The following is a 144,179-nucleotide window of genomic DNA, read 5'->3' as shown; positions in this document are numbered from 1 at the left end:
AACCATTTTTTAGCTTCAAACTCCCATATCTCGCGAATGGATAGACCAAACCCAAAAATACCTGTTGCGTCTGAAAGTAGGAACTCGCCCGATTACAACGGCATGTGTATTTGTTTCCTAGGTCATTCTGGTTAAGCGTTTGGAGCAGCAGAATGGAGAAAAATTTGTTGTCTGCTCAACCATTTCTTAGCTTCAAACTCCCATATCTCGCGAACGGATTGACCAAACCCAAAAATTCCTCTTGCATCTGAAAGTAGAAACTCGCCCGATTACAACGGTATGTGTATTTTTCCCCTAGGCCATTCTGGTTAAGCGTTTGGATCAGCAGAATTGGGAAAAATTTGTTGTCTGCTCAACCATTTCTTAGCTTCAAACTCCCATATCTCGCGAATGGATTGACCAAACCCAAAAATTCCTGTTGCGTCTGAAAGTAGGAACTCGCTGATTACAACGGCATGTGTATTTTTTCCCTAGGTCATTCCGGTTAAGCGTTTGGAGCAGCAGAAGTGCGCAAAATTTGTTGTCTCCTCAACCATTTCTTAGCTTCAAACTCCCATATCTCGCGAATGGATAGACCAAACCCAAAAATTCCTGTTGCGTCTGAAAGTAGGAACTCGCCCGATTACAACGGCATTTGTATTTTTTCCCTAGGTCATTCTGGTTAAGCGTTTGGAGCAGCAGAATGGAGAAAAATTTGTTGTCGGCTCAACCATTTCTCAGCTTCAAACTCCCATATCTCGCGAATGGATTGACCAAACCCAAAAATTCCTGTTGCGTCTGAAAGTAGGAACTCGCCCCATTACAACGGTATGTGTACTTTTTCCCTAGGTCATTCTGGTTAAGCGTTTGGAGCAGCAGAAGTGCGCAAAATTCGTTGTCTTCTCAACCATTTCTTAGCTTCAAACACCCATATCTCGCGAACGGATTGACCAAACCCAAAAATTCCTGCTGCGTCTGAAAGTAGAGACTCTCCCGATTACAAGGGTATGTGTATTTTTTCCCTAGGCCATTGTGGTCATGCGTTTGGAGCAGCAGAAGTGCGAAAAATTTGTTGTCTGCTCAACCATTTCTTAGCTTCAAACTCCCATATCTCGCGAATGGATAGACCAAACCCAAAAATTCCTGTTGCGTCTGAAAGTAGGAACTCGCCCGATTACAACGGCATGTGTATTTTTTCCCTAGGTCATTCCGGTTAAGCGTTTGGAGCAGCAGAAGTGCGCAAAATTTGTTGTCTCCTCAACCATTTCTTAGCTTCAAACTCCCATATCTCGCGAACGGATTGACCAAACACAAAAATTCCTGTTGCGTCTGAAAGAAGAAACTCTCCCGATTACAAAGGTATGTGTATTTTTTCCCTAGGCAATTGTGGTTAAGCGTTTGGAGCAGCAGAATTGGGAAAAATTTGTTGTCGGCTCAACCATTTCTCAGCTTCAAACTCCCATATCTCGCGAATGGATTGACCAAACCCAAAAATTCCTGTTGCGCCTGAAAGTAGGAACTCGCCCCATTACAACGGTATGTGTACTTTTTCCCTAGGTCATTCTGGTTAAGCGTTTGGAGCAGCAGAAGTGCGCAAAATTCGTTGTCTTCCCAACTATTTCTTAGCTTCGAACTCCCATATCTCGCGAACGGAATGATCAAACCCAAAAATTCATATTGCATCTGAAAGTAGAAACTCGCCCGATTACAACGGTATGTGTATTTTTTCCCTGGGCCATTCTGGTTAAGCGTTTGGAGCAGCAGAAATGCGCAAAATTTGTTGCCTTCCCAACCATTTCTTAGCTTCAAACTCCCATATATCGCGAACGGATTGACTAAAGCCAAAAATTCCTATTGCATCTGAAAGTAGAAACTCTCCCGATTACAACGGTATGTGTATTTTTTTCCTAGGCCCTTCTGGTTAAGCGCTTGGAGCAGCAGAACTGCGCAAAATTTGTTGTGTTCTCAACCATTTCTTAGCTTCGAACTCCCATATCTCGCGAATGGATTGACCAAACCCAAATATTCCTGTTGCGTCTGGATGTAGAAACTCTCCCGATTGCAACGGTATGTGTATTTATTCCCGCGGGCATTCTGGTTAAGCGTTTGGAGCAACAGCAGTGCGCAAAATTTTTTGTCTTCTCAATTATTTCTTAGCTTCAAGCTCCCATACCTCGCGAACGGATTGACCAAACCCAAAAATTACTATTGCATCTGAAAGTAGAAGCTCGCCCGATTACAACGGTATGTGTATTTCTTCCCTAGGCCATTGTGGTCATGCGTTTGGAGCAGCAGAAGTGCGAAAAATTTGTTGTCTGCTCAACCATTTCTTAGCTTCAAACTCCCATATCTCGCTAACGGATTGGCCAAGCCCAAAAACTCCTGCTGCGTCTGAAAGTAGGAACTCGCCCGATTACAACGGCATGTGTATTTTTTCCCTAGGCCATTCTGGTCATACGTTTGGAGCAGCAGAAGTGCGAAAAATTTCTTGTCTTCTCAACCATTTCTAGCTTCGAACTCCCATATATCGCGAACGGATTGAACAAAGCCAAAAATTCCTATTGCACCTGAAAGTAGAAACTCTCCCGATTACAACGGTAGGTATATTTTTTCCCTGGGCCATTCTGGATATGCGTTTGGAGCAGCAGAAATGCGCAAAATTTGTTGCCTTCCCAACCATTTCTTAGTTTCTATCTCCCATATATCGCGAACGGATTGAACAAAGCCAAAAATTCCTATTGCATCTGAAAGTAGAAACTCGCCCGATTACAACGGTATGTGTATTTTTTCCCCAGGCCATTCTAGTCAAACGTTTGGAGCAGCAGAAGTGCGAAAAATTTGATGTCTTCTCAACCATTTCTTAGCTTCAAACACCCATATCTCGCGAACGGATTGACCAAACCCAAAAATTCCTGCTGCGTCTGAAAGTAGAGACTCTCCCGATTACAAAGGTATGTGTATTTTTTCCCTAGGCCATTGTGGTTAAGCGTTTGGAGCAGCAGACGTGCGAAAAATTTGTTGCCTTCCCAACCATTTCTTAGCTTCAAACTCCCATATCTCGCGAACGGATTGACCAAACCCAAATATTCCTGCTGCGTCTGAAAGTAGAAACTCGCCCGATTACAAAGGCTGGTGTATTTTTTCCGCAAGCCATTCTGGTAAAGCGTTTGGAGCAGCAGAAGTGCGCAAAATTTGTTTGCTTCTCAACCATTTCTTAGATTCAAACTCCCATATCTCGCGAACGGATTGAACAAAGCCAAAAATTCCTATTGCATCTGAAAGTAGAAACTCGCCCGATTACAACGGTATGTGTATTTTTTCCCCAGGCCATTCAAGTCAAACGTTTGGAGCAGCAGAAGTGCGAAAAATTTGATGTCTTCTCAACCATTTCTTAGCTTCAAACACCCATATCTCGCGAATGGATTGACCAAACCCAAAAATTCCTGCTGCGTCTGAAAGTAGAGACTCTCCCGATTACAAAGGTATGTGTATTTTTTCCCTAGGCCATTGTGGTCATGCGTAAGGAGCAGCAGAAGTGCGAAAAATTTGTTGTCTGCTCAACCATTTCTTAGCTTCAAACTCCCATATCTCGCGAACGGATTGACCAAGCCCAAAAACTCCTGCTGCGTCTGAAAGTAGAAACTAGCCCGATTACAGCTGTATTTGTATTTTGTCCCTGGGCCATTCTGGTTAAGCGTTTGGAACAGCAGAATTTGCGAAAAATTTGTTGCCTTCTCATCCATTTCTTAGCTTGAAACTCCCATATCTCGCGAACGGATTGACCAAGCCCAAAAATTCCTGCTGCGTCTGCAAGTAGGAACTCGCCCCATTACAACGGTATGTGTACTTTTTCCCTAGGTCATTCTGGTTAAGCGTTTGGAGGAGCAGAAGTGCGCAAAATTCGTTGTCTTCTCAACCATTTCTTAGCTTCAAACACCCATATCTCGCGAACGGATTGACCAAACCCAAAAATTCCTGCTGCGTCTGAAAGTAGAGACTCTCCCGATTACAAAGGTATGTGTATTTTTTCCCTAGGCCATTGTGGTCATGCGTAAGGAGCAGCAGAAGTGCGAAAAATTTGTTGTCTGCTCAACCATTTCTTAGCTTCAAACTCCCATATCTCGCGAACGGATTGACCAAGCCCAAAAACTCCTGCTGCGTCTGAAAGTAGAAACTAGCCCGATTACAGCGGTATTTGTATTTTGTCCCTGGGCCATTCTGGTTAAGCGTTTGGAGCAGCAGAATTGCGAGAAATTTGTTGCCTCCTCAACCATTTCTTAGCTTCAAACGCCCATATCTCGCGAACGGATAGACCAAACCCAAAAATTCCTGTTGCGTCTGAAAGTAGGAACTCGCCCGATTACAACGGCATGTGTATTTTTTCCCTAGGTCATTCCGGTTAAGCGTTTGGAGCAGCAGAAGTGCGCAAAATTTGTTGTCTTCTCTACCATTTCTTAACTGCAAACTCCCATATCTCGCGAACGGATTGACCAAACCCAAAAATTCCTGCTTCGTCTGAATGTAGAAACTCTCCCGATTACAACGGTATGTGTATTTTGTCCCTAGGCCATTTTGGTCATACGTTTGGAGCAGCAGAATTGCGAAAAATTTCTTGTCTTCTCAACCATTTCTTAGCTTCGAACTCCCATATATCGCGAACGGATTGAACAAAGCCAAAAATTCCTATTGCACCTGAAAGTAGAAACTCTCCCGATTACAACGGTAGGTATACTTTTTCCCTGAGCCATTCTGGATATGCGTTTGGAGCAGCAGAAATGCGCAAAATTTTATGCCTTCCCAACCATTTCTTAGTTTTTATCTCCCATATATCGCGAACGGATTGAACAAAGCCAAAAATTCCTATTGCATCTGAAAGTAGAAACTCGCCCGATTACAACGCTATGTGTATTTTTTCCCCAGGCGATTCTAGTCAAACGTTTGGAGCAGCAGAAATGCGAAAAATTTGATGTCTTCTCAACCATTTCTTAGCTTCAAACACGCATATCTCGCGAACGGATTGACCAAACCCAAAAATTCCTGTTGCGTCTGAAAGTAGAGACTCTTCCGATTACAAAGGTATGTGTATTTTTTCCCTAGGCCATTGTGGTTAAGCGTTTGGATCAGCAGAATTGGGAAAAATTTGTTGTCTGCTCAACCATTTCTTAGCTTCAAACTCCCATATCTCGCGAATGGATTGACCAAACCCAAAAATTCCTGTTGCGTCTGAAAGTAGGAACTCGCTGATTACAACGGCATGTGTATTTTTTCCCTAGGTCATTCCGGTTAAGCGTTTGGAGCAGCAGAAGTGCGCAAAATTTGTTGTCTCCTCAACCATTTCTTAGCTTCAAACTCCCATATCTCGCGAATGGATAGACCAAATCCAAAAATTCCTGTTGCGTCTGAAAGTAGGAACTCGCCCGATTACAACGGCATGTGTATTTTTTCCCTAGGTCATTCTGGTTAAGCGTTTGGAGCAGCAGAATGGAGAAAAATTTGCTGTCGGCTCAACCATTTCTCAGCTTCAAACTCCCATATCTCGCGAATGGATTGACCAAACCCAAAAATTCGTGTTGCGTCTGAAAGTAGGAACTCGCCCCATTACAACGGTATGTGTACTTTTTCCCTAGGTGATTCTGGTTAAGCGTTTGGAGCAGCAGAAGTGCGCAAAATTCGTTGTCTTCTCAACCATTTCTTAGCTTCAAACACCCATATCTCGCGAACGGATTGACCAAACCCAAAAATTCCTGCTGCGTCTGAAAGTAGAGAGTCTCCCGATTACAAAGGTATGTGTATTTTTTCCCTAGGCCATTGTGGTCATGCGTTTGGAGCAGCAGAAGTGCGAAAAATTTGTTGTCTGCTCAACCATTTCTTAGCTTCAAACTCCCATATCTCGCGAATGGATAGACCAAACCCAAAAATTCCTGTTGCGTCTGAAAGTAGGAACTCGCCCGATTACAACGGCATGTGTATTTTTTCCCTAGGTCATTCCGGTTAAGCGTTTGGAGCAGCAGAAGAGCGCAAAATTTGTTGTCTCCTCAACCATTTCTTAGCTTCAAACTCCCATATCTCGCGAACGGATTGACCAAACACAAAAATTCCTGTTGCGTCTGAAAGAAGAAACTCTCCCGATTACAAAGGTATGTGTATTTTTTCCCTAGGCAATTGTGGTTAAGCGTTTGGAGCAGCAGAATTGGGAAAAATTTGTTGTCGGCTCAACCATTTCTCAGCTTCAAACTCCCATATCTCGCGAATGGATTGACCAAACCCAAAAATTCCTGTTGCGTCTGAAAGTAGGAACTCGCCCCATTACAACGGTATGTGTACTTTTTCCCTAGGTCATTCTGGTTAAGCGTTTGGAGCAGCAGAAGTGCGCAAAATTCGTTGTCTTCTCAACCATTTCTTAGCTTCAAACACCCATATCTCGCGAACGGATTGACCAAACCCAAAAATTCCTGGTGCGTCTGAAAGTAGAGACTCTCCCGATTACAAAGGTATGTGTATTTTTTCCCTAGGCCATTGTGGTCATGCGTTTGGAGCAGCAGAAGTGCGAAAAATTTCTTGTCTTCCCAACTATTTCTTAGCTTCGAACTCCCATATCTCGCGAACGGAATGATCAAACCCAAAAATTCATATTGCATCTGAAAGTAGAAACTCGCCCGATTACAACGGTATGTGTATTTTTTCCCTAGGCCATTCTGGTTAAGCGTTTGGAGCAGCAGAAATGCGCAAAATTTGTTGCCTTCCCAACCATTTCTTAGCTTCAAACTCTCATATATCGCGAACGGATTGACTAAAGCCAAAAATTCCTATTGCATCTGAAAGTAGAAACTCTCCCGATTACAACGGTATGTGTATTTTTTTCCTAGGCCCTTCTGGTTAAGCGTTTGGAGCAGCAGAACTGCGCAAAATTTGTTGTGTTCTCAACCATTTCTTAGCTTCGAACTCCCATATCTCGCGAATGGATTGACCAAACCCAAATATTCCTGTTGCGTCTGGATGTAGAAACTCACCCGATTGCAACGGTATGTGTATTTATTCCCGCGGGCATTCTCGTTAAGCGTTTGGAGCAACAGCAGTGCGCAAAATTTTTTGTCTTCTCAATTATTTCTTAGCTTCAAGCTCCCATACCTCGCGAACGGATTGACCAAACCCAAAAATTACTATTGCATCTGAAAGTAGAAACTCTCCCGATTACAACGGTATGTGTATTTTGTCCCTAGGCCATTCTGGTCATGCGTTTGGAGAAGCAGAATTGCGAAAAATTTCTTGTCTTCTCAAGTATTTCTTAGCTTCGAACTCCCATATCTCGCGAACGGATTGATCAAACCCAAAAATTCCTATTGCATCTGAAAGTAGAAACTCGCCCGATTACAACGGTATGTGTATTTTTTCCCTGGGCCATTCTGGTTAAGCGTTTGGAGCAGCAGAAATGCGCAAAATTTGTTGCCTTCCCAACCATTTCTTAGCTTCAAACTCCGATATATCGCGAACGGATTGACTAAAGCCAAAAATTCCTATTGCATCTGAAAGTAGAAACTCTCCCGATTACAACGGTATGTGTATTTTTTTCCTAGGCCCTTCTGGTTAAGCGTTTGGAGCAGCAGAACTGCGCAAAATTTGTTGTGTTCTCAACCATTTCTTAGCTTCGAACACCCATATCTCGCGAATGGATTGACCAAACCCAAATATTTCTGTTGCGTCTGGATGTAGAAACTCACCCGATTGCAACGGTATGTGTATTTATTGCCGCGGGCATTCTGGTTAAGCGTTTGGAGCAACAGCAGTGCGCAAAATTTTTTGTCTTCTCAATTATTTCTTAGATTCAAGCTCCCATATCTCGCGAACGGATTGACCAAACCCAAAAATTACTATTGCATCTGAAAGTAGAAGCTCGCCCGATTACAACGGTATGTGTATTTCTTCCCTAGGCCATTCTGGTTAAGCGTTTGGAGCAGCAGAATTGCGAAAAATTTGTTGCCTTCTCATCCATTTCTTAGCTTCAAACTCCCATATCTCGCGAACGGATTGACCAAGCCCAAAAACTCCTGCTGCGTCTGAAAGTAGAAACTAGCCCGATTACAACGGTATTTGTATTTTGTCCCTAGGCCATTCTGGTTAAGCGTTTGGAGCAGCAGAATTGCGAGAAATTTGTTGCCTTCTCAACCATTTCTTAGCTTCAAACGCCCATATCTCGCGAACGGATAGACCAAACCCAAAAATTCCTGTTGCGTCTGAAAGTAGGAACTTGCCCGATTACAACGGCATGTGTATTTTTTCCCTAGGTCATTCCGGTTAAGCGTTTGGAGCAGCAGAACTGCGCAAAATTTGTTGTCTTCTCAACCATTTCTTAACTTCAAACTCCCATATCTCGCGAACGGATTGACCAAACCCAAAAATTCCTGCTTCGTCTGAATGTAGAAACTCTCCCGATTACAACGGTATGTGTATTTTGTCCCTAGGCCATTTTGGTCAGACGTTTGGAGCAGCAGAAGTGCGAAAAATTTCTTGTCTTCTCAACCATTTCTTAGCTTCGAACTCCCATATATCGCGAACGGATTGAACAAAGCCAAAAATTCCTATTGCACCTGAAAGTAGAAACTCTCCCGATTACAAAGGTAGGCATATTTTTTCCCTGGGCCATTCTGGATATGCGTTTGGAGCAGCAGAAATGCGCAAAATTTGTTGCCTTCCCAACCATTTCTTAGTTTCTATCTACCATATATCGCGAACGGATTGAACAAAGCCAAAAATTCCTATTGCATCTGAAAGTAGAAACTCGCCCGATTACAACGGTATGTGTATTTTTTCCCCAGGCCATTCTAGTCAAACGTTTGGAGCAGCAGAAGTGCGAAAAATTTGAAGTCTTCTCAACCATTTCTTAGATTCAAACTCCCATATCTCGCGAACGGATTGACCAAACCCAAAAATTCCTGTTGCGTCTGAAAGTAGAGACTCTCCCGATTACAACGGCATGTGTATTTTTTCCCTAGGTCATTCTGGTTAAGCGTTTGGAGCAGCAGAAGTGCGCAAAATTTGTTTGCTTCTCAACCATTTCTTAGATTCAAACTCCCATATCTCGCGAACGGATTGACCAAACCCAAAAATTACTATTGCGTCTGAAAGAAGAAACTCTCCCGATTACAATGGTATGTGTATTTTTTCCCTAGTCCATTCTGGTTAAGCGTTTGGAGCAGCAGAATTGGGAAAAATTTGTTGTCTGCTCAACCATTTCTTAGCTTCAAACTCCCATATCTCGCGAATGGATTGACCAAACCCAAAAATTCCTGTTGCGTCTGAAAGTAGGAACTCGCCCGATAACAACGATATGTGTATTTTTTCCCTAGGTTATTCTGGTTAAGCGTTTGGAGCAACAGAAGTGCGCAAAATTTGTTGTCTTCTCAACCATTTCTTAGGTTCAAACTCCCATATCTCGCGAACGGATTGACCAAACCCAAAATTTCCTGTTGCGTCTGAAAGTAGGAACTCGCCCGATTACAAAGGTATGTGTATTTTTTCCCTAGGCAATTGTGGTTAAGCGTTTGGAGCAGCAGAATTGGGAAAAATTTGTTGTCGGCTCAACCATTTCTTAGCTTCAAACTCACATATCTCGTGAACGGATTGACCAAACCCAAAAATACCTGCTGCGTCTGAAAGTAGAAACTCTCCCGATTACATCGGTATGTGTATTTTTTCCGTAAGCCACTCTGGTTAAGCGTTTGTAGCAGCAGAAGTGCGAAAAATTTATTGTCTTCTCAACCATTTCTTAGCTTCAAACTCCCATATCCCGCGAAAGGGTTGACCAAACACCAAAATTCCTATTGCATCTCAAAGTAGAAAGTCGCCCGATTACAACGGTATGTGTATTTTTTCCGTAAGCCACTCTGGTTAAGCGTTTGGAGCAGCAGAAGTGCGCAAAATTTGTTGTCTTCCCAACCATTTCTTAGCTTCAAACTCCCATATCTCGCGAACGGATTGACCAAACCCAAAAATACCTGCTGCGTCTGAAAGTAGAAACTCTCCCGATGACAACGGTATGTGTATTTTTTCCCTAGGTTATTCTGGTTAAGCGTTTGGAGCAACAGAAGTGCGCAAAATTTGTTGTCTCCTCAACCATTTCTTAGATTCAAACTCCCATATCTCGCGAACGGATTGACCAAACACAAAAATTCCTGTTGCGTCTGAAAGAAGAAACTCTCTCGATTACAAAGGTATGTGTATTTTTTCCCTAGGCAATTGTGGTTAAGCGTTTGGAGCAGCAGAAATGCGCAAAATTTGTTGCCTTCCCAACCATTTCTTAGCTTCAAACTCCCATATCTCGCGAACGGATTGACCAAACCCAAAAATACCTGCTGCGTCTGAAAGTAGAAACTCTCCCGATGACAACGGTATGTGTATTTTTTCCCTAGGTTATTCTGGTTAAGCGTTTGGAGCAACAGAAGTGCGCAAAATTTGTTGTCTCCTCAACCATTTCTTAGCTTCAAACTCCCATATCTCGCGAACGGATTGACCAAACACAAAAATTCCTGTTGCGTCTGAAAGAAGAAACTCTCTCGATTACAAAGGTATGTGTATTTTTTCCCTAGGCAATTGTGGTTAAGCGTTTGGAGCAGCAGAATTGGGAAAAATTTGTTGTCGGCTCAACCATTTCTTAGCTTCAAACTCACATATCTCGTGAACGGATTGACCAAACCCAAAAATACCTGCTGCGTCTGAAAGTAGAAACTCTCCCGATGACAACGGTATGTGTATTTTTTCCCTAGGTTATTCTGGTTAAGCGTTTGGAGCAACAGAAGTGCGCAAAATTTGTTGTCTCCTCAACCATTTCTTAGCTTCAAACTCCCATATCTCGCGAACGGATTGACCAAACACAAAAATTCCTGTTGCGTCTGAAAGAAGAAACTCTCTCGATTACAAAGGTATGTGTATTTTTTCCCTAGGCAATTGTGGTTAAGCGTTTGGAGCAGCAGAATTGGGAAAAATTTGTTGTCGGCTCAACCATTTCTTAGCTTCAAACTCACATATCCCGCGAAAGGATTGACCAAACACAAAAATTCCTATTGCATCTGAAAGTAGAAACTCGCCCGTTTACAACGGTATGTGTATTTTTTCCCTAGTCCATTCTGGTTTAGCGTTTGGAGCAGCAGAATGGAGAAAAATTTGTTGTCTGCTCAACCATTTCTTAGCTTCAAACTCCCATATCTCGCGAACGGATTGACCAAACCCAAAAATTCCTCTTACATCTGAAAGTAGAAACTCGCCCGATTACAACGGTATGTGTATTTTTCCCCTAGGCCATTCTGGTTAAGCGTTTGGATCAGCAGAATTGGGAAAAATTTGTTGTCTGCTCGACCATTTCTTAGCTTCAAGCTCCCATATCTCGCGAATGGATTGACCAAACCCAAAAATTCCTGTTGCGTCTGAAAGTAGGAACTCGCCCGATAACAACGATATGTGTATTTTTTCCCTAGGTTATTCTGGTTAAGCGTTTGGAGCAGCAGAAATGCGCAAAATTTGTTGCCTTCCCAACCATTTCTTAGCTTCAAACTCCCATATATCGCGAACGGATTGACTAAAGCCAAAAATTCCTATTGCATCTGAAAGTAGAAACTCTCCCGATTACAACGGTATGTGTATTTTTTTCCTAGGCCCTTCTGGTTAAGCGTTTGGAGCAGCAGAACTGCGCAAAATTTGTTGTGTTCTCAACCATTTCTTAGCTTCGAACTCCCATATCTCGCGAATGGATTGACCAAACCCAAATATTCCTGTTGCGTCTGGATGTAGAAACTCACCCGATTGCAACGGTATGTGTATTTATTCCCGCGGGCATTCTGGTTAAGCGTTTGGAGCAACAGCAGTGCGCAAAATTTTTTGTCTTCTCAATTATTTCTTAGCTTCAAGCTCCCATACCTCGCGAACGGATTGACCAAACCCAAAAATTACTATTGCATCTGAAAGTAGAAACTCTCCCGATTACAACGGTATGTGTATTTTGTCCCTAGGCCATTCTGGTCATGCGTTTGGAGAAGCAGAATTGCGAAAAATTTCTTGTCTTCTCAACTATTTCTTAGCTTCGAACTCCCATATCTCGCGAACGGATTGATCAAACCCAAAAATTCCTATTGCATCTGAAAGTAGAAACTCTCCCGATTACATCGGGATGTGTATTTTTTCCCTAGGCCATTCTGGATAAGCGTTAGTCGCAGCAGAAGTGCGAAAAGTTTGTGGTCCTATCAACCATTTCTTAGCTTCAAACTCCCATATCCCGCGAAAGGATTGACCAAACACAAAAATTCCTATTGCATCTGAAAGTAGAAACTCGCCCGATTACAACGGTATGTGTATTTTTTCCCTAGTCCATTCTGGTTTAGCGTTTGGAGCAGCAGAATGGAGAAAAATTTGTTGTCTGCTCAACCATTTCTTAGCTTCAAACTCCCATATCTCGCGAACGGATTGACCAAACCCAAAAATTCCTCTTACATCTGAAAGTAGAAACTCGCCCGATTACAACGGTATGTGTATTTTTCCCCTAGGCCATTCTGGTTAAGCGTTTGGATCAGCAGAATTGGGAAAAATTTGTTGTCTGCTCGACCTTTTCTTAGCTTCAAGCTCCCATATCTCGCGAATGGATTGACCAAACCCAAATATTCCTGTTGCGTCTGAAAGTAGGAACTCGCCCGATAACAACGATATGTGTATTTTTTCCCTAGGTTATTCTGGTTAAGCGTTTGGAGCAACAGAAGTGCGCAAAATTTGTTGTCTCCTCAACCATTTCTTAGCTTCAAACTCCCATATCTCGCGAACGGATTGACCAAACACAAAAATTCCTGTTGCGTCTGAAAGAAGAAACTCTCCCGATTACAAAGGTATGTGTATTTTTTCCCTAGGCAATTGTGGTTAAGCGTTTGGAGCAGCAGAATTGGGAAAAATTTGTTGTCGGCTCAACCATTTCTTAGCTTCAAACTCACATATCTCGTGAACGGATTGACCAAACCCAAAAATACCTGCTGCGTCTGAAAGTAGAAACTCTCCCGATTACATCGGTATGTGTATTTTTTCCCTAGGCCATTCTGGATAAGCGTTAGTCGCAGCAGAAGTGCGAAAAGTTTGTGGTCTTCTCAACCATTTCTTAGCTTCAAACTCCCATATCCCGCGAAAGGATTGACCAAACACAAAAATTCCTATTGCATCTGAAAGTAGAAACTCGCCCGATTACAACGGTATGTGTATTTTTTCCCTAGTCCATTCTGGTTTAGCGTTTGGAGCAGCAGAATGGAGAAAAATTTGTTGTCTGCTCAACCATTTCTTAGCTTCAAACTCCCATATCTCGCGAACGGATTGACCAAACCCAAAAATTCCTATTACATCTGAAAGTAGAAACTCGCCCGCTTACAACGGTATGTGTATTTTTCCCCTAGGCCATTCTGGTTAAGCGTTTGGATCAGCAGAATTGGGAAAAATTTGTTGTCTGCTCGACCATTTCTTAGCTTCAAGCTCCCATATCTCGCGAATGGATTGACCAAACCCAAAAATTCCTGTTGCGTCTGAAAGTAGGAACTCGCCCGATAACAACGATATGTGTATTTTTTCCCTAGGTTATTCTGGTTAAGCGTTTGTAGCAGCAGATGTACGAAAAATTTGTTGTCTGCTCAACCATTTCTTAGCTTCAAACTCCCATATCTCGCGAACGTATTGACCAAACCCAAATATTCCTGTTGCGTCTGAATGTAGAAAGTCTGCCGATTGCAACGGTATGTGTATTTATTCCCGCTGCCATTCTGGTTAAGCGTTTGGAGCAGCAGAAGTGCGCAAAATTTGTTGTCTTCTCAACTATTTCGTAGCTTCAAGCTCCCATATCTCGCGAAAGGATTGACCAAACCCAAAAATTCCTGTTGCGTCTGAAAGTAGAAACTCGCCCAGATACAAAGGTATGTGTATTTTTACCTAGGCCATTCTGGTTAAGCGTTTGGAGCACCAGAAGTGCGCAAAATTTGTTGCTTCTCAACCATTTCTTAGATTCAAACTCCCATATCTCGCGAACGGATTGAACAAACCCAAAAATTACTACTGCGTCTGAAAGAAGAAACTCTCCCGATTACAAAGGTATGTGTATTTTTGCCCTAGTCCATTCTGGTTAAGCGATTGGAGCAGCAGAATTGGGAAAAATTTGTTGTCTGCTCAACCATTTCTTAGCTTCAAACTCCCATATCTCGCGAATGGATTGACCAAACCCAAAAATTCCTGTTGCGTCTGAAAGTAGAAACTCGCCCGATAACAACGATATGTGTATTTTTTCCCTAGGTTATTCAGGTTAAGCGTTTGGAGCAACAGAAGTGCGCAAAATTTGTTGTCTTCTCAACCATTTCTTAGCTTCAAACTCCCATATCTCGCGAACGGATTGACCAAACCCAAAAAAAAAATTCCTGTTGCGTCTGAAAGTAGGAACTCGCCCGATAACAACGGTATGTGTATTTTTCCATAGGTTATTCTGGATAAGCGTTTGGAGCAACAGAAGTGCGCAAAATTTGTTGTCTCCTCAACCATTTCTTAGCTTCAAACTCCCATATCTCGCGAACGGATTGACCAAACACAAAAATTCCTGTGCGTCTGAAAGAAGAAACTCTCCGATTACAAAGGTATGTGTATTTTTTCCCTAGGCAATTGTGGTTAAGCGTTTGGAGCAGGAGCAGAATTGGGAAAAATTTGTTGTCGGCTCAACCATTTCTTAGCTTCAAACTCACATATCTCGTGAACGGATTGACCAAACCCAAAAATACCTGCTGCGTCTGAAAGTAGAAACTCTCCCGATTACATCGGTATGTGTATTTTTTCCCTAGTCCATTCTGGTTTAGCGTTTGGAGCAGCAGAATGGAGAAAAATTTGTTGTCTGCTCAACCATTTCTTAGCTTCAAACTCCCATATCTCGCGAACGGATTGACCAAACCCAAAAATTCCTCTTACATCTGAAAGTAGAAACTCGCCCGATTACAACGGTATGTGTATTTTTCCCCTAGGCCATTCTGGTTAAGCGTTTGGATCAGCAGAATTGGGAAAAATTTGTTGTCTGCTCGACCATTTCTTAGCTTCAAGCTCCCATATCTCGCGAATGGATTGACCAAACCCAAAAATTCCTGTTGCGTCTGAAAGTAGGAACTCGCCCGATAACAACGATATGTGTATTTTTTCCCTAGGTTATTCTGGTTAAGCGTTTGGAGCAACAGAAGTGCGCAAAATTTGTTGTCTCCTCAACCATTTCTTAGCTTCAAACTCCCATATCCCGCGAAAGGGTTGACCAAACACAAAAATTCCTATTGCATCTCAAAGTAGAAAGTCGCCCGATTACAACGGTATGTGTATTTTTTCCGTAAGCCATTCTGGTTAAGCGTTTGGAGCAGCAGAAGTGCGCAAAATTTGTTGTCTTCTCAACCATTTCTTAGATTCAAACTCCCATATCTCGCGAACGGATTGACCAAACCCAAAAATACCTGCTGCGTCTGAAAGTAGAAACTCTCCCGATTACAACGGTATGTGTATTTTTCCCCTATACCATTCTGGATAAGCGTTTGTAGCAGCAGAGGTGCGAAAAATTTATTGCCTTCTCAACCATTTCTTAGCTTCAAACTCAAAAATCCCGCGAAAGGGTTGACCAAACACAAAAATTCCTATTGCATCTCAAAGTAGAAAGTCGCCCGATTACAACGGTATGTGTATTTTTTCCGTAAGCCACTCTGGTTAAGCGTTTGGAGCAGCAGAAGTGCGCAAAATTTGTTGTCTTCTCAACCATTTCTTAGATTCAAACTCCCATATCTCGCGAACGGATTGACCAAACCCAAAAATTACTCCTGCATCTGAAAGTAGACTCGCCCGATTACAACGGTATATGTATTTTTTCCCTAGGCCATTCTGGTTAAGCGTTTGGAGCAGCAGAATTGCGAAAAAATTTGTTGCCTTCTCAACCAGTTCTTAGCTTAACTCCCATATCACGCGAACTGTTCCACCAAGCCCACAAATTCTGCTGCGTCTGAAAGTAGAAACTAGCCCCGATTACAACGGTATGTGTATTTTTTCCCTAGGTCCATTCTGGGTACGCGTTTGGAGCAGCAGAAGTGCGCAAAATTTGTTGTCTTCCAACCATTTCTTAGCTTCAAACTCCATATCACGCGAACGGTTTGACCAAGCCCAAAAATTCCTGCTGCGTCTGAAAGTAGAAAACTAGCCCGATTACAACGGTATGTGTATTTTTTCTCTCAAGCCATTCTGGTTAAGCGTTGGAGCAGCTGAAGTGGGAAAAATTTGTTGTCTGCTGAACCATTTCTTAGCTTCAAACTCCGATATCTCGCCGAACGGATTAACCAAACCCAAAATTACTCCTGCATCTGAAAGTAGATACTCGCCCGATTACAACGGTATGAGTATTTTTTCCCTAGGCCATTCTGGTTAAGCGTTTGGAGCAGCAGAAGTGCGAAAAATTTGTTGCCTTCTCAACCATTTCTTAGGTTCAAACTCCCATATCACGCGAACGGTTTGACCAAGCCACAAATTCCTGCTTCGTCTGAAAGTAGAAACTAGCCCGATTACAACGGTATGTGTATTTTTTCTCTAGGCCATTCTGGTTAGACGTTTGGAGCAGCAGAATTGCGCAAAATTTGTTGCCTTCTCAACCATTTCTTAGCTTCAAGCTCCCATATCTCGCGAACGGATTGAACAAACCCAAAAATTCCTGTTGGGTCTAAAAGTAGAAACTCGCCCGATTACAAAGGTATATGTATTTTTTCCCTAGGCCATTCTGGTTAAGCGTTTGGAGCAGCAGAATTGCGAAAAATTTGTTGCCTTCTCAACCAGTTCTTAGCTTCAAACTCCCATATCACGCGAACTGTTCCACCAAGCCCACAAATTCCTGCTGGGTCTGAAAGTAGAAACTAGCCCGATTACAACGGTATGTGTATTTTTTCCCTAGGCCATTCTGGGTACGCGTTTGGAGCAGCAGAAGTGCGCAAAATTTGTTGTCTTCTCAACCATTTCTTAGCTTCAAACTCCCATATCTCGCGAACGGTTTGACTTAGCCCAAAAATTCCTGCTGCGTCTGAAAGTAGAAAATAGCCCGATTACAACGGTATGTGTATTTTCTCTCTAAGCCATTCTGGTTAAGCGTTTGGAGCAGCTGAAGTGGGAAAAATTTGTTGTCTGCTGAACCATTTCTTAGCTTCAAACTCCGATATCTCGCGAACGGATTAACCAAACCCAAAAATTACTCCTGCATCTGAAAGTAGATACTCGCCCGATTACAACGGTATGAGTATTTTTTCCCTAGGCCATTCTGGTTAAGCGTTTGGAGCAGCAGAAGTGCGAAAAATTTGTTGCCTTCTCAAACCATTTCTTAGCTTCAAACTCCCATATCACGCGAACGGTTTGACCAAGCCCACAAATTCCTGCTTCGTCTGAAAGTAGAAACTAGCCCGATTACAACGGTATGTGTATTTTTTCTCTAGGCCATTCTGGTTAAGCGTTTGGAGCAGCAGAATTGCGCAAAATGTGTAGCCTTCTCAACCATTTCTTAGCTTCAAGCTCCCATATCACGCGAACGGATTGGCCAAACCCAAAAATTCCTGCTGCGTCTGAAAGTAGAAACTCGCCCGATTACAACGGTATGTGTATTTTTTCCCTAGGCCATTCTGGGTAAACGTTTGGAGCAGCAGAATTGCGCAAAATTTGTTGCCTTCTCAACCATTTCTTAGCTTCAAGCTCCCATATCTCGCGAACGGATTGAACAAACCCAAAAATTCCTGTTGGGTCTAAAAGTAGAAACTCGCCCGATTACAAAGGTAAGTATATTTATTCCCTAGGCCATTCTGGTTAAGCGTTTGGAGCAGCAGAAGTGCGAAAATTTGTTGCCTTCTCAACCATTTTTTTGCTTCACACTCCCATATCACGCGAACGGATTGGCCACACCCAAAAATTCCTGCTGCGTCTGAAAGTAGAAACTCGCCCGATTACAACGGTATGTGTATTTTTCCCCTAGGCCATTCTGGTTAAGCGTTTGGAGCAGCAGAAGTGGGAAAAATTTGTTGTCTGCTGAAACATTTCTTAGCTTCAAACTCCCATATCTCGCGAACGGATTAACCAAACCCAAAAATTACTCCTGCATCTGAAAGTAGATACTCGCCCGATTACAACGGTATATGTATTTTTTCCCTAGGCCATTCTGGTTAAGCGTTTGGAGCAGCAGAATTGCGCAAAATTTGTAGCCTTCTCAACCATTTCTTAGCTTCAAACTCCCATATCGCGCGAACGGTTTGACCAAGCCCACAAATTCCTGCTGCGTCTGAAAGTAGAAACTAGCCCGATTACAACGGTATGTGTATTTTTTCCATAGGCTATTCTGGGTAAGCGTTTGGAGCAGCAGAAGTGCGCAAAAATTGTTGTCTTCTCAACCATTTCTTAGCTTCAAACTCCCATATCTCGCGAACGGTTTGACCAAGCCCAAAAATTCCTGCTGCGTCTGAAAGTAGAAACTAGCCCGATTACAACGGTATGTGTATTTTTTCTCTAGGCCATTCTGGTTAAGCGTTTGAAGCAGCAGAATTGCGCAAAATGTGTAGCCTTCTCAACCATTTCTTAGCTTCAAGCTCCCATATCACGCGAACGGATTGGCCAAACCCAAAAATTCCTGCTGCGTCTGAAAGTAGAAACTCGCCCGATTACAACGGTATGTGTATTTTTTCCCTAGGCCATTCTGGTTAAGCGTTTGGAGCAGCAGAAGTGGGAAAAATTTGTTGTCTGCTGAACCATTTCTTAGCTTCAAACTCCCATATCTCGCGAACGGATTAACCAAACCCAAAAATTACTCCTGCATCTGAAAGTAGATACTCGCCCGATTACAACGGTATATGTATTTTTTCCCTAGGCCATTCTGGTTAAGCGTTTGGAGCAGCAGAATTGCGAAAAATTTGTTGCCTTCTCAACCAGCTCTTAGCTTCAAACTCCCATATCACGCGAACTGTTCCACCAAGCCCACAAATTCCTGCTGCGTCTGAAAGTAGAAACTAGCCCGATTACAACGGTATGTGTATTTTTTCTCTAAGCCATTCTGGTTAAGCGTTTGGAGCAGCTGAAGTGGGAAAAATTTGTTGTCTGCTGAACCATTTCTTAGCTTCAAACTCCGATATCTCGCGAACGGATTAACCAAACCCAAAAATTACTCCTGCATCTGAAAGTAGATACTCGCCCGATTACAACGGTATGTGTATTTTTTCCCTAGGCCATTCTGGTTAAGCGTTTGGAGCAGCAGAAGTGCGAAAAATTTGTTGCCTTCTCAACCATTTCTTAGCTTCAAATTCCCATATCACGCGAACGGTTTGAACAAGCCCACAAATTCCTTCTGCGTCTGAAAGTAGAAACTAGCCCGATTACAACGGTATGTGTATTTTTTCTCTAGGCCATTCTGGTTAAACGTTTGGAGCAGCAGAATTGCGCAAAATTTGTTGCCTTCTCAACCATTTCTTAGCTTCAAGCTCCCATATCTCGCGAACGGATTGAACAAACCCAAAAATTCCTGTTGGGTCTAAAAGTAGAAACTCGCCCGATTACAAAGGTATATGTATTTTTTCCCTAGGCCATTCTGGTTAAGCGTTTGGAGCAGCAGAATTGCGAAAAATTTGTTGCCTTCTCAACCAGTTCTTAGCTTCAAACTCCCATATCACGCGAACTGTTCCACCAAGCCCACAAATTCCTGCTGGGTCTGAAAGTAGAAACTAGCCCGATTACAACGGTATGTGTATTTTTTCCCTAGGCCATTCTGGGTACGCGTTTGGAGCAGCAGAAGTGCGCAAAATTTGTTGTCTTCTCAACCATTTCTTAGCTTCAAACTCCCATATCTCGCGAACGGTTTGACCAAGCCCAAAAATTCCTGCTGCGTCTGAAAGTAGAAACTAGCCCGATTACAACGGTATGTGTATTTTTTCTCTAAGCCATTCTGGTTAAGCGTTTGGAGCAGCTGAAGTGGGAAAAATTTGTTGTCTGCTGAACCATTTCTTAGCTTCAAACTCCGATATCTCGCGAACGGATTAACCAAACCCAAAAATTACTCCTGCATCTGAAAGTAGATACTCGCCCGATTACAACGGTATGAGTATTTTTTCCCTAGGCCATTCTGGTTAAGCGTTTGGAGCAGCAGAAGTGCGAAAAATTTGTTGCCTTCTCAACCATTTCTTAGCTTCAAACTCCCATATCACGCGAACGGTTTGACCAAGCCCACAAATTCCTGCTGGGTCTGAAAGTAGAAACTAGCCCGATTACAACGGTATGTGTATTTTTTCCCTAGGCCATTCTGGGTACGCGTTTGGAGCAGCAGAAGGGCGCAAAATTTGTTGTCTTCTCAACCATTTCTTAGCTTCAAACTCCCATATCTCGCGAACGGTTTGACCAAGCCCAAAAATTCCTGCTGCGTCTGAAAGTAGAAACTAGCCCGATTACAACGGTATGTGTATTTTTTCTCTAAGCCATTCTGGTTAAGCGTTTGGAGCAGCTGAAGTGGGAAAAATTTGTTGTCTGCTGAACCATTCCTTAGCTTCAAACTCCGATATCTCGCGAACGGATTAACCAAACCCAAAAATTACTCCTGCATCTGAAAGTAGATACTCGCCCGATTACAACGGTATGAGTATTTTTTCCCTAGGCCATTCTGGTTAAGCGTTTGGAGCAGCAGAAGTGCGAAAAATTTGTTGCCTTCTCAACCATTTCTTAGCTTCAAACTCCCATATCACGCAAACGGTTTGACCAATCCCACAAATTCCTGCTTCGTCTGAAAGTAGAAACTAGCCCGATTACAACGGTATGTGTATTTTTTCTCTAGGCCATTCTGGTTAGACGTTTGGAGCAGCAGAATTGCGCAAAATTTGTTGCCTTCTCAACCATTTCTTAGCTTCAAGCTCCCATATCTCGCGAACGGATTGAACAAACCCAAAAATTCCTGTTGGGTCTAAAAGTAGAAACTCGCCCGATTACAAACTTAAGTATATTTATTCCCTAGGCCATTCTGGTTAAGCGTTTGGAGCAGCAGAAGTGCGAAAATTTGTTGCCTTCTCAACCATTTCTTAGCTTCACACTCCCATATGACGCGAACGGATTGGCCACACCCAAAAATTCCTGCTGCGTCTGAAAGTAGAAACTCGCCCGATTACAACGGTATGTGTATTTTTTCCCTAGGCCATTCTGGTTAAGCGTTTGGAGCAGCAGAAGTGGGAAAACTTTGTTGTCTGCTGAACCATTTCTTAGCTTCAAACTCCCATATCTCGCGAACGGATTAACCAAACCCAAAAATTACTCCTGCATCTGAAAGTAGATACTCGCCCGATTACAACGGTATATGTATTTTTTCCCTAGGCCATTCTGGTTAAGCGTTTGGAGCAGCAGAATTGCGAAAAATTTGTTGCCTTCTCAACCAGTTCTTAGTTTCAAACTCCCATATCACGCAAACTGTTCCACCAAGCCCACAAATTCCTGCTGCGTCTGAAAGTAGAAACTAGCACGATTACAACGGTATGTGTATTTTTTCCCTAGGCCATTCTGGGTACGCGTTTGGAGCAGCAGAAGTGCGCAAAATTTGTTGTCTTCTCAACCATTTCTTAGCTTCAAACTCCCATATCTCGCGAACGGTTTGACCAAGCCCAAAAATTCCTGCTGCGTCTGAAAGTAGAAACTAGCCCGATTACAACGGTATGTGTATTTTTTCTCTAAGCCATTCTGGTTAAGCGTTTGGAGCAGCTGAAGTGGGAAAAATTTGTTGTCTGCTGAACCATTTCTTAGCTTCAAACTCCGATATCTCGCGAACGGATTAACCAAACCCAAAAATTACTCCTGCATCTGAAAGTAGATACTCGCCCGATTACAACGGTATGTGTATTTTTTCCCTAGGCCATTCTGGTTAAGCGTTTGGAGCAGCAGAAGTGGGAAAAATTTGTTGTCTGCTGAAACATTTCTTAGCTTCAAACTCCCATATCACGCGAACGGTTTGACCAAGCCCACAAATTCCTTCTGCGTCTGAAAGTAGAAACTAGCCCGATTACAACGGTATGTGTATTTTTTCTCTAGGCCATTCTGGTTAAACGTTTGGAGCAGCAGAATTGCGCAAAATTTGTTGCCTTCTCAACCATTTCTTAGCTTCAAGCTCCCATATCTCGCGAACGGATTGAACAAACCCAAAAATTCCTGTTGGGTCTAAAAGTAGAAACTCGCCCGATTACAAAGGTAAGTATATTTATTCCCTAGGCCATTCTGGTTAAGCGTTTGGAGCAGCAGAAGTGCGAAAATTTGTTGCCTTCTCAACCATTTTTTTGCTTCACACTCCCATATCAAGCGAACGGATTGGCCACACCCAAAAATTCCTGCTGCGTCTGAAAGTAGAAACTCGCCCGATTACAACGGTATGTGTATTTTTTCTCTAGGCCATTCTGGTTAAGCGTTTGGAGCAGCAGAATTGCGCAAAATGTGTAGCCTTCTCAACCATTTCTTAGCTTCAAGCTCCCATATCACGCGAACGGATTGGCCAAACCCAAAAATTCCTGCTGCGTCTGAAAGTAGAAACTCGCCCGATTACAACGGTATGTGTATTTTTTCCCTAGGCCATTCTGGTTAAGCGTTTGGAGCAGCAGAAGTGGGAAAAATTTGTTGTCTGCTGAACCATTTCTTAGCTTCAAACTCCCATATCTCGCGAACGGATTAACCAAACCCAAAAATTACTCCTGCATCTGAAAGTAGATACTCGCCCGATTACAACGGTATATGTATTTTTTCCCTAGGCCATTCTGGTTAAGCGTTTGGAGCAGCAGAATTGCGAAAAATTTGTTGCCTTCTCAACCAGTTCTTAGCTTCAAACTCCCATATCACGCGAACTGTTCCACCAAGCCCACAAATTCCTGCTGGGTCTGAAAGTAGAAACTAGCCCGATTACAACGGTATGTGTATTTTTTCCCTAGGCCATTCTGGGTACGCGTTTGGAGCAGCAGAAGTGCGCAAAATTTGTTGTCTTCTCAACCATTTCTTAGCTTCAAACTCCCATATCTCGCGAACGGTTTGACCAAGCCCAAAAATTCCTGCAGCGTCTGAAAGTAGAAACTAGCCCGATTACAACGGTATGTGTATTTTTTCTCTAAGCCATTCTGGTTAAGCGTTTGGAGCAGCTGAAGTGGGAAAAATTTGTTGTCTGCTGAACCATTTCTTAGCTTCAAACTCCGATATCTCGCGAACGGATTAACCAAACCCAAAAATTACTCCTGCATCTGAAAGTAGATACTCGCCCGATTACAACGGTATGTGTATTTTTTCCCTAGGCCATTCTGGTTAAGCGTTTGGAGCAGCAGAAGTGCGAAAAATTTGTTGCCTTCTCAACCATTTCTTAGCTTCAAACTCCCATATCACGCGAACGGTTTGACCAAGCCCACAAATTCCTGCTTCGTCTGAAAGTAGAAACTAGCCCGATTACAACGGTATGTGTATATTTTCTCTAGGCCATTCTGGTTAGACGTTTGGAGCAGCAGAATTGCGCAAAATTTGTTGCCTTCTCAACCATTTCTTAGCTTCAAGCTCCCATATCTCGCGAACGGATTGAACAAACCCAAAAATTCCTGTTGGGTCTAAAAGTGGAAACTCGCCCGATTACAAACGTAAGTATATTTATTCCCTAGGCCATTCTGGTTAAGCGTTTGGAGCAGCAGAAGTGCGAAAATTTGTTGCCTTCTCAACCATTTCTTAGCTTCACACTCCCATATGACGCGAACGGATTGGCCACACCCAAAAATTCCTGCTGCGTCTGAAAGTAGAAACTCGCCCGATTACAACGGTATGTGTATTTTTTCCCTAGGCCATTCTGGTTAAGCGTTTGGAGCAGCAGAAGTGGGAAAACTTTGTTGTCTGCTGAACCATTTCTTAGCTTCAAACTCCGATATCTCGCGAACGGATTAACCAAACCCAAAAATTACTCCTGCATCTGAAAGTAGATACTCGCCCGATTACAACGGTATATGTATTTTTTCCCTAGGCCATTCTGGTTAAGCGTTTGGAGCAGCAGAATTGCGAAAAATTCGTTGCCTTCTCAACCATTTCTTAGCTTCAAACTCCCATATCACGCGAACGGTTTGACCAAGCCCACAAATTCCTGCTGCGTCTGAAAGTAGAAACTAGCCCGATTACAACGGTATGTGTATTTTTTCCCTAGGCCATTCTGGGTACGCGTTTGGAGCAGCAGAAGTGCGCAAAATTTGTTGTTTTCTCAACCATTTCTTAGCTTCAAATTCCCATATCTCGCGAACGGTTTGACCAAGCCCAAAAATTCCTGCTGCGTCTGAAAGTAGAAACTCGCCCGATTACAAACGTAAGTATATTTATTCCCTAGGCCATTCTGGTTAAGCGTTTGGAGCAGCAGAAGTGCGAAAAATTTGATGCCTTCTCAACCATTTCTTAGTTTCAAACTCCCATATCACGCGAACGGATTGGCCAAACCCAAAAATTCCTGCTGCGTCTGAAAGTAGAAACTCGCCCGCTTACAACGGTATGTGTATTTTTTCCCTAGGCCATTCTGGTTAAGCGTTTGGAGCAGCAGAAGTGGGAAAAATTTGTTGTCTGCTGAACCATTTCTTAGCTTCAAACTCCCATATCTCGCGAACGGATTAACCAAACCCAAAAATTACTCCTGCATCTGAAAGTAGATACTCGCCCGATTACAACGGCATATGTATTTTTTGCCTAGGCCATTCTGGTTAAGCGTTTGGAGCAGCAGAATTGCGAAACATTTGTTGCCTTCTCAACCATTTCTTAGCTTCAAACTCCCATATCACGCGAACTGTTTGACCAAGCCCACAAATTCCTGCTGCGTCTGAAAGTAGAAACTAGCCCGATTACAACGGTATGTGTATTTTTTCTCTAGGCCATTCTGGGTACGCGTTTGGAGCAGCAGAAGTTCGCAAAATTTGTTGTCTTCTCAACCATTTCTTAGCTTCAAACTCCCATATCTCGCGAACGGTTTGACCAAGCCCAAAAACTCCTGCTGCGTCTGAAAGTAGAAACTAGCCCGATTACAACGGTATGTGTATTTTTTCTCTAGGCCATTCTGGTTAAGCGTTTGGAGCAGCAGAAGTGGGAATAATTTGTTGTCTGCTGAACCATTTCTTAGCTTCAAACTCCGATATCTCGCGAACGCATTAACCAAACCCAAAAATTACTCCTGCATCTGAAAGTAGATACTCGCCCGATTACAACGGTATGTATATTTTTTCCCTAGGCCATTCTGGTTAAGCGTTTGGAGCAGCAGAAGTGCGAAAAATTTGTTGCCTTCTCAACCATTTCTTAGCTTCAAACTCCCATATCACGCGAACGGTTTGACCAAGCCCACAAATTCCTGCTGCGTCTGAAAGTAGAAACTAGCCCCATTACAACGGTATGTGTATTTTTTCCCTAGGCCATTCAGGGTAAGCGTTTGGAGCAGCAGAAGTGCGCAAAATTTGTTGTCTTCTCAACCATTTCTTAGCTTCAAACTCCCATATCTCGCGAACGGTTTGACCAAGCCCAAAAATTCCTGCTGCGTCTGAAAGTAGAAACTAGCCCGATTACAAAGGTATGTGTATTTTTTCTCTAGGCCATTCTGGTTAAGCGTTTGGAGCAGCAGAATTGCGCAAAATGTGTAGCCTTCTCAACCATTTCTTAGCTTCAAGCTCCCATATCACGCGAACGGATTGGCCAAACCCAAAAATTCCTGCTGCGTCTGAAAGTAGAAACTCGCCCGATTACAACGGTATGTGTATTTTTTCCCTAGGCCATTCTGGTTAAGCGTTTGGAGCAGCAGAAGTGGGAAAAATTTGTTGTCTGCTGAACCATTTCTTAGCTTCAAACTCCCATATCTCGCGAACGGATTAACCAAACCCAAAAATTACTCCTGCATCTGAAAGTAGATACTCGCCCGATTACAATGGTATATGTATTTTTTCCCTAGGCCATTCTGGTTAAGCGTTTGGAGCAGCAGAATTGCGAAAAATTTGTTGCCTTCTCAACCAGTTCTTAGCTTCAAACTCCCATATCACGCGAACTGTTCCACCAAGCCCACAAATTCCTGCTGCGTCTGAAAGTAGAAACTAGCCCGATTACAACGGTATGTGTATTTTTTCCCTAGGCCATTCTGGGTACGCGTTTGGAGCAGCAGAAGTGCGCAAAATTTGTTGTCTTCTCAACCATTTCTTAGCTTCAAACTCCCATATCTCGCGAACGGATTGACCAAGCTCAAAAATTCCTGCTGCGTCTGAAAGTAGAAACTAGCCCGATTACAACGGTATGTGTATTTTTTCCCTAGGCCACTCTGGTTAAGCGTTTGGAGCAGCAGAAGTGCGAAAAATTTGTTGCCTTCTCAACCATTTCTTAGCTTCAAACTCCCATATCACGCGAACGGATTGGCCACACCCAAAAATTCCTGCTGCGTCTGAAAGTAGAAACTCGCCCGATTACAACGGTATGTGTATTTTTTCCCTAGGCCATTCTGGTTAAGCGTTTGGAGCAGCAGAAGTGGGAAAACTTTGTTGTCTGCTGAACCATTTCTTAGCTTCAAACTCCGATATCTCGCGAACGGATTAACCAAACCCAAAAATTACTCCTGCATCTGAAAGTAGATACTCGCCCGATTACAACGGTATATGTATTTTTTCCCTAGGCCATTCTGGTTAAGCGTTTGGAGCAGCAGAATTGCGAAAAATTCGTTGCCTTCTCAACCATTTCTTAGCTTCAAACTCCCATATCACGCGAACGGTTTGACCAAGCCCACAAATTCCTGCTGCGTCTGAAAGTAGAAACTAGCCCGATTACAACGGTATGTGTATTTTTTCCCTAGGCCATTCTGGGTACGCGTTTGGAGCAGCAGAAGTGCGCAAAATTTGTTGTTTTCTCAACCATTTCTTAGCTTCAAATTCCCATATCTCGCGAACGGTTTGACCAAGCCCAAAAATTCCTGCTGCGTCTGAAAGTAGAAACTCGCCCGATTACAAACGTAAGTATATTTATTCCCTAGGCCATTCTGGTTAAGCGTTTGGAGCAGCAGAAGTGCGAAAAATTTGATGCCTTCTCAACCATTTCTTAGTTTCAAACTCCCATATCACGCGAACGGATTGGCCAAACCCAAAAATTCCTGCTGCGTCTGAAAGTAGAAACTCGCCCGCTTACAACGGTATGTGTATTTTTTCCCTAGGCCATTCTGGTTAAGCGTTTGGAGCAGCAGAAGTGGGAAAAATTTGTTGTCTGCTGAACCATTTCTTAGCTTCAAACTCCCATATCTCGCGAACGGATTAACCAAACCCAAAAATTACTCCTGCATCTGAAAGTAGATACTCGCCCGATTACAACGGCATATGTATTTTTTGCCTAGGCCATTCTGGTTAAGCGTTTGGAGCAGCAGAATTGCGAAAAATTTGTTGCCTTCTCAACCATTTCTTAGCTTCAAACTCCCATATCACGCGAACTGTTTGACCAAGCCCACAAATTCCTGCTGCGTCTGAAAGTAGAAACTAGCCCGATTACAACGGTATGTGTATTTTTTCTCTAGGCCATTCTGGGTACGCGTTTGGAGCAGCAGAAGTTCGCAAAATTTGTTGTCTTCTCAACCATTTCTTAGCTTCAAACTCCCATATCTCGCGAACGGTTTGACCAAGCCCAAAAACTCCTGCTGCGTCTGAAAGTAGAAACTAGCCCGATTACAACGGTATGTGTATTTTTTCTCTAGGCCATTCTGGTTAAGCGTTTGGAGCAGCAGAAGTGGGAATAATTTGTTGTCTGCTGAACCATTTCTTAGCTTCAAACTCCGATATCTCGCGAACGCATTAACCAAACCCAAAAATTACTCCTGCATCTGAAAGTAGATACTCGCCCGATTACAACGGTATGTATATTTTTTCCCTAGGCCATTCTGGTTAAGCGTTTGGAGCAGCAGAAGTGCGAAAAATTTGTTGCCTTCTCAACCATTTCTTAGCTTCAAACTCCCATATCACGCGAACGGTTTGACCAAGCCCACAAATTCCTGCTGCGTCTGAAAGTAGAAACTAGCCCCATTACAACGGTATGTGTATTTTTTCCCTAGGCCATTCAGGGTAAGCGTTTGGAGCAGCAGAAGTGCGCAAAATTTGTTGTCTTCTCAACCATTTCTTAGCTTCAAACTCCCATATCTCGCGAACGGTTTGACCAAGCCCAAAAATTCCTGCTGCGTCTGAAAGTAGAAACTAGCCCGATTACAAAGGTATGTGTATTTTTTCTCTAGGCCATTCTGGTTAAGCGTTTGGAGCAGCAGAATTGCGCAAAATGTGTAGCCTTCTCAACCATTTCTTAGCTTCAAGCTCCCATATCACGCGAACGGATTGGCCAAACCCAAAAATTCCTGCTGCGTCTGAAAGTAGAAACTCGCCCGATTACAACGGTATGTGTATTTTTTCCCTAGGCCATTCTGGTTAAGCGTTTGGAGCAGCAGAAGTGGGAAAAATTTGTTGTCTGCTGAACCATTTCTTAGCTTCAAACTCCCATATCTCGCGAACGGATTAACCAAACCCAAAAATTACTCCTGCATCTGAAAGTAGATACTCGCCCGATTACAACGGTATATGTATTTTTTCCCTAGGCCATTCTGGTTAAGCGTTTGGAGCAGCAGAATTGCGAAAAATTTGTTGCCTTCTCAACCAGTTCTTAGCTTCAAACTCCCATATCACGCGAACTGTTCCACCAAGCCCACAAATTCCTGCTGCGTCTGAAAGTAGAAACTAGCCCGATTACAACGGTATGTGTATTTTTTCCCTAGGCCATTCTGGGTACGCGTTTGGAGCAGCAGAAGTGCGCAAAATTTGTTGTCTTCTCAACCATTTCTTAGCTTCAAACTCCCATATCTCGCGAACGGATTGACCAAGCTCAAAAATTCCTGCTGCGTCTGAAAGTAGAAACTAGCCCGATTACAACGGTATGTGTATTTTTTCCCTAGGCCACTCTGGTTAAGCGTTTGGAGCAGCAGAAGTGCGAAAAATTTGTTGCCTTCTCAACCATTTCTTAGCTTCAAACTCCCATATCACGCGAACGGTTTGACCAAGCCCACAAATTCCTGCTTCGTCTGAAAGTAGAAACTAGCCCGATTACAACGGTATGTGTATTTTTTCTCTAGGCCATTCTGGTTAGACGTTTGGAGCAGCAGAATTGCGCAAAATTTGTTGCGTTCTCAACCATTTCTTAGCTTCAAGCTCCCATATCTCGCGAACGGATTGAACAAACCCAAAAATTCCTGTTGGGTCTAAAAGTAGAAACTCGCCCGATTACAAACGTAAGTATATTTATTCCCTAGGCCATTCTGGTTAAGCGTTTGGAGCAGCAGAAGTGCGAAAATTTGTTGCCTTCTCAACCATTTCTTAGCTTCAAACTCCCATATCACGCGAACGGTTTGACCAAGCCCACAAATTCCTGCTGCGTCTGAAAGTAGAAACTAGCCCGATTACAACGGTATGTGTATTTTTTCCCTAGGCCATTCAGGGTAAGCGTTTGGAGCAGCAGAAGTGCGCAAAATTTGTTGTCTTCTCAACCATTTCTTAGCTTCAAACTCCCATATCTCGCGAACGGTTTGACCAAGCCCAAAAATTCCTGCTGCGTCTGAAAGTAGAAACTAGCCCGATTACAACGGTATGTGTATTTTTTCTCTAGGCCATTCTGCTTAAGCGTTTGGAGCAGCAGAAGTGGGAAAAATTTGTTGTCTGCTGAACCATTTCTTAGCTTCAAACTCCGATATCTCGCGAACGGATTAACCAAACCCAAAAATTACTCCTGCATCTGAAAGTAGATACTCGCCCGATTACAACGGTATGTGTATTTTTTCCCTAGGCCATTCTGGTTAAGCGTTTGGAGCAGCAGAAGTGCGAAAAATTTGTTGCCTTCTCAACCATTTCTTAGCTTCAAACTCCCATATCACGCGAACGGTTTGATCAAGCCCACAAATTCCTTCTGCGTCTGAAAGTAGAAACTAGCCCGATTACAACGGTATGTGTATTTTTTCTCTAGGCCATTCTGGTTAAACGTTTGGAGCAGCAGAATTGCGCAAAATTTGTTGCCTTCTCAACCATTTCTTAGCTTCAAGCTCCCATATCTCGCGAACGGATTGAACAAACCCAAAAATTCCTGTTGGGTCTAAAAGTAGAAACTCGCCCGATTACAAAGGTAAGTATATTTATTCCCTAGGCCATTCTGGTTAAGCGTTTGGAGCAGCAGAAGTGCGAAAATTTGTTGCCTTCTCAACCATTTCTTAGCTTCAAACTCCCATATCGCGCGAACGGTTTGACCAAGCCCACAAATTCCTGCTGCGTCTGAAAGTAGAAACTAGCCCGATTACAACGGTATGTGTATTTTTTCCATAGGCCATTCTGGGTCAGCGTTTGGAGCAGCAGAAGTGCGCAAAATTTGTTGTCTTCTCAACCATTTCTTAGCTTCAAACTCCCATATCTCGCGAACGGTTTGACCAAGCCCAAAAATTCCTGCTGCGTCTGAAAGTAGAAACTAGCCCGATTACAACGGTATGTGTATTTTTTCCCTAGGCCATTCTGGTTAAGCGTTTGGAGCAGCAGAAGTGGGAAAAATTTGTTGTCTGCTGAACCATTTCTTAGCTTCAAACTCCCATATCTCGCGAACGGATTAACCAAACCCAAAAATTACTCCTGCATCTGAAAGTAGATACTCGCCCGATTACAACGGTATATGTATTTTTTCCCTAGGCCATTCTGGTTAAGCGTTTGGAGCAGCAGAAGTGGGAAAACTTTGTTGTCTGCTGAACCATTTCTTAGCTTCAAACTCCCATATCTCGCGAACGGATTAACCAAACCCAAAAATTACTCCTGCATCTGAAAGTAGATACTCGCCCGATTACAACGGTATGTGTATTTTTTCCATAGGCCATTCTGGGTACGCGTTTGGAGCAGCAGAAGTGCGCAAAATTTGTTGTCTTCTCAACCATTTCTTAGCTTCAAACTCCCATATCTCGCGAACGGATTGACCAAGCTCAAAAATTCCTGCTGCGTCTGAAAGTAGAAACTAGCCCGATTACAACGGTAAGTGTATTTTTTCCCTAGGCCACTCTGGTTAAGCGTTTGGAGCAGCAGAAGTGCGAAAAATTTGTTGCCTTCTCAACCATTTCTTAGCTTCAAACTCCCATATCACGCGAACGGTTTGACCAAGCCCACAAATTCCAGCTTCGTCTGAAAGTAGAAACTAGCCCGATTACAACGGTATGTGTATTTTTTCTCTAGGCCATTCTGGTTAGACGTTTGGAGCAGCAGAATTGCGCAAAATTTGTTGCGTTCTCAACCATTTCTTAGCTTCAAACTCCCATATCACGCGAACGGTTTGACCAAGCCCACAAATTCCTGCTGCGTCTGAAAGTAGAAACTAGCCCGATTACAACGGTATGTGTATTTTTTCCCTAGGCCATTCAGGGTAAGCGTTTGGAGCAGCAGAAGTGCGCAAAATTTGTTGTCTTCTCAACCATTTCTTAGCTTCGAACTCCCATATCTCGCGAACGGTTTGACCAAGCCCAAAAATTCCTGCTGCGTCTGAAAGTAGAAACTAGCCCGATTACAAAGGTATGTGTATTTTTTCTCTAGGCCATTCTGGTTAAGCGTTTGGAGCAGCAGAATTGCGCAAAATGTGTAGCCTTCTCAACCATTTCTTAGCTTCAAGCTCCCATATCACGCGAACGGATTGGCCAAACCCAAAAATTCCTGCTGCGTCTGAAAGTAGAAACTCGCCCGATTACAACGGTATGTGTATTTTTTCCCTAGGCCATTCTGGTTAAGCGTTTGGAGCAGCAGAAGTGGGAAAAATTTGTTGTCTGCTGAACCATTTCTTAGCTTCAAACTCCCATATCTCGCGAACGGATTAACCAAACCCAAAAATTACTCCTGCATCTGAAAGTAGATACTCGCCCGATTACAACGGTATATGTATTTTTTCCCTAGGCCATTCTGGTTAAGCGTTTGGAGCAGCAGAATTGCGAAAAATTTGTTGCCTTCTCAACCAGTTCTTAGCTTCAAACTCCCATATCACGCGAACTGTTCCACCAAGCCCACAAATTCCTGCTGCGTCTGAAAGTAGAAACTAGCCCGATTACAACGGTATGTGTATTTTTTCCCTAGGCCATTCTGGGTACGCGTTTGGAGCAGCAGAAGTGCGCAAAATTTGTTGTCTTCTCAACCATTTCTTAGCTTCAAACTCCCATATCTCGCGAACGGATTGACCAAGCTCAAAAATTCCTGCTGCGTCTGAAAGTAGAAACTAGCCCGATTACAACGGTATGTGTATTTTTTCCCTAGGCCACTCTGGTTAAGCGTTTGGAGCAGCAGAAGTGCGAAAAATTTGTTGCCTTCTCAACCATTTCTTAGCTTCAAACTCCCATATCACGCGAACGGTTTGACCAAGCCCACAAATTCCTGCTTCGTCTGAAAGTAGAAACTAGCCCGATTACAACGGTATGTGTATTTTTTCTCTAGGCCATTCTGGTTAGACGTTTGGAGCAGCAGAATTGCGCAAAATTTGTTGCGTTCTCAACCATTTCTTAGCTTCAAGCTCCCATATCTCGCGAACGGATTGAACAAACCCAAAAATTCCTGTTGGGTCTAAAAGTAGAAACTCGCCCGATTACAAACGTAAGTATATTTATTCCCTAGGCCTTTCTGGTTAAGCGTTTGGAGCAGCAGAAGTGCGAAAATTTGTTGCCTTCTCAACCATTTCTTAGCTTCAAACTCCCATATCACGCGAACGGTTTGACCAAGCCCACAAATTCCTGCTGCGTCTGAAAGTAGAAACTAGCCCGATTACAACGGTATGTGTATTTTTTCCCTAGGCCATTCAGGGTAAGCGTTTGGAGAAGCAGAAGTGCGCAAAATTTGTTGTCTTCTCAACCATTTCTTAGCTTCAAACTCCCATATCTCGCGAACGGTTTGACCAAGCCCAAAAATTCCTGCTGCGTCTGAAAGTAGAAACTAGCCCGATTACAACGGTATGTGTATTTTTTCTCTAGGCCATTCTGCTTAAGCGTTTGGAGCAGCAGAAGTGGGAAAAATTTGTTGTCTGCTGAACCATTTCTTAGCTTCAAACTCCGATATCTCGCGAACGGATTAACCAAACCCAAAAATTACTCCTGCATCTGAAAGTAGATACTCGCCCGATTACAACGGTATGTGTATTTTTTCCCTAGGCCATTCTGGTTAAGCGTTTGGAGCAGCAGAAGTGCGAAAAATTTGTTGCCTTCTCAACCATTTCTTAGCTTCAAACTCCCATATCACGCGAACGGTTTGATCAAGCCCACAAATTCCTTCTGCGTCTGAAAGTAGAAACTAGCCCGATTACAACGGTATGTGTATTTTTTCTCTAGGCCATTCTGGTTAAACGTTTGGAGCAGCAGAATTGCGCAAAATTTGTTGCCTTCTCAACCATTTCTTAGCTTCAAGCTCCCATATCTCGCGAACGGATTGAACAAACCCAAAAATTCCTGTTGGGTCTAAAAGTAGAAACTCGCCCGATTACAAAGGTAAGTATATTTATTCCCTAGGCCATTCTGGTTAAGCGTTTGGAGCAGCAGAAGTGCGAAAATTTGTTGCCTTCTCAAACATTTCTTTGCTTCACACTCCCATATCACGCGAACGGATTGGCCACACCCAAAAATTCCTGCTGCGTCTGAAAGTAGAAACTCGCCCGATTACAACGGTATGTGTATTTTTTCCCTAGGACATTCTGGTTAAGCGTTTGGAGCAGCAGAAGTGGGAAAAATTTGTTGTCTGCTGAACCATTTCTTAGCTTCAAACTCCCATATCTCGCGAACGGATTAACCAAACCCAAAAATTACTCCTGCATCTGAAAGTAGATACTCCCCCGATTACAACGGTATATGTATTTTTTCCCTAGGCCATTCTGGTTAAGCGTTTGGAGCAGCAGAATTGCGCAAAATTTGTAGCCTTCTCAACCATTTCTTAGCTTCAAACTCCCATATCGCGCGAACGGTTTGACCAAGCCCACAAATTCCTGCTGCGTCTGAAAGTAGAAACTAGCCCGATTACAACGGTATGTGTATTTTTTCCATAGGCCATTCTGGGTAAGCGTTTGGAGCAGCAGAAGTGCGCAAAATTTGTTGTCTTCTCAACCATTTCTTAGCTTCAAACTCCCATATCTCGCGAACGGTTTGACCAAGCCCAAAAATTCCTGCTGCGTCTGAAAGTAGAAACTAGCCCGATTACAACGGTATGTGTATTTTTTCTCTAGGCCATTCTGGTTAAGCGTTTGGAGCAGCAGAATTGCGCAAAATGTGTAGCCTTCTCAACCATTTCTTAGCTTCAAGCTCCCATATCACGCGAACGGATTGGCCAAACCCAAAAATTCCTGCTGCGTCTGAAAGTAGAAACTCGCCCGATTACAACGGTATGTGTATTTTTTCCCTAGGCCATTCTGGTTAAGCGTTTGGAGCAGCAGAAGTGGGAAAAATTTGTTGTCCGCTGAACCATTTCTTAGCTTCAAACTCCCATATCTCGCGAACGGATTAACCAAACCCAAAAATTACTCCTGCATCTGAAAGTAGATACTCGCCCGATTACAACGGTATATGTATTTTTTCCCTAGGCCATTCTGGTTAAGCGTTTGGAGCAGCAGAATTGCGAAAAATTTGTTGCCTTCTCAACCAGTTCTTAGCTTCAAACTCCCATATCACGCGAACTGTTCCACCAAGCCCACAAATTCCTGCTGCGTCTGAAAGTAGAAACTAGCCCGATTACAACGGTATGTGTATTTTTTCCCTAGGCCATTCTGGTTAAGCGTTTGGAGCAGCAGAATTGCGCAAAATTTGTAGCCTTCTCAACCATTTCTTAGCTTCAAACTCCCATATCTCGCGAACGGATTGACCAAGCTCAAAAATTCCTGCTGCGTCTGAAAGTAGAAACTAGCCCGATTACAACGGTAAGTGTATTTTTTCCCTAGGCCACTCTGGTTAAGCGTTTGGAGCAGCAGAAGTGCGAAAAATTTGTTGCCTTCTCAACCATTTCTTAGCTTCAAACTCCCATATCACGCGAACGGTTTGACCAAGCCCACAAATTCCAGCTTCGTCTGAAAGTAGAAACTAGCCCGATTACAACGGTATGTGTATTTTTTCTCTAGGCCATTCTGGTTAGACGTTTGGAGCAGCAGAATTGCGCAAAATTTGTTGCGTTCTCAACCATTTCTTAGCTTCAAACTCCCATATCACGCGAACGGTTTGACCAAGCCCACAAATTCCTGCTGCGTCTGAAAGTAGAAACTAGCCCGATTACAACGGTATGTGTATTTTTTCCCTAGGCCATTCAGGGTAAGCGTTTGGAGCAGCAGAAGTGCGCAAAATTTGTTGTCTTCTCAACCATTTCTTAGCTTCAAACTCCCATATCTCGCGAACGGTTTGACCAAGCCCAAAAATTCCTGCTGCGTCTGAAAGTAGAAACTAGCCCGATTACAAAGGTATGTGTATTTTTTCTCTAGGCCATTCTGGTTAAGCGTTTGGAGCAGCAGAATTGCGCAAAATGTGTAGCCTTCTCAACCATTTCTTAGCTTCAAGCTCCCATATCACGCGAACGGATTGGCCAAACCCAAAAATTCCTGCTGCGTCTGAAAGTAGAAACTCGCCCGATTACAACGGTATGTGTATTTTTTCCCTAGGCCATTCTGGTTAAGCGTTTGGAGCAGCAGAAGTGGGAAAAATTTGTTGTCTGCTGAACCATTTCTTAGCTTCAAACTCCCATATCTCGCGAACGGATTAACCAAACCCAAAAATTACTCCTGCATCTGAAAGTAGATACTCGCCCGATTACAACGGTATATGTATTTTTTCCCTAGGCCATTCTGGTTAAGCGTTTGGAGCAGCAGAATTGCGAAAAATTTGTTGCCTTCTCAACCAGTTCTTAGCTTCAAACTCCCATATCACGCGAACTGTTCCACCAAGCCCACAAATTCCTGCTGCGTCTGAAAGTAGAAACTAGCCCGATTACAACGGTATGTGTATTTTTTCCCTAGGCCATTCTGGGTACGCGTTTGGAGCAGCAGAAGTGCGCAAAATTTGTTGTCTTCTCAACCATTTCTTAGCTTCAAACTCCCATATCTCGCGAACGGATTGACCAAGCTCAAAAATTCCTGCTGCGTCTGAAAGTAGAAACTAGCCCGATTACAACGGTAAGTGTATTTTTTCCCTAGGCCACTCTGGTTAAGCGTTTGGAGCAGCAGAAGTGCGAAAAATTTGTTGCCTTCTCAACCATTTCTTAGCTTCAAACTCCCATATCACGCGAACGGTTTGACCAAGCCCACAAATTCCAGCTTCGTCTGAAAGTAGAAACTAGCCCGATTACAACGGTATGTGTATTTTTTCTCTAGGCCATTCTGGTTAGACGTTTGGAGCAGCAGAATTGCGCAAAATTTGTTGCGTTCTCAACCATTTCTTAGCTTCAAACTCCCATATCACGCGAACGGTTTGACCAAGCCCACAAATTCCTGCTGCGTCTGAAAGTAGAAACTAGCCCGATTACAACGGTATGTGTATTTTTTCCCTAGGCCATTCAGGGTAAGCGTTTGGAGCAGCAGAAGTGCGCAAAATTTGTTGTCTTCTCAACCATTTCTTAGCTTCAAACTCCCATATCTCGCGAACGGTTTGACCAAGCCCAAAAATTCCTGCTGCGTCTGAAAGTAGAAACTAGCCCGATTACAAAGGTATGTGTATTTTTTCTCTAGGCCATTCTGGTTAAGCGTTTGGAGCAGCAGAATTGCGCAAAATGTGTAGCCTTCTCAACCATTTCTTAGCTTCAAGCTCCCATATCACGCGAACGGATTGGCCAAACCCAAAAATTCCTGCTGCGTCTGAAAGTAGAAACTCGCCCGATTACAACGGTATGTGTATTTTTTCCCTAGGCCATTCTGGTTAAGCGTTTGGAGCAGCAGAAGTGGGAAAAATTTGTTGTCTGCTGAACCATTTCTTAGCTTCAAACTCCCATATCTCGCGAACGGATTAACCAAACCCAAAAATTACTCCTGCATCTGAAAGTAGATACTCGCCCGATTACAACGGTATATGTATTTTTTCCCTAGGCCATTCTGGTTAAGCGTTTGGAGCAGCAGAATTGCGAAAAATTTGTTGCCTTCTCAACCAGTTCTTAGCTTCAAACTCCCATATCACGCGAACTGTTCCACCAAGCCCACAAATTCCTGCTGCGTCTGAAAGTAGAAACTAGCCCGATTACAACGGTATGTGTATTTTTTCCCTAGGCCATTCTGGGTACGCGTTTGGAGCAGCAGAAGTGCGCAAAATTGGTAGTCTTCTCAACCATTTCTTAGCTTCAAACTCCCATATCTCGCGAACGGATTGACCAAGCTCAAAAATTCCTGCTGCGTCTGAAAGTAGAAACTAGCCCGATTACAACGGTATGTGTATTTTTTCCCTAGGCCACTCTGGTTAAGCGTTTGGAGCAGCAGAAGTGCGAAAAATTTGTTGCCTTCTCAACCATTTCTTAGCTTCAAACTCCCATATCACGCGAACGGTTTGACCAAGCCCACAAATTCCTGCTTCGTCTGAAAGTAGAAACTAGCCCGATTACAACGGTATGTGTATTTTTTCTCTAGGCCATTCTGGTTAGACGTTTGGAGCAGCAGAATTGCGCAAAATTTGTTGCGTTCTCAACCATTTCTTAGCTTCAAGCTCCCATATCTCGCGAACGGATTGAACAAACCCAAAAATTCCTGTTGGGTCTAAAAGTAGAAACTCGCCCGATTACAAACGTAAGTATATTTATTCCCTAGGCCTTTCTGGTTAAGCGTTTGGAGCAGCAGAAGTGCGAAAATTTGTTGCCTTCTCAACCATTTCTTAGCTTCAAACTCCCATATCACGCGAACGGTTTGACCAAGCCCACAAATTCCTGCTGCGTCTGAAAGTAGAAACTAGCCCGATTACAACGGTATGTGTATTTTTTCCCTAGGCCATTCAGGGTAAGCGTTTGGAGAAGCAGAAGTGCGCAAAATTTGTTGTCTTCTCAACCATTTCTTAGCTTCAAACTCCCATATCTCGCGAACGGTTTGACCAAGCCCAAAAATTCCTGCTGCGTCTGAAAGTAGAAACTAGCCCGATTACAACGGTATGTGTATTTTTTCTCTAGGCCATTCTGCTTAAGCGTTTGGAGCAGCAGAAGTGGGAAAAATTTGTTGTCTGCTGAACCATTTCTTAGCTTCAAACTCCGATATCTCGCGAACGGATTAACCAAACCCAAAAATTACTCCTGCATCTGAAAGTAGATACTCGCCCGATTACAACGGTATGTGTATTTTTTCCCTAGGCCATTCTGGTTAAGCGTTTGGAGCAGCAGAAGTGCGAAAAATTTGTTGCCTTCTCAACCATTTCTTAGCTGCAAACTCCCATATCACGCGAACGGTTTGATCAAGCCCACAAATTCCTTCTGCGTCTGAAAGTAGAAACTAGCCCGATTACAACGGTATGTGTATTTTTTCTCTAGGCCATTCTGGTTAAACGTTTGGAGCAGCAGAATTGCGCAAAATTTGTTGCCTTCTCAACCATTTCTTAGCTTCAAGCTCCCATATCTCGCGAACGGATTGAACAAACCCAAAAATTCCTGTTGGGTCTAAAAGTAGAAACTCGCCCGATTACAAAGGTAAGTATATTTATTCCCTAGGCCATTCTGGTTAAGCGTTTGGAGCAGCAGAAGTGCGAAAATTTGTTGCCTTCTCAAACATTTCTTTGCTTCACACTCCCATATCACGCGAACGGATTGGCCACACCCAAAAATTCCTGCTGCGTCTGAAAGTAGAAACTCGCCCGATTACAACGGTATGTGTATTTTTTCCCTAGGACATTCTGGTTAAGCGTTTGGAGCAGCAGAAGTGGGAAAAATTTGTTGTCTGCTGAACCATTTCTTAGCTTCAAACTCCCATATCTCGCGAACGGATTAACCAAACCCAAAAATTACTCCTGCATCTGAAAGTAGATACTCCCCCGATTACAACGGTATATGTATTTTTTCCCTAGGCCATTCTGGTTAAGCGTTTGGAGCAGCAGAATTGCGCAAAATTTGTAGCCTTCTCAACCATTTCTTAGCTTCAAACTCCCATATCGCGCGAACGGTTTGACCAAGCCCACAAATTCCTGCTGCGTCTGAAAGTAGAAACTAGCCCGATTACAACGGTATGTGTATTTTTTCCATAGGCCATTCTGGGTAAGCGTTTGGAGCAGCAGAAGTGCGCAAAATTTGTTGTCTTCTCAACCATTTCTTAGCTTCAAACTCCCATATCTCGCGAACGGTTTGACCAAGCCCAAAAATTCCTGCTGCGTCTGAAAGTAGAAACTAGCCCGATTACAACGGTATGTGTATTTTTTCTCTAGGCCATTCTGGTTAAGCGTTTGGAGCAGCAGAATTGCGCAAAATGTGTAGCCTTCTCAACCATTTCTTAGCTTCAAACTCCCATATCTCGCGAACGGTTTGACCAAGCCCAAAAATTCCTGCTGCGTCTGAAAGTAGAAACTAGCCCGATTACAAAGGTATGTGTATTTTTTCTCTAGGCCATTCTGGTTAAGCGTTTGGAGCAGCAGAATTGCGCAAAATGTGTAGCCTTCTCAACCATTTCTTAGCTTCAAGCTCCCATATCACGCGAACGGATTGGCCAAACCCAAAAATTCCTGCTGCGTCTGAAAGTAGAAACTCGCCCGATTACAACGGTATGTGTATTTTTTCCCTAGGCCATTCTGGTTAAGCGTTTGGAGCAGCAGAAGTGGGAAAAATTTGTTGTCTGCTGAACCATTTCTTAGCTTCAAACTCCCATATCTCGCGAACGGATTAACCAAACCCAAAAATTACTCCTGCATCTGAAAGTAGATACTCGCCCGATTACAACGGTATATGTATTTTTTCCCTAGGCCATTCTGGTTAAGCGTTTGGAGCAGCAGAATTGCGAAAAATTTGTTGCCTTCTCAACCAGTTCTTAGCTTCAAACTCCCATATCACGCGAACTGTTCCACCAAGCCCACAAATTCCTGCTGCGTCTGAAAGTAGAAACTAGCCCGATTACAACGGTATGTGTATTTTTTCCCTAGGCCATTCTGGGTACGCGTTTGGAGCAGCAGAAGTGCGCAAAATTTGTTGTCTTCTCAACCATTTCTTAGCTTCAAACTCCCATATCTCGCGAACGGATTGACCAAGCTCAAAAATTCCTGCTGCGTCTGAAAGTAGAAACTAGCCCGATTACAACGGTATGTGTATTTTTTCCCTAGGCCACTCTGGTTAAGCGTTTGGAGCAGCAGAAGTGCGAAAAATTTGTTGCCTTCTCAACCATTTCTTAGCTTCAAACTCCCATATCACGCGAACGGTTTGACCAAGCCCACAAATTCCTGCTTCGTCTGAAAGTAGAAACTAGCCCGATTACAACGGTATGTGTATTTTTTCTCTAGGCCATTCTGGTTAGACGTTTGGAGCAGCAGAATTGCGCAAAATTTGTTGCGTTCTCAACCATTTCTTAGCTTCAAGCTCCCATATCTCGCGAACGGATTGAACAAACCCAAAAATTCCTGTTGGGTCTAAAAGTAGAAACTCGCCCGATTACAAACGTAAGTATATTTATTCCCTAGGCCTTTCTGGTTAAGCGTTTGGAGCAGCAGAAGTGCGAAAATTTGTTGCCTTCTCAACCATTTCTTAGCTTCAAACTCCCATATCACGCGAACGGTTTGACCAAGCCCACAAATTCCTGCTGCGTCTGAAAGTAGAAACTAGCCCGATTACAACGGTATGTGTATTTTTTCCCTAGGCCATTCAGGGTAAGCGTTTGGAGAAGCAGAAGTGCGCAAAATTTGTTGTCTTCTCAACCATTTCTTAGCTTCAAACTCCCATATCTCGCGAACGGTTTGACCAAGCCCAAAAATTCCTGCTGCGTCTGAAAGTAGAAACTAGCCCGATTACAACGGTATGTGTATTTTTTCTCTAGGCCATTCTGCTTAAGCGTTTGGAGCAGCAGAAGTGGGAAAAATTTGTTGTCTGCTGAACCATTTCTTAGCTTCAAACTCCGATATCTCGCGAACGGATTAACCAAACCCAAAAATTACTCCTGCATCTGAAAGTAGATACTCGCCCGATTACAACGGTATGTGTATTTTTTCCCTAGGCCATTCTGGTTAAGCGTTTGGAGCAGCAGAAGTGCGAAAAATTTGTTGCCTTCTCAACCATTTCTTAGCTTCAAACTCCCATATCACGCGAACGGTTTGATCAAGCCCACAAATTCCTTCTGCGTCTGAAAGTAGAAACTAGCCCGATTACAACGGTATGTGTATTTTTTCTCTAGGCCATTCTGGTTAAACGTTTGGAGCAGCAGAATTGCGCAAAATTTGTTGCCTTCTCAACCATTTCTTAGCTTCAAGCTCCCATATCTCGCGAACGGATTGAACAAACCCAAAAATTCCTGTTGGGTCTAAAAGTAGAAACTCGCCCGATTACAAAGGTAAGTATATTTATTCCCTAGGCCATTCTGGTTAAGCGTTTGGAGCAGCAGAAGTGCGAAAATTTGTTGCCTTCTCAAACATTTCTTTGCTTCACACTCCCATATCACGCGAACGGATTGGCCACACCCAAAAATTCCTGCTGCGTCTGAAAGTAGAAACTCGCCCGATTACAACGGTATGTGTATTTTTTCCCTAGGACATTCTGGTTAAGCGTTTGGAGCAGCAGAAGTGGGAAAAATTTGTTGTCTGCTGAACCATTTCTTAGCTTCAAACTCCCATATCTCGCGAACGGATTAACCAAACCCAAAAATTACTCCTGCATCTGAAAGTAGATACTCCCCCGATTACAACGGTATATGTATTTTTTCCCTAGGCCATTCTGGTTAAGCGTTTGGAGCAGCAGAATTGCGCAAAATTTGTAGCCTTCTCAACCATTTCTTAGCTTCAAACTCCCATATCGCGCGAACGGTTTGACCAAGCCCACAAATTCCTGCTGCGTCTGAAAGTAGAAACTAGCCCGATTACAACGGTATGTGTATTTTTTCCATAGGCCATTCTGGGTAAGCGTTTGGAGCAGCAGAAGTGCGCAAAATTTGTTGTCTTCTCAACCATTTCTTAGCTTCAAACTCCCATATCTCGCGAACGGTTTGACCAAGCCCAAAAATTCCTGCTGCGTCTGAAAGTAGAAACTAGCCCGATTACAACGGTATGTGTATTTTTTCTCTAGGCCATTCTGGTTAAGCGTTTGGAGCAGCAGAATTGCGCAAAATGTGTAGCCTTCTCAACCATTTCTTAGCTTCAAGCTCCCATATCACGCGAACGGATTGGCCAAACCCAAAAATTCCTGCTGCGTCTGAAAGTAGAAACTCGCCCGATTACAACGGTATGTGTATTTTTTCCCTAGGCCATTCTGGTTAAGCGTTTGGAGCAGCAGAAGTGGGAAAAATTTGTTGTCCGCTGAACCATTTCTTAGCTTCAAACTCCCATATCTCGCGAACGGATTAACCAAACCCAAAAATTACTCCTGCATCTGAAAGTAGATACTCGCCCGATTACAACGGTATATGTATTTTTTCCCTAGGCCATTCTGGTTAAGCGTTTGGAGCAGCAGAATTGCGAAAAATTTGTTGCCTTCTCAACCAGTTCTTAGCTTCAAACTCCCATATCACGCGAACTGTTCCACCAAGCCCACAAATTCCAGCTTCGTCTGAAAGTAGAAACTAGCCCGATTACAACGGTATGTGTATTTTTTCTCTAGGCCATTCTGCTTAAGCGTTTGGAGCAGCAGAAGTGGGAAAAATTTGTTGTCTGCTGAACCATTTCTTAGCTTCAAACTCCGATATCTCGCGAACGGATTAACCAAACCCAAAAATTACTCCTGCATCTGAAAGTAGATACTCGCCCGATTACAACGGTATGTGTATTTTTTCCCTAGGCCATTCTGGTTAAGCGTTTGGAGCAGCAGAAGTGCGAAAAATTTGTTGCCTTCTCAACCATTTCTTAGCTTCAAACTCCCATATCACGCGAACGGTTTGATCAAGCCCACAAATTCCTTCTGCGTCTGAAAGTAGAAACTAGCCCGATTACAACGGTATGTGTATTTTTTCTCTAGGCCATTCTGGTTAAACGTTTGGAGCAGCAGAATTGCGCAAAATTTGTTGCCTTCTCAACCATTTCTTAGCTTCAAGCTCCCATATCTCGCGAACGGATTGAACAAACCCAAAAATTCCTGTTGGGTCTAAAAGTAGAAACTCGCCCGATTACAAAGGTAAGTATATTTATTCCCTAGGCCATTCTGGTTAAGCGTTTGGAGCAGCAGAAGTGCGAAAATTTGTTGCCTTCTCAAACATTTCTTTGCTTCACACTCCCATATCACGCGAACGGATTGGCCACACCCAAAAATTCCTGCTGCGTCTGAAAGTAGAAACTCGCCCGATTACAACGGTATGTGTATTTTTTCCCTAGGACATTCTGGTTAAGCGTTTGGAGCAGCAGAAGTGGGAAAAATTTGTTGTCTGCTGAACCATTTCTTAGCTTCAAACTCCCATATCTCGCGAACGGATTAACCAAACCCAAAAATTACTCCTGCATCTGAAAGTAGATACTCCCCCGATTACAACGGTATATGTATTTTTTCCCTAGGCCATTCTGGTTAAGCGTTTGGAGCAGCAGAATTGCGCAAAATTTGTAGCCTTCTCAACCATTTCTTAGCTTCAAACTCCCATATCGCGCGAACGGTTTGACCAAGCCCACAAATTCCTGCTGCGTCTGAAAGTAGAAACTAGCCCGATTACAACGGTATGTGTATTTTTTCCATAGGCCATTCTGGGTAAGCGTTTGGAGCAGCAGAAGTGCGCAAAATTTGTTGTCTTCTCAACCATTTCTTAGCTTCAAACTCCCATATCTCGCGAACGGTTTGACCAAGCCCAAAAATTCCTGCTGCGTCTGAAAGTAGAAACTAGCCCGATTACAACGGTATGTGTATTTTTTCTCTAGGCCATTCTGGTTAAGCGTTTGGAGCAGCAGAATTGCGCAAAATGTGTAGCCTTCTCAACCATTTCTTAGCTTCAAGCTCCCATATCACGCGAACGGATTGGCCAAACCCAAAAATTCCTGCTGCGTCTGAAAGTAGAAACTCGCCCGATTACAACGGTATGTGTATTTTTTCCCTAGGCCATTCTGGTTAAGCGTTTGGAGCAGCAGAAGTGGGAAAAATTTGTTGTCCGCTGAACCATTTCTTAGCTTCAAACTCCCATATCTCGCGAACGGATTAACCAAACCCAAAAATTACTCCTGCATCTGAAAGTAGATACTCGCCCGATTACAACGGTATATGTATTTTTTCCCTAGGCCATTCTGGTTAAGCGTTTGGAGCAGCAGAATTGCGAAAAATTTGTTGCCTTCTCAACCAGTTCTTAGCTTCAAACTCCCATATCACGCGAACTGTTCCACCAAGCCCACAAATTCCTGCTGCGTCTGAAAGTAGAAACTAGCCCGATTACAACGGTATGTGTATTTTTTCCCTAGGCCATTCTGGTTAAGCGTTTGGAGCAGCAGAATTGCGCAAAATTTGTAGCCTTCTCAACCATTTCTTAGCTTCAAACTCCCATATCTCGCGAACGGATTGACCAAGCTCAAAAATTCCTGCTGCGTCTGAAAGTAGAAACTAGCCCGATTACAACGGTAAGTGTATTTTTTCCCTAGGCCACTCTGGTTAAGCGTTTGGAGCAGCAGAAGTGCGAAAAATTTGTTGCCTTCTCAACCATTTCTTAGCTTCAAACTCCCATATCACGCGAACGGTTTGACCAAGCCCACAAATTCCAGCTTCGTCTGAAAGTAGAAACTAGCCCGATTACAACGGTATGTGTATTTTTTCTCTAGGCCATTCTGGTTAGACGTTTGGAGCAGCAGAATTGCGCAAAATTTGTTGCGTTCTCAACCATTTCTTAGCTTCAAACTCCCATATCACGCGAACGGTTTGACCAAGCCCACAAATTCCTGCTGCGTCTGAAAGTAGAAACTAGCCCGATTACAACGGTATGTGTATTTTTTCCCTAGGCCATTCAGGGTAAGCGTTTGGAGCAGCAGAAGTGCGCAAAATTTGTTGTCTTCTCAACCATTTCTTAGCTTCAAACTCCCATATCTCGCGAACGGTTTGACCAAGCCCAAAAATTCCTGCTGCGTCTGAAAGTAGAAACTAGCCCGATTACAAAGGTATGTGTATTTTTTCTCTAGGCCATTCTGGTTAAGCGTTTGGAGCAGCAGAATTGCGCAAAATGTGTAGCCTTCTCAACCATTTCTTAGCTTCAAGCTCCCATATCACGCGAACGGATTGGCCAAACCCAAAAATTCCTGCTGCGTCTGAAAGTAGAAACTCGCCCGATTACAACGGTATGTGTATTTTTTCCCTAGGCCATTCTGGTTAAGCGTTTGGAGCAGCAGAAGTGGGAAAAATTTGTTGTCTGCTGAACCATTTCTTAGCTTCAAACTCCCATATCTCGCGAACGGATTAACCAAACCCAAAAATTACTCCTGCATCTGAAAGTAGATACTCGCCCGATTACAACGGTATATGTATTTTTTCCCTAGGCCATTCTGGTTAAGCGTTTGGAGCAGCAGAATTGCGAAAAATTTGTTGCCTTCTCAACCAGTTCTTAGCTTCAAACTCCCATATCACGCGAACTGTTCCACCAAGCCCACAAATTCCTGCTGCGTCTGAAAGTAGAAACTAGCCCGATTACAACGGTATGTGTATTTTTTCCCTAGGCCATTCTGGGTACGCGTTTGGAGCAGCAGAAGTGCGCAAAATTTGTTGTCTTCTCAACCATTTCTTAGCTTCAAACTCCCATATCTCGCGAACGGATTGACCAAGCTCAAAAATTCCTGCTGCGTCTGAAAGTAGAAACTAGCCCGATTACAACGGTATGTGTATTTTTTCCCTAGGCCACTCTGGTTAAGCGTTTGGAGCAGCAGAAGTGCGAAAAATTTGTTGCCTTCTCAACCATTTCTTAGCTTCAAACTCCCATATCACGCGAACGGTTTGACCAAGCCCACAAATTCCTGCTTCGTCTGAAAGTAGAAACTAGCCCGATTACAACGGTATGTGTATTTTTTCTCTAGGCCATTCTGCTTAAGCGTTTGGAGCAGCAGAAGTGGGAAAAATTTGTTGTCTGCTGAACCATTTCTTAGCTTCAAACTCCGATATCTCGCGAACGGATTAACCAAACCCAAAAATTACTCCTGCATCTGAAAGTAGATACTCGCCCGATTACAACGGTATGTGTATTTTTTCCCTAGGCCATTCTGGTTAAGCGTTTGGAGCAGCAGAAGTGCGAAAAATTTGTTGCCTTCTCAACCATTTCTTAGCTTCAAACTCCCATATCACGCGAACGGTTTGATCAAGCCCACAAATTCCTTCTGCGTCTGAAAGTAGAAACTAGCCCGATTACAACGGTATGTGTATTTTTTCTCTAGGCCATTCTGGTTAAACGTTTGGAGCAGCAGAATTGCGCAAAATTTGTTGCCTTCTCAACCATTTCTTAGCTTCAAGCTCCCATATCTCGCGAACGGATTGAACAAACCCAAAAATTCCTGTTGGGTCTAAAAGTAGAAACTCGCCCGATTACAAAGGTAAGTATATTTATTCCCTAGGCCATTCTGGTTAAGCGTTTGGAGCAGCAGAAGTGCGAAAATTTGTTGCCTTCTCAAACATTTCTTTGCTTCACACTCCCATATCACGCGAACGGATTGGCCACACCCAAAAATTCCTGCTGCGTCTGAAAGTAGAAACTCGCCCGATTACAACGGTATGTGTATTTTTTCCCTAGGACATTCTGGTTAAGCGTTTGGAGCAGCAGAAGTGGGAAAAATTTGTTGTCTGCTGAACCATTTCTTAGCTTCAAACTCCCATATCTCGCGAACGGATTAACCAAACCCAAAAATTACTCCTGCATCTGAAAGTAGATACTCCCCCGATTACAACGGTATATGTATTTTTTCCCTAGGCCATTCTGGTTAAGCGTTTGGAGCAGCAGAATTGCGCAAAATTTGTAGCCTTCTCAACCATTTCTTAGCTTCAAACTCCCATATCGCGCGAACGGTTTGACCAAGCCCACAAATTCCTGCTGCGTCTGAAAGTAGAAACTAGCCCGATTACAACGGTATGTGTATTTTTTCCATAGGCCATTCTGGGTAAGCGTTTGGAGCAGCAGAAGTGCGCAAAATTTGTTGTCTTCTCAACCATTTCTTAGCTTCAAACTCCCATATCTCGCGAACGGTTTGACCAAGCCCAAAAATTCCTGCTGCGTCTGAAAGTAGAAACTAGCCCGATTACAACGGTATGTGTATTTTTTCTCTAGGCCATTCTGGTTAAGCGTTTGGAGCAGCAGAATTGCGCAAAATGTGTAGCCTTCTCAACCATTTCTTAGCTTCAAGCTCCCATATCACGCGAACGGATTGGCCAAACCCAAAAATTCCTGCTGCGTCTGAAAGTAGAAACTCGCCCGATTACAACGGTATGTGTATTTTTTCCCTAGGCCATTCTGGTTAAGCGTTTGGAGCAGCAGAAGTGGGAAAAATTTGTTGTCTGCTGAACCATTTCTTAGCTTCAAACTCCCATATCTCGCGAACGGATTAACCAAACCCAAAAATTACTCCTGCATCTGAAAGTAGATACTCGCCCGATTACAACGGTATATGTATTTTTTCCCTAGGCCATTCTGGTTAAGCGTTTGGAGCAGCAGAAGTGGGAAAACTTTGTTGTCTGCTGAACCATTTCTTAGCTTCAAACTCCCATATCTCGCGAACGGATTAACCAAACCCAAAAATTACTCCTGCATCTCAAAGTAGATACTCGCCCGATTACAACGGTATGTGTATTTTTTCCATAGGCCATTCTGGGTACGCGTTTGGAGCAGCAGAAGTGCGCAAAATTTGTTGTCTTCTCAACCATTTCTTAGCTTCAAACTCCCATATCTCGCGAACGGATTGACCAAGCTCAAAAATTCCTGCTGCGTCTGAAAGTAGAAACTAGCCCGATTACAACGGTATGTGTATTTTTTCCATAGGCCACTCTGGTTAAGCGTTTGGAGCAGCAGAAGTGCGAAAAATTTGTTGCCTTCTCAACCATTTCTTAGCTTCAAACTCCCATATCACGCGAACGGTTTGACCAAGCCCACAAATTCCTGCTTCGTCTGAAAGTAGAAACTAGCCCGATTACAACGGTATGTGTATTTTTTCTCTAGGCCATTCTGGTTAGACGTTTGGAGCAGCAGAATTGCGCAAAATTTGTTGCGTTCTCAACCATTTCTTAGCTTCAAGCTCCCATATCTCGCGAACGGATTGAACAAACCCAAAAATTCCTGTTGGGTCTAAAAGTAGAAACTCGCCCGATTACAAACGTAAGTATATTTATTCCCTAGGCCATTCTGGTTAAGCGTTTGGAGCAGCAGAAGTGCGAAAATTTGTTGCCTTCTCAACCATTTCTTAGCTTCAAACTCCCATATCACGCGAACGGTTTGACCAAGCCCACAAATTCCTGCTGCGTCTGAAAGTAGAAACTAGCCCGATTACAACGGTATGTGTATTTTTTCCCTAGGCCATTCAGGGTAAGCGTTTGGAGCAGCAGAAGTGCGCAAAATTTGTTGTCTTCTCAACCATTTCTTAGCTTCAAACTCCCATATCTCGCGAACGGTTTGACCAAGCCCAAAAATTCCTGCTGCGTCTGAAAGTAGAAACTAGCCCGATTACAACGGTATGTGTATTTTTTCTCTAGGCCATTCTGCTTAAGCGTTTGGAGCAGCAGAAGTGGGAAAAATTTGTTGTCTGCTGAACCATTTCTTAGCTTCAAACTCCGATATCTCGCGAACGGATTAACCAAACCCAAAAATTACTCCTGCATCTGAAAGTAGATACTCGCCCGATTACAACGGTATGTGTATTTTTTCCCTAGGCCATTCTGGTTAAGCGTTTGGAGCAGCAGAAGTGCGAAAAATTTGTTGCCTTCTCAACCATTTCTTAGCTTCAAACTCCCATATCACGCGAACGGTTTGATCAAGCCCACAAATTCCTTCTGCGTCTGAAAGTAGAAACTAGCCCGATTACAACGGTATGTGTATTTTTTCTCTAGGCCATTCTGGTTAAACGTTTGGAGCAGCAGAATTGCGCAAAATTTGTTGCCTTCTCAACCATTTCTTAGCTTCAAGCTCCCATATCTCGCGAACGGATTGAACAAACCCAAAAATTCCTGTTGGGTCTAAAAGTAGAAACTCGCCCGATTACAAAGGTAAGTATATTTATTCCCTAGGCCATTCTGGTTAAGCGTTTGGAGCAGCAGAAGTGCGAAAATTTGTTGCCTTCTCAACCATTTCTTTGCTTCACACTCCCATATCACGCGAACGGATTGGCCACACCCAAAAATTCCTGCTGCGTCTGAAAGTAGAAACTCGCCCGATTACAACGGTATGTGTATTTTTTCCCTAGGACATTCTGGTTAAGCGTTTGGAGCAGCAGAAGTGGGAAAAATTTGTTGTCTGCTGAACCATTTCTTAGCTTCAAACTCCCATATCTCGCGAACGGATTAACCAAACCCAAAAATTACTCCTGCATCTGAAAGTAGATACTCCCCCGATTACAACGGTATATGTATTTTTTCCCTAGGCCATTCTGGTTAAGCGTTTGGAGCAGCAGAATTGCGCAAAATTTGTAGCCTTCTCAACCATTTCTTAGCTTCAAACTCCCATATCGCGCGAACGGTTTGACCAAGCCCACAAATTCCTGCTGCGTCTGAAAGTAGAAACTAGCCCGATTACAACGGTATGTGTATTTTTTCCATAGGCCATTCTGGGTAAGCGTTTGGAGCAGCAGAAGTGCGCAAAATTTGTTGTCTTCTCAACCATTTCTTAGCTTCAAACTCCCATATCTCGCGAACGGTTTGACCAAGCCCAAAAATTCCTGCTGCGTCTGAAAGTAGAAACTAGCCCGATTACAACGGTATGTGTATTTTTTCTCTAGGCCATTCTGGTTAAGCGTTTGGAGCAGCAGAATTGCGCAAAATGTGTAGCCTTCTCAACCATTTCTTAGCTTCAAGCTCCCATATCACGCGAACGGATTGGCCAAACCCAAAAATTCCTGCTGCGTCTGAAAGTAGAAACCCGCCCGATTACAACGGTATGTGTATTTTTTCCCTAGGCCATTCTGGTTAAGCGTTTGGAGCAGCAGAAGTGGGAAAAATTTGTTGTCTGCTGAACCATTTCTTAGCTTCAAACTCCCATATCTCGCGAACGGATTAACCAAACCCAAAAATTACTCCTGCATCTGAAAGTAGATACTCGCCCGATTACAACGGTATATGTATTTTTTCCCTAGGCCATTCTGGTTAAGCGTTTGGAGCAGCAGAATTGCGAAAAATTTGTTGCCTTCTCAACCAGTTCTTAGCTTCAAACTCCCATATCGCGCGAACGGTTTGACCAAGCCCACAAATTCCTGCTGCGTCTGAAAGTAGAAACTAGCCCGATTACAACGGTATGTGTATTTTTTCCATAGGCCATTCTGGGTAAGCGTTTGGAGCAGCAGAAGTGCGCAAAATTTGTTGTCTTCTCAACCATTTCTTAGCTTCAAACTCCCATATCTCGCGAACGGTTTGACCAAGCCCAAAAATTCCTGCTGCGTCTGAAAGTAGAAACTAGCCCGATTACAACGGTATGTGTATTTTTTCTCTAGGTCATTCTGGTTAAGCGTTTGGAGCAGCAGAATTGCGCAAAATGTGTAGCCTTCTCAACCATTTCTTAGCTTCAAGCTCCCATATCACGCGAACGGATTGGCCAAACCCAAAAATTCCTGCTGCGTCTGAAAGTAGAAACCCGCCCGATTACAACGGTATGTGTATTTTTTCCCTAGGCCATTCTGGTTAAGCGTTTGGAGCAGCAGAAGTGGGAAAAATTTGTTGTCTGCTGAACCATTTCTTAGCTTCAAACTCCCATATCTCGCGAACGGATTAACCAAACCCAAAAATTACTCCTGCATCTGAAAGTAGATACTCGCCCGATTACAACGGTATATGTATTTTTTCCCTAGGCCATTCTGGTTAAGCGTTTGGAGCAGCAGAATCGCGAAAAATTTGTTGCCTTCTCAACCAGTTCTTAGCTTCAAACTCCCATATCACGCGAACTGTTCCACCAAGCCCACAAATTCCTGCTGGGTCTGAAAGTAGAAACTAGCCCGATTACAACGGTATGTGTATTTTTTCCCTAGGCCATTCTGGGTACGCGTTTGGAGCAACAGAAGTGCGCAAAATTTGTTGCCTTCTCAACCATTTCTTAGCTTCAAACTCCCATATCTCGCGAACGGTTTGACCAAGCCCAAAAATTCCTGCTGCGTCTGAAAGTAGAAACTAGCCCGATTACAACGGTATGTGTATTTTTTCTATAGGCCATTCTGGTTAAGCGTTTGGAGCAGCAGAATTGCGCAAAATGTGTTGCCTTCTCAACCATTTCTTAGCTTCAAGCTCCCATATCACGCGAACGGATTGGCCAAACCCAAAAATTCCTGCTGCGTCTGAAAGTAGAAACTCGCCCGATTACAACGGTATGTGTATTTTTTCCCTAGGCCATTCTGGTTAAGCGTTTGGAGCAGCAGAAGTGGGAAAAATTTGTTGTCTGCTGAACCATTTCTTAGCTTCAAACTCCCATATCTCGCGAACGGATTAACCAAACCCAAAAATTACTCCTGCATCTGAAAGTAGATACTCGCCCGATTACAACGGTATATGTATTTTTTCCCTAGGCCATTCTGGTTAAGCGTTTGGAGCAGCAGAATTGCGAAAAATTTGTTGCTTTCTCAACCAGTTCTTAGCTTCAAACTCCCATATCACGCGAACTGTTCCACAAAGCCCACAAATTCCTGCTGGGTCTGAAAGTAGAAACTAGCCCGATTACAACGGTATGTGTATTTTTTCCCTAGGCCATTCTGGGTACGCGTTTGGAGCAGCAGAAGTGCGCAAAATTTGTTGTCTTCTCAACCATTTCTTAGCTTCAAACTCCCATATCTCGCGAACGGTTTGACCAAGCCCAAAAATTCCCGCAGCGTCTGAAAGTAGAAACTTGCCCGATTACAACGGTATGTGTATTTTTTCTCTAAGCCATTCTGGTTAAGCGTTTGGAGCAGCAGAAGTGGGAAAAATTTGTTGCTTTCTCAACCAGTTCTTAGCTTCAAACTCCCATATCACGCGAACTGTTCCACAAAGCCCACAAATTCCTGCTGGGTCTGAAAGTAGAAACTAGCCCGATTACAACGGTATGTGTATTTTTTCCCTAGGCCATTCTGGTTAAGCGTTTGGAGCAGCAGAAGTGGGAAAAATTTGTTGTCTGCTGAACCATTTCTTAGCTTCAAACTCCCATATCTCGCGAACGGATTAACCAAACCCAAAAATTACTCCTGCATCTGAAAGTAGATACTCGCCCGATTACAACGGTATATGTATTTTTTCCCTAGGCCATTCTGGTTAAGCGTTTGGAGCAGCAGAATTGCGAAAAATTTGTTGCCTTCTCAACCAGTTCTTAGCTTCAAACTCCCATATCACGCGAACTGTTCCACCAAGCCCACAAATTCCTGCTGGGTCTGAAAGTAGAAACTAGCCCGATTACAACGGTATGTGTATTTTTTCCCTAGGCCATTCTGGGTACGCGTTTGGAGCAACAGAAGTGCGCAAAATTTGTTGCCTTCTCAACCATTTCTTAGCTTCAAACTCCCATATCTCGCGAACGGTTTGACCAAGCCCAAAAATTCCTGCAGCGTCTGAAAGTAGAAACTAGCCCGATTACAACGGTATGTGTATTTTTTCTCTAAGCCATTCTGGTTAAGCGTTTGGAGCAGCTGAAGTGGGAAAAATTTGTTGTCTGCTGAACCATTTCTTAGCTTCAAACTCCGATATCTCGCGAACGGATTAACCAAACCCAAAAATTACTCCTGCATCTGAAAGTAGATACTCGCCCGATTTCAACGGTATGTGTATTTTTTCCCTAGGCCATTCTGGTTAAGCGTTTGGAGCAGCAGAAGTGCGAAAAATTTGTTGCCTTCTCAACCATTTCTTAGCTTCAAACTCCCATATCACGCGAACGGTTTGACCAAGCCCACAAATTCCTGCTTCGTCTGAAAGTAGAAACTAGCCCGATTACAACGGTATGTGTATTTTTTCTCTAGGCCATTCTGGTTAGACGTTTGGAGCAGCAGAATTGCGCAAAATTTGTTGCCTTCTCAACCATTTCTTAGCTTCAAGCTCCCATATCTCGCGAACGGATTGAACAAACCCAAAAATTCCTGTTGGGTCTAAAAGTAGAAACTCGCCCGATTACAAACGTAAGTATATTTATTCCCTAGGCCATTCTGGTTAAGCGTTTGGAGCAGCAGAAGTGCGAAAATTTGTTGCCTTCTCAACCATTTCTTAGCTTCACACTCCCATATGACACGAACGGATTGGCCACACCCAAAAATTCCTGCTGCGTCTGAAAGTAGAAACTCGCCCGATTACAACGGTATGTGTATTTTTTCCCTAGGCCATTCTGGTTAAGCGTTTGGAGCAGCAGAAGTGGGAAAACTTTGTTGTCTGCTGAACCATTTCTTAGCTTCAAACTCCGATATCTCGCGAACGGATTAACCAAACCCAAAAATTACTCCTGCATCTGAAAGTAGATACTCGCCCGATTACAACGGTATATGTATTTTTTCCCTAGGCCATTCTGGTTAAGCGTTTGGAGCAGCAGAATTGCGAAAAATTCGTTGCCTTCTCAACCATTTCTTAGCTTCAAACTCCCATATCACGCGAACGGTTTGACCAAGCCCACAAATTCCTGCTGCGTCTGAAAGTAGAAACTAGCCCGATTACAACGGTATGTGTATTTTTTCCCTAGGCCATTCTGGGTACGCGTTTGGAGCAGCAGAAGTGCGCAAAATTTGTTGTTTTCTCAACCATTTCTTAGCTTCAAATTCCCATATCTCGCGAACGGTTTGACCAAGCCCAAAAATTCCTGCTGCGTCTGAAAGTAGAAACTAGCCCGATTACAACGGTATGTGTATTTTTTCTCTAGGCCATTCTGGTTAAGCGTTTGGAGCAGCAGAATTGCCCAAAATTCGTAGCCTTCTCAACCATTTCTTAGCTTCAAGCTCCCATATCTCGCGAACGGATAGACCAAACCCAAAAATTCCTGTTGTGTCTGAAAGTAGAAACTCGCCCGATTACAAACGTAAGTATATTTATTCCCTAGGCCATTCTGGTTAAGCGTTTGGAGCAGCAGAAGTGGGAAAAATTTGTTGTCTGCTGAACCATTTCTTAGCTTCAAACTCCCATATCTCGCGAACGCATTAACCAAACCCAAAAATTACTCCTGCATCTGAAAGTAGATACTCGCCCGATTACAACGGTATGTATATTTTTTCCCTAGGCCATTCTGGTTAAGCGTTTGGAGCAGCAGAAGTGCGAAAAATTTGTTGCCTTCTCAACCATTTCTTAGCTTCAAACTCCCATATCACGCGAACGGTTTGACCAAGCCCACAAATTCCTGCTGCGTCTGAAAGTAGAAACTAGCCCGATTACAACGGTATGTGTATTTTTTCCCTAGGCCATTCAGGGTAAGCGTTTGGAGCAGCAGAAGTGCGCAAAATTTGTTGTCTTCTCAACCATTTCTTAGCTTCAAACTCCCATATCTCGCGAACGGTTTGACCAAGCCCAAAAATTCCTGCTGCGTCTGAAAGTAGAAACTAGCCCGATTACAACGGTATGTGTATTTTTTCTCTAGGCCATTCTGCTTAAGCGTTTGGAGCAGCAGAAGTGGGAAAAATTTGTTGTCTGCTGAACCATTTCTTAGCTTCAAACTCCGATATCTCGCGAACGGATTAACCAAACCCAAAAATTACTCCTGCATCTGAAAGTAGATACTCGCCCGATTACAACGGTATGTGTATTTTTTCCCTAGGCCATTCTGGTTAAGCGTTTGGAGCAGCAGAAGTGCGAAAAATTTGTTGCCTTCTCAACCATTTCTTAGCTTCAAACTCCCATATCACGCGAACGGTTTGATCAAGCCCACAAATTCCTTCTGCGTCTGAAAGTAGAAACTAGCCCGATTACAACGGTATGTGTATTTTTTCTCTAGGCCATTCTGGTTAAACGTTTGGAGCAGCAGAATTGCGCAAAATTTGTTGCCTTCTCAACCATTTCTTAGCTTCAAGCTCCCATATCTCGCGAACGGATTGAACAAACCCAAAAATTCCTGTTGGGTCTAAAAGTAGAAACTCGCCCGATTACAAAGGTAAGTATATTTATTCCCTAGGCCATTCTGGTTAAGCGTTTGGAGCAGCAGAAGTGCGAAAATTTGTTGCCTTCTCAACCATTTCTTTGCTTCACACTCCCATATCACGCGAACGGATTGGCCACACCCAAAAATTCCTGCTGCGTCTGAAAGTAGAAACTCGCCCGATTACAACGGTATGTGTATTTTTTCCCTAGGCCATTCTGGTTAAGCGTTTGGAGCAGCAGAAGTGGGAAAAATTTGTTGTCTGCTGAACCATTTCTTAGCTTCAAACTCCCATATCTCGCGAACGGATTAACCAAACCCAAAAATTACTCCTGCATTTTAAAGTAGATACTCCCCCGATTACAACGGTATGTGTATTTTTTCCATAGGCCATTCTGGGTAAGCGTTTGGAGCAGCAGAAGTGCGCAAAATTTGTTGTCTTCTCAACCATTTCTTAGCTTCAAACTCCCATATCTCGCGAACGGTTTGACCAAGCCCAAAAATTCCTGCTGCGTCTGAAAGTAGAAACTAGCCCGATTACAACGGTATGTGTATTTTTTCTCTAGGCCATTCTGGTTAAGCGTTTGGAGCAGCAGAATTGCGCATAATGTGTAGCCTTCTCAACCATTTCTTAGCTTCAAGCTCCCATATCACGCGAACAGATTGGCCAAACCCAAAAATTCCTGCTGCGTCTGAAAGTAGAAACTCGCCCGATTACAACGGTATGTGTATTTTTTGCCTAGGCCATTCTGGTTAAGCGTTTGGAGCAGCAGAATTGCGAAAAATTTGTTGCCTTCTCAACCAGTTCTTAGCTTCAAACTCCCATATCACGCGAACTGTTCCACCAAGCCCACAAATTCCTGCTGCGTCTGAAAGTAGAAACTAGCCCGATTACAACGGTATGTGTATTTTTTCCCTAGGCCATTCTGGGTACGCGTTTGGAGCAGCAGAAGTGCGCAAAATTTGTTGTCTTCTCAACCATTTCTTAGCTTCAAACTCCCATATCTCGCGAACGGATTGACCAAGCTCAAAAATTCCTGCTGCGTCTGAAAGTAGAAACTAGCCCGATTACAACGGTATGTGTATTTTTTCCCTAGGCCACCCTGGTTAAGCGTTTGGAGCAGCAGAAGTGCGAAAAATTTGTTGCCTTCTCAACCATTTCTTAGCTTCAAACTCCCATATCACGCGAACGGTTTGACCAAGCCCACAAATTCCTGCTTCGTCTGAAAGTAGAAACTAGCCCGATTACAACGGTATGTGTATTTTTTCTCTAGGCCATTCTGGTTAGACGTTTGGAGCAGCAGAATTGCGCAAAATTTGTTGCGTTCTCAACCATTTCTTAGCTTCAAGCTCCCATATCTCGCGAACGGATTGAACAAACCCAAAAATTCCTGTTGGGTCTAAAAGTAGAAACTCGCCCGATTACAAACGTAAGTATATTTATTCCCTGGGCCATTCTGGTTAAGCGTTTGGAGCAGCAGAAGTGCGAAAATTTGTTGCCTTCTCAACCATTTCTTAGCTTCACACTCCCATATGACGCGAACGGATTGGCCACACCCAAAAATTCCTGCTGCGTCTGAAAGTAGAAACTCGCCCGATTACAACGGTATGTGTATTTTTTCCCTAGGCCATTCTGGTTAAGCGTTTGGAGCAGCAGAAGTGGGAAAACTTTGTTGTCTGCTGAACCATTTCTTAGCTTCAAACTCCCATATCTCGCGAACGGATTAACCAAACCCAAAAATTACTCCTGCATCTGAAAGTAGATACTCGCCCGATTACAACGGGATATGTATTTTTTCCCTAGGCCATTCTGGTTAAGCGTTTGGAGCAGCAGAATTGCGAAAAATTCGTTGCCTTCTCAACCATTTCTTAGCTTCAAACTCCCATATCACGCGAACGGTTTGACCAAGCCCACAAATTCCTGCTGCGTCTGAAAGTAGAAACTAGCCCGATTACAACGGTATGTGTATTTTTTCCCTAGGCCATTCTGGGTACGCGTTTGGAGCAGCAGAAGTGCGCAAAATGTGTAGCCTTCTCAACCATTTCTTAGCTTCAAGCTCCCATATCACGCGAACGGATTGGCCAAACCCAAAAATTCCTGCTGCGTCTGAAAGTAGAAACTCGCCCGATTACAACGGTATGTGTATTTTTTGCCTAGGCCATTCTGGTTAAGCGTTTGGTGCAGCAGAATTGCGAAAAATTTGTTGCCTTCTCAACCAGTTCTTAGCTTCAAACTCCCATATCACGCGAACTGTTCCACCAAGCCCACAAATTCCTGCTGCGTCTGAAAGTAGAAACTAGCCCGATTACAACGGTATGTGTATTTTTTCCCTAGGCCATTCTGGGTACGCGTTTGGAGCAGCAGAAGTGCGCAAAATTTGTTGTCTTCTCAACCATTTCATAGCTTCAAACTCCCATATCTCGCGAACGGATTGACCAAGCTCAAAAATTCCTGCTGCGTCTGAAAGTAGAAACTAGCCCGATTACAACGGTATGTGTATTTTTTCCCTAGGCCACTCTGGTTAAGCGTTTGGAGCAGCAGAAGTGCGAAAAATTTGTTGCCTTCTCAACCATTTCTTAGCTTCAAACTCCCATATCACGCGAACGGTTTGACCAAGCCCACAAATTCCTGCTTCGTCTGAAAGTAGAAACTAGCCCGATTACAACGGTATGCGTATTTTTTCTCTAGGCCATTCTGGTTAGACGTTTGGAGCAGCAGAATTGCGCAAAATTTGTTGCGTTCTCAACCATTTCTTAGCTTCAAGCTCCCATATCTCGCGAACGGATTGAACAAACCCAAAAATTCCTGTTGGGTCTAAAAGTAGAAACTCGCCCGATTACAAACGTAAGTATATTCATTCCCTAGGCCATTCTGGTTAAGCGTTTGGAGCAGCAGAAGTGCGAAAATTTGTTGCCTTCTCAACCATTTCTTAGCTTCACACTCCCATATGACGCGAACGGATTGGCCACACCCAAAAATTCCTGCTGCGTCTGAAAGTAGAAACTCGCCCGATTACAACGGTATGTGTATTTTTTCCCTAGGCCATTCTGGTTAAGCGTTTGGAGCAGCAGAAGTGGGAAAACTTTGTTGTCTGCTGAACCATTTCTTAGCTTCAAACTCCCATATCTCGCGAACGGATTAACCAAACCCAAAAATTACTCCTGCATCTGAAAGTAGATACTCGCCCGATTACAACGGTATATGAATTTTTTCCCTAGGCCATTCTGGTTAAGCGTTTGGAGCAGCAGAATTGCGAAAAATTCGTTGCCTTCTCAACCATTTCTTAGCTTCAAACTCCCATATCACGCGAACGGTTTGACCAAGCCCACAAATTCCTGCTGCGTCTGAAAGTAGAAACTAGCCCGATTACAACGGTATGTGTATTTTTTCCCTAGGCCATTCTGGGTACGCGTTTGGAGCAGCAGAAGTGCGCAAAATTTGTTGTTTTCTCAACCATTTCTTAGCTTCAAATTCCCATATCTCGCGAACGGTTTGACCAAGCCCAAAAATTCCTGCTGCGTCTGAAAGTAGAAACTAGCCCGATTACAACGGTATGTGTATTTTTTCTCTAGGCCATTCTGGTTAAGCGTTTGGAGCAGCAGAATTGCCCAAAATTTGTAGCCTTCTCAACCATTTCTTAGCTTCAAGCTCCCATATCTCGCGAACGGATAGACCAAACCCAAAAATTCCTGTTGGGTCTGAAAGTAGAAACTCGCCCGATTACAAACGTAAGTATATTTATTCCCTAGGCCATTCTGGTTAAGCGTTTGGAGCAGCAGAAGTGCGAAAAATTTGATGCCTTCTCAACCATTTCTTAGTTTCAAACTCCCATATCACGCGAACGGATTGGCCAAACCCAAAAATTACTGCTGCGTCTGAAAGTAGAAACTCGCCCGATTACAACGGTATGTGTATTTTTTCCCTAGGCCATTCTGGTTAAGCGTTTGGAGCAGCAGAAGTGGGAAAAATTTGTTGTCTGCTGAACCATTTCTTAGCTTCAAACTCCCATATCTCGCGAACGGATTAACCAAACCCAAAAATTACTCCTGCATCTGAAAGTAGATACTCGCCCGATTACAACGGCATATGTATTTTTTCCCTAGGCCATTCTGGTTAAGCGTTTGGAGCAGCAGAAGTGCGAAAAATTTGTTGCCTTCTCAACCATTTCCTAGCTTCAAACTCCCATATCACGCGAACGGTTTGACCAAGCCCACAAATTCCTGCTGCGTCTGAAAGTAGAAACTAGCCCGATTACAACGGTATGTGTATTTTTTCCCTAGGCCATTCTGGTTAAGCGTTTGGAGCAGCAGAAGTGGGAAAAATTTGTTGCCTTCTCAACCATTTCTTAGCTTCAAACTCCCATATCACGCGAACGGTTTGACCAAGCCCACAAATTCCTGCTGCGTCTGAAAGTAGAAACTAGCCCGATTACAACGGTATGTGTATTTTTTCCCTAGGCCATTCAGGGTAAGCGTTTGGAGCAGCAGAAGTGCGCAAAATTTGTTGTCTTCTCAACCATTTCTTAGCTTCAAACTCCCATATCTCGCGAACGGTTTGACCAAGCCCAAAAATTCCTGCTGCGTCTGAAAGTAGAAACTAGCCCGATTACAACGGTATGTGTATTTTTTCTCTAGGCCATTCTGGTTAAGCGTTTGGAGAAGCAGAATTGCGCAAAATTTGTAGCCTTCTCAACCATTTCTTAGCTTCAAGCTTCCATATCTCGCGAACGGATAGACCAAACCCAAAAATTCCTGTTGGGTCTGAAAGTAGAAACTCGCCCGATTACAAACGTAAGTATATTTATTCCCTAGGCCATTCTGGTTAAGCGTTTGGAGCAGCAGAAGTGAGAAAAACTTGATGCCTTCTCCACCATTTCTAAGCTTCTAACTCCCATATCACGCGAACGGATTGGCCAAACCCAAAAATTCCTGCTGCGTCTGATAGTAGAAACTCGCCCGATTACAACGGTATGTGTATTTTTTCCCTAGGCCATTCTTGTTAAGCGTTTGGAGCAGCAGAAGTGCGCAAAATTTGTTGTCTTCTCAACCATTTCTTAGCTTCAAAGTCCCATATCTCGCGAACGGTTTGACCAAGCCCAAAAATTCCTGCTGCGTCTGAAAGTAGAAACAAGCCCGAATACAGCGGTATGTGTATTTTTTCCCCAGGCCAATCTGGTTAAGCGTTTGGAGCAGCAGAATTGCGCAAAATTTGTTGTCTTCTCAACCATTTCTTAGCTTCAAGCTCCCATATCTCGCGAAAGGATAGACCAAACCCAAAAATTCCTGTTGGGTCTGAAAGTAGAAATTCGCCCGATTACAAACGTAAGTATATGGTATATTTATTCCCTAGGCCATTCTGGTTAAGCGTTTGGAGCAGCAGAAGTGCGAAAAATTTGTTGCCTTCTCAACCATTTCCTAGCTTCAAACTCCAATATCACGCGAACGGTTTGACCAAGCCCACAAATTCCTGCTGCGTCTGAAGGTAGAAACTAGCCCGATTACAACGGTATGTGTATTTTTTCCCTAGGCCATTCTGGGTAAGCGTTTGGAGCAGCAGAAGTGCGCAAAATTTGTTTGCTTCTCAACCATTTCTTAGATTCAAACTCCAATATCTCGCGAACGGATTGAACAAACCCAAAAATTACTATTGCATCTGAAAGTAGAAACTCGCCCGATTACAACGGTATGTGTATTTTTTCCCTAGCCATTCTTGTTAAGCGTTTGGAGCAGCAGAAGTGCGCAAAATTTGTTGTCTTCTCAACCATTTGTTAGCTTCGAACTCCCATATCTCGTGAACGGATTGACCAAACCCAAAAGTTCCTGTTGCGTCTGGACGTAGAAACTCTCCCGATTACAAAGGTGTGTGTATTTATTCCCGCGGCCATTCTGGTTAAGCGTTTGGAGCAGCAGAAGTGCGCATAGTTTGTTGTCTTCTCAACTATTTCTTAGCTTCGAACTCCCATATATCGCTAACGGATTGAACAAAGCCAAAAATTCCTATTGCACCTGAAAGTAGAAGCTCGCCCGATTACAACGGTATGTGTATTTTTTCCCTAGGCCATTCTGGTTAAGCGTTTGGAGTAGCAGAATTGCGAGAAATTTGTTGCCTTCGCAACCATTTCTTAGCTTCAAACGCCCATATCTCGCGAACGGATAGACCAAACCCAAAAATTCATGTTGCGTCTGATAGTAGGAACTCGCCCGATTACAACGGCATGTGTATTTTTTCCCTAGGTCATTCCGGTTAAGCGTTTGGAGCAGCAGATGTGCGCAATATTTGTTGTCTTCTCAACCATTTCTTAACTTCAAACTCCCATATCTAGCGAACGGATTGACCAAACCCAAAAATTCCTGCTGCGTCTGAATGTAGAAACTCTCCCGATTACAACGGTATGTGTATTTTGTCCCTAGGCCATTTTGGTCATACGTTTGGAGCAGCAGAAGTGCGAAAAATTTCTTGTCTTCTCAACCATTTCTTAGCTTCGAACTCCCATATATCGCTAACGTATTGAACAAAGCCAAAAATTCCTATTGCACCTGAAAGTAGAAACTCTCCCGATTACAACAGTAGGTATATTTTTTCCCTGGGCCATTCTGGATAAGCGTTTGGAACAGCTGAAATGCGCAAAAATTGTTGCCTTCCCAACCATTTCATAGCTTCAATTTCCCATATATCGCGAACGGATTGAACAAAGCCAAAAATTCATTTTGCATCTGAAAGTAGAAACTCGCCCGATTACAACGGTGTGTGTATTTTTTCCCTAGGCCATTCTTGTTAAGCGTTTGGAGCAGCAGAAGTGCGCAAAATTTGTTGTCTTCTCAACCATTTCTTAGTTTCAAACTCCCATTTCTCGCGAACGGATTGACCGAACCAAAAATTCCTCTTGCATCTAAAAGTAGATACTCGCCCGATTACAACGCGTATGTACATTTTTTGGAGCAGCGGAAGTGCGAAAAATTTTTGTTCTCCTCAACCATTTCTTAGCTTCAAACTCCCATATCTCGCGAATGGATTGACCAAACCCAAAAATTCCTGCTGCTTCTGAAAGTAGAAACTCACCCGATGACAACGGCTTGTGTATTTTATTCCACTAGGCCATTCTGGTTAAGCGTTTGGAGCAGCAGAAGTGCGATAAATTTGTTGCCTTCTCAACCATTTCTTAGCTTCGATCTCCATATCTCGCGAACGGATTGACCAAACCCAAAAATTACTATTGCATCTGAAAGTAGATACTCGTCCGATTACAACGGTATGTGTGTTTTTTCCCTAGGCCATTCTGGTTAAGCGTTTGGAGCAGCAGAAGTGGGAAAAATTTGTTGTCTGCTGAACCATTTCTTAGCTTCAAACTCCCATATCTCGCGAAAGGATTAACCAAACCCAAAAATTACTCCTGCATCTGAAAGTAGACACTCGCCCGATTACAACGGTATGTGTATTTTTTCTCTAGGCCATTCTAGATAAGTGTTTGGAGCAGCAGAAGTGCGCAAAATTTGTTGCCTTCCCAACCATTTCTTAGCTTCAAACTCCCATATATCGCGAACGGATTGTCCAAAGCCAAAAATTCCTATTGCATCTGAAAGTAGATACTCGCCCGATTACAACGGTATGTGTATTTTTTCCCTAGGCCATTCTGGTTAAGCGTTTGGAGCAGCAGAAGTGCGAAAAATTTGTTGCCTTCTCAACCATTTCTTAGCTTCAAACTCCCATATCACGCGAACGGTTTGACCAAGCCCACAAATTCCTGCGGCGTCTGAAAGTAGAAACTAGCCCGATTACAACGGTATGTGTATTTTTTCCCTAGGCCATTCTGGGTAAGCATTTGCAGCAGCAGAAGTGCGCAAAATTTGTAGCCTTCTCAACCATTTCTTAGCTTCAAGCTCCCATATCTCGCGAACGGATAGACCAAACCCAAAAATTCCTGTTGGGTCTGAAAGTAGAAACTCGCCCGATTACAAACGTAAGTATATTTATTCCCTAGGCCATTCTGGTTAAGCGTTTGGAGCAGCAGAAGTGCGAAAAATTTGTTGCCTTCTCAACCATTTCTTAGCTTCAAACTCCCATATCCCGCGAAAGGATTGACCAAACACAAAATTTCCTATTGTACCTGAAAGTAGAAAGTCGCCCGATTACAACGGTATGTGTGTTTTTTCCGTAGGCCACTCTGGTTAAGCGTTTGTAGCAGTAGAAGTGCGCAAAATTTGTTGTCTCCTCAACCATTTCTTAGCTTCAAACTCCCATATCTCGCGAACGGATTGACCAAACCCAAAAATTACTATTGCATCTGAAAGTAGAAGCTGGCCCGATTACAACGGTATGTGTATTTTTTCCCTAGACCATTCTGGTTAAGCGTTTGGAGCAGCAGAAGTGCGAAAAATTTGTTGTCTGCTCAACCATTTCTTAGCTTCAAACTCCCATATCTCGCGAACGGATTGACCAAACCCAAAAATTACTATTGCATCTGAAAGTAGAAGCTCGCCCGTATACAACGGTATGTGTATTTTTTCCCTAGGCCATTCTGGTTAAGCGTTTGGAGCAGCAGAAGTGCGCAAAATTTGTTTGCTTCTCAACCATTTCTTAGATTCAAACTCCAATATCTCGCGAACGGATTGAACAAACCCAAAAATTACTATTGCATCTGAATGTAGAAACTCTCCCGATTACAAAGGTATGTGTATTTTTTCCCTAGGCCATTGTGGTCATGCGTTTGGAGCAGCAGAAGTGCGAAAAATTTGTTGTCTGCTCAACCATTTCTTAGCTTCAAACTCCCATATCTCGCGAATGGATAGACCAAACCCAAAAATTCCTGTTGCGTCTGAAAGTAGGAACTCGCCCGATTACAACGGCATGTGTATTTTTTCCCTAGGTCATTCCGGTTAAGCGTTTGGAGCAGCAGAAGTGCCCAAAATTTGTTTTCTTCTCAACCATTTCTTAACTTCAAACTCCCATATCTCGCGAACGGATTGACCAAACCCAAAAATTCCTGCTGCGTCTGAATGTAGGAACTCTCCCGATTACAACGGTATGTGTATTTTGTCCCTAGGCCATTTTGGTCATACGTTTGGAGCAGCAGAAGTGCGAAAAATTTCTTGTCTTCTCAACCATTTCTTAGCTTCGAACTCCCATATATCGCGAACGGATTGAACAAAGCCAAAAATTCCTATTGCACCTGAAAGTAGAAACTCTCCCGATTACAACGGTAGGTATATTTTTTCCCTGGGCCATTCTGGATAAGCGTTTGGAGCAGCAGAAATGCGCAAAATTTGTTGCCTTCCCAACCATTTCTTAGCTTCAATCTCCCATATATCGCGAACGGATTGAACAAAGCCAAAAATTTCTATTGCATCTGAAAGTAGAAACTCGCCCGATTACAACGGTATGTGTATTTTTTCCCCAGGCCATTCTAGTCAAACGTTTGGAGCAGCAGAAGTGCGAAAAATTTGATGTCTTCTCAACCATTTCTTAGCTTCAAACTCCCATATCCCGCGAAAGGATTGACCAAACACAAAATTTCCTATTGCACCTGAAAGTAGAAAGTCGCCCGATTACAACGGTATGTGCATTTTTTCCGCAGGCCATTCTGGTTAAGCGTTTGGAGCAGCAGAAGTGGGCAAAATTTGTTTGCTTCTCAACCATTTCTTAGATTCAAACTCCCATATCTCGCGAACGGAGTGACCACACCCAAAAATTACTATTGCATCTGAAAGTAGAAGCTCGCCCGATTACCACGGTATGTGTATTTTTTCCCTAGGCCATTCTGGTTAAGCGTTTGGAGCAGCAGAATTGCGAAAAATTTGTTGCCTTCTCATCCATTTCTTAGCTTCAAACTCCCATATCTCGCGAACGGATTGACCAAACCCAAATATTCCTGCTGCGTCTGAAAGTAGAAACTCGCCCGATTACAAAGGCTGGTGTATTTTTTCCGCAGGCCATTCTGGTTAAGCGTTTGGAGCAGCAGAAGTGCGCAAAATTTGTTTGCTTCTCAACCATTTCTTAGATTCAAACTCCCATATCTCGCGAACGGATTGACCAAACCCAAAAATTGCTATTGCATCTGAAATTAGAAGCTCGCCCGATTACAACGGTATGTGTATTTTTTCCCTAGGCCATTCTGGTTAAGCGTTTGGAACAGCAGAAATGCGAAAAATTTGTTGCCTTCTCATCCATTTCTTAGCTTCAAACTCCCATATCTCGCGAACGGATTGACCAAGCCCAAAAATTCCTGCTGCGTCTGCAAGTAGGAACTCGCCCCATTACAACGGTATGTGTATTTTTTCCCTAGGTCATTCCGGTTAAGCGTTTGGAGCAGCAGAATTGCGCAAAATTTGTTGTCTTCTCAACTATTTCTTAGCTTCAAACTCCCATTTCTCGCGAACGGATTGACCAAACCCAAAAATTGCTATTGCATCTGAAATTAGAAGCTCGCCCGATTACAACGGTATGTGTATTTTTTCCCTAGGCCATTCTGGTTAAGCGTTTGGAGCAGCAGAAGTGCGCAAAATTTGTTGTCTTCTCAACCATTTCTTAGCTTCAAACAACCATATCTCGCGAACGGATTGACCAAACACAAAAATTCCTGTTCCGTCTGAAAGTAGAGACTCTCCCGATTACAAAGGTATGTGTATTTTTTCACTAGGCCACTGTGGTTAAGCGTTTGGTGCAGCAGAAGTGCGAAAAATTTGTTGTCTGCTCAACCCATTCTTAGCTTCAATCTCCCATATCTCGCGAATGGATAGACCAAACCCAAAAATTCCTGTTGCTCCTGAAAGTAGGAACTCGCCCGATTACAACGGCATGTGTATTTTTTCCCTAGGTCATTCCGGTTAAGCGTTTGGAGCAGCAGAATTGCGCAAAATTTGTTGTCTTCTCAACTATTTCTTAGCTTCAAACTCCCATTTCTCGCGAACGGATTGACCGAACCCAAAAATTGCTCTTGCATCTAAAAGTAGAAACTCGCCCGATTACAAAGGCTGGTGTATTTTTTCCGCAGGCCATTCTGGTTAAGCGTTTGGAGCAGCAGAAGTGCGCAAAATTTGTTTGCTTCTCAACCATTTCTTAGATTCAAACTCCCATATCTCGCGAACGGATTGACCAAACCCAAAAATTACTATTGCATCTGAAAGTAGAAGCTCGCCCGATTACAACGGTATGTGTATTTTTTCCCTAGGCCATTCTGGTTAAGCGTTTGGAAGAGCAGATTTGCGAAAAATTTGTTGCCTTCTCATCCATTTCTTAGCTTCAAACCCCCATATCTCGCGAACGGATTGACCAAGCCCAAAAATTCCTGCTGCGCCTGCAAGTAGGAACTCGCCCCATTACAACGGTATGTGTACTTTTTCCCTAGGTCATTCTGGTTAAGCGTTTGGAGCAGCAGAAGTGCGCAAAATTCGTTGTCTTCTCAACCATTTCTTAGCTTCAAACACCCATATCTCGCGAACGGATAGACCAAACCCAAAAATTCCTGTTGGGTCTGAAAGTAGAAACTCGCCCGATTACAAACGTAAGTATATTTATTCCCTAGGCCATTCTGGTTAAGCGTTTGGAGCAGCAGAAGTGCGAAAAATTTGTTGCCTTCTCAACCATTTCTTAGCTTCAAACTCCCATATCCCGCGAAAGGATTGACCAAACACAAAATTTCCTATTGTACCTGAAAGTAGAAAGTCGCCCGATTACAACGGTATGTGTGTTTTTTCCGTAGGCCACTCTGGTTAAGCGTTTGGAGCAGTAGAAGTGCGCAAAATTTGTTGTCTCCTCAACCATTTCTTAGCTTCAAACTCCCATATCTCGCGAACGGATTGACCAAACCCAAAAATTACTATTGCATCTGAAAGTAGAAGCTGGCCCGATTACAACGGTATGTGTATTTTTTCCCTAGACCATTCTGGTTAAGCGTTTGGAGCAGCAGAAGTGCGAAAAATTTGTTGTCTGCTCAACCATTTCTTAGCTTCAAACTCCCATATCTCGCGAACGGATTGACCAAACCCAAAAATTACTATTGCATCTGAAAGTAGAAGCTCGCCCGTATACAACGGTATGTGTATTTTTTCCCTAGGCCATTCTGGTTAAGCGTTTGGAGCAGCAGAAGTGCGCAAAATTTGTTTGCTTCTCAACCATTTCTTAGATTCAAACTCCAATATCTCGCGAACGGATTGAACAAACCCAAAAATTACTATTGCATCTGAATGTAGAAACTCTCCCGATTACAAAGGTATGTGTATTTTTTCCCTAGGCCATTGTGGTCATGCGTTTGGAGCAGCAGAAGTGCGAAAAATTTGTTGTCTGCTCAACCATTTCTTAGCTTCAAACTCCCATATCTCGCGAATGGATAGACCAAACCCAAAAATTCCTGTTGCGTCTGAAAGTAGGAACTCGCCCGATTACAACGGCATGTGTATTTTTTCCCTAGGTCATTCCGGTTAAGCGTTTGGAGCAGCAGAAGTGCCCAAAATTTGTTTTCTTCTCAACCATTTCTTAACTTCAAACTCCCATATCTCGCGAACGGATTGACCAAACCCAAAAATTCCTGCTGCGTCTGAATGTAGGAACTCTCCCGATTACAACGGTATGTGTATTTTGTCCCTAGGCCATTTTGGTCATACGTTTGGAGCAGCAGAAGTGCGAAAAATTTCTTGTCTTCTCAACCATTTCTTAGCTTCGAACTCCCATATATCGCGAACGGATTGAACAAAGCCAAAAATTCCTATTGCACCTGAAAGTAGAAACTCTCCCGATTACAACGGTAGGTATATTTTTTCCCTGGGCCATTCTGGATAAGCGTTTGGAGCAGCAGAAATGCGCAAAATTTGTTGCCTTCCCAACCATTTCTTAGCTTCAATCTCCCATATATCGCGAACGGATTGAACAAAGCCAAAAATTTCTATTGCATCGGAAAGTAGAAACTCGCCCGATTACAACGGTATGTGTATTTTTTCCCCAGGCCATTCTAGTCAAACGTTTGGAGCAGCAGAAGTGCGAAAAATTTGATGTCTTCTCAACCATTTCTTAGCTTCAAACTCCCATATCCCGCGAAAGGATTGACCAAACACAAAATTTCCTATTGCACCTGAAAGTAGAAAGTCGCCCGATTACAACGGTATGTGCATTTTTTCCGCAGGCCATTCTGGTTAAGCGTTTGGAGCAGCAGAAGTGGGCAAAATTTGTTTGCTTCTCAACCATTTCTTAGATTCAAACTCCCATATCTCGCGAACGGATTGACCACACCCAAAAATTACTATTGCATCTGAAAGTAGAAGCTCGCCCGATTACCACGGTATGTGTATTTTTTCCCTAGGCCATTCTGGTTAAGCGTTTGGAGCAGCAGAATTGCGAAAAATTTGTTGCCTTCTCATCCATTTCTTAGCTTCAAACTCCCATATCTCGCGAACGGATTGACCAAACCCAAATATTCCTGCTGCGTCTGAAAGTAGAAACTCGCCCGATTACAAAGGCTGGTGTATTTTTTCCGCAGGCCATTCTGGTTAAGCGTTTGGAGCAGCAGAAGTGCGCAAAATTTGTTTGCTTCTCAACCATTTCTTAGATTCAAACTCCCATATCTCGCGAACGGATTGACCAAACCCAAAAATTGCTATTGCATCTGAAATTAGAAGCTCGCCCGATTACAACGGTATGTGTATTTTTTCCCTAGGCCATTCTGGTTAAGCGTTTGGAACAGCAGAAATGCGAAAAATTTGTTGCCTTCTCATCCATTTCTTAGCTTCAAACTCCCATATCTCGCGAACGGATTGACCAAGCCCAAAAATTCCTGCTGCGTCTGCAAGTAGGAACTCGCCCCATTACAACGGTATGTGTATTTTTTCCCTAGGTCATTCCGGTTAAGCGTTTGGAGCAGCAGAATTGCGCAAAATTTGTTGTCTTCTCAACTATTTCTTAGCTTCAAACTCCCATTTCTCGCGAACGGATTGACCAAACCCAAAAATTGCTATTGCATCTGAAATTAGAAGCTCGCCCGATTACAACGGTATGTGTATTTTTTCCCTAGGCCATTCTGGTTAAGCGTTTGGAGCAGCAGAAGTGCGCAAAATTTGTTGTCTTCTCAACCATTTCTTAGCTTCAAACAACCATATCTCGCGAACGGATTGACCAAACACAAAAATTCCTGTTCCGTCTGAAAGTAGAGACTCTCCCGATTACAAAGGTATGTGTATTTTTTCACTAGGCCACTGTGGTTAAGCGTTTGGTGCAGCAGAAGTGCGAAAAATTTGTTGTCTGCTCAACCCATTCTTAGCTTCAATCTCCCATATCTCGCGAATGGATAGACCAAACCCAAAAATTCCTGTTGCTCCTGAAAGTAGGAACTCGCCCGATTACAACGGCATGTGTATTTTTTCCCTAGGTCATTCCGGTTAAGCGTTTGGAGCAGCAGAATTGCGCAAAATTTGTTGTCTTCTCAACTATTTCTTAGCTTCAAACTCCCATTTCTCGCGAACGGATTGACCGAACCCAAAAATTGCTCTTGCATCTAAAAGTAGAAACTCGCCCGATTACAAAGGCTGGTGTATTTTTTCCGCAGGCCATTCTGGTTAAGCGTTTGGAGCAGCAGAAGTGCGCAAAATTTGTTTGCTTCTCAACCATTTCTTAGATTCAAACTCCCATATCTCGCGAACGGATTGACCAAACCCAAAAATTACTATTGCATCTGAAAGTAGAAGCTCGCCCGATTACAACGGTATGTGTATTTTTTCCCTAGGCCATTCTGGTTAAGCGTTTGGAAGAGCAGATTTGCGAAAAATTTGTTGCCTTCTCATCCATTTCTTAGCTTCAAACCCCCATATCTCGCGAACGGATTGACCAAGCCCAAAAATTCCTGCTGCGCCTGCAAGTAGGAACTCGCCCCATTACAACGGTATGTGTACTTTTTCCCTAGGTCATTCTGGTTAAGCGTTTGGAGCAGCAGAAGTGCGCAAAATTCGTTGTCTTCTCAACCATTTCTTAGCTTCAAACACCCATATTTCGCGAATGGATTGACCAAACCCAAAAATTCCTGCTGCGTCTGAAAGTAGAGACTCTCCCGATTGCAACGGTATGTGTATTTTTTCCCAAGGCGAATCTAGTCAAACGTTTGGAGCAGCAGAAGTGCGAAAAATTTGTTGTCTTCTCAACCATTTCTTAGCTTCAAACTCCCATATCTCGCGAACGGCTTGACCAAGCCCAAAAATTCCTGTTGCGTCTGAAAGTAGGAACTCGCCCGATTACAACGGCATGTGTATTTTTTCCCTAGGTGTTTCTGGTTAAGCGTTTGGAGCAGCAGAAGTGCGCAAAATTTGTTGTCTTCTCAACCATTTCTTAACTTCAAACTCCCATATCTTGCGAACGGATTGTCCAAACCCAAAAATTCCTGTAGCGTCTGAATGTAGAAACTCTCCCGATTACAACGGTATGTGTATTTTGTCCCTATGCCATTCTGGTCATGCGTTTGGAGCTGCAGAAGTGCGAAAAATTTCTTGTCTTCTCAACTATTTCTTAGCTTCGAACACCCATATCTCGCGAACGGATTGACCAAACCCAAAAATTCCTGTAGCGTCTGAATGTAGAAACTCTCCCGATTACAACGGCATGTGTATTTTTTCCCTAGGTCATTCCGGTTAAGCGTTTGGAGCAGCAGAATTGCGCAAAATTTGTTGTCTTCTCAACCATTTCTTAACTTCAAACTCCCATATCTCGCGAACGGATAGACCAAACCCAAAAATTCCTGCTTCGTCTGAATGTAGAAACTCTCCCGATTACAACGGTATGTGTATTTTGTCCCTAGGCCATTTTGGTCATACGTTTGGAGCAGCAGAAGTGCGAAAAATTTCTTGTCTTCTCAACCATTTCTTAGCTTCGAACTCCCATATATCGCGAACGGATTGAACAAAGCCAAAAATTCCTATTGCACCTGAAAGTAGAAACTCTCCCGATTACAACGGTAGGTATATTTTTTCCCTGGGCCATTCTGGATATGGGTTTAGAGCAGCAGAAATGCGCAAAATTTGTTGCCTTCCCAACCATTTCTTAGCTTCTATCTCCCATATATCGCGAACGGATTGAAAAAAGCCAAAAATTCCTATTGCATCTGAAAGTAGAAACTCGCCCGATTACAACGGTATGTGTATTTTTTCCCCAGGCCATTCTAGTCAAACGTTTGGAGCAGCAGAAGTGCGAAAAATTTGATGTCTTCTCTACCACTTCTTAGCTTCAAACACCCATATCTCGCGAACGGATTGACCAAACCCAAAAATTCCTGTTGCGTCTGAAAGTAGGAACTCGCCCGATTACAACGGTAGGTATATTTTTTCCCTAGGCCATTCTGGATAAGCGTTTCGAGCAGCAGAAATGCGCAAAATTTGTTGCCTTCCCAACCATTTCTTAGCTTCAAACTCCCATATCTCGCGAACGGATTGACCAAACCCCAATATTCCTGCTGCGTCTGAAAGTAGAAACTCGCCCGATTACAAAGGCTGGTGTATTTTTTCCGCAGGCCATTCTGGTTAAGCGTTTGGAGCAGCAGAAGTGCGCAAAATTTGTTTGCTTCTCAACCATTTCTTAGATTCAAACTCCCATATCACGCGAACGGATGGACCAAGCCCAAAAATTCCTGCTGCGTCTGCAAGTAGGAACTCGCCCCATTACAACGGTATGTGTACTTTTTCCCTAGGTCATTCTGGTTAAGCGTTTGGAGCAGCAGAAGTGCGCAAAATTCGTTGTCTTCTCAACCATTTCTTACCTTCAAACACCCATATCTCGCGAATGGATTGACCAAACCCAAAAATTCCTGCTGCGTCTGAAAGTAGAGACTCTCCCGATTACAAAGGTATGTGCATTTTTTCCCTAGGCCATTGTGGTCATGCGTTTGGAGCACCAGAAGTGCGAAAAATTTGTTGTCTGCTCAACCATTTCTTAGCTTCAAACTCCCATATCTCGCGAACGGATTGACCAAGCCCAAAAACTCCGGCTGCGTCTGAAAGTAGAAACTAGCCCGATTACAGCGGTATTTGTATTTTGTCCCTGGGCCATTCTGGTTAAGCGTTTGGAGCAGCAGAATTGCGAGAAATTTGTTGCCTTCTCAACCATTTCTTAGCTTCAAACGCCCATATCTCGCGAACGGAGAGACCAAACCCAAAAATTCCTGTTGCGTCTGAAAGTAGGAACTCGCCCGATTACAACGGTATGTGTATTTTTTCCCCAGGCCATTCTAGTCAAACGTTTGGAGCAGCAGAATTGCGAAAAATTTGATGTCTTCTCAACCATTTCTTAGCTTCAAACTCCCATATCTCGCGAACGGATTGACCAAACCCAAATATTCCTGCTGCGTCTGAAAGTAGAAACTCGCCCGATTACAGCGGTATTTGTATTTTTTCCCTAGGCCATTGTGGTCATGCGTAAGGAGCAGCAGAAGTGCGAAAAATTTGTTGTCTGCTCAACCATTTCTTAGCTTCAAACTCCCATATCTCGCGAACGGATTGACCAAGCCCAAAAACTCCTGCTGCGTCTGAAAGTAGAAACTAGCCCGATTACAGCGGTATTTGTATTTTGTCCCTGGGCCATTCTGGTTAAGCGTTTGGAGCAGCAGAATTGCGAGAAATTTGTTGCCTCCTCAACCATTTCTTAGCTTCAAACGCCCATATCTCGCGAACGGATAGACCAAGCCCAAAAACTCCTGCTGCGTCTGAAAGTAGAAACTAGCCCGATTACAGCGGTATTTGTATTTTGTCCCTGGGCCATTCTGGTTAAGCGTTTGGAACAGCAGAATTTGCGAAAAATTTGTTGCCTTCTCATCCATTTCTTAGCTTGAAACTCCCATATCTCGCGAACGGATTGACCAAGCCCAAAAATTCCTGCTGCGTCTGCAAGTAGGAACTCGCCCCATTACAACGGTATGTGTACTTTTTCCCTAGGTCATTCTGGTTAAGCGTTTGGAGCAGCAGAAGTGCGCAAAATTCGTTGTCTTCTCAACCATTTCTTAGCTTCAAACACCCATATCTCGCGAACGGATTGACCAAACCCAAAAATTCCTGCTGCGTCTGAAAGTAGAGACTCTCCCGATTACAAAGGTATGTGTATTTTTTCCCTAGGCCATTGTGGTCATGCGTAAGGAGCAGCAGAAGTGCGAAAAATTTGTTGTCTGCTCAACCATTTCTTAGCTTCAAACTCCCATATCTCGCGAACGGATTGACCAAGCCCAAAAACTCCTGCTGCGTCTGAAAGTAGAAACTAGCCCGATTACAGCGGTATTTGTATTTTGTCCCTGGGCCATTCTGGTTAAGCGTTTGGAGCAGCAGAATTGCGAGAAATTTGTTGCCTCCTCAACCATTTCTTAGCTTCAAACTCCCATATCTCGCGAACGGATAGACCAAACCCAAAAATTCCTGTTGCGTCTGAAAGTAGGAACTCGCCCGATTACAACGGCATGTGTATTTTTTCCCTAGGTCATTCCGGTTAAGCGTTTGGAGCAGCAGAAGTGCGCAAAATTTGTTGTCTTCTCTACCATTTCTTAACTGCAAGCTCCCATATCTCGCGAACGGATTGACCAAACCCAAAAATTCCTGCTTCGTCTGAATGTAGAAACTCTCCCGATTACAACGGTATGTGTATTTTGTCCCTAGGCCATTTTGGTCATACGTTTGGAGCAGCAGAATTGCGAAAAATTTCTTGTCTTCTCAAACATTTCTTAGCTTCGAACTCCCATATATCGCGAACGGATTGAACAAAGCCAAAAATTCCTATTGCATCTGAAAGTAGAAACTCGCCCGATTACAACGCTATGTGTATTTTTTTCCCAGGCGATTCTAGTCAAACGTTTGGAGCAGCAGAAATGCGAAAAATTTGATGTCTTCTCAACCATTTCTTAGCTTCAAACACGCATATCTCGCGAACGGATTGACCAAACCCAAAAATTCCTGTTGCGTCTGAAAGTAGAGACTCTTCCGATTACAAAGGTATGTGTATTTTTTCCCTAGGCCATTGTGGTTAAGCGTTTGGAGCAGCAGACATGCGAAAAACTTGTTGTCTGCTCAACCATTTCTTTGCTTCAAACTCCCATATCTCGCGAATGGATAGACCAAACCCAAAAATTCCTGTTGCGTCTGAAAGTAGGAACTCGCCCGATTACAACGGTAGGTATATTTTTTCCCTAGGCCATTCTGGATAAGCGTTTCGAGCAGCAGAAATGCGCAAAATTTGTTGCCTTCCCAACCATTTCTTAGCTTCAAACTCCCATATCTCGCGAACGGATTGACCAAACCCCAATATTCCTGCTGCGTCTGAAAGTAGAAACTCGCCCGATTACAAAGGCTGGTGTATTTTTTCCGCAGGCCATTCTGGTTAAGCGTTTGGAGCAGCAGAAGTGCGCAAAATTTGTTTGCTTCTCAACCATTTCTTAGATTCAAACTCCCATATCACGCGAACGGATGGACCAAGCCCAAAAATTCCTGCTGCGTCTGCAAGTAGGAACTCGCCCCATTACAACGGTATGTGTACTTTTTCCCTAGGTCATTCTGGTTAAGCGTTTGGAGCAGCAGAAGTGCGCAAAATTCGTTGTCTTCTCAACCATTTCTTACCTTCAAACACCCATATCTCGCGAATGGATTGACCAAACCCAAAAATTCCTGCTGCGTCTGAAAGTAGAGACTCTCCCGATTACAAAGGTATGTGTATTTTTTCCCTAGGCCATTGTGGTCATGCGTATGGAGCACCAGAAGTGCGAAAAATTTGTTGTCTGCTCAACCATTTCTTAGCTTCAAACTCCCATATCTCGCGAACGGATTGACCAAGCCCAAAAACTCCTGCTGCGTCTGAAAGTAGAAACTAGCCCGATTACAGCGGTATTTGTATTTTGTCCCTGGGCCATTCTGGTTAAGCGTTTGGAGCAGCAGAATTGCGAGAAATTTGTTGCCTTCTCAACCATTTCTTAGCTTCAAACGCCCATATCTCGCGAACGGAGAGACCAAACCCAAAAATTCCTGTTGCGTCTGAAAGTAGGAACTCGCCCGATTACAACGGTATGTGTATTTTGTCCCTAGGCCATTTTGGTCATACGTTTGGAGCAGCAGAAGTGCGAAAAATTTCTTGTCTTCTCAACCATTTCTAGCTTCGAACTCCCATATATCGCGAACGGATTGAACAAAGCCAAAAATTCCTATTGCACCTGTAAGTAGAAACTCTCCCGATTACAACGGTATGTATATTTTTTCCCTGGGCCATTCTGGCTATGCGTTTGGAGCAGCAGAAATGCGCAAAATTTGTTGCCTTCCCAACCATTTCTTAGTTTCTATCTCCCATATATCGCGAACGGATTGAACAAAGCCAAAAATTCCTATTGCATCTGAAAGTAGAAACTCGCCCGATTACAACGGTATGTGTATTTTTTCCCCAGGCCATTCTAGTCAAACGTTTGGAGCAGCAGAATTGCGAAAAATTTGATGTCTTCTCAACCATTTCTTAGCTTCAAACTCCCATATCTCGCGAACGGATTGACCAAACCCAAATATTCCTGCTGCGTCTGAAAGTAGAAACTCGCCCGATTACAGCGGTATTTGTATTTTTTCCCTAGGCCATTGTGGTCATGCGTAAGGAGCAGCAGAAGTGCGAAAAATTTGTTGTCTGCTCAACCATTTCTTAGCTTCAAACTCCCATATCTCGCGAACGGATTGACCAAGCCCAAAAACTCCTGCTGCGTCTGAAAGTAGAAACTAGCCCGATTACAGCGGTATTTGTATTTTGTCCCTGGGCCATTCTGGTTAAGCGTTTGGAGCAGCAGAATTGCGAGAAATTTGTTGCCTCCTCAACCATTTCTTAGCTTCAAACGCCCATATCTCGCGAACGGATAGACCAAGCCCAAAAACTCCTGCTGCGTCTGAAAGTAGAAACTAGCCCGATTACAGCGGTATTTGTATTTTGTCCCTGGGCCATTCTGGTTAAGCGTTTGGAACAGCAGAATTTGCGAAAAATTTGTTGCCTTCTCATCCACTTCTTAGCTTGAAACTCCCATATCTCGCGAACGGATTGACCAAGCCCAAAAATTCCTGCTGCGTCTGCAAGTAGGAACTCGCCCCATTACAACGGTATGTGTACTTTTTCCCTAGGTCATTCTGGTTAAGCGTTTGGAGCAGCAGAAGTGCGCAAAATTCGTTGTCTTCTCAACCATTTCTTAGCTTCAAACACCCATATCTCGCGAACGGATTGACCAAACCCAAAAATTCCTGCTGCGTCTGAAAGTAGAGACTCTCCCGATTACAAAGGTATGTGTATTTTTTCCCTAGGCCATTGTGGTCATGCGTAAGGAGCAGCAGAAGTGCGAAAAATTTGTTGTCTGCTCAACCATTTCTTAGCTTCAAACTCCCATATCTCGCGAACGGATTGACCAAGCCCAAAAACTCCTGCTGCGTCTGAAAGTAGAAACTAGCCCGATTACAGCGGTATTTGTATTTTGTCCCTGGGCCATTCTGGTTAAGCGTTTGGAGCAGCAGAATTGCGAGAAATTTGTTGCCTCCTCAACCATTTCTTAGCTTCAAACTCCCATATCTCGCGAACGGATAGACCAAACCCAAAAATTCCTGTTGCGTCTGAAAGTAGGAACTCGCCCGATTACAACGGCATGTGTATTTTTTCCCTAGGTCATTCCGGTTAAGCGTTTGGAGCAGCAGAAGTGCGCAAAATTTGTTGTCTTCTCTACCATTTCTTAACTGCAAGCTCCCATATCTCGCGAACGGATTGACCAAACCCAAAAATTCCTGCTTCGTCTGAATGTAGAAACTCTCCCGATTACAACGGTATGTGTATTTTGTCCCTAGGCCATTTTGGTCATACGTTTGGAGCAGCAGAATTGCGAAAAATTTCTTGTCTTCTCAAACATTTCTTAGCTTCGAACTCCCATATATCGCGAACGGATTGAACAAAGCCAAAAATTCCTATTGCATCTGAAAGTAGAAACTCGCCCGATTACAACGCTATGTGTATTTTTTTCCCAGGCGATTCTAGTCAAACGTTTGGAGCAGCAGAAATGCGAAAAATTTGATGTCTTCTCAACCATTTCTTAGCTTCAAACACGCATATCTCGCGAACGGATTGACCAAACCCAAAAATTCCTGTTGCGTCTGAAAGTAGAGACTCTTCCGATTACAAAGGTATGTGTATTTTTTCCCTAGGCCATTGTGGTTAAGCGTTTGGAGCAGCAGACATGCGAAAAATTTGTTGTCTGCCCAACCATTTTTTAGCTTCAAACTCCCATATCTCGCGAATGGATAGACCAAACCCAAAAATTCCTGTTGCGTCTGAAAGTAGGAACTCGCCCGATTACAAAGGCATGTGTATTTTTTTCCTAGGTCATTCTGGTTAAGCGTTTGGAGCAGCAGAATGGAGAAAAATTTGTTGTCTGCTCAACCATTTCTTAGCTTCAAACTCCCATATCCCGCGAACGGATTGACCAAACCCAAAAATTCCTCTTGCATCTGAAAGTAGAAACTCGCCCGATTACAACGGTATGTGTATTTTTCCCCTAGGCCATTCTGGTTAAGCGTTTGGATCAGCAGAATAGGGAAAAATTTGTTGTCTGCTCAACCATTTCTTAGCTTCAAACTCCCATATCTCGCGAATGGATTGACCAAACCCAAAAATTCCTGTTGCGTCTGAAAGTAGGAACTCGCTGATTACAACGGCATGTGTATTTTTTCCCTAGGTCATTCCGGTTAAGCGTTTGGAGCAGCAGAAGTGCGCAAAATTTGTTGTCTCCTCAACCATTTCTTAGCTTCAAACTCCCATATCTCGCGAATGGATAGACCAAACCCAAAAATTCCTGTTGCGTCTGAAAGTAGGAACTCGCCCGATTACAACGGCATTTGTATTTTTTCCCTAGGTCATTCTGGTTAAGCGTTTGGAGCAGCAGAATGGAGAAAAATTTGTTGTCGGCTCAACCATTTCTCAGCTTCAAACTCCCATATCTCGCGAATGGATTGACCAAACCCAAAAATTCCTGTTGCGTCTGAAAGTAGGAACTCGCCCCATTACAACGGTATGTGTACTTTTTCCCTAGGTCATTCTGGTTAAGCGTTTGGAGCAGCAGAAGTGCGCAAAATTCGTTGTCTTCTCAACCATTTCTTAGCTTCAAACACCCATATCTCGCGAACGGATTGACCAAACCCAAAAATTCCTGCTGCGTCTGAAAGTAGAGACTCTCCCGATTACAAAGGTATGTGTATTTTTTCCCTAGGCCATTGTGGTCATGCGTTTGGAGCAGCAGAAGTGCGAAAAATTTGTTGTCTGCTCAACCATTTCTTAGCTTCAAACTCCCATATCTCGCGAATGGATAGACCAAACCCAAAAATTCCTGTTGCGTCTGAAAGTAGGAACTCGCCCGATTACAACGGCATGTGTATTTTTTCCCTAGGTCATTCCGGTTAAGCGTTTGGAGTAGCAGAAGTGCGCAAAATTTGTTGTCTCCTCAACCATTTCTTAGCTTCAAACTCCCATATCTCGCGAACGGATTGACCAAACACAAAAATTCCTGTTGCGTCTGAAAGAAGAAACTCTCCCGATTACAAAGGTATGTGTATTTTTTCCCTAGGCAATTGTGGTTAAGCGTTTGGAGCAGCAGAATTGGGAAAAATTTGTTGTCGGCTCAACCATTTCTCAGCTTCAAACTCCCATATCTCGCGAATGGATTGACCAAACCCAAAAATTCCTGTTGCGCCTGAAAGTAGGAACTCGCCCCATTACAACGGTATGTGTACTTTCTCCCTAGGTCATTCTGGTTAAGCGTTTGGAGCAGCAGAAGTGCGCAAAATTCGTTGTCTTCTCAACCATTTCTTAGCTTCAAACACCCATATCTCGCGAACGGATTGACCAAACCCAAAAATTCCTGCTGCGTCTGAAAGTAGAGACTCTCCCGATTACAAAGGTATGTGTATTTTTTCCCTAGGCCATTGTGGTCATGCGTTTGGAGCAGCAGAAGTGCGAAAAATTTGTTGTCTGCTCAACCATTTCTTAGCTTCAAACTCCCATATCTCGCGAATGGATAGACCAAACCCAAAAATTCCTGTTGCGTCTGAAAGTAGGAACTCGCCCGATTACAACGGCATGTGTATTTTTTCCCTAGGTCATTCCGGTTAAGCGTTTGGAGCAGCAGAAGTGCGCAAAATTTGTTGTCTTCTTAACCATTTCTTAACTTCAAACTCCCACATCTTGCGAACGGATTGTCCAAACCCAAAAATTCCTGTTGCGTCCGAATGTAGAAATTCTCCCGATTACAACGGTATGTGTATTTTGTCCCTAGGGCATTCTGGTCATGCGTTTGGAGAAGCAGAATTGCGAAAAATTTCTTGTCTTCCCAACTATTTCTTAGCTTCGAACTCCCATATCTCGCGAACGGAATGATCAAACCCAAAAATTCATATTGCATCTGAAAGTAGAAACTCGCCCGATTACAACGGTATGTGTATTTTTTCCCTGGGCCATTCTGGTTAAGCGTTTGGAGCAGCAGAAATGCGCAAAATTTGTTGCCTTCCCAACCATTTCTTAGCTTCAAACTCCCATATATCGCGAACGGATTGACTAAAGCCAAAAATTCCTATTGCATCTGAAAGTAGAAACTCTCCCGATTACAACGGTATGTGTATTTTTTACCTAGGCCCTTCTGGTTAAGCGTTTGGAGCAGCAGAACTGCGCAAAATTTGTTGTGTTCTCAACCATTTCTTAGCTTCGAACTCCCATATCTCGCGAATGGATTGACCAAAGCCAAATATTCCTGTTGCGTCTGGATGTAGAAACTCACCCGATTGCAACGGTATGTGTATTTATTCCCGCGGGCATTCTGGTTAAGCGTTTGGAGCAACAGCAGTGCGCAAAATTTTTTGTCTTCTCAATTATTTCTTAGCTTCAAGCTCCCATACCTCGCGAACGGATTGACCAAACCCAAAAATTACTATTGCATCTGAAAGTAGAAGCTCGCCCGATTACAACGGTATGTGTATTTCTTCCCTAGGCCATTGTGGTCATGCGTTTGGAGCAGCAGAAGTGCGAAAAATTTGTTGTCTGCTCAACCATTTCTTAGCTTCAAACTCCCATATCTCGCTAACGGATTGACCAAGCCCAAAAACTCCTGCTGCGTCTGAAAGTAGGAACTCGCCCGATTACAACGGCATGTGTATTTTTTCCCTAGGCCATTCTGGTCATACGTTTGGAGCAGCAGAAGTGCGAAAAATTTCTTGTCTTCTCAACCATTTCTAGCTTCGAACTCCCATATATCGCGAACGGATTGAACAAAGCCAAAAATTCCTATTGCACCTGAAAGTAGAAACTCTCCCGATTACAACGGTAGGTATATTTTTTCCCTGGGCCATTCTGGATATGCGTTTGGAGCAGCAGAAATGCGCAAAATTTGTTGCCTTCCCAACCATTTCTTAGTTTCTATCTCCCATATATCGCGAAGGGATTGAACAAAGCCAAAAATTCCTATTGCATCTGAAAGTAGAAACTCGCCCGATTACAACGGTATGTGTATTTTTTCCCCAGGCCATTCTAGTCAAACGTTTGGAGCAGCAGAAGTGCGAAAAATTTGATGTCTTCTCAACCATTTCTTAGCTTCAAACACCCATATCTCGCGAACGGATTGACCAAACCCAAAAATTCCTGCTGCGTCTGAAAGTAGAGACTCTCCCGATTACAAAGGTATGTGTATTTTTTCCCTAGGCCATTGTGGTTAAGCGTTTGGAGCAGCAGACATGCGAAAAATTTGTTGCCTTCCCAACCATTTCTTAGCTTCAAACTCCCATATCTCGCGAACGGATTGACCAAACCCAAATATTCCTGCTGCGTCTGAAAGTAGAAACTCGCCCGATTACAAAGGCTGGTGTATTTTTTCCGCAAGCCATTCTGGTAAAGCGTTTGGAGCAGCAGAAGTGCGCAAAATTTGTTTGCTTCTCAACCATTTCTTAGATTCAAACTCCCATATCTCGCGAACGGATTGAACAAAGCCAAAAATTCCTATTGCATCTGAAAGTAGAAACTCGCCCGATTACAACGGTATGTGTATTTTTTCCCCAGGCCATTCTAGTCAAACGTTTGGAGCAGCAGAAGTGCGAAAAATTTGATGTCTTCTCAACCATTTCTTAGCTTCAAACACCCATATCTCGCGAATGGATTGACCAAACCCAAAAATTCCTGCTGCGTCTGAAAGTAGAGACTCTCCCGATTACAAAGGTATGTGTATTTTTTCCCTAGGCCATTGTGGTTAAGCGTTTGGAGCAGCAGACGTGCGAAAAATTTGTTGCCTTCCCAACCATTTCTTAGCTTCAAACTCCCATATCTCGCGAACGGATTGACCAAACCCAAATATTCCTGCTGCGTCTGAAAGTAGAAACTCGCCCGATTACAACGGTATGTGTATTTTTTCCCTAGGCCATTCTTGTTAAGCGTTTGGAGCAGCAGAAGTGCGCAAAATTTGTTGTCTCCTCAACCATTTCTTAGCTTCAAAGTCCCATATCTCGCGAACGGTTTGACCAAGCCCAAAAATTCCTGCTGCATCTGAAAGTAGAAGCTCGCCCGATTACAACGCTATGTGTATTTTTTCCCTAGGCCATTCTGGTTAAGCGTTTGGAACAGCAGAATTTGCGAAAAATTTGTTGCCTTCTCATCCATTTCTTAGCTTGAAACTCCCATATCTCGCGAACGGATTGACCAAGCCCAAAAATTCCTGCTGCGTCTGCAAGTAGGAACTCGCCCCATTACAACGGTATGTGTACTTTTTCCCTAGGTCATTCTGGTTAAGCGTTTGGAGCAGCAGAAGTGCGCAAAATTCGTTGTCTTCTCAACCATTTCCTAGCTTCAAACACCCATATCTCGCGAACGGATTGACCAAACCCAAAAATTCCTGCTGCGTCTGAAAGTAGAGACTCTCCCGATTACAAAGGTATGTGTATTTTTTCCCTAGGCCATTGTGGTCATGCGTAAGGAGCAGCAGAAGTGCGAAAAATTTGTTGTCTGCTCAACCATTTCTTAGCTTCAAACTCCCATATCTCGCGAACGGATTGACCAAGCCCAAAAACTCCTGCTGCGTCTGAAAGTAGAAACTAGCCCGATTACAGCTGTATTTGTATTTTGTCCCTGGGCCATTCTGGTTAAGCGTTTGGAACAGCAGAATTTGCGAAAAATTTGTTGCCTTCTCATCCATTTCTTAGCTTGAAACTCCCATATCTCGCGAACGGATTGACCAAGCCCAAAAATTGCTGCTGCGTCTGCAAGTAGGAACTCGCCCCATTACAACGGTATGTGTACTTTTTCCCTAGGTCATTCTGGTTAAGCGTTTGGAGCAGCAGAAGTGCGCAAAATTCGTTGTCTTCTCAACCATTTCTTAGCTTCAAACACCCATATCTCGCGAACGGATTGACCAAACCCAAAAATTCCTGCTGCGTCTGAAAGTAGAGACTCTCCCGATTACAAAGGTATGTGTATTTTTTTCCCTAGGCCATTGTGGTCATGCGTAAGGAGCAGCAGAAGTGCGAAATATTTGTTGTCTGCTCAACCATTTCTTAGCTTCAAACTCCCATATCTCGCGAACGGATTGACCAAGCCCAAAAACTCCTGCTGCGTCTGAAAGTAGAAACTAGCCCGATTACAGCGGTATTTGTATTTTGTCCCTGGGCCATTCTGGTTAAGCGTTTGGAGCAGCAGAATTGCGAGAAATTTGTTGCCTCCTCAACCATTTCTTAGCTTCAAACGCCCATATCTCGCGAACGGATAGACCAAACCCAAAAATTCCTGTTGCGTCTGAAAGTAGGAACTCGCCCGATTACAACGGCATGTGTATTTTTTCCCTAGGTCATTCCGGTTAAGCGTTTGGAGCAGCAGAAGTGCGCAAAATTTGTTGTCTTCTCTACCATTTCTTAACTGCAAACTCCCATATCTCGCGAACGGATTGACCAAACCCAAAAATTCCTGCTTCGTCTGAATGTAGAAACTCTCCCGATTACAACGGTATGTGTATTTTGTCCCTAGGCCATTTTGGTCATACGTTTGGAGCAGCAGAATTGCGAAAAATTTCTTGTCTTCTCAACCATTTCTTAGCTTCGAACTCCCATATATCGCGAACGGATTGAACAAAGCCAAAAATTCCTATTGCACCTGAAAGTAGAAACTCTCCCGATTACAACGGTAGGTATACTTTTTCCCTGAGCCATTCTGGATATGCGTTTGGAGCAGCAGAAATGCGCAAAATTTTATGCCTTCCCAACCATTTCTTAGTTTTTATCTCCCATATATCGCGAACGGATTGAACAAAGCCAAACATTCCTATTGCATCTGAAAGTAGAAACTCGCCCGATTACAACGCTATGTGTATTTTTTCCCCAGGCGATTCTAGTCAAACGTTTGGAGCAGCAGAAATGCGAAAAATTTGATGTCTTCTCAACCATTTCTTAGCTTCAAACACGCATATCTCGCGAACGGATTGACCAAACCCAAAAATTCCTGTTGCGTCTGAAAGTAGAGACTCTTCCGATTACAAAGGTATGTGTATTTTTTCCCTAGGCCATTGTGGTTAAGCGTTTGGATCAGCAGAATTGGTAAAAATTTGTTGTCTGCTCAACCATTTCTTAGCTTCAAACTCCCATATCTCGCGAATGGATTGACCAAACCCAAAAATTCCTGTTGCGTCTGAAAGTAGGAACTCGCTGATTACAACGGCATGTGTATTTTTTCCCTAGGTCATTCCGGTTAAGCGTTTGGAGCAGCAGAAGTGCGCAAAATTTGTTGTCTCCTCAACCATTTCTTAGCTTCAAACTCCCATATCTCGCGAATGGATAGACCAAACCCAAAAATTCCTGTTGCGTCTGAAAGTAGGAACTCGCCCGATTACAACGGCATGTGTATTTTTTCCCTAGGTCATTCTGGTTAAGCGTTTGGAGCAGCAGAATGGAGAAAAATTTGTTGTCGGCTCAACCATTTCTCAGCTTCAAACTCCCATATCTCGCGAATGGATTGACCAAACCCAAAAATTCGTGTTGCGTCTGAAAGTAGGAACTCGCCCCATTACAACGGTATGTGTACTTTTTCCCTAGGTCATTCTGGTTAAGCGTTTGGAGCAGCAGAAGTGCGCAAAATTCGTTGTCTTCTCAACCATTTCTTAGCTTCAAACACCCATATCTCGCGAACGGATTGACCAAACCCAAAAATTCCTGCTGCGTCTGAAAGTAGAGAGTCTCCCGATTACAAAGGTATGTGTATTTTTTCCCTAGGCCATTGTGGTCATGCGTTTGGAGCAGCAGAAGTGCGAAAAATTTGTTGTCTGCTCAACCATTTCTTAGCTTCAAACTCCCATATCTCGCGAATGGATAGACCAAACCCAAAAATTCCTGTTGCGTCTGAAAGTAGGAACTCGCCCGATTACAACGGCATGTGTATTTTTTCCCTAGGTCATTCCGGTTAAGCGTTTGGAGCAGCAGAAGAGCGCAAAATTTGTTGTCTCCTCAACCATTTCTTAGCTTCAAACTCCCATATCTCGCGAACGGATTGACCAAACACAAAAATTCCTGTTGCGTCTGAAAGAAGAAACTCTCCCGATTACAAAGGTATGTGTATTTTTTCCCTAGGCAATTGTGGTTAAGCGTTTGGAGCAGCAGAATTGGGAAAAATTTGTTGTCGGCTCAACCATTTCTCAGCTTCAAACTCCCATATCTCGCGAATGGATTGACCAAACCCAAAAATTCCTGTTGCGTCTGAAAGTAGGAACTCGCCCCATTACAACGGTATGTGTACTTTTTCCCTAGGTCATTCTGGTTAAGCGTTTGGAGCAGCAGAAGTGCGCAAAATTCGTTGTCTTCTCAACCATTTCTTAGCTTCAAACACCCATATCTCGCGAACGGATTGACCAAACCCAAAAATTCCTGCTGCGTCTGAAAGTAGAGACTCTCCCGATTACAAAGGTATGTGTATTTTTTCCCTAGGCCATTGAGGTCATGCGTTTGGAGCAGCAGAAGTGCGAAAAATTTCTTGTCTTCCCAACTATTTCTTAGCTTCGAACTCCCATATCTCGCGAACGGAATGATCAAACCCAAAAATTCATATTGCATCTGAAAGTAGAAACTCGCCCGATTACAACGGTATGTGTATTTTTTCCCTAGGCCATTCTGGTTAAGCGTTTGGAGCAGCAGAAATGCGCAAAATTTGTTGCCTTCCCAACCATTTCTTAGCTTCAAACTCCCATATATCGCGAACGGATTGACTAAAGCCAAAAATTCCTATTGCATCTGAAAGTAGAAACTCTCCCGATTACAACGGTATGTGTATTTTTTTCCTAGGCCCTTCTGGTTAAGCGTTTGGAGCAGCAGAACTGCGCAAAATTTGTTGTCTTCTCAACCATTTCTTAGATTCAAACTCCCATATCTCGCGAACGGATTGAACGAACCCAAAGATTACTATTGCATCTGAAAGTAGAAACGCGCCCGATTACAACGGTATGTGTATTTTCTCCCTAGGCCATTCTGGTTAAGCGTTTGGAGCAGCAGAAATGCGCAAAATTTGTTGCCTTCCCAACCATTTCTTAGCTTCAAACTCCCATATCTCGCGAACGGATTGACCAAACCCAAAAATACCTGCTGCGTCTGAAAGTAGAAACTCTCCCGATGACAACGGTATGTGTATTTTTTCCCAGGGCCATTCTGGTTAAGCGTTTGTAGCAGCAGAAGTGGGAAAAATTTGTTTTCTGCTCAACCATTTCTTAGTTTCAAACTCCCATATCTCGCGAACTGTTTGACCAAGCCCAAAAATTCCTGCTGCGTCTGAAAGTAGAAACTCGCCCGATTACAACGGTATGTGTATTTTTTCCCTAGACCATTCTGGTTAAGCGTTTGCAGCAGCAGATGTACGAAAAATTTGTTGTCTGCTCAACCATTTCTTAGCTTCAAACTCCCATATTTCGCGAACGTATTGACCAAACCCAAATATTCCTGTTGCGTCTGAATGTAGAAAGTCTGCCGATTGCAACGGTATGTGTATTTATTCCCGCTGCCATTCTGGTTAAGCGTTTGGAGCAGCAGAAGTGCGCAAAATTTGTTGTCTTCTCAACTATTTCTTAGCTTCAAGCTCCCATATCTCGCGAACGGATTGACCAAACCCAAAAATTCCTGTTGCGTCTGAAAGTAGAAACTCGCCCGATTACAAAGGTATGTGTATTTTTTACCTAGGCCATTCTGGTTAAGCGTTTGGAGCAGCAGAAGTGCGCAAAATTTGTTTGCTTCTCAACCATTTCTTAGATTCAAACTCCCATATCTCGCGAACGGATTGAACAAACCCAAAAATTACTATTGCGTCTGAAAGAAGAAACTCTCCCGATTACAAAGGTATGTGTATTTTTTCCCTAGTCCATTCTGGTTAAGCGTTTGGAGCAGCAGAATTGGGAAAAATTTGTTGTCTGCTCAACCATTTCTTAGCTTCAAACTCCCATATCTCGCGAATGGTTTGACCAAACCCAAAAATTCCTGTTGCGTCTGAAAGTAGGAACTCGCCCGATAACAACGATATGTGTATTTTTTCCCTAGGTTATTCTGGTTAAGCGTTTGGAGCAACAGAAGTGCGCAAAATTTGTTGTCTTCTCAACCATTTCTTAGCTTCAAACTCCCATATCTCGCGAACGGATTGACCAAACCCAAAAATTCCTGTTGCGTCTGAAAGTAGGAACTCGCCCGATAACAATGGTATGTGTATTTTTTCCCTAGGTTATTCTGGTTAAGCGTTTGGAGCAACAGAAGTGCGCAAAATTTGTTGTCTCCTCAACCATTTCTTAGCTTCAAACTCCCATATCTCGCGAACGGATTGACCAAACACAAAAATTCCTGTTGCGTCTGAAAGAAGAAACTCTCCCGATTACAAAGGTATGTGTATTTTTTCCCTAGGCAATTGTGGTTAAGCGTTTGGAGCAGCAGAATTGGGAAAAATTTGTTGTCGGCTCAACCATTTCTTAGCTTCAAACTCACATATCTCGTGAACGGATTGACCAAACCCAAAAATACCTGCTGCGTCTGAAAGTAGAAACTCTCCCGATTACATCGGTATGTGTATTTTTTCCCTAGCCCATTCTGGATAAGCGTTAGTCGCAGCAGAAGTGCGAAAAGTTTGTGGTCCTATCAACCATTTCTTAGCTTCAAACTCCCATATCCCGCGAAAGGATTGACCAAACACAAAAATTCCTATTGCATCTGAAAGTAGAAACTCGCCCGATTACAACGGTATGTGTATTTTTTCCCTAGTCCATTCTGGTTTAGCGTTTGGAGCAGCAGAATGGAGAAAAATTTGTTGTCTGCTCAACCATTTCTTAGCTTCAAACTCCCATATCTCGCGAACGGATTGACCAAACCCAAAAATTCCTCTTACATCTGAAAGTAGAAACTCGCCCGATTACAACTGTATGTGTATTTTTCCCCTAGGCCATTCTGGTTAAGCGTTTGGATCAGCAGAATTGGGAAAAATTTGTTGTCTGCTCGACCATTTCTTAGCTTCAAGCTCCCATATCTCGCGAATGGATTGACCAAACCCAAAAATTCCTGTTGCGTCTGAAAGTAGGAACTCGCCCGATAACAACGATATGTGTATTTTTTCCCTAGGTTATTCTGGTTAAGCGTTTGGAGCAGCAGAAATGCGCAAAATTTGTTGCCTTCCCAACCATTTCTTAGCTTCAAACTCCCATATATCGCGAACGGATTGACTAAAGCCAAAAATTCCTATTGCATCTGAAAGTAGAAACTCTCCCGATTACAACGGTATGTGTATTTTTTTCCTAGGCCCTTCTGGTTAAGCGTTTGGAGCAGCAGAACTGCGCAAAATTTGTTGTGTTCTCAACCATTTCTTAGCTTCGAACTCCCATATCTCGCGAATGGATTGACCAAACCCAAATATTCCTGTTGCGTCTGGATGTAGAAACTCACCCGATTGCAACGGTATGTGTATTTATTCCCGCGGGCATTCTGGTTAAGCGTTTGGAGCAACAGCAGTGCGCAAAATTTTTTGTCTTCTCAATTATTTCTTAGCTTCAAGCTCCCATACCTCGCGAACGGATTGACCAAACCCAAAAATTACTATTGCATCTGAAAGTAGAAACTCTCCCGATTACAACGGTATGTGTATTTTGTCCCTAGGCCATTCTGGTCATGCGTTTGGAGAAGCAGAATTGCGAAAAATTTCTTGTCTTCTCAACCATTTCTTAGCTTCAAACGCCCATATCTCGCGAACGGATAGACCAAACCCAAAAATTCCTGTTGCGTCTGAAAGTAGGAACTCGCCCGATTACAACGGCATGTGTATTTTTTCCCTAGGTCATTCCGGTTAAGCGTTTGGAGCAGCAGAAGTGCGCAAAATTTGTTGTCTTCTCTACCATTTCTTAACTGCAAACTCCCATATCTCGCGAACGGATTGACCAAACCCAAAAATTCCTGCTTCGTCTGAATGTAGAAACTCTCCCGATTACAACGGTATGTGTATTTTGTCCCTAGGCCATTTTGGTCATACGTTTGGAGCAGCAGAATTGCGAAAAATTTCTTGTCTTCTCAACCATTTCTTAGCTTCGAACTCCCATATATCGCGAACGGATTGAACAAAGCCAAAAATTCCTATTGCACCTGAAAGTAGAAACTCTCCCGATTACAACGGTAGGTATACTTTTTCCCTGAGCCATTCTGGATATGCGTTTGGAGCAGCAGAAATGCGCAAAATTTTATGCCTTCCCAACCATTTCTTAGTTTTTATCTCCCATATATCGCGAACGGATTGAACAAAGCCAAAAATTCCTATTGCATCTGAAAGTAGAAACTCGCCCGATTACAACGGCATGTGTATTTTTTCCCTAGGTCATTCTGGTTAAGCGTTTGGAGCAGCAGAATGGAGAAAAATTTGTTGTCGGCTCAACCATTTCTCAGCTTCAAACTCCCATATCTCGCGAATGGATTGACCAAACCCAAAAATTCGTGTTGCGTCTGAAAGTAGGAACTCGCCCCATTACAACGGTATGTGTACTTTTTCCCTAGGTCATTCTGGTTAAGCGTTTGGAGCAGCAGAAGTGCGCAAAATTCGTTGTCTTCTCAACCATTTCTTAGCTTCAAACACCCATATCTCGCGAACGGATTGACCAAACCCAAAAATTCCTGCTGCGTCTGAAAGTAGAGAGTCTCCCGATTACAAAGGTATGTGTATTTTTTCCCTAGGCCATTGTGGTCATGCGTTTGGAGCAGCAGAAGTGCGAAAAATTTGTTGTCTGCTCAACCATTTCTTAGCTTCAAACTCCCATATCTCGCGAATGGATAGACCAAACCCAAAAATTCCTGTTGCGTCTGAAAGTAGGAACTCGCCCGATTACAACGGCATGTGTATTTTTTCCCTAGGTCATTCCGGTTAAGCGTTTGGAGCAGCAGAAGAGCGCAAAATTTGTTGTCTCCTCAACCATTTCTTAGCTTCAAACTCCCATATCTCGCGAACGGATTGACCAAACACAAAAATTCCTGTTGCGTCTGAAAGAAGAAACTCTCCCGATTACAAAGGTATGTGTATTTTTTCCCTAGGCAATTGTGGTTAAGCGTTTGGAGCAGCAGAATTGGGAAAAATTTGTTGTCGGCTCAACCATTTCTCAGCTTCAAACTCCCATATCTCGCGAATGGATTGACCAAACCCAAAAATTCCTGTTGCGTCTGAAAGTAGGAACTCGCCCCATTACAACGGTATGTGTACTTTTTCCCTAGGTCATTCTGGTTAAGCGTTTGGAGCAGTAGAAGTGCGCAAAATTCGTTGTCTTCTCAACCATTTCTTAGCTTCAAACACCCATATCTCGCGAACGGATTGACCAAACCCAAAAATTCCTGCTGCGTCTGAAAGTAGAGACTCTCCCGATTACAAAGGTGTGTGTATTTTTTCCCTAGGCCATTGAGGTCATGCGTTTGGAGCAGCAGAAGTGCGAAAAATTTCTTGCCTTCCCAACTATTTCTTAGCTTCGAACTCCCATATCTCGCGAACGGAATGATCAAACCCAAAAATTCATATTGCATCTGAAAGTAGAAACTCGCCCGATTACAACGGTATGTGTATTTTTTCCCTAGGCCATTCTGGTTAAGCGTTTGGAGCAGCAGAAATGCGCAAAATTTGTTGCCTTCCCAACCATTTCTTAGCTTCAAACTCCCATATATCGCGAACGGATTGACTAAAGCCAAAAATTCCTATTGCATCTGAAAGTAGAAACTCTCCCGATTACAACGGTATGTGTATTTTTTTCCTAGGCCCTTCTGGTTAAGCGTTTGGAGCAGCAGAACTGCGCAAAATTTGTTGTCTTCTCAACCATTTCTTAGATTCAAACTCCCATATCTCGCGAACGGATTGAACGAACCCAAAGATTACTATTGCATCTGAAAGTAGAAACGCGCCCGATTACAACGGTATGTGTATTTTCTCCCTAGGCCATTCTGGTTAAGCGTTTGGAGCAGCAGAAATGCGCAAAATTTGTTGCCTTCCCAACCATTTCTTAGCTTCAAACTCCCATATCTCGCGAACGGATTGACCAAACCCAAAAATACCTGCTGCGTCTGAAAGTAGAAACTCTCCCGATGACAACGGTATGTGTATTTTTTCCCAGGGCCATTCTGGTTAAGCGTTTGTAGCAGCAGAAGTGGGAAAAATTTGTTTTCTGCTCAACCATTTCTTAGTTTCAAACTCCCATATCTCGCGAACTGTTTGACCAAGCCCAAAAATTCCTGCTGCGTCTGAAAGTAGAAACTCGCCCGATTACAACGGTATGTGTATTTTTTCCCTAGACCATTCTGGTTAAGCGTTTGCAGCAGCAGATGTACGAAAAATTTGTTGTCTGCTCAACCATTTCTTAGCTTCAAACTCCCATATCTCGCGAACGTATTGACCAAACCCAAATATTCCTGTTGCGTCTGAATGTAGAAAGTCTGCCGATTGCAACGGTATGTGTATTTATTCCCGCTGCCATTCTGGTTAAGCGTTTGGAGCAGCAGAAGTGCGCAAAATTTGTTGTCTTCTCAACTATTTCTTAGCTTCAAGCTCCCATATCTCGCGAACGGATTGACCAAACCCAAAAATTCCTGTTGCGTCTGAAAGTAGAAACTCGCCCGATTACAAAGGTATGTGTATTTTTTACCTAGGCCATTCTGGTTAAGCGTTTGGAGCAGCAGAAGTGCGCAAAATTTGTTTGCTTCTCAACCATTTCTTAGATTCAAACTCCCATATCTCGCGAACGGATTGAACAAACCCAAAAATTACTATTGCGTCTGAAAGAAGAAACTCTCCCGATTACAAAGGTATGTGTATTTTTTCCCTAGTCCATTCTGGTTAAGCGTTTGGAGCAGCAGAATTGGGAAAAATTTGTTGTCTGCTCAACCATTTCTTAGCTTCAAACTCCCATATCTCGCGAATGGTTTGACCAAACCCAAAAATTCCTGTTGCGTCTGAAAGTAGGAACTCGCCCGATAACAACGATATGTGTATTTTTTCCCTAGGTTATTCTGGTTAAGCGTTTGGAGCAACAGAAGTGCGCAAAATTTGTTGTCTTCTCAACCATTTCTTAGCTTCAAACTCCCATATCTCGCGAACGGATTGACCAAACCCAAAAATTCCTGTTGCGTCTGAAAGTAGGAACTCGCCCGATAACAACGGTATGTGTATTTTTTCCCTAGGTTATTCTGGTTAAGCGTTTGGAGCAGCAGAAGTGCGCAAAATTTGTTTGCTTCTCAACCATTTCTTAGATTCAAACTCCCATATCTCGCGAACGGATTGAACAAACCCAAAAATTACTATTGCGTCTGAAAGAAGAAACTCTCCCGATTACAAAGGTATGTGTATTTTTTCCCTAGTCCATTCTGGTTAAGCGTTTGGAGCAGCAGAATTGGGAAAAATTTGTTGTCTGCTCAACCATTTCTTAGCTTCAAACTCCCATATCTCGCGAATGGTTTGACCAAACCCAAAAATTCCTGTTGCGTCTGAAAGTAGGAACTCGCCCGATAACAACGATATGTGTATTTTTTCCCTAGGTTATTCTGGTTAAGCGTTTGGAGCAACAGAAGTGCGCAAAATTTGTTGTCTTCTCAACCATTTCTTAGCTTCAAACTCCCATATCTCGCGAACGGATTGACCAAACCCAAAAATTCCTGTTGCGTCTGAAAGTAGGAACTCGCCCGATAACAACGGTATGTGTATTTTTTCCCTAGGTTATTCTGGTTAAGCGTTTGGAGCAACAGAAGTGCGCAAAATTTGTTGTCTCCTCAACCATTTCTTAGCTTCAAACTCCCATATCTCGCGAACGGATTGACCAAACACAAAAATTCCTGTTGCGTCTGAAAGAAGAAACTCTCCCGATTACAAAGGTATGTGTATTTTTTCCCTAGGCAATTGTGGTTAAGCGTTTGGAGCAGCAGAATTGGGAAAAATTTGTTGTCGGCTCAACCATTTCTTAGCTTCAAACTCACATATCTCGTGAACGGATTGACCAAACCCAAAAATACCTGCTGCGTCTGAAAGTAGAAACTCTCCCGATTACATCGGTATGTGTATTTTTTCCCTAGCCCATTCTGGATAAGCGTTAGTCGCAGCAGAAGTGCGAAAAGTTTGTGGTCCTATCAACCATTTCTTAGCTTCAAACTCCCATATCCCGCGAAAGGATTGACCAAACACAAAAATTCCTATTGCATCTGAAAGTAGAAACTCGCCCGATTACAACGGTATGTGTATTTTTTCCCTAGTCCATTCTGGTTTAGCGTTTGGAGCAGCAGAATGGAGAAAAATTTGTTGTCTGCTCAACCATTTCTTAGCTTCAAACTCCCATATCTCGCGAACGGATTGACCAAACCCAAAAATTCCTCTTACATCTGAAAGTAGAAACTCGCCCGATTACAACTGTATGTGTATTTTTCCCCTAGGCCATACTGGTTAAGCGTTTGGATCAGCAGAATTGGGAAAAATTTGTTGTCTGCTCGACCATTTCTTAGCTTCAAGCTCCCATATCTCGCGAATGGATTGACCAAACCCAAAAATTCCTGTTGCGTCTGAAAGTAGGAACTCGCCCGATAACAACGATATGTGTATTTTTTCCCTAGGTTATTCTGGTTAAGCGTTTGGAGCAGCAGAAATGCGCAAAATTTGTTGCCTTCCCAACCATTTCTTAGCTTCAAACTCCCATATATCGCGAACGGATTGACTAAAGCCAAAAATTCCTATTGCATCTGAAAGTAGAAACTCTCCCGATTACAACGGTATGTGTATTTTTTTCCTAGGCCCTTCTGGTTAAGCGTTTGGAGCAGCAGAACTGCGCAAAATTTGTTGTGTTCTCAACCATTTCTTAGCTTCGAACTCCCATATCTCGCGAATGGATTGACCAAACCCAAATATTCCTGTTGCGTCTGGATGTAGAAACTCACCCGATTGCAACGGTATGTGTATTTATTCCCGCGGGCATTCTGGTTAAGCGTTTGGAGCAACAGCAGTGCGCAAAATTTTTTGTCTTCTCAATTATTTCTTAGCTTCAAGCTCCCATACCTCGCGAACGGATTGACCAAACCCAAAAATTACTATTGCATCTGAAAGTAGAAACTCTCCCGATTACAACGGTATGTGTATTTTGTCCCTAGGCCATTCTGGTCATGCGTTTGGAGAAGCAGAATTGCGAAAAATTTCTTGTCTTCTCAACAATTTCTTAGCTTCGAACTCCCATATCTCGCGAACGGATTGATCAAACCCAAAAATTCCTATTGCATCTGAAAGTAGAAACTCGCCCGATTACAACGGTATGTGTATTTTTTCCCTGGGCCATTCTGGTTAAGCGTTTGGAGCAGCAGAAATGCGCAAAATTTGTTGCCTTCCCAACCATTTCTTAGCTTCAAACTCCGATATATCGCGAACGGATTGACTAAAGCCAAAAATTCCTATTGCATCTGAAAGTAGAAACTCTCCCGATTACAACGGTATGTGTATTTTTTTCCTAGGCCCTTCTGGTTAAGCGTTTGGAGCAGCAGAACTGCGCAAAATTTGTTGTGTTCTCAACCATTTCTTAGCTTCGAACTCCCATATCTCGTGAATGGATTGACCAAACCCAAATATTCCTGTTGCGTCTGGATGTAGAAACTCACCCGATTGCAACGGTATGTGTATTTGTTGCCGCGGGCATTCTGGTTAAGCGTTTGGAGCAACAGCAGTGCGCAAGATTTTTTGTCTTCTCAACTATTTCTTAGCTTCAAGCTCCCATATCTCGCGAACGGATTGACCAAACCCAAAAATTCCTGTTGCGTCTGAAAGTAGAAACTCGCCCGATTACAAAGGTATGTGTATTTTTTCCCTAGTCCATTCTGGTTAAGCGTTTGGAGCAGCAGAATTGGGAAAAATTTGTTGTCTGCTCAACCATTTCTTAGCTTCAAACTCCCATATCTCGCGAACGGATTGACCAAACACAAAAATTCCTGTTGCGTCTGAAAGAAGAAACTCTCCCGATTACAAAGGTATGTGTATTTTTTCCCTAGGCAATTGTGGTTAAGCGTTTGGAGCAGCAGAATTGGGAAAAATTTGTTGTCTGCTCAACCATTTCTTAGCTTCAAACTCCCATATCTCGCGAACGGATTGACCAAACCCAAAAATTCCTCTTACATCTGAAAGTAGAAACTCGCCCGATTACAACGGTATGTGTATTTTTCCCCTAGGCCATTCTGGTTAAGCGTTTGGATCAGCAGAATTGGGAAAAATTTGTTGTCTGCTCGACCATTTCTTAGCTTCAAGCTCCCATATCTCGCGAATGGATTGACCAAACCCAAAAATTCCTGTTGCGTCTGAAAGTAGGAACTCGCCCGATAACAACGACATGTGTATTTTTTCCCTAGGTTATTCTGGTTAAGCGTTTGGAGCAGCAGAAATGCGCAAAATTTGTTGCCTTCCCAACCATTTCTTAGCTTCAAACTCCCATATATCGCGAGCGGATTGACTAAAGCCAAAAATTCCTATTGCATCTGAAAGTAGAAACTCTCCCGATTACAACGGTATGTGTATTTTTTTCCTAGGCCCTTCTGGTTAAGCGTTTGGAGCAGCAGAACTGCGCAAAATTTGTTGTGTTCTCAACCATTTCTTAGCTTCGAACTCCCATATCTCGCGAATGGATTGACCAAACCCAAATATTCCTGTTGCGTCTGGATGTAGAAACTCACCCGATTGCAACGGTATGTGTATTTATTCCCGCGGGCATTCTGGTTAAGCGTTTGGAGCAACAGCAGTGCGCAAAATTTTTTGTCTTCTCAATTATTTCTTAGCTTCAAGCTCCCATACCTCGCGAACGGATTGACCAAACCCAAAAATTACTATTGCATCTGAAAGTAGAAACTCTCCCGATTACAACGGTATGTGTATTTTGTCCCTAGGCCATTCTGGTCATGCGTTTGGAGAAGCAGAATTGCGAAAAATTTCTTGTCTTCTCAACAATTTCTTAGCTTCGAACTCCCATATCTCGCGAACGGATTGATCAAACCCAAAAATTCCTATTGCATCTGAAAGTAGAAACTCGCCCGATTACAACGGTATGTGTATTTTTTCCCTGGGCCATTCTGGTTAAGCGTTTGGAGCAGCAGAAATGCGCAAAATTTGTTGCCTTCCCAACCATTTCTTAGCTTCAAACTCCGATATATCGCGAACGGATTGACTAAAGCCAAAAATTCCTATTGCATCTGAAAGTAGAAACTCTCCCGATTACAACGGTATGTGTATTTTTTTCCTAGGCCCTTCTGGTTAAGCGTTTGGAGCAGCAGAACTGCGCAAAATTTGTTGTGTTCTCAACCATTTCTTAGCTTCGAACTCCCATATCTCGTGAATGGATTGACCAAACCCAAATATTCCTGTTGCGTCTGGATGTAGAAACTCACCCGATTGCAACGGTATGTGTATTTGTTGCCGCGGGCATTCTGGTTAAGCGTTTGGAGCAACAGCAGTGCGCAAAATTTTTTGTCTTCTCAACTATTTCTTAGCTTCAAGCTCCCATATCTCGCGAACGGATTGACCAAACCCAAAAATTCCTGTTGCGTCTGAAAGTAGAAACTCGCCCGATTACAAAGGTATGTGTATTTTTTCCCTAGTCCATTCTGGTTAAGCGTTTGGAGCAGCAGAATTGGGAAAAATTTGTTGTCTGCTCAACCATTTCTTAGCTTCAAACTCCCATATCTCGCGAACGGATTGACCAAACACAAAAATTCCTGTTGCGTCTGAAAGAAGAAACTCTCCCGATTACAAAGGTATGTGTATTTTTTCCCTAGGCAATTGTGGTTAAGCGTTTGGAGCAGCAGAATTGGGAAAAATTTGTTGTCTGCTCAACCATTTCTTAGCTTCAAACTCCCATATCTCGCGAACGGATTGACCAAACCCAAAAATTCCTCTTACATCTGAAAGTAGAAACTCGCCCGATTACAACGGTATGTGTATTTTTCCCCTAGGCCATTCTGGTTAAGCGTTTGGATCAGCAGAATTGGGAAAAATTTGTTGTCTGCTCGACCATTTCTTAGCTTCAAGCTCCCATATCTCGCGAATGGATTGACCAAACCCAAAAATTCCTGTTGCGTCTGAAAGTAGGAACTCGCCCGATAACAACGACATGTGTATTTTTTCCCTAGGTTATTCTGGTTAAGCGTTTGGAGCAGCAGAAATGCGCAAAATTTGTTGCCTTCCCAACCATTTCTTAGCTTCAAACTCCCATATATCGCGAACGGATTGACTAAAGCCAAAAATTCCTATTGCATCTGAAAGTAGAAACTCTCCCGATTACAACGGTATGTGTATTTTTTTCCTAGGCCCTTCTGGTTAAGCGTTTGGAGCAGCAGAACTGCGCAAAATTTGTTGTGTTCTCAACCATTTCTTAGCTTCGAACTCCCATATCTCGCGAATGGATTGACCAAACCCAAATATTCCTGTTGCGTCTGGATGTAGAAACTCACCCGATTGCAACGGTATGTGTATTTATTCCCGCGGGCATTCTGGTTAAGCGTTTGGAGCAACAGCAGTGCGCAAAATTTTTTGTCTTCTCAATTATTTCTTAGCTTCAAGCTCCCATACCTCGCGAACGGATTGACCAAACCCAAAAATTACTATTGCATCTGAAAGTAGAAACTCTCCCGATTACAACGGTATGTGTATTTTGTCCCTAGGCCTTTCTGGTCATGCGTTTGGAGAAGCAGAATTGCGAAAAATTTCTTGTCTTCTCAACTATTTCTTAGCTTCGAACTCCCATATCTCGCGAACGGATTGATCAAACCCAAAAATTCCTATTGCATCTGAAAGTAGAAACTCGCCCGATTACAACGGTATGTGTATTTTTTCCCTGGGCCATTCTGGTTAAGCGTTTGGAGCAGCAGAAATGCGCAAAATTTGTTGCCTTCCCAACCATTTCTTAGCTTCAAACTCCGATATATCGCGAACGGATTGACTAAAGCCAAAAATTCCTATTGCATCTGAAAGTAGAAACTCTCCCGATTACAACGGTATGTGTATTTTTTTCCTAGGCCCTTCTGGTTAAGCGTTTGGAGCAGCAGAACTGCGCAAAATTTGTTGTGTTCTCAACCATTTCTTAGCTTCGAACTCCCATATCTCGCGAATGGATTGACCAAACCCAAATATTCCTGTTGCGTCTGGATGTAGAAACTCACCCGATTGCAACGGTATGTGTATTTATTGCCGCGGGCATTCTGGTTAAGCGTTTGGAGCAACAGCAGTGCGCAAAATTTTTTGTCTTCTCAATTATTTCTTAGATTCAAGCTCCCATATCTCGCGAACGGATTGACCAAACCCAAAAATTACTATTGCATCTGAAAGTAGAAGCTCGCCCGATTACAACGGTATGTGTATTTCTTCCCTAGGCCATTCTGGTTAAGCGTTTGGAGCAGCAGAATTGCGAAAAATTTGTTGCCTTCTCATCCATTTCTTAGCTTCAAACTCCCATATCTCGCGAACGGATTGACCAAGCCCAAAAACTCCTGCTGCGTCTGAAAGTAGAAACTAGCCCGATTACAACGGTATTTGTATTTTGTCCCTAGGCCATTCTGGTTAAGCGTTTGGAGCAGCAGAATTGCGAGAAATTTGTTGCCTTCTCAACCATTTCTTAGCTTCAAACGCCCATATCTCGCGAACGGATAGACCAAACCCAAAAATTCCTGTTGCGTCTGAAAGTAGGAACTTGCCCGATTACAACGGCATGTGTATTTTTTCCCTAGGTCATTCCGGTTAAGCGTTTGGAGCAGCAGAAGTGCGCAAAATTTGTTGTCTTCTCAACCATTTCTTAACTTCAAACTCCCATATCTCGCGAACGGATTGACCAAACCCAAAAATTCCTGCTTCGTCTGAATGTAGAAACTCTCCCGATTACAACGGTATGTGTATTTTGTCCCTAGGCCATTTTGGTCAGACGTTTGGAGCAGCAGAAGTGCGAAAAATTTCTTGTCTTCTCAACCATTTCTTAGCTTCGAACTCCCATATATCGCGAACGGATTGAACAAAGCCAAAAATTCCTATTGCACCTGAAAGTAGAAACTCTCCCGATTACAAAGGTAGGCATATTTTTTCCCTGGGCCATTCTGGATATGCGTTTGGAGCAGCAGAAATGCGCAAAATTTGTTGCCTTCCCAACCATTTCTTAGCTTCAAACTCCGATATATCGCGAACGGATTGACCAAACCCAAAAATTCCTCTTACATCTGAAAGTAGAAACTCGCCCGATTACAACGGTATGTGTATTTTTACCCTAGGCCATTCTGGTTAAGCGTTTGGATCAGCAGAATTGGGAAAAATTTGTTGTCTGCTCGACCATTTCTTAGCTTCAAGCTCCCATATCTCGCGAATGGATTGACCAAACCCAAATATTCCTGTTGCGTCTGAAAGTAGGAACTCGCCCGATAACAACGATATGTGTATTTTTTCCCTAGGTTATTCTGGTTAAGCGTTTGGAGCAACAGAAGTGCGCAAAATTTGTTGTCTCCTCAACCATTTCTTAGCTTCAAACTCCCATATCTCGCGAACGGATTGACCAAACACAAAAATTCCTGTTGCGTCTGAAAGAAGAAACTCTCCCGATTACAAAGGTATGTGTATTTTTTCCCTAGGCAATTGTGGTTAAGCGTTTGGAGCAGCAGAATTGGGAAAAATTTGTTGTCGGCTCAACCATTTCTTAGCTTCAAACTCACATATCTCGTGAACGGATTGACCAAACCCAAAAATACCTGCTGCGTCTGAAAGTAGAAACTCTCCCGATTACATCGGTATGTGTATTTTTTCCCTAGGCCATTCTGGATAAGCGTTAGTCGCAGCAGAAGTGCGAAAAGTTTGTGGTCTTCTCAACCATTTCTTAGCTTCAAACTCCCATATCCCGCGAAAGGATTGACCAAACACAAAAATTCCTATTGCATCTGAAAGTAGAAACTCGCCCGATTACAACGGTATGTGTATTTTTTCCCTAGTCCATTCTGGTTTAGCGTTTGGAGCAGCAGAATGGAGAAAAATTTGTTGTCTGCACAACCATTTCTTAGCTTCAAACTCCCATATCTCGCGAACGGATTGACCAAACCCAAAAATTCCTCTTACATCTGAAAGTAGAAACTCGCCCGCTTACAACGGTATGTGTATTTTTCCCCTAGGCCATTCTGGTTAAGCGTTTGGAGCAGCAGAATTGGGAAAAATTTGTTGTCTGCTCAACCATTTCTTAGCTTCAAGCTCCCATATCTCGCGAATGGTTTGACCAAACACAAAAATTCCTGTTGCGTCTGAAAGTAGGAACTCGCCCGATAACAACGATATGTGTATTTTTTCCCTAGTTTATTCTGGTTAAGCGTTTGGAGCAACAGAAGTGCGCAAAATTTGTTGTCTTCTCAACCATTTCTTAGCTTCAAACTCCCATATCTCGCGAACGGATTGACCAAACCCAAAAATTCCTGTTGCGTCTGAAAGTAGGAACTCGCCCGATAACAACGGTATGTGTATTTTTTCCCTAGGTTATTCTGGTTAAGCGTTTGGAGCAACAGAAGTGCGCAAAATTTGTTGTCTCCTCAACCATTTCTTAGCTTCAAACTCCCATATCTCGCGAACGGATTGACCAAACACAAAAATTCCTGTTGCGTCTGAAAGAAGAAACTCTCCCGATTACAAAGGTATGTGTATTTTTTCCCTAGGCAATTGTGGTTAAGCGTTTGGAGCAGCAGAATTGGGAAAAATTTGTTGTCGGCTCAACCATTTCTTAGCTTCAAACTCACATATCTCGTGAACGGATTGACCAAACCCAAAAATACCTGCTGCGTCTGAAAGTAGAAACTCTCCCGATTACATCGGTATGTGTATTTTTTCCCTAGGCCATTCTGGATAAGCGTTAGTCGCAGCAGAAGTGCGAAAAGTTTATGGTCTTCTCAACCATTTCTTAGCTTCAAACTCCCATATCCCGCGAAAGGATTGACCAAACACAAAAATTCCTATTGCATCTGAAAGTAGAAACTCGCCCGATTACAACGGTATGTGTATTTTTTCCCTAGTCCATTCTGGTTTAGCGTTTGGAGCAGCAGAATGGAGAAAAATTTGTTGTCTGCTCAACCATTTCTTAGCTTCAAACTCCCATATCTCGCGAACGGATTGACCAAACCCAAAAATTCCTCTTACATCTGAAAGTAGAAACTCGCCCGATTACAACGGTATGTGTATTTTTCCCCTAGGCCATTCTGGTTAAGCGTTTGGATCAGCAGAATTGGGAAAAATTTGTTGTCTGCTCGACCATTTCTTAGCTTCAAGCTCCCATATCTCGCGAATGGATTGACCAAACCCAAAAATTCCTGTTGCGTCTGAAAGTAGGAACTCTCCCGATTACAAAGGTATGTGTATTTTTTCCCTAGGCAATTGTGGTTAAGCGTTTGGAGCAGCAGAATTGGGAAAAATTTGTTGTCGGCTCAACCATTTCTTAGGTTCAAACTCCCATATCTCGCGAACGGATTGACCAACCCAAAAATTACTATTGCATCTGAAAATAGAAACGCGCCCGATTACAACGGTATGTGTATTTTTTCCCTAGGCCATTCTGGTTAAGCGTTTGGAGCAGCAGAATTGCGAAAAATTTGTTGCCTTCTCATCCATTTCTTAGCTTCAAACTCCCATATCTCGCGAACGGATTGACCAAGCCCAAAAATTCCTGCTGCGTCTGAAAGTAGAAACTCGGCCGATTACAACGGTATGTGTATTTTTTCCCTGGGCCATTCTGGTTAAGCGTTTGTAGCAGCAGAATTGGGAAAAATTTGTTGTCTGCTCAACCATTTCTTAGTTTCAAACTCCCATATCTCGCGAACGGTTTGACCAAGCCCAAAAATTCCTATTGCATCTGAAAGTAGAAGCTCGCCCGATTACAACGGTATGTGTATTTTTTCCCCAGGCCATTCTAGTCAAACGTTTGGAGCAGCAGAAGTGCGAAAAATTTGTTGTCTTCTCAAACATTTCTTAGCTTCAAACTCCCATATCCTGCGAAAGGATTGACCAAACACAAAATTTCCTATTGCACCGGAAAGTAGCAAGTCGCCCGATTACAACGGTATGTGTATTTTTTCCGTAGGCCATTCTGGTTAAGCGTTTGAAGCAGCAGAAGTGCGCAAAATTTGTTTGCTTCTCAACCATTTCTTAGATTCAAACTCCCATATCTCGCGAACGGATTGACCAAACCCAAAAATGACTACTGCATCTGAAAGTAGAAGCTCGCCCGATTACAACGGTATGTGTTTTTTTTCCCTAGGCCATACTGGTTAAGCGTTTGGAGCAGCAGAAGTGCGAAAAATTTGTTGCCTTCTCAACCATTTCTTAGATTCAAACTCCCATATCTCGCGAACGGATTGACCAAACCCAAAAATTCCTGTTGCGTATGAAAGTAGAAACTCGCCCGATTACAAAGGTATGTGTATTTTTTCCCTAGGCCATTCTGGTTAAGCGTTTGGAGCAGCAGAAGTGCGCAAAATTTGTTTGCTTCTCAACCATTTCTTAGATTCAAACTCCCATATCTCGCGAACGGATTGACCAAACCCAAAAATTCCTATTGCATCTGAAAGTAGAAACTCGCCCGATTACAACGGTATGTGTATTTTCTCCCCAGGCCATTCTAGTCAAACGTTTGGAGCAGCAGAAGTGCGCAAAATTTGTTGTCTTCTCAACCATTTCTTAGATTCAAACTCCCATATCTCGCGAACGGATTGACCAACCCTAAAATTACTATTGCATCTGAAAGTAGAAACGCGCCCGATTACAACGGTATGTGTATTTTTTCCCTAGGCCATTATGGTTAAGCGTTTGGAGCAGCAGAAATGCACAAAATTTGTTGCCTTCCCAACCATTTCTTAGCTTCGAACTCCCATATCTCGCGAACGGATTGACCAAACCCAAAAATTCCTGTTGCGTCTGAAAGTAGAAACTCTCCCGATTACAAATGTATGTTTTTTTTTTCCCTAGGCCATTGTGGTTAAGTGTTTGGAGAAGCAGAAGTGGGAAAAATTTGTTGTCTGCTCAACCATTTCTTAGCTTCAAACTCCCATATCTCCGAATGGATTGACCAAACCCAAAAATTCCTGTTGCGTCTGAAAGTAGGAACTCGACCGATTACAAAGGTGTGTGTATTTTTTCCCTAGGTCATTCTGGTTAAGCGTTTGGAACAACAGATGTGCGCAAAATTTGTTGTCTTCTCAACCATTTCTTTGTTTCAAACTCCCATATCTCGTGAACGGATTGACCAAATCCAAAAATACCTGCTGCGTCTGAAAGTAGAAGCTCTCCCGACTACAACGGTATGTGTATTTTTTCCCTAGGCCATTCTGGATAAGCGTTTGTAGCAGCAGAAGTGCAAAAAATTTGTTGTCTTCTCAACCATTTCTTAGCTTCAAACTCCCATATCCCGCGAAAGGATTGACCAAACACAAAAATTCCTATTGCATCTGAAAGTAGAAAGTCGCTCGATTACAACAGTATGTGTATTTTTTCCATAGGCCACTCTGGTTAAGCGTTTGGAGCAGCAGAAGTGCGCAAAACTTGTTGTCTTCACAACCATTTCTTAGATTCAAACTCCCATATCTCGCGAACGGATTGACCAAACCCAAAAATTACTATTGCATCTGAAAGTAGATACTCGCCCGATTACAACCGTATGTGTATTTTTTTCCTAGGCCATTCTGGTTAAGCGTTTGGAGCAGCAGAATTGGGAAATATTTGTTGTCTGCTCAACCATTTCTTAGCTTCAAACTCCCATATTTCGCGAATGGATTGACCAAACCCAAAAATTCCCGTTGCGTCCGAAAGTAGGAACTCGCCCGATTACAACGGTATGTGTATTTTTTCCCTAGGTCATTCTGGCTAAGCTTTTGGAGCAACAGAAGTGCGCAAAATTTGTTGTCTTCTCAACCATTTCTTAGCTTCAAACTTCCATATCTCGCGAACGGCTTGACCAAACCCAAAAATGCCTGTTGCGTCTGAAAGTAGAAACTCTCCCGATTACAAAGGTGTGTGTATTTTTTCCCTAGGCCATTGTGGTTAAGCGTTTGGAGCAGCAGAAGTGGGAAAAATTTGTTGTCTGCTCAACCATTTCTGAGCTTCAAACTCCCATATCTCGTGAACGGATTGACCAAACCCAAAAATACCTGCTGCGTCTGAAAGTAGAAACTCTCCCGATTACAAGGGTATGTGTATTTTTTCCCTATACCATCCTGGTTAAGCGTTTGGAGCAGCAGAAGTGCGAAAAATTTGTTGTCTTCTCAAACATTTCTTAGTTTCAAACTCCCATATCTCGCGAACGGATTGACCAAACCCAAAAATTACTATTGCATCTGAAAGTCGAAACTCGCCCGATTAGAACGGTATGTGTATTTTTTCCCTAGGCCATTCTGGATAAGCGTTTGTAGCAGCAGAAGTGCGAAAAATTTGTTGTCTGCTCCACCATTTCTTAGCTTCAAACGCCCATATCTCGCGAACGATTTGACCAAGCCCAAAAATTCCTCTTGAATCTGAAAGTAGATACTCGCCCGATTACAGCGGTATGTGTATTTTTTCCCTAGGCCATTCTGGTTAAGCGTTTGGAGCAGCAGAATTGGGAAAAATTTGTTGTCTGCTCAACCATTTCTTAGCTTCAAACTCCCATATCTCGCGAACGGATTGACCAAACCCAAAAATTCCTCTTGCATCTGAAAGTAGTAACTCGCCCGATTACAACGGTATGTGTATTTTTCCCCTAGGCCATTCTGGTTAAGCGTTTGGATCAGCAGAAGTGGGAAAAATTTGTTGTCTGCTCAACCATTTCTTAGCTTCAAACTTCCATATCTTGCGAACGGCTTGACCAAACCCAAAAATTCCTGTTGCGTCTGAAAGTAGAAACTCTCCCGATTACAAAGGTATGTGTATTTTTTCCCTAGGCCATTGTGGTTAAGCGTTTGGAGCAGCAGATGGGCGCAAAATTTGTTTGCTTCTCAACCATTTCTTAGATTCAAACTCCCATATCTCGCGAACGGATTGACCAAACCCAAAATTACTATTGCATCTGAAAGTAGAAGCTCGCCCGATTACAACGGCATGTGTTTTTTTTCCCTAGGCCATTCTGGTTAAGCGTTTGGAGCAGCAGAAGTGCGAAAAATTTGTTGCCTTCTCAACCATTTCTTAGATTCAAACTCCCATATCTCGCGAACGGATTGACCAAACCCAAAAATTCCTGTTGCGTATGAAAGTAGAAACTCGCCCGATTACAAAGGTATGTGTATTTTTTCCCTAGGCCATTCTGGTTAAGCGTTTGGAGCAGCAGAAGTGCGCAAAATTTGTTTGCTTCTCAACCATTTCTTAGATTCAAACTCCCATATCTCGCGAACGGATTGACCAAACCCAAAAGTTCCTGTTGCGTTTGAAAGTAGAAACTCGCCCGATTGCAACGGTATGTGTATTTTCTCCCCAGGCCATTCTAGTCAAACGTTTGGAGCAGCAGAAGTGCGCAAAATTTGTTGTCTTCTCAACCATTTCTTAGATTCAAACTCCCATATCTCGCGAACGGATTGACCAAACCCAAAAATTACTATTGCATCTGAAAGTAGGAACGCGCCCGATTACAACGGTATGTGTATTTTTTCCCTAGGCCATTCTGGTTAAGCGTTTGGAGCAGCAGAAATGCACAAAATTTGTTGCCTTCCCAACCATTTCTTAGCTTCGAACTCCCATATCTCGCGAACGGATTGACCAAACCCAAAAATTCCTGTTGCGTCTGAAAGTAGAAACTCTCCCGATTACAAATGTATGTGTATTTTTTCACTAGGCCATTGTGGTTAAGTGTTTGGAGCAGCAGAAGTGGGAAAAATTTGTTGTCTGCTCAACCATTTCTTAGCTTCAAACTCCCATATCTCCGAATGGATTGACCAAACCCAAAAACTCCTGTTGCGTCTGAAACTAGGAACTCGCCCGATTACAAAGGTTTGTGTATTTTTTCCCTAGGACATTCTGGTTAAGCGTTTGGAACAACAGATGTGCGCAAAATTTGTTGTCTTCTCAACCATTTCTTTGCTTCAAACTCCCATATCTCGTGAACGGATTGACCAAATCCAAAAATACCTGCTGCGTCTGAAAGTAGAAGCTCTCCCGACTACAACGGTATGTGTATTTTTTCCCTAGGCCATTCTGGATAAGCGTTTGTAGCAGCAGAAGTGCAAAATATTTGTTGTCTTCTCAACCATTTCTTAGCTTCAAACTCCCATATCCCGCGAAAGGATTGACCAAACACAAAAATTCCTATTGCATCTGAAAGTAGAAAGTCGCTCGATTACAACCGTATGTGTATTTTTTCCGTAGGCCACTCTGGTTAAGCGTTTGGAGCAGCAGAAGTGCGCAAAATTTGTTGTCTTCTCAACCATTTCTTAGATTCAAACTCCCATATCTCGAGAACGGATTGACCAAACCCAAAAATTACTATTGCATCTGAAAGTAGATACTCGCCCGATTACAACCGTATGTGTATTTTTTTCCTAGGCCATTCTGGTTAAGCGTTTGGAGCAGCAGAATTGGGAAATATTTGTTGTCTGCTCAACCATTTCTTAGCTTCAAACTTCCATATCTTGCGAACGGCTTGACCAAACCCAAAAATTCCTGTTGCGTCTGAAAGTAGAAACTCTCCCGATTACAAAGGTACGTGTATTTTTTCCCTAGGCCATTGTGGTTAAGCGTTTGGAGCAGCAGAAGGGCGCAAAATTTGTTGTCTTCTCAACCATTTCTTAGCTTCAAACTCCCATATCTCGCGAACGGATTGACCAAACCCAAAAGTTCCTGTTGCGTCTGAAAGTAGAAACTCTCCCGATTACAAAGGTATGTGTATTTTTTCCCTGGGCCATTGTGGTTAAGCGTTTGGAGCAGCAGAAGTGCGCAAAATTTGTTGTCTGCTCAACCATTTCTTAGCTTCAAACTCCCATATCTCGCGAATGGATTGTCCAAACCCAAAAGTTCCTGTTGCGTCTGAAAGTAGAAACTCTCCCGATTACAAAGGTATGTGCATTTTTTTCCCTAGGCCATTGTGGTTAAGCGTTTGGAGCAGCAGAAGTGGGAAAAATTTGTTGTCTGCTCAACCATTTCTTAGCTTCAAACCCCCATATCTCGCGAAGGGATTGACCAAGCCCAAAAATTCCTGCTGCGTCTGAAAGTAGAAACTAGCCCGATTACAACGGTATTTGTATTTTGTCCCTAGGCCATTCTGGTTAAGCGTTTGGAGCAGCAGAATTGGGAAATATTTGTTGTCTGCTCAACCATTTCTTAGCTTCAATCTCCCATATCTTGCGAACGGCTTGACCAAACCCAAAAATTCCTGTTGCGTCTGAAAGTAGAAACTCTCCCGATTACAAAGGTACGTGTATTTTTTCCCTAGGCCATTGTGGTTAAGCGTTTGGAGCAGCAGAAGGGCGCAAAATTTGTTGTCTTCTCAACCATTTCTTAGCTTCAAACTCCCATATCTCGCGAACGGATTGACCAAACCCAAAAGTTCCTGTTGCGTCTGAAAGTAGAAACTCTCCCGATTACAAAGGTATGTGTATTTTTTCCCTGGGCCATTGTGGTTAAGCGTTTGGAGCAGCAGAAGTGGGAAAAATTTGTTGTCTGCTCAACCATTTCTGAGCTTCAAACTCCCATATCTCGTTAACGGATTGACCAAACCCAAAAATACCTGCTGCGTCTGAAAGTAGAAACTCTCCCGATTACAAGGGTATGTGTATTTTTTCCCTATACCATCCTGGTTAAGCGTTTGGAGCAGCAGAAGTGCGAAAAATTTGTTGTCTTCTCAAACATTTCTTAGTTTCAAACTCCCATATCTCGCGAACGGATTGACCAAACCCAAAAATTACTATTGCATCTGAAAGTCGAAACTCGCCCGATTAGAACGGTATGTGTATTTTTTCCCTAGGCCATTCTGGATAAGCGTTTGTAGCAGCAGAAGTGCGAAAAATTTGTTGTCTGCTCCACCATTTCTTAGCTTCAAACGCCCATATCTCGCGAACGATTTGACCAAGCCCAAAAATTCCTCTTGAATCTGAAAGTAGATACTCGCCGATTACAGCGGTATGTGTATTTTTTCCCTAGGCCATTCTGGTTAAGCGTTTGGAGCAGCAGAATTGGGAAAAATTTGTTGTCTGCTCAACCATTTCTTAGCTTCAAACTCCCATATCTCGCGAACGGATTGACCAAACCCAAAAATTCCTCTTGCATCTGAAAGTAGTAACTCGCCCGATTACAACGGTATGTGTATTTTTCCCCTAGGCCATTCTGGTTAAGCGTTTGGATCAGCAGAAGTGGGAAAAATTTGTTGTCTGCTCAACCATTTCTTAGCTTCAAACTTCCATATCTTGCGAACGGCTTGACCAAACCCAAAAATTCCTGTTGCGTCTGAAAGTAGAAACTCTCCCGATTACAAAGGTATGTGTATTTTTTCCCTAGGCCATTGTGGTTAAGCGTTTGGAGCAGCAGATGGGCGCAAAATTTGTTTGCTTCTCAACCATTTCTTAGATTCAAACTCCCATATCTCGCGAACGGATTGACCAAACCCAAAAATTACTATTGCATCTGAAAGTAGAAGCTCGCCCGATTACAACGGCATGTGTTTTTTTTCCCTAGGCCATTCTGGTTAAGCGTTTGGAGCAGCAGAAGTGCGAAAAATTTGTTGCCTTCTCAACCATTTCTTAGATTCAAACTCCCATATCTCGCGAACGGATTGACCAAACCCAAAAATTCCTGTTGCGTATGAAAGTAGGAACTCGCCCGATTACAAAGGTATGTGTATTTTTTCCCTAGGCCATTCTGGTTAAGCGTTTGGAGCAGCAGAAGTGCGCAAAATTTGTTTGCTTCTCAACCATTTCTTAGATTCAAACTCCCATATCTCGCGAACGGATTGACCAAACCCAAAAGTTCCTGTTGCGTTTGAAAGTAGAAACTCGCCCGATTGCAACGGTATGTGTATTTTCTCCCCAGGCCATTCTAGTCAAACGTTTGGAGCAGCAGAAGTGCGCAAAATTTGTTGTCTTCTCAACCATTTCTTAGATTCAAACTCCCATATCTCGCGAACGGATTGACCAAACCCAAAAATTACTATTGCATCTGAAAGTAAGAACGCGCCCGATTACAACGGTATGTGTATTTTTTCCCTAGGCCATTCTGGTTAAGCGTTTGGAGCAGCAGAAATGCACAAAATTTGTTGCCTTCCCAACCATTTCTTAGCTTCGAACTCCCATATCTCGCGAACGGATTGACCAAACCCAAAAATTCCTGTTGCGTCTGAAAGTAGAAACTCTCCCGATTACAAATGTATGTGTATTTTTTCACTAGGCCATTGTGGTTAAGTGTTTGGAGCAGCAGAAGTGGGAAAAATTTGTTGTCTGCTCAACCATTTCTTAGCTTCAAACTCCCATATCTCCGAATGGATTGACCAAACCCAAAAACTCCTGTTGCGTCTGAAACTAGGAACTCGCCCGATTACAAAGGTTTGTGTATTTTTTCCCTAGGACATTCTGGTTAAGCGTTTGGAACAACAGATGTGCGCAAAATTTGTTGTCTTCTCAACCATTTCTTTGCTTCAAACTCCCATATCTCGTGAACGGATTGACCAAATCCAAAAATACCTGCTGCGTCTGAAAGTAGAAGCTCTCCCGACTACAACGGTATGTGTATTTTTTCCCTAGGCCATTCTGGATAAGCGTTTGTAGCAGCAGAAGTGCAAAATATTTGTTGTCTTCTCAACCATTTCTTAGCTTCAAACTCCCATATCCCGCGAAAGGATTGACCAAACACAAAAATTCCTATTGCATCTGAAAGTAGAAAGTCGCTCGATTACAACCGTATGTGTATTTTTTCCGTAGGCCACTCTGGTTAAGCGTTTGGAGCAGCAGAAGTGCGCAAAATTTGTTGTCTTCTCAACCATTTCTTAGATTCAAACTCCCATATCTCGAGAACGGATTGACCAAACCCAAAAATTACTATTGCATCTGAAAGTAGATACTCGCCCGATTACAACCGTATGTGTATTTTTTTCCTAGGCCATTCTGGTTAAGCGTTTGGAGCAGCAGAATTGGGAAATATTTGTTGTCTGCTCAACCATTTCTTAGCTTCAAACTTCCATATCTTGCGAACGGCTTGACCAAACCCAAAAATTCCTGTTGCGTCTGAAAGTAGAAACTCTCCCGATTACAAAGGTACGTGTATTTTTTCCCTAGGCCATTGTGGTTAAGCGTTTGGAGCAGCAGAAGGGCGCAAAATTTGTTGTCTTCTCAACCATTTCTTAGCTTCAAACTCCCATATCTCGCGAACGGATTGACCAAACCCAAAAGTTCCTGTTGCGTCTGAAAGTAGAAACTCTCCCGATTACAAAGGTATGTGTATTTTTTCCCTGGGCCATTGTGGTTAAGCGTTTGGAGCAGCAGAAGTGCGCAAAATTTGTTGTCTGCTCAACCATTTCTTAGCTTCAAACTCCCATATCTCGCGAATGGATTGTCCAAACCCAAAAGTTCCTGTTGCGTCTGAAAGTAGAAACTCTCCCGATTACAAAGGTATGTGCATTTTTTTCCCTAGGCCATTGTGGTTAAGCGTTTGGAGCAGCAGAAGTGGGAAAAATTTGTTGTCTGCTCAACCATTTCTTAGCTTCAAACCCCATATCTCGCGAAGGGATTGACCAAGCCCAAAAATTCCTGCTGCGTCTGAAAGTAGAAACTAGCCCGATTACAACGGTATTTGTATTTTGTCCCTAGGCCATTCTGGTTAAGCGTTTGGAGCAGCAGAATTGGGAAATATTTGTTGTCTGCTCAACCATTTCTTAGCTTCAATCTCCCATATCTTGCGAACGGCTTGACCAAACCCAAAAATTCCTGTTGCGTCTGAAAGTAGAAACTCTCCCGATTACAAAGGTACGTGTATTTTTTCCCTAGGCCATTGTGGTTAAGCGTTTGGAGCAGCAGAAGGGCGCAAAATTTGTTGTCTTCTCAACCATTTCTTAGCTTCAAACTCCCATATCTCGCGAACGGATTGACCAAACCCAAAAGTTCCTGTTGCGTCTGAAAGTAGAAACTCTCCCGATTACAAAGGTATGTGTATTTTTTCCCTGGGCCATTGTGGTTAAGCGTTTGGAGCAGCAGAAGTGCGCAAAATTTGTTGTCTGCTCAACCATTTCTTAGCTTCAAACTCCCATATCTCGCGAATGGATTGTCCAAACCCAAAAGTTCCTGTTGCGTCTGAAAGTAGAAACTCTCCCGATTACAAAGGTATGTGCATTTTTTTCCCTAGGCCATTGTGGTTAAGCGTTTGGAGCAGCAGAAGTGGGAAAAATTTGTTGTCTGCTCAACCATTTCTTAGCTTCAAACCCCCATATCTCGCGAAGGGATTGACCAAGCCCAAAAATTCCTGCTGCGTCTGAAAGTAGAAACTAGCCCGATTACAACGGTATTTGTATTTTGTCCCTAGGCCATTCTGGTTAAGCGTTTGGAGCAGCAGAAATGCGCAAAATTTGTTGCCTTCCCAACCATTTCTTAGCTTCAATCTCCCATATATCGCGAACGGATCGAACAAAGCCAAAAATTCCTATTGAATCTGAAAGTAGAAACTCGCCCGATTACAACGGTAGGTATATTTTTTCCCTAGGCCATTCTGGATAAGCGTTTGGAGCAGCAGATATGCGCAAAATTTGTTGCCTTCCCAACCATTTCTTAGCTTCAAACTCCCATATATCGCGAACGGACTGACCAAACCCACATATTCCTGCTGCGTCTGAAAGTAGAAACTCGCCCGATTACAAAGGCTGGTGTATTTTTTTTCTCTAGGCCATTCTGGTTAAGCGTTCGGAGCAGCAGAAGTGCGGAAAATTTGTTGTCTTCTCAACCATTTCTTAGCTTCGAACTCCCAAATCTCGCGAACGGATTGAACAAAGCCAAAAATTCCTATTGCATCTGAGAGTAGAAACTCGCCCGATTACAACGGTAGGTGTATTTTTTCCCTATGCCATTCTGGATAAGCGTTTGGGCAGCAGAAATGCGCAAAATTTGTTGCCTTCCCAACCATTTCTTAGCTTCAATCTCCCATATATCGCGAACGGATCGAACAAAGCCAAAAATTCCTATTGCATCTGAAAGTAGAAACTCGCCCGATTACAACGGTAGGTAAATTTTTTTCCTAGGCCATTCTGGATAAGCGTTTGGAGCAGCAGAAATGCGCAAAATTTGTTGCCTTCCCAACCATTTCTTAGCTTCAATTTCCCATATATCGCGAACGGATTGAACAATGCCAAAAATTCCTATTGCACCTGAAAGTAGGAAGTCGCCCGATTACAACGGTATGTGTATTTTTTCCGTAGGCCATTCTGGTTAAGCGTTTGGAGCAGCAGAATTGCGAAAAATTTGTTGTCTTCTCAACCATTTCTTAGCTTCAAACACCCATATCTCGCGAACGGATTGACCAAACCCCAAAAATTCCTCTTGCGTCTGAATGTAGAGACTCTCCCGATTACAAAGGTATGTGTATTTTTTCCCTAGGCCATTGTGGTTAAGCGTTTGGAGCAGCAGAAGTGCGAAAAATTACTTGTCTTCTCAACCATTTCTTAGCTTCGAACTCCCATATCTCGCGAACGGATTGACCAAACCCAAAAATTCCTATTGCATCTGAAAGTAGCAACTCGCCCGATTACAACGGTATGTGTATTTTTTCCCGCGGCCATTCTGGTTAAGCGTTTGGAGCAGTAGAAGTGCGCAAAATTTGTTGTCTCCTCAACCATTTCTTAGCTTCAAACTCCCATATCTCGCGAACGGATTGACCAAACCCAAAAATTCCTGTTGCGTCTGAAAGTAGAAACTCGTACGATTACAACGGTATGTGTATTTTTTCCCTAGGCCATTCTGGTTAAGCGTTTGGAGCAGCAGAAGTGCGAAAAATTTGTTGCCTTCTCAACCATTTCTTAGCTTCAAACTCCCATATCTCGCGACCGGATTGACCAAACCGAGATATTCCCCTTGCATCTGAAAGTAGATACTCGACCGATTACAACGGTATGTGTATTTATTCCCGCGGCCATTCTGGTTAAGCGTTTGGAGCAGCAGAAGTGCGCAAAATTTGTTGCCTTCCCAACCATTTCTTAGCTTCAAACTCCCATATATCGCGAACGGATTGACCAAAGCCAAAAATTCCTATTGCATCTGAAAGTAGAAACTCGCCCGATTACAACGGTATGTGTATTTTTTCCGTTGGCCACTCTGGTTAAGCGTTTGGAGCAGCAGAAGTGCGCAAAATTTGTTGTCTTCTCAACCATTTCTTAGATTCAAACTCCCATATCTCGCGAACGGATTGACCAAACCCAAAAATTACTATTGCATCTGAAAGTAGATACTCGCCCGATTACAACCGTATGTGTATTTTTTTCCTAGGCCATTCTGGTTAAGCGTTTGGAGCAGCAGAATTGGAAAATATTTGTTGTCTGCTCAACCATTTCTTAGATTCAAACTCCCATATTTCGCGAATGGATTGACCAAACCCAAAAATTCCTGTTGCGTCCGAAAGTAGGAACTCGCCCGATTACAACGGTATGTGTATTTTTTCCCTAGGCCATTCTGGTTAAGCGTTTGGAGCAGCAGAATTGGGAAAAATTTGTTGTCTGCTCAACCATTTCTTAGCTTCAAACTCCCATATCTCGCGAACGGATTGACCAAACACAAAAATTCCTCTTGCATCTGAAAGTAGTAACTCGCCCGATTACAACGGTATGTGTATTTTTCCCCTAGGCCATTCTGGTTAAGCGTTTGGATCAGCAGAAGTGGGAAAAATTTGTTGTCTGCTCAACCATTTCTTAGCTTCAAACTTCCATATCTTGCGAACGGCTTGACCAAACCCAAAAATTCCTGTTGCGTCTGAAAGTAGAAACTCTCCCGATTACAAAGGTATGTGTATTTTTTCCCTAGGCCATTGTGGTTAAGCGTTTGGAGCAGCAGAAGGGCGCAAAATTTGTTGTCTTCTCAACCATTTCTTAGCTTCAAACTCCCATATCTCGCGGACGGATTGACCAAACCCAAAAGTTCCTGTTGCGTCTGAAAGTAGAAACTCTCCCGATTACAAAGGTATGTGCATTTTTTTCCCTAGGCCACTGTGGTTAAGCGTTTGGAGCAGCAGAAGTGGGAAAAATTTGTTGTCTGCTCAACCATTTCTTAGCTTCAAATTCCCATATCTAGCGAACGGCTTGACCAAACCCAAAAATTCCTGTTGCGTCTGAAAGTAGAAACTCTCCCGATTACAAAGGTATGTGCATTTTTTTCCCTAGGCCATTGTGGTTAAGCGTTTGGAGCAGCAGAAGTGGGAAAAATTTGTTGTCTGCTCAACCATTTCTTAGCTTCAAACCCCCATATCTCGCGAAGGGATTGACCAAGCCCAAAAATTCCTGCTGCGTCCGAAAGTAGAAACTAGCCCGATTACAACGGTATTTGTATTTTGTCCCTAGGCCATTCTGGTTAAGCGTTTGGAGCAGCAGAAATGCGCAAAATTTGTTGCCTTCCCAACCATTTCTTAGCTTCAATCTCCCATATATCGCGAACGGATCGAACAAAGCCAAAAATTCCTATTGAATCTGAAAGTAGAAACTCGCCCGATTACAACGGTAGGTATATTTTTTCCCTAGGCCATTCTGGATAAGCCTTTGGAGCAGCAGGTATGCGCAAAATTTGTTGCCTTCCCAACCATTTCTTAGCTTCAAACTCCCATATATCGCGAACGGACTGACCAAACCCACATATTCCTGCTGCGTCTGAAAGTAGAAACTCGCCCGATTACAAAGGCTGGTGTATTTTTTTTCTCTAGGCCATTCTGGTTAAGCGTTTGGAGCAGCAGAAGTGCGGAAAATTTGTTGTCTTCTCAACCATTTCTTAGCTTCGAACTCCCAAATCTCGCGAACGGATTGAACAAAGCCAAAAATTCCTATTGCATCTGAGAGTAGAAACTCGCCCGATTACAACGGTAGGTGTATTTTTTCCCTATGCCATTCTGGATAAGCGTTTGGGCAGCAGAAATGCGCAAAATTTGTTGCCTTCCCAACCATTTCTTAGCTTCAATCTCCCATATATCGCGAACGGATCGAACAAAGCCAAAAATTCCTATTGCATATGAAAGTAGAAACTCGCCCGATTACAACGGTAGGTAAATTTTTTTCCTAGGCAATTCTGGATAAGCGTTTGGAGCAGCAGAAATGCGCAAAATTTGTTGCCTTCCCAACCATTTCTTAGCTTCAATCTCCCATATATCGCGAACGGATTGAACAATGCCAAAAATTCCTATTGCACCTGAAAGCAGGAAGTCGCCCGATTACAACGGTATGTGTATTTTTTCCGTAGGACATTCTGGTTAAGCGTTTGGAGCAGCAGAATTGCGAAAAATTTGTTGTCTTCTCAACCATTTCTTAGCTTCAAACACCCATATCTCGCGAACGGATTGACCAAACCCCAAAAATTCCTCTTGCGTCTGAATGTAGAGAATCTACCGATTACAAAGGTATGTGTATTTTTTCCCTAGGCCATTGTGGTTAAGCGTTTGGAGCAGCAGAAGTGCGAAAAATTACTTGTCTTCTCAACCATTTCTTAGCTTCGAACTCCCATATCTCGCGAACGGATTGACCAAACCCAAAAATTCCTATTGCATCTGAAAGTAGCAACTCGCCCGATTACAACGGTATGTGTATTTTTTCCCGCGGCCATTCTGGTTAAGCGTTTGGAGCAGTAGAAGTGCGCAAAATTTGTTGTCTCCTCAACCGTTTCTTAGCTTCAAACCCCCATATCTCGCGAACGGATTGACCAAAGCCAAAAATTCCTGTTGCGTCTGAAAGTAGAAACTCGTACGATTACAACGGTATGTGTATTTTTTCCCTAGGCCATTCTGGTTAAGCGTTTGGAGCAGCAGAAGTGCGAAAAATTTGTTGCCTTCTCAACCATTTCTTAGCTTCAAACTCCCATATCTCGCGACCGGATTGACCAAACCGAGATATTCCCCTTGCATCTGAAAGTAGATACTCGACCGATTACAACAGTATGTGTATTTATTCCCGCGGCCATTCTGGTTAAGCGTTTGGAGCAGCAGAAGTGCGCAAAATTTGTTGCCTTCCCAACCATTTCTTAGCTTCAAACTCCCATATATCGCGAACGGATTGACCAAACCCAAAAATACCTGCTGCGTTTGAAAGTAGAAACTCTCCCGATGACAACGGTATGTGTATTTTTTCCCTGGGCCATTCTGGTTAAGCGTTTGTAGCAGCAGAAGTGGGAAAAATTTGTTGTCTGCTCAACCATTTCTTAGTTTCAAACTCCCATATCTCGCGAACGGTTCGACCAAGCCCAAAAATTCCTATTGCATCTGAAAGTAGAAACTCGCCCGATTACAACGGTATGTGTATTTTTTCCCCAGGCCATTCTAGTCAAACGTTTGGAGCAGCAGAAGTGCGAAAAATTTGTTGTCTTCTCAAACATTTCTTAGCTTCAAACTCCCATATCTCGCGAACGGATTGACCAAACCCAAAAATTCCCCTTGCATCTGAAAGTAGATACTCGACCGATTACAACGGTATGTGTATTTATTCCCGCGGCCATTCTGGTTAAGCGTTTGGAGCAGCAGAAGTGCGAAAAATTTGTTGTCTGCTCAACCATTTCTTAGCTTCAAACTCCCATATCTCGCGAACGGATTGACCAAACCCAATAATTCCCCTTGCATCTGAAAGTAGATACTCGACCGATTACAACGCTATGTGTATTTATTCCCGCGGCCATTCTGGTTAAGCGTTTGGAGCAGCAGAAGTGGGAAAAACTTGTTGTCTGCTCAACCATTTCTTAGCTTCAAACTCCCATATCTCGTGAACGGATTGACCAAACCCAAAAATACCTGCTGCGTCTGAAAGTAGAAACTCTCCCGATTACAACGGTATGTGTATTTTTTCCCTATACCATTCTGGATAAGCGTTTGTAGCAGCAGAAGTGCGAAAAATTTGTTGTCTTCTCAACCATTTCTTAGCTTCAAACTCCCATATCCCGCGAAAGGGTTGACCAAACACAAAAATTCCTATTGCATCTCAAAGTAGAAAGTCGCCCGATTACAACGGTATGTGTATTTTTTCCGTAAGCCACTCTGGTTAAGCGTTTGGAGCAGCAGAAGTGGGAAAAATTTGTTGTCTTCTCAACCATTTCTTAGATTCAAACTCCCATATCTCGCGAACGGGTTGAACAAACCCAAAGATACTATTGCATCTGAAAGTAGAAACGCGCCCGATTACAAAGGTATGTGTATTTTTTCCCTAGGCCAATCTGGTTAAGCGTTTGGAGCAGCAGAAATGCGCAAAATTTGTTGCCTTCCCAACCATTTCTTAGCTTCAAACTCCCATATCTCGCGAACGGATTGACCAAACCCAAAAATACCTGCTGCGTCTGAAAGTAGAAACTCTCCCGATGACAACGGTATGTGTATTTTTTCCCAGGGCCATTCTGGTTAAGCGTTTGTAGCAGCAGAAGTGGGAAAAATTTGTTGTCTGCTCAACCATTTCTTAGTTTCAAACTCCCATATCTCGCGAACGGTTTGACCAAGCCCAAAAATTCCTGCTGCGTCTGAAAGTAGAAACTCGCCCGATTACAACGGTATATGTATTTTTTCCCTAGACCATTCTGGTTAAGCGTTTGCAGCAGCAGATGTACGAAAAATTTGTTGTCTGCTCAACCATTTCTTAGCTTCAAACTCCCATATCTCGCGAACGTATTGACCAAACCCAAATATTCCTGTTGCGTCTGAATGTAGAAAGTCTGCCGATTGCAACGGTATGTGTATTTATTCCCGCGGCCATTCTGGTTAAGCGTTTGGAGCAGCAGAAGTGCGCAAAATTTGTTGTCTTCTCAACTATTTCTTAGCTTCAAGCTCCCATATCTCGCGAACGGATTGACCAAACCCAAAAATTCCTGTTGCGTCTGAAAGTAGAAACTCGCCCGATTACAAAGGTGTGTGTATTTTTTCCCTAGGCCATTCTGGTTAAGCGTTTGGAGCAGCAGAAGTGCGAAAAATTTGTTGCCTTCTCACCCATTTCTTAGCTTCAAACTTCCATATCTCGCGAACGGTTTGACCAAGCCCAAAAATTCCTGCTGCGTCTGAAAGTAGAAACTCGCCCGATTGCAACGGTATGTGTATTTTTTCCCTAGGCCAATCTGGTTAAGCGTTTGGAGCAGCAGAATGGAGAAAAATTTGTTGTCTGCTCAACCATTTCTTAGCTTCAAACTCCCATATCTCGCGAACGGATTGACCAAACCCAAAAATTCCTCTTGCATCTGAAAGTAGAAACTCGCCCGATTACAACGGTATGTGTATTTTTTCCCTAGGCAATTGTGGTTAAGCGTTTGGAGCAGCAGAATTGGGAAAAATTTGTTGTCTGCTCAACCATTTCTTAGCTTCAAACTCCCATATCTAGCGAACGGCTTGACCAAACCCAAAAATTCCTGTTGCGTCTGAAAGTAGAAACTCTCCCGATTACAAAGGTATGTGCATTTTTTTCCCTAGGCCATTGTGGTTAAGCGTTTGGAGCAGCAGAAGTGGGAAAAATTTGTTGTCTGCTCAACCATTTCTTAGCTTCAAACCCCCATATCTCGCGAAGGGATTGACCAAGCCCAAAAATTCCTGCTGCGTCCGAAAGTAGAAACTAGCCCGATTACAACGGTATTTGTATTTTGTCCCTAGGCCATTCTGGTTAAGCGTTTGGAGCAGCAGAAATGCGCAAAATTTGTTGCCTTCCCAACCATTTCTTAGCTTCAATCTCCCATATATCGCGAACGGATCGAACAAAGCCAAAAATTCCTATTGAATCTGAAAGTAGAAACTCGCCCGATTACAACGGTAGGTATATTTTTTCCCTAGGCCATTCTGGATAAGCGTTTGGAGCAGCAGGTATGCGCAAAATTTGTTGCCTTCCCAACCATTTCTTAGCTTCAAACTCCCATATATCGCGAACGGACTGACCAAACCCACATATTCCTGCTGCGTCTGAAAGTAGAAACTCGCCCGATTACAAAGGCTGGTGTATTTTTTTTCTCTAGGCCATTCTGGTTAAGCGTTTGGAGCAGCAGAAGTGCGGAAAATTTGTTGTCTTCTCAACCATTTCTTAGCTTCGAACTCCCAAATCTCGCGAACGGATTGAACAAAGCCAAAAATTCCTATTGCATCTGAGAGTAGAAACTCGCCCGATTACAACGGTAGGTGTATTTTTTCCCTATGCCATTCTGGATAAGCGTTTGGGCAGCAGAAATGCGCAAAATTTGTTGCCTTCCCAACCATTTCTTAGCTTCAATCTCCCATATATCGCGAACGGATCGAACAAAGCCAAAAATTCCTATTGCATATGAAAGTAGAAACTCGCCCGATTACAACGGTAGGTAAATTTTTTTCCTAGGCAATTCTGGATAAGCGTTTGGAGCAGCAGAAATGCGCAAAATTTGTTGCCTTCCCAACCATTTCTTAGCTTCAATCTCCCATATATCGCGAACGGATTGAACAATGCCAAAAATTCCTATTGCACCTGAAAGTAGGAAGTCGCCCGATTACAACGGTATGTGTATTTTTTCCGTAGGACATTCTGGTTAAGCGTTTGGAGCAGCAGAATTGCGAAAAATTTGTTGTCTTCTCAACCATTTCTTAGCTTCAAACACCCATATCTCGCGAACGGATTGACCAAACCCCAAAAATTCCTCTTGCGTCTGAATGTAGAGAATCTACCGATTACAAAGGTATGTGTATTTTTTCCCTAGGCCATTGTGGTTAAGCGTTTGGAGCAGCAGAAGTGCGAAAAATTACTTGTCTTCTCAACCATTTCTTAGCTTCGAACTCCCATATCTCGCGAACGGATTGACCAAACCCAAAAATTCCTATTGCATCTGAAAGTAGCAACTCGCCCGATTACAACGGTATGTGTATTTTTTCCCGCGGCCATTCTGGTTAAGCGTTTGGAGCAGTAGAAGTGCGCAAAATTTGTTGTCTCCTCAACCGTTTCTTAGCTTCAAACTCCCATATCTCGCGAACGGATTGACCAAAGCCAAAAATTCCTGTTGCGTCTGAAAGTAGAAACTCGTACGATTACAACGGTATGTGTATTTTTTCCCTAGGCCATTCTGGTTAAGCGTTTGGAGCAGCAGAAGTGCGAAAAATTTGTTGCCTTCTCAACCATTTCTTAGCTTCAAACTCCCATATCTCGCGACCGGATTGACCAAACCGAGATATTCCCCTTGCATCTGAAAGTAGATACTCGACCGATTACAACAGTATGTGTATTTATTCCCGCGGCCATTCTGGTTAAGCGTTTGGAGCAGCAGAAGTGCGCAAAATTTGTTGCCTTCCCAACCATTTCTTAGCTTCAAACTCCCATATATCGCGAACGGATTGACCAAACCCAAAAATACCTGCTGCGTTTGAAAGTAGAAACTCTCCCGATGACAACGGTATGTGTATTTTTTCCCTGGGCCATTCTGGTTAAGCGTTTGTAGCAGCAGAAGTGGGAAAAATTTGTTGTCTGCTCAACCATTTCTTAGTTTCAAACTCCCATATCTCGCGAACGGTTCGACCAAGCCCAAAAATTCCTATTGCATCTGAAAGTAGAAACTCGCCCGATTACAACGGTATGTGTATTTTTTCCCCAGGCCATTCTAGTCAAACGTTTGGAGCAGCAGAAGTGCGAAAAATTTGTTGTCTTCTCAAACATTTCTTAGCTTCAAACTCCCATATCTCGCGAACGGATTGACCAAACCCAAAAATTCCCCTTGCATCTGAAAGTAGATACTCGACCGATTACAACGGTATGTGTATTTATTCCCGCGGCCATTCTGGTTAAGCGTTTGGAGCAGCAGAAGTGCGAAAAATTTGTTGTCTGCTCAACCATTTCTTAGCTTCAAACTCCCATATCTCGCGAACGGATTGACCAAACCCAATAATTCCCCTTGCATCTGAAAGTAGATACTCGACCGATTACAACGCTATGTGTATTTATTCCCGCGGCCATTCTGGTTAAGCGTTTGGAGCAGCAGAAGTGGGAAAAACTTGTTGTCTGCTCAACCATTTCTTAGCTTCAAACTCCCATATCTCGTGAACGGATTGACCAAACCCAAAAATACCTGCTGCGTCTGAAAGTAGAAACTCTCCCGATTACAACGGTATGTGTATTTTTTCCCTATACCATTCTGGATAAGCGTTTGTAGCAGCAGAAGTGCGAAAAATTTGTTGTCTTCTCAACCATTTCTTAGCTTCAAACTCCCATATCCCGCGAAAGGGTTGACCAAACACAAAAATTCCTATTGCATCTCAAAGTAGAAAGTCGCCCGATTACAACGGTATGTGTATTTTTTCCCTAGGCCAATCTGGTTAAGCGTTTGGAGCAGCAGAATGGAGAAAAATTTGTTGTCTGCTCAACCATTTCTTAGCTTCAAACTCCCATATCTCGCGAACGGATTGACCAAACCCAAAAATTCCTCTTGCATCTGAAAGTAGAAACTCGCCCGATTACAACGGTATGTGTATTTTTTCCCTAGGCAATTGTGGTTAAGCGTTTGGAGCAGCAGAATTGGGAAAAATTTGTTGTCTGCTCAACCATTTCTTAGCTTCAAACTCCCATATCTCGCGAACGTATTGACCAAACCCAAATATTCCTGTTGCGTCTGAATGTAGAAAGTCTGCCGATTGCAACGGTATGTGTATTTATTCCCGCGGCCATTCTGGTTAAGCGTTTGGAGCAGCAGAAGTGCGCAAAATTTGTTGTCTTCTCAACTATTTCTTAGCTTCAAGCTCCCATATCTCGCGAACGGATTGACCAAACCCAAAAATTCCTGTTGCGTCTGAAAGTAGAAACTCGCCCGATTACAAAGGTGTGTGTATTTTTTCCCTAGGCCATTCTGGTTAAGCGTTTGGAGCAGCAGAAGTGCGAAAAATTTGTTGCCTTCTCACCCATTTCTTAGCTTCAAACTCCCATATCTCGCGAACGGTTTGACCAAGCCCAAAAATTCCTGCTGCGTCTGAAAGTAGAAACTCGCCCGATTGCAACGGTATGTGTATTTTTTCCCTAGGCCAATCTGGTTAAGCGTTTGGAGCAGCAGAATGGAGAAAAATTTGTTGTCTGCTCAACCATTTCTTAGTTTCAAACTCCCATATCTCGCGAACGGTTTGACCAAGCCCAAAAATTCCTGCTGCGTCTGAAAGTAGAAACTCGCCCGATTACAACGGTATATGTATTTTTTCCCTAGACCATTCTGGTTAAGCGTTTGCAGCAGCAGATGTACGAAAAATTTGTTGTCTGCTCAACCATTTCTTAGCTTCAAACTCCCATATCTCGTGAACGGATTGACCAAACCCAAAAATACCTGCTGCGTCTGAAAGTAGAAACTCGCCCGATGACAACGGTATGTGTATTTTTTCCCAGGGCCATTCTGGTTAAGCGTTTGTAGCAACAGAAGTGGGAAAAATTTGTTGTCTGATCAACCATTTCTTAGTTTCAAACTCCCATATCTCGCGAACGGTTTGACCAAGCCCAAAAATTCCTGCTGCGTCTGAAAGTAGAAACTCGCCCGATTACAACGGTATGTGTATTTTTTCCCTAGACCATTCTGGTTAAGCGTTTGCAGCAGCAGATGTACGAAAAATTTGTTGTCTGCTCAACCATTTCTTAGCTTCAAACTCCCATATCTCGCGAACGGTTTGACCAAGCCCAAAAATTCCTGCTGCGTCTGAAAGTAGAAACTCGCCCGATTACAACGGTATGTGTATTTTTTCCCTAGGCCATTCTGGTTAAGCGTTTGCAGCAGCAGATGTACGAAAAATTTGTTGTCTGCTCAACCATTTCTTAGCTTCAAACTCCCATTTCTCGCGAACGGATTGACCAAGCCCAAAAATTCCTCCTGCGTCTGAAAGTAGAAACTAGCCCGATTACAACGGTATGTGTATTTTTCCCTAGGCCATTCTGGTTAAGCGTTTGGATCACGAAAATTGGGAAAAATTTGTTGTCTGCTCAACCATTACTTAGCTTCAAACTCCCATATCTCGCGAATGGATTGACCAAACCCAAAAATTCCTGTTGCGTCTGAAAGTAGAAACTCTCCCGATTACAAAGTTATGTGTATTTTTTCCCTAGGCAATTGTGGTTAAGCGTTTGGAGCAGCAGAAGTGGGAAAAATTTGTTGTCTGCTCAACCATTTCTTAGTTTCAAACTCCCATATCTCGCGAACGGTTTGACCAAGCCCAAAAATTCCTGCTGCGTCTGAAAGTAGAAACTCGCCCGATTACAACGGTATGTGTATTTCTTCCGTAGGCCACTCTGGTTAAGCGTTTGGAGCAGCAGAAGTGCGCAAAATTTGTTGTCTTCTCAACCATTTCTTAGGTTCAAACTCCCATATCTCGCGAACGGATTGAACAAACCCAAAGATTACTATTGCATCTGAAAGTAGAAACTCGCCCGATTACAACGGTATGTGTATTTTTTCCCTAGACCATTCTGGTTAAGCGTTTGCAGCAGCAGATGTACGAAAAATTTGTTGTCTGCTCAACCATTTCTTAGCTTCAAACTCCCATATCTCGCGTACTGATTGACCAAGACCAAAAATTCCTGTTGCGTCTGAATGTAGAAACTCTCCCGATTACAACGGTATGTGTATTTTGTCCCTAGGCCATTCTGGTCATGTGTTTGGAGCAGCAGAAGTGCGAAAAATTTCTTGTCTTCTCAACCATTTGTTACATTCGAACTCCCATATCTCGCGAACGTATTGACCAAACCCAAATATTCCTGTTGCGTCTGAATGTAGAAAGTCTGCCGATTGCAACGGTATGTGTATTTATTCCCGCGGCCATTCTGGTTAAGCGTTTGGAGCAGCAGAAGTGCGCAAAATTTGTTGTCTGCTCAACCATTTCTTAGCTTCAAACTCCCATATCTCGCGAACGGATTGACCAAGCCCAAAAATTCCTGCTGCGTCTGAAAGTAGAAACTAGCCCGATTACAACGGTATTTGTATTTTTTCCCTAGGCCATTCTGGTTAAGCCTTTGGAGCCACAGAATTGCGAGAAATTTGTTGCCTTCTCAACCATTTCTTAGCTTCAAACGCCCATATCTCGCGAACGGATTGACCAAGCCCAAAAATTTCTGTTGCGTCTGAAAGAAGAAACTCCCGATTACAAAGGTATGTGTATTTTTTCCCTAGGCCATTCTGGTTAAGCGTTTGGAGCAGCAGAATGGGGAAAAATTTGTTGTCTGCTCAACCATTTCGTAGCTTCAAACTCCCATATCTCGCGAACGGATTGACCAAACCCAAAAATTCCTCTTGCATCTGATAGTAGAAACTCGCTCGAATACAACGGTATGTGTATTTTTCCCTAGGCCATTCTGGTTAAGCGTTTGGAGCAGCAGAAATGCGCAAAATTTGTTGCCTTCCCAACCATTTCTTAGCTTCAAACTCCCATATCTCGCGAACGGATTGACCAAACCCAAAAATACCTGCTGCGTCTGAAAGTAGAAACTATCCCGATGACAACGGTATGTGTATTTTTTCCCAGGGCCATTCTGTTTAAGCGTTTGTAGCAGCAGAAGTGGGAAAAATTTGTTGTCTGCTCAACCATTTCTTAGCTTCAAACTCCCATATCTCGCGAACGGATTGACCAAACCCAAAAATTCCTCTAGCATCTGAAAGTAGAAACTCGCTCGATTACAACGGTATGTGTATTTTTCCCTAGGCCATTCTGGTTAAGCGTTTGGATCACGAGAATTGGGAAAAATTTGTTGCCTTCTCAACCATTTCTTAACTTCAAACTCCCATATCTCGCGAAAGGATTGTCCAAACCCAAAAGTTCCTGTTGCGTCTGAAAGTAGAAACTCTCCCGATTACAAAGGTATGTGCATTTGTTTCCCTAGGCCATTGTGGTTAAGCGTTTGGAGCAGCAGAAGTGGGAAATATTTGTTGTCTGCTCAAACATTTCTTAGCTTCAAACTCCCATATCTCGCGAACGGCTTGACCGAACCCAAAAATTCCTGTTGCGTCTGAAAGTAGAAACTCTTCCGATTACAAAGGTATTTTTTTTTTCCCCCTAGGCCATTGTGGTTAAGCGTTTGGATCAGCAGAAGTGGGAAAAATTTGTTGTCTGATCAAGCATTTCTTAGATTCAAACTCCCATATCTCGCGAACGGATTGACCAAACCCAAAAATACGTGCTGCGTCTGAAAGTAGAAACTCTCCCGATGACAACGGTATGTGTTTTTTTTCCCAGGGCCATTCTGGTTAAGCGTTTGTAGCAGCAGAAGTGGGAAAAATTTGTTGTCTGCTCAACCATTTCTTAGTTTCAAACTCCCATATCTCGCGAACGGTTTGACCAAGCCCAAAAATTCCTGCTGCGTCTGAAAGTAGAAACTCGCCCGATTACAACGGTATGTGTATTTTTTCCCTAGACCATTCTGGTTAAGCGTTTGCAGCAGTAGATGTACGAAAAATTTGTTGTCTGCTCAACCATTTCTTAGCTTCAAACTCCCATATCTCGCGAACGTATTGTCCAAACCCAAATATTCCTGTTGCGTCTGAATGTAGAAATTCTGCCGATTGCAACGGTATGTGTATTTATTCCCGCGGCCATTCTGGTTAATCGTTTGGAGCAGCAGAAGTGCGCAAAATTTGTTGCCTTCTTACCCATTTCTTAGCTTCAAACTCCCATATCTCGCGTACGGTTTGACCAAGCCCAAAAATTCCTGCTGCGTCTGAAAGTAGAAACTCGCCCGATTACAACGGTATGTGTATTTTTTCCCTAGGCCATTCTGGTTAAGCGTTTGGAGCAGCAGAATTGCGAAAAATTTGTTGCCTTCTCATCCATTTCTTAGCTTCAAACTCCCATATCTCGCGAACGGATTGACCAAGCCCAAAAATTCCTGCTGCGTCTGAAAGTAGAAACTAGCCCGATTACAACGGTATTTGTATTTTTTCCCTAGGCCACTCTGGTTAAGCGTTTGGAGCAGCAGAATTGCGAGAAATTTGTTGCCTTCTCAACCATTTCTTAGCTTCAAACGCCCATATCTCGCGAACGGATTGACCAAGCCCAAAAATTCCTGTTGCGTCTGAAAGTAGAACCTCTCCCGATGACAACGGTATGTGTATTTTTTCCCAGGGCCTTTCTGGTTAAGCGTTCGTAGCAGCAGAAGTGGGAAAAATTTGTTGTCTGCTCAACCATTTCTTAGTTTCAAACTCCCATATCTCGCGTACTGATTGACCAAGACCAAAAATTCCTGTTGCGTCTGAATGTAGAAACTCTCCCGATTACAACGGTATGTGTATTTTGTCCCTAGGCCATTCTGGTCATGCGTTTGGAGCAGCAGAAGTGCGAAGGATTTCTTGTCTTCTCAACCATTTCTTAGCTTCGAACTCCCATATCTCGCGAACGTATTGACCAAACCCAAATATTCCTGTTGCGTCTGAATGTAGAAAGTCTGCCGATTGCAACGGTATGTGTATTTATTCCCGCGGCCATTCTGGTTAAGCGTTTGGAGCAGCAGAAGTGCGCAAAATTTGTTGCCTTCTTACCCATTTCTTAGCTTCAAACTCCCATATCCCGCGAAAGGATGGACCAAACACAAAAATTCCTATTGCATCTGAAAGTAGAAAGTCGCTCGATTACAACCGTATGTGTATTTTTTCCGTAGGCCACTCTGGTTAAGCGTTTGGAGCAGCAGAAGTGGGAAAAATTTGTTGTCTGCTCAACCATTTCTTAGCTTCAAACTTCCATATCTCGCGAATGGATTGACCATACCCAAAAGTTCCTCTTGCATCTGATATTAGAAACTCGACCGATTACAACGGCATTTGTATTTTTTCCCTAGACCATTCTGGTTAAGCGTTTGCAGCAGCAGATGTACGAAAAATTTGTAGTGTGCTCAACCATTTCTTAGCTTCAAACTCCCATATCCCGCGAAAGGATGGACCAAACACAAAAATTCCTATTGCATCTGAAAGTAGAAACTCTCCCGATTACAAGGGTATGTGTATTTTTTCACTAGGCCATTGTGGTTAAGCGTTTGGAGCAGCAGAAGTGGGACAAATTTGTTGTCTGCTCAACCATTTCTTAGCTTCAAACTCCCATATCTCGTGAACGGATTGACCAAACCCAAAAATACCTGCTGCGTCTGAAAGTAGAAACTCTCCCGATTACAAAGGTATGTGTATTTTTTCCCTAGGCCATTCTGGATAAGAGTTTGTAGCAGCAGAATTGCGAAAAATTTGTTGTCTTCTCAACCATTTCTTAGCTTCAATCTCCCATATCCCGCGAAAGGATTGACCGAACACAAAAATTCCTATTGCATCTGAAATCAGAAAGTCGCCCGATTACAACGTATGTGTATTTTTTCCGTAGGCCACTCTGGTTTAGCGTTTGGAGCAGCAGAATTGGGAAAAATTTGTTGTCTGCTCACCCATTTCTTAGTTTGAAACTCCCATATCTCGCGAACGGATTGACCAAGCCCAAAAATTCCTGTTGCGCCTGAAAGTAGGAACTCGCCCGATTACAAAGGTATGTGTATTTTTTCCCTAGGTCATCCTGGTTAAGCGTTTGGAGCAGCAGAAGTGCGAAAAATTTGTTGTCTTCCCAACCATTTCTTAGCTTCAAACTCCCATATCTCGCGAACGGAATGAGCAAACCCAAAAGTTCCTGTTGCGTCTGAAAGTAGAAACTCTCCCGATTACAAAGGTATGTGTATTTTTTCCCTAGACCATTGTGGTTAAGCGTTTGGAGCAGCAGAAGTGCGAAAAATTTGTTGTCTGCTCAACCATTTCTTAGCTTCAAACTCCCATATCTCGCGAATGGATAGACCAAACCCAAAAATTCCTGTTGCGTCTGAAAGTAGGAACTCGCCCGATTACAACGGCATGTGTATTTTTTCCCTAGGTCATTCCCGTTAAGCGTTTGGAGCAGCAGAAGTGCGCAAAATTTGTTGCCTTCTCAACCATTTCTTAACTTCAAACTCCCATATCTCGCGAAAGGATTGTCCAAACCCAAAAGTTCCTGTTGCGTCTGAAAGTAGAAACTCTCCCGATTACAAAGGTATGTGCATTTGTTTCCCTAGGCCATTGTGGTTAAGCGTTTGGAGCAGCAGAAGTGGGAAAAATTTGTTGTCTGCTCAAACATTTCTTAGCTTCAAACTCCCATATCTCGCGAACGGCTTGACCGAACCCAAAAATTCCTGTTGCGTCTGAAAGTAGAAACTCTTCCGATTACAAAGGTATTTTTTTTTTCCCCCTAGGCCATTGTGGTTAAGCGTTTGGATCAGCAGAAGTGGGAAAAATTTGTTGTCTGCTCAACCATTTCTTAGATTCAAACTCCCATATCTCGCGAACGGATTGACCAAACCCAAAAATTACTATTGCATCTGAAAGTCGAAACTCTCCCTATTACAAAGGTGTGTGTATTTTTTCCCTAGGCCATTGTGGTTAAGCGTTTGGAGCAGCGGAAGTGGGAGAAATTTGTTGTCTGCTCAACCATTTCTTAGCTTCAAACTCCCATATCTCGTGAACGGATTGACCAAACCCAAAAATACCTGCTGCGTCTGAAAGTAGAAACTCTCCCGATTACAAGGGTATGTGTATTTTTTCACTAGGCCATTCTGGATAAGCGTTTGTAGCAGCAGAAGTGCGAAAAATTTGTTGTCTGCTCCACCATTTCTTAGCTTCGAACTCCCATATCTCGCGAACGTATTGACCAAACCCAAATATTCCTGTTGCGTCTGAATGTAGAAAGTCTGCCGATTGCAACGGTATGTGTATTTATTCCCGCGGCCATTCTGGTTAAGCGTTTGGAGCAGCAGAAGTGCGCAAAATTTGTTGCCTTCTTACCCATTTCTTAGCTTCAAACTCCCATATCCCGCGAAAGGATGGACCAAACACAAAAATTCCTATTGCATCTGAAAGTAGAAAGTCGCTCGATTACAACCGTATGTGTATTTTTTCCGTAGGCCACTCTGGTTAAGCGTTTGGAGCAGCAGAAGTGGGAAAAATTTGTTGTCTGCTCAACCATTTCTTAGCTTCAAACTTCCATATCTCGCGAATGGATTGACCATACCCAAAAGTTCCTCTTGCATCTGATATTAGAAACTCGACCGATTACAACGGCATTTGTATTTTTTCCCTAGACCATTCTGGTTAAGCGTTTGCAGCAGCAGATGTACGAAAAATTTGTAGTGTGCTCAACCATTTCTTAGCTTCAAACTCCCATATCCCGCGAAAGGATGGACCAAACACAAAAATTCCTATTGCATCTGAAAGTAGAAAGTCGCTCGATTACAACCGTATGTGTATTTTTTCCGTAGGCCACTCTGGTTAAGCGTTTGGAGCAGCAGAAGTGGGAAAAATTTGTTGTCTTCTCAACCATTTCTTAGCTTCGAACTCCCATATCTCGCGAACGGAATGACCATACCCAAATATTCCTGTTGCGTCTGAATGTAGAAAGTCAGCCGATTGCAACGGTATGTGTATTTATTCCCGCGGCCATTGTGGTTAAGCGTTTGGAGCAGCAGAAGTGGGACAAATTTGTTGTCTGCTCAACCATTTCTTAGCTTCAAACTCCCATATCTCGTGAACGGATTGACCAAACCCAAAAATACCTGCTGCGTCTGAAAGTAGAAACTCTCCCGATTACAAAGGTATGTGTATTTTTTCCCTAGGCCATTCTGGATAAGAGTTTGTAGCAGCAGAATTGCGAAAAATTTGTTGTCTTCTCAACCATTTCTTAGCTTCAATCTCCCATATCCCGCGAAAGGATTGACCGAACACAAAAATTCCTATTGCATCTGAAATCAGAAAGTCGCCCGATTACAACGTATGTGTATTTTTTCCGTAGGCCACTCTGGTTTAGCGTTTGGAGCAGCAGAATTGGGAAAAATTTGTTGTCTGCTCACCCATTTCTTAGTTTGAAACTCCCATATCTCGCGAACGGATTGACCAAGCCCAAAAATTCCTGTTGCGCCTGAAAGTAGGAACTCGCCCGATTACAACGGTATGTGTATTTTTTCCCTAGGTCATCCTGGTTAAGCGTTTGGAGCAGCAGAAGTGCGAAAAATTTGTTGTCTTTTCAAACATTTCTTGGCTTCAAACTCCCATATCCCGCGAACGGATTGACCAAACCCAAATATTACTATTGCATCTGAAATTCGAAACTCGCCCGATTACAACGGTATGTGTATTTTTTCCCTAGGCCATTCTGGATAAGCGTTTGTAGCAGCAGAAGTGCGAAAAATTTGATGTCTGCTCCACCATTTCTTAGCTTCAAACGCCTATATCTCGCGAACGATTTGACCAAGCCCAAAAATTCCTCTTGAATCTGAAAGTAGATACTCGCCCGATTACAGCGGTATGTGTATTTTTTCCCTAGGCCATTCTGGTTAAGCGTTTGGAGCAGCAGAATTGGGAAAAATTTGTTGTCTGCTCAACCATTTCTTAGATTCAAACTTCCATATCTCGCGAACGGCTTGACCAAACCCAAAAATTCCTGTTGCGTCTGAAAGTAGAAACTCTCCCGATTACAAAGGTATGTGTATTTTTTCCCTAGGCCATTGTGGTTAAGCGTTTGGAGCAGCAGAAGTGCGCAAAATTTGTTGTCTTCTCAACCATTTCTTAGCTTCAAACTCCCATATCTCGCGAATGGATAGACCAAACCCAAAAATTCCTGTTGCGTCTGAAAGTAGGAACTCGCCCGATTACAACGGCATGTGTATTTTTTCCCTAGGTCATTCCCGTTAAGCGTTTGGAGCAGCAGAAGTGCGCAAAATTTGTTGCCTTCTCAACCATTTCTTAACTTCAAACTCCCATATCTCGCGAAAGGATTGTCCAAACCCAAAAGTTCCTGTTGCGTCTGAAAGTAGAAACTCTCCCGATTACAAAGGTATGTGCATTTGTTTCCCTAGGCCATTGTGGTTAAGCGTTTGGAGCAGCAGAAGTGGGAAAAATTTGTTGTCTGCTCAAACATTTCTTAGCTTCAAACTCCCATATCTCGCGAACGGCTTGACCGAACCCAAAAATTCCTGTTGCGTCTGAAAGTAGAAACTCTTCCGATTACAAAGGTATTTTTTTTTTCCCCCTAGGCCATTGTGGTTAAGCGTTTGGATCAGCAGAAGTGGGAAAAATTTGTTGTCTGCTCAACCATTTCTTAGATTCAAACTCCCATATCTCGCGAACGGATTGACCAAACCCAAAAATTACTATTGCATCTGAAAGTCGAAACTCTCCCTATTACAAAGGTGTGTGTATTTTTTCCCTAGGCCATTGTGGTTAAGCGTTTGGAGCAGCAGAAGTGGGAGAAATTTGTTGTCTGCTCAACCATTTCTTAGCTTCAAACTCCCATATCTCGTGAACGGATTGACCAAACCCAAAAATACCTGCTGCGTCTGAAAGTAGAAACTCTCCCGATTACAAGGGTATGTGTATTTTTTCACTAGGCCATTCTGGATAAGCGTTTGTAGCAGCAGAAGTGCGAAAAATTTGTTGTCTGCTCCACCATTTCTTAGCTTCGAACTCCCATATCTCGCGAACGTATTGACCAAACCCAAATATTCCTGTTGCGTCTGAATGTAGAAAGTCTGCCGATTGCAACGGTATGTGTATTTATTCCCGCGGCCATTCTGGTTAAGCGTTTGGAGCAGCAGAAGTGCGCAAAATTTGTTGCCTTCTTACCCATTTCTTAGCTTCAAACTCCCATATCCCGCGAAAGGATGGACCAAACACAAAAATTCCTATTGCATCTGAAAGTAGAAAGTCGCTCGATTACAACCGTATGTGTATTTTTTCCGTAGGCCACTCTGGTTAAGCGTTTGGAGCAGCAGAAGTGGGAAAAATTTGTTGTCTGCTCAACCATTTCTTAGCTTCAAACTTCCATATCTCGCGAATGGATTGACCATACCCAAAAGTTCCTCTTGCATCTGATATTAGAAACTCGACCGATCACAACGGCATTTGTATTTTTTCCCTAGACCATTCTGGTTAAGCGTTTGCAGCAGCAGATGTACGAAAAATTTGTAGTGTGCTCAACCATTTCTTAGCTTCAAACTCCCATATCCCGCGAAAGGATGGACCAAACACAAAAATTCCTATTGCATCTGAAAGTAGAAAGTCGCTCGATTACAACCGTATGTGTATTTTTTCCGTAGGCCACTCTGGTTAAGCGTTTGGAGCAGCAGAAGTGGGAAAAATTTGTTGTCTTCTCAACCATTTCTTAGCTTCGAACTCCCATATCTCGCGAACGGAATGACCATACCCAAATATTCCTGTTGCGTCTGAATGTAGAAAGTCAGCCGATTGCAACGGTATGTGTATTTATTCCCGCGGCCATTGTGGTTAAGCGTTTGGAGCAGCAGAAGTGGGACAAATTTGTTGTCTGCTCAACCATTTCTTAGCTTCAAACTCCCATATCTCGTGAACGGATTGACCAAACCCAAAAATACCTGCTGCGTCTGAAAGTAGAAACTCTCCCGATTACAAAGGTATGTGTATTTTTTCCCTAGGCCATTCTGGATAAGAGTTTGTAGCAGCAGAATTGCGAAAAATTTGTTGTCTTCTCAACCATTTCTTAGCTTCAATCTCCCATATCCCGCGAAAGGATTGACCGAACACAAAAATTCCTATTGCATCTGAAATCAGAAAGTCGCCCGATTACAACGTATGTGTATTTTTTCCGTAGGCCACTCTGGTTTAGCGTTTGGAGCAGCAGAATTGGGAAAAATTTGTTGTCTGCTCACCCATTTCTTAGTTTGAAACTCCCATATCTCGCGAACGGATTGACCAAGCCCAAAAATTCCTGTTGCGCCTGAAAGTAGGAACTCGCCCGATTACAACGGTATGTGTATTTTTTCCCTAGGTCATCCTGGTTAAGCGTTTGGAGCAGCAGAAGTGCGAAAAATTTGTTGTCTTTTCAAACATTTCTTGGCTTCAAACTCCCATATCCCGCGAACGGATTGACCAAACCCAAATATTACTATTGCATCTGAAATTCGAAACTCGCCCGATTACAACGGTATGTGTATTTTTTCCCTAGGCCATTCTGGATAAGCGTTTGTAGCAGCAGAAGTGCGAAAAATTTGATGTCTGCTCCACCATTTCTTAGCTTCAAACGCCTATATCTCGCGAACGATTTGACCAAGCCCAAAAATTCCTCTTGAATCTGAAAGTAGATACTCGCCCGATTACAGCGGTATGTGTATTTTTTCCCTAGGCCATTCTGGTTAAGCGTTTGGAGCAGCAGAATTGGGAAAAATTTGTTGTCTGCTCAACCATTTCTTAGATTCAAACTTCCATATCTCGCGAACGGCTTGACCAAACCCAAAAATTCCTGTTGCGTCTGAAAGTAGAAACTCTCCCGATTACAAAGGTATGTGTATTTTTTCCCTAGGCCATTGTGGTTAAGCGTTTGGAGCAGCAGAAGTGCGCAAAATTTGTTGTCTTCTCAACCATTTCTTAGCTTCAAACTCCCATATCTCGCGAACGGAATGAGCAAACCCAAAAGTTCCTGTTGCGTCTGAAAGTAGAAACTCTCCCGATTACAAAGGTATGTGTTTTTTTTCCCTAGACCATTGTGGTTAAGCGTTTGGAGCAGCAGAAGTGCGAAATATTTGTTGTCTGCTCAACCATTTCTTAGCTTCAAACTCCCATATCTCGCGAATGGATAGACCAAACCCAAAAATTCCTGTTGCGTCTGAAAGTAGGAACTCGCCCGATTACAACGGCATGTGTATTTTTTCCCTAGGTCATTCCCGTTAAGCGTTTGGAGCAGCAGAAGTGCGCAAAATTTGTTGCCTTCTCAACCATTTCTTAACTTCAAACTCCCATATCTCGCGAAAGGATTGTCCAAACCCAAAAGTTCCTGTTGCGTCTGAAAGTAGAAACTCTCCCGATTACAAAGGTATGTGCATTTGTTTCCCTAGGCCATTGTGGTTAAGCGTTTGGAGCAGCAGAAGTGGGAAATATTTGTTGTCTGCTCAAACATTTCTTAGCTTCAAACTCCCATATCTCGCGAACGGCTTGACCGAACCCAAAAATTCCTGTTGCGTCTGAAAGTAGAAACTCTTCCGATTACAAAGGTATTTTTTTTTTCCCCCTAGGCCATTGTGGTTAAGCGTTTGGATCAGCAGAAGTGGGAAAAATTTGTTGTCTGATCAACCATTTCTTAGGTTCAAACTCCCATATCTCGCGAACGGATTGACCAAACCCAAAAATTACTATTGCATCTGAAAGTCGAAACTCTCCCGATTACAAAGGTGTGTGTATTTTTTCCCTAGGCCATTGTGGTTAAGCGTTTGGAGCAGCAGAAGTGGGAGAAATTTGTTGTCTGCTCAACCATTTCTTAGCTTCAAACTCCCATATCTCGTGAACGGATTGACCAAACCCAAAAATACCTGCTGCGTCTGAAAGTAGAAACTCTCCCGATTACAAGGGTATGTGTATTTTTTCACTAGGCCATTCTGGATAAGCGTTTGTAGCAGCAGAAGTGCGAAAAATTTGTTGTCTGCTCCACCATTTCTTAGCTTCGAACTCCCATATCTCGCGAACGTATTGACCAAACCCAAATATTCCTGTTGCGTCTGAATGTAGAAAGTCTGCCGATTGCAACGGTATGTGTATTTATTCCCGCGGCCATTCTGGTTAAGCGTTTGGAGCAGCAGAAGTGCGCAAAATTTGTTGCCTTCTTACCCATTTCTTAGCTTCAAACTCCCATATCCCGCGAAAGGATGGACCAAACACAAAAATTCCTATTGCATCTGAAAGTAGAAAGTCGCTCGATTACAACCGTATGTGTATTTTTTCCGTAGGCCACTCTGGTTAAGCGTTTGGAGCAGCAGAAGTGGGAAAAATTTGTTGTCTGCTCAACCATTTCTTAGCTTCAAACTTCCATATCTCGCGAATGGATTGACCATACCCAAAAGTTCCTCTTGCATCTGATATTAGAAACTCGACCGATTACAACGGCATTTGTATTTTTTCCCTAGACCATTCTGGTTAAGCGTTTGCAGCAGCAGATGTACGAAAAATTTGTAGTGTGCTCAACCATTTCTTAGCTTCAAACTCCCATATCCCGCGAAAGGATGGACCAAACACAAAAATTCCTATTGCATCTGAAAGTAGAAAGTCGCTCGATTACAACCGTATGTGTATTTTTTCCGTAGGCCACTCTGGTTAAGCGTTTGGAGCAGCAGAAGTGGGAAAAATTTGTTGTCTTCTCAACCATTTCTTAGCTTCGAACTCCCATATCTCGCGAACGGAATGACCATACCCAAATATTCCTGTTGCGTCTGAATGTAGAAAGTCAGCCGATTGCAACGGTATGTGTATTTATTCCCGCGGCCATTGTGGTTAAGCGTTTGGAGCAGCAGAAGTGGGACAAATTTGTTGTCTGCTCAACCATTTCTTAGCTTCAAACTCCCATATCTCGTGAACGGATTGACCAAACCCAAAAATACCTGCTGCGTCTGAAAGTAGAAACTCTCCCGATTACAAAGGTATGTGTATTTTTTCCCTAGGCCATTCTGGATAAGAGTTTGTAGCAGCAGAATTGCGAAAAATTTGTTGTCTTCTCAACCATTTCTTAGCTTCAATCTCCCATATCCCGCGAAAGGATTGACCGAACACAAAAATTCCTATTGCATCTGAAATCAGAAAGTCGCCCGATTACAACGTATGTGTATTTTTTCCGTAGGCCACTCTGGTTTAGCGTTTGGAGCAACAGAATTGGGAAAAATTTGTTGTCTGCTCACCCATTTCTTAGTTTGAAACTCCCATATCTCGCGAACGGATTGACCAAGCCCAAAAATTCCTGTTGCGCCTGAAAGTAGGAACTCGCTCGATTACAACGGTATGTGTATTTTTTCCCTAGGTCATCCTGGTTAAGCGTTTGGAGCAGCAGAAGTGCGAAAAATTTGTTGTCTTTTCAAACATTTCTTGGCTTCAAACTCCCATATCCCGCGAACGGATTGACCAAACCCAAATATTACTATTGCATCTGAAATTCGAAACTCGCCCGATTACAACGGTATGTGTATTTTTTCCCTAGGCCATTCTGGATAAGCGTTTGTAGCAGCAGAAGTGCGAAAAATTTGATGTCTGCTCCACCATTTCTTAGCTTCAAACGTCTATATCTCGCGAACGATTTGACCAAGCCCAAAAATTCCTCTTGAATCTGAAAGTAGATACTCGCCCGATTACAGCGGTATGTGTATTTTTTCCCTAGGCCATTCTGGTTAAGCGTTCGTAGCAGCAGAAGTGGGAAAAATTTGTTGTCTGCTCAACCATTTCTTAGTTTCAAACTCCCAAATCTCGCGTACTGATTGACCAAGACCAAAAATTCCTGTTGCGTCTGAATGTAGAAACTCTCCCGAATACAACGGTATGTGTATTTTGTCCTTAGGCCATTCTGGTCATGCGTTTGGAGCAGCAGAAGTGCGAAAAATTTCTTGTCCTCTCTACCATTTCTTAGCTTCGAACTCCCATATCTCGCGAACGGAATGACCAAACCCAAATATTCCTGTTGCGTCTGAATGTAGAAAGTCAGCCGATTGCAACGGTATGTGTATTTATTCCCGCGGCCATTGTGGTTAAGCGTTTGGAGCAGCAGAAGTGGGACAAATTTGTTGTCTGCTCAACCATTTCTTAGCTTCAAACTCCCATATCTCGTGAACGGATTGACCAAACCCAAAAATACCTGCTTCGCCTGAAAGTAGGAACTCGCTCGATTACAACGGTATGTGTATTTTTTCCCTAGGTCATCCTGGTTAAGCGTTTGCAGCAGCAGAAGTGCGAAAAATTTGTTGTCTTCTCAACCATTTCTTAGCTTCAAACTCCCATATCCCGCGAAAGGATTGACCGAACACAAAAATACCTGCTGCGTCTGAAAGTAGAAACTCTCCCGATTACAAAGGTATGTGTATTTTTTCCCTAGGCCATTCTGGATAAGAGTTTGTAGCAGCAGAATTGCGAAAAATTTGTTGTCTTCTCAACCATTTCTTAGCTTCAATCTCCCATATCCCGCGAATGGATTGACCGAACACAAAAATTCCTATTGCATCTGAAAGCAGAAAGTCGCCCGATTACAACGTATGTGTATTTTTTCCGTAGGCCACTCTGGTTTAGCGTTTGGAGCAGCAGAATTGGGAAAAATTTGTTGTCTGCTCACCCATTTCTTAGTTTGAAACTCCCATATCTCGCGAACGGATTGACCAAGCCCAAAAATTCCTGTTGCGCCTGAAAGTAGGAACTCGCTCGATTACAACGGTATGTGTATTTTTTCCCTAGGTCATCCTGGTTAAGCGTTTGCAGCAGCAGAAGTGCGAAAAATTTGTTGTCTTCTCAACCATTTCTTAGCTTCAAACTCCCATATCCCGCGAAAGGATTGACCGAACACAAAAATTCCTATTGCATCTGAAAGCAGAAAGTCGCCCGATTACAAGGGTATGTGTATTTTTTCCGTAGGCCACTCTGGTTAAGCGTTTGGAGCAGCAGAAGTGCGAAAAATTTGTTGTCTTTTCAAACATTTCTTGGCTTCAAACTCCCATATCCCGCGAACGGATTGACCAAACCCAAATATTACTATTGCATCTGAAATTCGAAACTCGCCCGATTACAACGGTATGTGTATTTTTTCCCTAGGCCATTCTGGATAAGCGTTTGTAGCAGCAGAAGTGCGAAAAATTTGATGTCTGCTCCACCATTTCTTAGCTTCAAACGCCCATATCTCGCGAACGATTTGACCAAGCCCAAAAATTCCTCTTGAATCTGAAAGTAGATACTCGCCCGATTACAGCGGTATGTGTATTTTTTCCCTAGGCCATTCTGGTTAAGCGTTTGGAGCAGCAGAATTGGGAAAAATATGTTGTCTGCTCAACCATTTCTTAGATTCAAACTTCCATATCTCGCGAACGGCTTGACCAAACCCAAAAATTCCTGTTGCGTCTGAAAGTAGAAACTCTCCCGATTACAAAGGTATGTGTATTTTTTCCCTAGGCCATTGTGGTTAAGCGTTTGGAGCAGCAGAAGTGCGCAAAATTTGTTGTCTTCTCAACCATTTCTTAGCTTCAAACTCCCATATCTCGCGAACGGAATGAGCAAACCCAAAAGTTCCTGTTGCGTCTGAAAGTAGAAACTCTCCCGATTACAAAGGTATGTGCATTTTTTTCCCTAGGCCATTGTGGTTAAGCGTTTGGAGCAGCAGAAGTGGGAAAATTTGTTGTCTGCTCAACCATTTCTTAGCTTAAAATTCCCATATCTCGCGAATAGCTTGACCAAACCCAAAAGTTCCTGTTGCGTCTGAAAGTAGAAACTCTCCCGATTACAAAGGTATGTATATTTTTTCCCTAGACCATTGTGGTTAAGCGTTTGGAGCAGCAGAAGTGCGAAAAATTAGTTGTCTGCTCAACCATTTCTTAGCTTCAAACTCCCATATCTCGCGAATGGATAGACCAAACCCAAAAATTCCTGTTGCGTCTGAAAGTAGGAACTCGCCCGATTACAACGGCATGTGTATTTTTTCCCTAGGTCATTCCCGTTAAGCGTTTGGAGCAGCAGAAGTGCGCAAAATTTGTTGCTTTCTCAACCATTTCTTAACTTCAAACTCCCATATCTCGCGAAAGGATTGTCCAAACCCAAAAGTTCCTGTTGCGTCTGAAAGTAGAAACTCTCCCGATTACAAAGGTATGTGCATTTGTTTCCCTAGGCCATTGTGGTTAAGCGTTTGGAGCAGCAGAAGTGGGAAAAATTTGTTGTCTGCTCAAACATTTCTTAGATTCAAACTCCCATATCTCGCGAACGGATTGACCAAACCCAAAAATTACTATTGCATCTGAAAGTCGAAACTCTCCCGATTACAAAGGTGTGTGTATTTTTTCCCTAGGCCATTGTGGTTAAGCGTTTGGAGCAGCAGAAGTGGGAGAAATTTGTTGTCTGCTCAACCATTTCTTAGCTTCAAACTCCCATATCTCGTGAACGGATTGACCAAACCCAAAAATACCTGCTGCGTCTGAAAGCAGAAACTCTCCCGATTACAAGGGTATGTGTATTTTTTCACTAGGCCATTCTGGATAAGCGTTTGTAGCAGCAGAAGTGCGAAAAATTTGTTGTCTGCTCCACCATTTCTTAGCTTCAAACGCCCATATCTCGCGAACGATTTGACCAAGCCCAAAAATTCCTCTTGAATCTGAAAGTAGATACTCGCCCGATTACAGCGGCATGTGTATTTTTTCCCTAGGCCATTCTGGTTAAGCGTTTGGAGCACCAGAATTGGGAAAAATTTGTTGTCTGCTCAACCATTTCTTAGCTTCAAACTTCCATATCTCGCGAACGGCTTGACCAAACCCAAAAATTCCTGTTGCGTCTGAAAGTAGAAACTCTCCCGATTACAAAGGTATGTGTATTTTTTCCCTAGGCCATTGTGGTTAAGCGTTTGGAGCAGCAGAAGTGCGCAAAATTTGTTGTCTTCTCAACCATTTCTTAGCTTCAAACTCCCATATCTCGCGAACGGAATGACCAAACCCAAAAGTTCCTGTTGCGTCTGAAAGTAGAAACTCTCCCGATTACAAAGGTATGTGCATTTTTTTCCCTAGGCCATTGTGGTTAAGCGTTTGGAGCAGCAGAAGTGGGAAAATTTGTTGTCTGCTCAACCATTTCTTAGCTTCAAACTCCCATATCTCGCGAACGGATTGACAAAACCCAAAAATTACTATTGCATCGGAAAGTAGATACTCGCTCGATTACAACGGTATGTATATTTTTTCCCTAGGGCATTGTGGTTAAGCGTTTGGAGCAGCAGAAGTGGGAAAAATTTGTTGTCTACTCAACCATTTCTTAGCTTCAAACTCCCATACCCCCGAAAGGATTGACCAAAAACAAAAATTTCTATTGCATCTGAAAGTAGAAAGTCGCCCGATTACAACGGTATGTGTATTTTTTCCCTAGGCCATTCTGGTTAAGCGTTTGGAGCAGCAGAATTGCGAGAAATTTGTAGCCTTCTCAACCATTTCTTAGATTCAAACTCCCATATCTCGCGAACGGATTGACCAAACCCAAAAATTACTATTGCATCTGAAAGTCGAAACTCTCCCGATTACAAAGGTGTGTGTATTTTTTCCCTAGGCCATTGTGGTTAAGCGTTTGGAGCAGCAGAAGTGGGAGAAATTTGTTGTCTGCTCAACCATTTCTTAGCTTCAAACTCCCATATCTCGTGAACGGATTGACCAAACCCAAAAATACCTGCTGCGTCTGAAAGTAGAAACTCTCCCGATTACAAGGGTATGTGTATTTTTTCCCTATACCATCCTGGTTAAGCGTTTGGAGCAGCAGAAGTGCGAAAAATTTGTTGTCTTTTCAAACATTTCTTGGCTTCAAACTCCCATATCTCGCGAACGGATTGACCAAACCCAAAAATTACTATTGCATCTGAAAGTCGAAACTCGCCCGATTACAGCGGTATGTGTATTTTTTCCCTAGGCCATTCTGGATAAGCGTTTGTAGCAGCAGAAGTGCGAAAAATTTGTTGTCTGCTCCACCATTTCTTAGCTTCAAACGCCCATATCTCGCGAAAGATTTGACCAAGCCCAAAAATTCCTCTTGAATCTGAAAGTAGATACTCGCCCGATTACAGCGGTATGTGTATTTTTTCCCTAGGGCATTGTGGTTAAGCGTTTGGAGCAGCAGAAGTGGGAAAAATTTGTTGTCTACTCAACCATTTCTTAGCTTCAAACTCCCATACCCCCGAAAGGATTGACCAAAAACAAAAATTTCTATTGCATCTGAAAGTAGAAAGTCGCCCGATTACAACGGTATGTGTATTTTTTCCCTAGGCCATTCTGGTTAAGCGTTTGGAGCAGCAGAATTGCGAGAAATTTGTAGCCTTCTCAACCATTTCTTAGATTCAAACTCCCATATCTCGCGAACGGATTGACCAAACCCAAAAATTACTATTGCATCTGAAAGTCGAAACTCTCCCGATTACAAAGGTGTGTGTATTTTTTCCCTAGGCCATTGTGGTTAAGCGTTTGGAGCAGCAGAAGTGCGAAAAATTTGTTGTCTGCTCCACCATTTCTTAGCTTCAAACGCCCATATCTCGCGAAAGATTTGACCAAGCCCAAAAATTCCTCTTGAATCTGAAAGTAGATACTCGCCCGATTACAGCGGTATGTGTATTTTTTCCCTAGGCCATTCTGGTTAAGCGTTTGGAGCAGCAGATTTGGGAAAAATTTGTTGTCTGCTCAACCATTTCTTAGCTTCAAACTTCCATATCTCGCGAACGGCTTGACCAAACCCAAAAATTCCTGTTGCGTCTGAAAGTAGAAACTCTCCCGATTACAAAGGTATGTGTATTTTTTCCCTAGGCCATTGTGGTTAAGCGTTTGGAGCAGCAGAAGTGCGCAAAATTTGTTGTCTTCTCAACCATTTCTTAGCTTCAAACTCCCATATCTCGCGAACGGAATGACCAAACCCAAAAGTTCCTGTTGCGTCTGAAAGTAGAAACTCTCCCGATTACAAAGGTATGTGCATTTTTTTCCCTAGGCCATTGTGGTTAAGCGTTTGGAGCAGCAGAAGTGGGAAAATTTGTTGTCTGCTCAACCATTTCTTAGCTTCAAACTCCCATATCTCGCGAACGGCTTGACCAAACCCAAAAATTCCTGTTGCGTCTGAAAGTAGAAACTCTCCCGATTACAAAGGTATGTGCATTTGTTTCCCTAGACCATTGTGGTTAAGCGTTTGGAGCAGCAGAAGTGCGAAAAATTTGTTGTCTGCTCAACCATTTCTTAGCTTCAAACTCCCATATCTCGCGAATGGATAGACCAAACCCAAAAATTCCTGTTGCGTCTGAAAGTAGGAACTCGCCCGATTACAACGGCATGTGTATTTTTTCCCTAGGTCATTCCGGTTAAGCGTTTGGAGCAGCAGAAGTGCGCAAAATTTGTTGCCTTCTCAACCATTTCTTAACTTCAAACTCCCATATCTCGCGAAAGGATTGTCCAAACCCAAAAGTTCCTGTTGTGTCTGAAAGTAGAAACTCTCCCGATTACAAAGGTATGTGCATTTGTTTCCCTAGACCATTGTGGTTAAGCGTTTGGAGCAGCAGAAGTGCGAAAAATTTGTTGTCTGCTCAACCATTTCTTAGCTTCAAACTCCCATATCTCGCGTACGGATTGACCAAGCCCAAAAATTCCTGTTGCGTCTGAATGTAGAAACTCTCCCGAATACAACGGTATGTGTATTTTGTCCTTAGGCCATTCTGGTCATGCGTTTGGAGCAGCAGAAGTGCGAAAAATTTCTTGTCTTCTCTACCATTTCTTAGCTTCGAACTCCCATATCTCGCGAACGGAACGACCAAACCCAAATATTCCTGTTGCGTCTGAATGTAGAAAGTCAGCCGATTGCAACGGTATGTGTATTTATTCCCGCGGCCATTGTGGTTAAGCGTTTGGAGCAGCAGAAGTGGGACAAATTTGTTGTCTGCTCAACCATTTCTTAGCTTCAAACTCCCATATCTCGTGAACGGATTGACCAAACCCAAAAATACCTGCTGCGTCTGAAAGTAGAAACTCTCCCGATTACAAAGGTATGTGTATTTTTTCCCTAGGCCATTCTGGATAAGAGTTTGTAGCAGCAGAATTGCGAAAAATTTGTTGTCTTCTCAACCATTTCTTAGCTTCAAACTCCCATATCCCGCGAAAGGATTGACCGAACACAAAAATTCCTATTGCATCTGAAAGCAGAAAGTCGCCCGATTACAAGGGTATGTGTATTTTTCCCGTAGGCCACTCTGGTTAAGCGTTTGGAGCAGCAGAAGTGCGAAAAATTTGTTGTCTTTTCAAACATTTCTTGGCTTCAAACTCCCATATCCCGCGAACGGATTGACCAAACCCAAAAATTACTATTGCATCTGAAATTCGAAACTCGCCCGATTACCACGGTATGTGTATTTTTTCCCTAGGCCATTCTGGTTAAGCGTTTGGAGCAGCAGAATTGGGAAAAATTTGTTGTCTGCTCAACCATTTCTTAGATTCAAACTTCCATATCTCGCGAACGGCTTGACCAAACCCAAAAATTCCTGTTGCGTCTGAAAGTAGAAACTCTCCCGATTACAAAGGTAAGTGTATTTTTTCCCTAGGCCATTGTGGTTAAGCGTTTGGAGCAGCAGAAGTGCGCAAAATTTGTTGTCTTCTCAACCATTTCTTAGCTTCAAACTCCCATATCTCGCGAACGGAATGACCAAACCCAAAAGTTCCTGTTGCGTCTGAAAGTAGAAACTCTCCCGATTACAAAGGTATTTGTATTTTTTCCCTAGACCATTGTGGTTAAGCGTTTGGAGCAGCAGAAGTGCGAAAAATTTGTTGTCTGCTCAACCATTTCTTAGCTTCAAACTCCCATATCTCGCGAATGGATAGACCAAACCCAAAAATTCCTGTTGCGTCTGAAAGTAGGAACTCGCCCGATTACAACGGCATGTGTATTTTTTCCCTAGGTCATTCCGGTTAAGCGTTTGGAGCAGCAGAAGTGCGCAAAATTTGTTGCCTTCTCAACCATTTCTTAACTTCAAACTCCCATATCTCGCGAAAGGATTGTCCAAACCCAAAAGTTCCTGTTGCGTCTGAAAGTAGAAACTCTCCCGATTACAAAGGTATCTGCATTTGTTTCCCTAGGCCATTGTGGTTAAGCGTTTGGAGCAGCAGAAGTGGGAAAAATTTGTTGTCTGCTCAACCATTTCTTAGCTTCAAACTCCCATATCTCGCGAACGGCTTGACCAAACCCAAAAATTCATGTTGCGTCTGAAAGTAGATACTCTTCCGATTACAAAGGTATTTTTTTTTTTCCCCTAGGCCATTGTGGTTAAGCGTTTGGATCAGCAGAAGTGGGAAAAATTTGTTGTCTGCTCAACCATTTCTTAGCTTCAAACTTCCATATCTCGCGAACGGCTTGACCAAACCCAAAAATTCCTGTTGCGTCTGAAAGTAGAAACTCTCCCGATTACAAAGGTATGTGTATTTTTTCCCTAGGCCATTGTGGTTAAGCGTTTGGAGCAGCAGAAGTGCGCAAAATTTGTTGTCTTCTCAACCATTTCTTAGCTTCAAACTCCCATATCTCGCGAACGGAATGACCAAACCCAAAAGTTCCAGTTGCGTCTGAAAGTAGAAACTCTCCCGATTACAAAGGTATGTGCATTTTTTTCCCTAGGCCATTGTGGTTAAGCGTTTGGAGCAGCAGAAGTGGGAAAATTTGTTGTCTGCTCAACCATTTCTTAGCTTCAAACTCCCATATCTCGCGAACGGCTTGACCAAACCCAAAAATTCCTGTTGCGTCTGAAAGTAGAAACTCTCCCGATTACAAAGGTATGTGTATTTTTTCCCTAGGCCATTGTGGTTAAGCGTTTG

Source organism: Ptiloglossa arizonensis, unplaced genomic scaffold (assembly GCF_051014685.1).
Source record: "Ptiloglossa arizonensis isolate GNS036 unplaced genomic scaffold, iyPtiAriz1_principal scaffold0069, whole genome shotgun sequence".
Classification (NCBI taxonomy): domain Eukaryota; kingdom Metazoa; phylum Arthropoda; class Insecta; order Hymenoptera; family Colletidae; genus Ptiloglossa; species Ptiloglossa arizonensis.
The sequence above is the reverse complement of the archived record's forward strand: the minus strand, read 5'-3'. Positions refer to the sequence as shown.